At 43.9% G+C, this 144,179-nt stretch overlaps 2 protein-coding genes and 1 long non-coding RNA gene across 6 annotated transcripts; 2 read left to right on the top strand and 1 right to left on the bottom strand.

The window, feature by feature from the left end:
* Window positions 1-32,730: 32,730 nt before the first annotated feature.
* On the top strand, window positions 32,731-84,035 carry IFNGR1 (interferon gamma receptor 1). Of its 2 annotated transcripts, XM_056566647.1 has the most exons (8): window positions 32,731-33,138; window positions 51,968-52,082; window positions 65,222-65,260; window positions 66,925-67,091; window positions 72,138-72,295; window positions 75,906-76,059; window positions 80,222-80,346; window positions 82,915-84,035. In XM_056566647.1, exons 1-8 carry the CDS (start codon window positions 33,045-33,047, stop codon window positions 83,308-83,310), a joined length of 1,248 nt encoding a protein of 415 aa, XP_056422622.1. In that variant the 5' UTR covers window positions 32,731-33,044; the 3' UTR covers window positions 83,311-84,035. The 2 variants fall into 2 exon arrangements, with proteins under 2 accessions (XP_056422622.1, XP_056422623.1); XM_056566648.1 differs by lacking the exon at window positions 65,222-65,260 and having other exon boundaries at window positions 32,739-33,138.
* Window positions 84,036-90,008: 5,973 nt separating this feature from the next.
* Window positions 90,009-131,778, top strand: LOC130360755 (interleukin-10 receptor subunit alpha-like). 2 transcript variants are annotated; one of them, XM_056563327.1, is made up of 7 exons: window positions 90,009-90,132; window positions 105,175-105,307; window positions 109,414-109,601; window positions 110,874-111,028; window positions 118,429-118,567; window positions 125,935-126,071; window positions 131,266-131,778. In XM_056563327.1, the coding sequence occupies exons 1-7, from the start codon at window positions 90,021-90,023 to the stop codon at window positions 131,767-131,769; spliced, it is 1,368 nt and encodes a 455-aa protein (XP_056419302.1). In that variant the 5' UTR covers window positions 90,009-90,020; the 3' UTR covers window positions 131,770-131,778. The 2 variants fall into 2 exon arrangements, with proteins under 2 accessions (XP_056419302.1, XP_056419303.1); XM_056563328.1 differs by lacking the exon at window positions 90,009-90,132 and adding an exon at window positions 92,517-92,582.
* LOC130360756 (uncharacterized) lies at window positions 113,930-135,603 on the bottom strand. 2 transcript variants are annotated; one of them, XR_008890784.1, is made up of 4 exons: window positions 135,485-135,603; window positions 125,944-126,068; window positions 116,557-116,643; window positions 113,930-114,060 (listed from the first exon to the last, which is right to left on the bottom strand). It is a non-coding gene; the product is annotated as an uncharacterized LOC130360756 (long non-coding RNA). The 2 variants fall into 2 exon arrangements; XR_008890783.1 differs by lacking the exon at window positions 135,485-135,603 and adding an exon at window positions 128,206-128,331.
* Window positions 135,604-144,179: the final 8,576 nt, after the last annotated feature.

The raw sequence follows: 144,179 nt of genomic DNA, 5'->3' as shown, positions 1-144,179 counted from the left end.
ACATATCCACCGATTCGACACCTGAGATCGATTCTACGTCGGTTTCATTGAAGCTCACTCTGGCAGGTTTAGCATTCTTAGCTCTTCCGTATCTTTTGGTACTTTGGTTCTTTAACCCCTTAAGGACCAGGCCATTTTACACCTCAGGACCAGAGCGTTTTTTGCACATCTGACCACTGTCACTTTAAACATTAATAACTCTGGGATGCTTTTAGTTATCATTCTGATTCCGAGATTGTTTTTTCGTGACATATTCTACTTTAACATAGCGGTAAAATTGTATGGTAACTTGCATCCTTTCTTGGTGAAAAATCCCAAAATTTGATGAAAAATTTGAAAAATTTGCATTTTTCTAAATTTGAAGCTTTCTGCTTGTAAGGAAAATGGATATTCCAAATAAAAAAAATTTTGATTCACATATACAATATGTCTACTTTATGTTTGCATCATAAAATTGAGGAGTTTTTACTTTTGGAAGACACCAGAGGGCTTCAAAGTTCAGCAGCAATTTTCCAATTTTTCACAAAATTTTCAAACTCACTATTTTTCAGGGACCAGTTCAGGTTTGAAGTGGATTTGAAGGGTCTTACCATTAGAAATACCCCACAAATGACCCCATTATAAAAACTTCACCCCCCAAAGTATTCAAAATGACATTCAGTCAGCGTTTTAACCCTTTAGGTGTTTCACAGGAATAGCAACAAAGTGAAGGAGAAAATTCACAATCTTCATTTTTTACACTCGCATGTTCTTGTAGACCCAATTTTTTTATTTTTACAAGGGGTAAAAGGAGAAAATGTATACTTGTATTTGTAGCCCAATTTCTCTCGAGTAAGCACATACCTCATATGTCTATGTAAATTGTTCGGCGGGCGCAGTAGAGGGCTCAGAAGCGAAGGAGCGACAAGGGGATTTTGGAGAGTACGTTTTTCTGAAATGGTTTTTGGGGGGCATGTTGCATTTAGGAAGCCCCTATGGTGCCAGAACAGCAAAGAACCCTCACATGGCATACCATTTTGGAAACTAGACCCCTTGAGGAACGTAACAAGGAATTAAGTGAGCCTTAATACCCCACAGGTGTTTCACGACTTTTGCATATGTAAAAAAAAAAAATTTTTTTTCACTAAAATGTGTGTTTCCCCCCAAATTTCACATTTTTGCAAGGGTTAATAGCAGAAAAGACCCCCCAAAATTTGTAACCCCATCTCTTCTGAGTATGGAAATACCCCATGTGTGGACGTCAAGTGCTCTGCTGGCGCACTACAATGCTCAGAAGAGAAGGAGCGCCGTTGAGCTTTTGGGAAAAAAAATTGTTTGGAATGGAAGTCAGGGGCCATGTGCGTTTACAAAGCCCCCCGTGGTGCCAGAACAGTGGAACCCCCCACATGTGACCCTATTTTGGAAACTACACCCCTCACAGAATTTAATAAGGGGTGCAGTGAGTATTTACACCCCACTGGCGTTTGACAGATCTTTGGAACAGTGGGCTGTGCAAATGAAAAATAAAATTTTTCATTTTCACGGACCACTGTTCCAAAAATCTGTCAGACACCTGTGGGGCGTAAATGCTCACTGTACCCCTTATTACATTCCGTGAGGGGTGTAGTTTCCAAAATGGGGTCACATGTGGGTATTTTTTTTGGGGGGTTTATGTCAAAACCGCTGTAAAATCAGCCACCCCTGTGCAAATCACCAATTTAGACCTCAAATGTACATGGTGCGCTCTCACTCCTGAGCCTTGTTGTGCACCCACAGAGCATTTTACACCCACATATGGGGTATTTCTATACTCAGGAGAAATTGCGTTACAAATTTTGGGGGTCTTTTTTTTCCTTTTAACGCTTGTGAAAATAAAAAGTAAAGGGCAACACCGGCATGTTAGTGTAATTTTTTTTTTTTTCACACTAACAAACTGGTGTAGCCCCAACTTTTCCTTTTCCTAAAGGGTAAAAGGAGAAAAAGCCCCCCAAAATTAGTAGTGCAATTTCTCCCGAGTACGGAGATACCCCATATGTGGCCCTAAACTGTTGCCTTGAAATACGACAGGGCTCCAAAGTGAGAGAGCGCCATGCGCATTTGAGGACTAAATTAGGGATTGCACAGGGGTGGACATAGGGGTATTATACGCCAGTGATTCCCAAACAGGGTGCCTCCAGCTGTTGCTAAATTCCCAGCATGCCTGGACAGTCAGTGGCTGTCCGGAAATGCTGGGAGTTGTTGTTTTGCAACAGCTGGAGGCTCCGTTTTGGAAACACTGCCATACAATACGTTTTTCACTTTTATTGGGGGGACAGTGTAAGGGGGTGTATATGTAGTGTTTTACTCTTTATTAGGTGTTAGTGTAGTGTAGTGTTTTTAGGGTACAGTCACACTGGCGGGTTAAGGTGAGTTTCTCGCTAGAAGTTTGAGCTACGGCGAAAAATTTGCCGCAGCCCAAACTTGAAGCAGGAAACTTACTGTAAGCCTGCCCGTGTGAATGTACCCTGTACGTTCACATGGGGGGGGCAAACCTCCAGCTGTTTCAAAACTACAACTCCCAGCATGTACTGACAGACCGTGCATGCTGGGAGTTGTACTTTTGCAAAAGCTGGAGGCACACTGGTTGGAAAACCTTCAGTTAGGTTCTGTTACCTAACTCAGTATTTTCTAACCAGTGTGCCTCCAGCTGTTGCAAAACTACAACTCCCAGCATGTACTGATCGCCGAAGGGCATGCTGGGAGATGTAGTTATGCAATAGCTGGAGGTACGCAACTACAACTCCCAGCATGCCGAGACAGCTGATTGCTGTTTGGACATGCTGGGATTTGCAGTTTTGCATCTGGAGGGCTACAGTTTTAGAGACCACTGCAAAGTGATCTCCAAACTGTGGACCTCCAGCTGTTGCAAAACTACAATTCCCAGCATGCCCTGACAGCAAACAGTTGTTTGAGCATGCTAGGAGTTGTAGTTTTGCAAGATCTGGAGGGCTACAGTTTAGGGACCACTATATAGTGGTCTCAAACTGTAGCCCTCCAGCTGTTGCAAAACTACATATTCCAGCATGCCCAAACAGCAGTCTGGGCATGCTGGGAGTTGTAGTTTTGCAACATCTGGAGGGCTACAGTTAGAGACCACTGTATAATGGTCTCAAACTGTACCCTCCAGATGTTGCTAGGCAACTCACCGTCTTCCGTCGGATCCAGCCGCACGTCATCGCCGCCTGCCGATCTCCGTCGCCTGCAGCCTCCGACGCCCGCCCGGATCGGTAAGTGGATCTTCGGCGCCGGTCCCCGTCGTTTCCCCGTCCTGCCCTGCCTATTGTGGGAGGGCAGGACGGGGAAAACGAAAGTAAACCCCCCCGCCCCCGATCTGCTATTGGTGGTCGCGTCTAGACCACCAATAGCAGGGATAGGAGGGGTGGCACCCGTGCCACCTCACTCCTATCGCTTCAGGGGGATTGTGGGTGTCTTAGACACCCGCGATCCCCCTTACATTCCGGGTCACTGGGTCACTATAGACCCGTAATGACCCGGAATCGCGCAAATCGCAAGTGTGAATTCACTTGCGATTTGACGCGATCGCCGACATGGGGGGGGTCTGATGACCCCCCTGGGCATTTGCACGGGATGCCTGCTGAATGATTTCAGCAGCCATCCCGCTCCGATCCCAGCCCGGCGCACGGCGGGGACTAAAACTGCCCATGACGTAAATGTACGTCCCTGGTCCTTAAGACCCAGGGTGTCGGGACGTACCGTTACGTCATGGGTCCTGTAGGGGTTAAGATGGATCGCGGAGTAGGATGCATATTTCTGCTATTAGGCCATTCAAACACATTTTTAGACTTGTAATCTTGTAAATCTCTTTTAAATTTGTCCTCTTTGATCTGTGAAATAGTAGTTTCCAACTTGACCAGATTTCCACAGATTATTTGATTAAGTTCCAGGTAGGTTGGCTGCTGTTCATATTTGGTAATAGATGTTTGCAAGTCAGAGATTTCAGTATTAATTTCTTTTAGAGCCATTTCTTCATGCTTTATAATAAGTTGAATACATTTTAATGATGACTCGTTAAATAAAATTTCCCATTCGCTTTTAAACTGTTCCGAAAATATTGTGGTGGGGAATTTTTTAATTCTTAGTCCACGTGGGACCATCTCCCTCTCTACATTTTTTTTTAAGGTAGAGGCATCCCACCACAGTTTAGTTTCAGATGTTAGAGCGGATTCTAAATCAGACACCAAGATTTTTAGATCAACAGTTTCATCCATGTTGGCATTATTTTTGCTAAATATTTCAATCATGCGGCTTGAACGGGCCTGGTGCTCTTCCAATGGGATCAAGCATAAGTCCACAATATTTCTAGGGTCTATCTTACCCTCTTTCTTCGTAGGAGATGCCATTTTGGGGAGCACGTTGTCTGGGTCCAGCAATATGAAGCAAGCAATGGTAGACACAGCTCTCCCTCTCGCCCACTCCACGACACGAGACTAGGACCGGACCCTCGATCCAGAGTAACAGCAAAGACAAAAGGCAATGTCCAGCGTGGAGGTTCAAGCTATTCTTAGAAGTTTATTCAGCAATTAGCCAACATGAGAAACAGGTGACGCGTTTCGGCCACAGTGCGCAACCATAATCGTACAAGGAACAGACATAGGTAGATGTTATTTATAGGGGAAGGGGTGGGGTTCCCATCCCGGAATGAACCCAGATGATTTACCCCCACTCTTCCACCCATATTCTCTCACTGGTCTGAAAGCTGGAGGAGGTGGTGCTGGGAGCACTGGTAGATCTTCTTTCAGACACAACTTGATTCAGTTTCTGTGAACAACTTGTGGCTCATACCCAGACATAAACTTCATATACATCAGAGTCCGGATAGGGTATGGCCATCACCGTGTACGGTTCTGTTTCCCAGAAAGAGTCTAACTTATGGGTCCATGGAAACTTCCGCAGTCAGACTTTATCGCCCAACTGAAGTGGTTTGGCAGATACATGACGGTTATAATCCTCCTGTTGTCTCTGCTGGGCCTTGCCCATCTTCTTGCTGACAATTTCTTGGGCCTCTTGGATTCTTCTCTGGTGGTCAGAGACCCACTCCAGGGAGGCTTGCGGAGAGTTGTTGAAGGGAGCTTGGAGCCCAAATGTTCGGTCTTTAGGCAGCTGTCCATGGCGCCTCATCATCAAGTAGAAAGGGGTGTACCCCGTAGAACAGTGGACTGTGTTATTATAGATCTCCAATAGTTCGGGCAGCAGTCGGGGCCACTCTTCTTGTCTTGACACAGAGGCGGCTCGCAACATGTGGATAAAGACTTGATGCGCTCACAGAGCCCGTTCCCCTGGGGGTGATAAGCAGTAGTCCAGAGTCTTTTGCAGGCATGGAATTGACACAGCTCTTGGAAGAGTTGGGCCTCGAAGGCTGTTCCCCGGTCTGTTAGGATAGTCTTCGGAACCCCAAGGGTTCACACCCAATTGGAGTAGAACATTTGGGCCGCTGTCTTGGCTGTAAGATCTTTGACGGGGACAATGACAACCCATTTAGAGTAGTGATCCACCATGGTGAGAGCATTAGTGTACCTGGACCAGGTAGGAGACAACTTGACATGGTCTAGCATGACCATCTGGTTAGGCTTTTCACTCTGGATGGAATGGAGGGGTGCTCTTGCGTCCTTGCGCACATTCTTGGTAACATTACAGACAGCACATTCCCTGTACCATTTCTCAATGTCGCTCCGCATTCCGATCCAATAGAATCTTCGCCTGACAGTAGCTTCGGTCTTGTGAACTCCATAGTGTCCCGACTGATCATGGTATGCATTGTGGACCATGGCCGCATCTCTTCGGGGAACCAGAATCTGATGAAGTCGATCACCAGAAACCGGATCCAAAGAATTTTGGCACAACAGCCCTTTGTGCACAAACAGTAGCTTCTTCTGTCGCCACAGACGTTTCAGCTCATAATCACACTGGGCCTGGCATAGATGGGTTGGTACCTTTTTCCTATATTTTCTATCCCAGCAATTCTCCAGATTCTGGGGCACAATCTCCAGGGCAGTGTTGTACTAGCAGCAACTCTTACCCCTGAGATCATCACAGCAACTGCAGCACAAGACTCCCCAACTATTGGGGTACTACATATCCCAGCAGGCTCTGAACTAACATCAGGTCCTGTCTCTAGGACATCACACACTACTCTGAATCCCCCACCCAGCTCTTCTCATCTGCCCAGATTCCTGTAGGGGGAAGGGGGGCACCTCCAGCATCTCCAAAGTGTCTTCCCCCTGACTTGAGGTGGGCAACAGGAATAATTTGCATTCCTTTGGTCAGCATCTTCCTGTGTCCATCTCATGTCCAGACCTACCAACCATGACAACAGAACACCCTGCCCCCTCCATAACACATAGACAAATGGCCTGTTACCTACAGAATACATCTGAAACTCAGGAAGAATTATAAGGAATATTTTCATATCACAGGTAGTCCAACAGATCCCCCATGACTCGACTTTCATCTTGAAGAGTCTTCCAGGTGTACAGGTCTTCTTTTACCTTTTCGGACGTGGGTTCACCATCCATCAGGACTATCACAACATTCTGGTTCACGAACGGTTGATAAAATAGGGGCATCTCCACGTCCTCCCACACATCTTCGACAGGTGGTTCTTTGCCACGGGTCATCCGAGACAGTACATCAGCTTTGATTTTCGACTTGTCGCTTTTGTACTTGAACGTGAAACTAATTGGCTTATCTTGAAGCCCAACTTTGTTTGATGGCACCCAACTGGGCAGTGTTCAGGTGGGCCAACGGGTTATTATCCGTGTAGACAGTTAATGGCCTGGCAGCCAAGTAGTATTTGAACTTTTACATCACAGCCCATACCAGGGCAAGAAGTTCTAAATTGAATGAGCTGTAGTTTGCATCGTTCTACTCTGCTCCTCACAGGTTACCACTGGCATAGGCAACTACTTGATCTTGCCCTTCCTGGACTTGGGACAGGACAGCTCCCAGACTTTAGAAACTGGCATCGGTATATAACTGGAATGGCTGACTGTAGGCTGGGTACGCCATGATGGGTGGTTCTGTCAGCAGACATTTAAGAGCTCGGAACGCTGTCTCTTGCTCTTCGGCCCATTCAACAGGTAGTTTCCCATTGTAGATCTCCTTCGCCATACCCTGTAAGAGAGTTGTGAGGGGTTCTGCAATCTGGGCGAAGTGGGGAATAAAGCAGTAGTAGCCGGAAAATCCCAGGAAACTCCTGACATCTTTCACCATGCGTGCAGTAGGCCAGTGCTTGACAACTTCCACCTTTTCAGGATTGGGCTGGACTCCCTCGGCGCTGACAACATGATCCAGGTAGTGTACCTGAGGTTTGAGCAAGTAACACTTTGACGGCTTGATCTTCAGCCCATGCTTGATCAGGACTTCTGACCGACGACTGAGGTGTTCCTGGTAGGACTTGGAATACACAATGACATTGTCCAGATACAATAGGACGCTTTGAAAATTTAGATGGCGCAGGCACCTTTCCATCAAACGCTGAAACGTAGCAGGGGCATTACATAGCCAAAACGGCATACTTTTAAACTCAAACAGTCCCATGGGTGTCACAAAGGCGGACTTCTCCCGGTCTTCCACGGCCATGGGCACATGCCAATATCCGCTGGTTAAGTCCAGTGTGGAGAAGTAAGCAGCAGACCCGAAGGCTGTGAGTGACTCCTCAATCATTGGCAGAGGATAAGTGTCCTTATGTGTGACATTGTTCAGTTTCCTGTAGTCCACACAGAAGCGGATGGTTGCTCTTTTTTCTTGACCAGGACAAGTGGCACTGCCCAAGGACTCTGACTTTCTTGGATGACATCTTCCTCATTAATGTCGGCCAGCATCTTCTTGACAGCCTGATACATGCCTTGAGTGACCGGGCAGTGTCTTTCCTTGATAGGGGGTTGTCCCCTGTAAGGATTCAATGTTGGATCATGACATATGCCCGAAATCTGTGGAGTGTTTGCTAAAAGCTTCATGGTACCTTTTGGCGACATTGATGACACCCTTGACTTGGTCCCTTAGGGTAGTGTCGTCTCCAACTTAGAGTTGTGCCCTCCAGGGCTCGGGAGGACTCTTACTGGATCCTTCAGCCACTTTGGCTGCACGCTGTCAGGCCACCATACGTTCTGTTAAGATGTCCTTTGACTCTGGTTGGTAACATTGACAAGGCTTCTCGCAGCTCGGGCAAGAGGGTGGTCTTCAAGTTGCAGAGGCTCCAGCAGGGCTTGATAGTCTATATTCTTGACTCTGGAACAACACCAGATGATAGTCTCTGTGTTGGGTTGCAAGGTCACCGACCGGATGTCATGTACTCAAACTCTGCAGATTTCAGCTTGCTTGTTGGCAAACTTCCACTCCGCTTGTAGAACTTTCAAGTGGTGCTGCGCAGCCTACTGGCCTGAAGGGGACATATGGGGGAGAGAGGCATGCAAGGCATCTACTATTTCAACAAAACAGTATTTCATAATGTTCATCCCCAGTATAAATTCAGCAGACCCCTTATCTGTCACATTAGTTACAATCACTCCCTGCCCACTAAGTACATGCTCTCACAACTGAATGGTTGTGTCACGATGCCGGCTGGCAGGAGGTGGATCCTCTGTGCCAGAGAGGGATTGGCGTGGACCGTGCTAGTGGACCGGTTCTAAGTCACTACTGGTTTTCACCAAAGCCCGCCGCAAAGCGTGATGGTCTTGCTGCGGCGGTAGTGACCAGGTCGTATCCACTAGCAACGGCTCAACCTCTCTGACTGCTGAAGATAGGCGCGGTACAAGGGAGTAGACAGAAGCAAGGTCGGACGTAGCAGAAGGTCGGGGCAGGCAGCAAGGATTGTAGTCAGGGGCAACGGCAGGAGGTCTGGAACACAGGCTAGGAACACACAAGGAAACGCTTTCACTGGCACAATGGCAACAAGATCCGGCGAGGGAGTGCAGGGGAAGTGAGGTATAAATAGGGAGTGCACAGGTGAACACACTAATTAGAACCACTGCGCCAATCAGCGGCGCAGTGGCCCTTTAAATCGCAGAGACCCGGCGCGCGCGCGCCCTAGGGAGCGGGGCCGCGCGCGCCGAGACAGGACCGACGGAGAGCGAGTCAGGTACGGGAGCCGGGGTGCGCATCGCGAGCGGGCGCCACCCGCATCGCGAATCGCATCCCGGCTGGAGGCGGTATCGCAGCGCACCGGGTCAGAGGATCTGACCGGAGCGCTGCAGTAGCGAGAGTGTAGCGAGCACTCCGGGGAGGAGCGGGGACCCGGAGCGCTCGGCGTAACAGTACCCCCCCCCCCCCTTGGGTCTCCCCCTCTTCTTAGAGCCTGAGAACCTGAGGAGTAGACTTTTGTCTAGGATATTGTCCTCAGGTTCCCAGGATCTCTCTTCAGGACCACAACCCTCCCAATCGACTAAAAAAAAAGTTTTCCCTCTGACCTTCTTGGAGGCCAGTATCTCCTTTACGGAGAAGATGTCCGAGGAGCCGGAAACAGGAGTGGGAGAAACAAGTTTGGGAGAGAAACGGTTGATGATGAGTGGTTTAAGAAGAGAAACGTGAAAGGCATTAGGAATACGAAGAGAAGGAGGAAGAAGAAGTTTGTAAGAGACAGGATTAATCTGGCACAAAATTTTGAAAGGACCAAGATAGCGTGGTCCCAATTTGTAGCTAGGGACACGGAAGCGGACATATTTGGCGGAGAGCCATACCTTGTCTCCAGGAGAAAAAATGGGGGGAGCTCTTCTTTTTTTATCAGCAAACTGTTACGCCGAGCGCTCCGGGTCCCCGCTCCTCCCCGGAGCGCTCGCTTCACTCTCCCCGCGGCAGCGCTCCGGTCACGTCCTCTGACCCGGGGCGCTGCGATTCCGCTGCCAGCCGGGATGCGATCCGCGATGCGGGTAGCGCCCGCTCGCGATGCGCACCCCGGCTCCCCTACCTGACTCGCTCTCCGTCTGTTCTGTCCCGGCGCGCGCGGCCCCGCTCCCTAGGGCGCGCGCGCGCCGGGTCTCTGCGATTTAAAGGGCCACTGCGCCGCTGATTGGCGCAGTGGTCCCAATTAGTGTGTTCACCTGTGCACTTCCCTATATCACCTCACTTCCCCTGCACTCCCTTGCCGGATCTTGTTGCCTTAGTGCCAGTGAAAGCGTTCCTTGTGTGTTCCTTGCCTGTGTTTCCAGACCTTCTGCCGTTGCCCCTGACTACGATCCTTGCTGCCTGCCCCGACCTTCTGCTACGTCCGACCTTGCTTTTGCCTACTCCCTTGTACCGCGCCTATCTTCAGCAGCCAGAGAGGTGAGCCGTTGCTAGTGGATACGACCTGGTCACTACCGCCGCAGCAAGACCATCCCGCTTTGCGGCGGGCTCTGGTGAAAACCAGTAGTGGCTTAGAACCGGTCCACTAGCACGGTCCACGCCAATCCCTCTCTGGCACAGAGGATCCACTACCTGCCAGCCGGCATCGTGACACAAACTTCTTCATGCGTGATGAAGCCTGTGAGAGAATTTTGGGTCTCTTTCCATATGGTGGAAAGATCACGAGATATTTCATCCACAGCGGGCAAACCAGAGGGCAAGGGAGTAGGGAGGGGGGAAGAGGGTGACGGCCGTACACCACGAAAAATGGGGATTTGGAGGAAGATTCAGAGATTCTGAAGTTATACGAGAATTCGGCCCATGGTAGAAGATCTGCCCAGTCATCCTGGCGGGAGGAAACAAAATGCCGTAAATAATCACCCAAGACCTGGTTAATTCTTTCTACTTGCCCATTGGATTGAGGATGATATGCAGAAGAAAAGTTTAATTTAATCTTGAGTTGTTTACAGAGAGCCCTCCAGAATTTTGACACGAATTGGACGCCTCTATCCGAGACGATCTGCGTGGGCAACCCGTGAAGACGAAAAATGTGTACAAAAAATTGTTTTGCCAACTGAGGCGCTGAAGGAAGACCAGGAAGAGGGATGAAATGTGCCATTTTGGAGAATCGATCAACGACCACCCAAACAACAGTGTTGCCACGGGATGGGGGTAAGTCTGTAATAAAGTCCATACCAATCAGAGACCAAGGCTGTTCGGGGACAGGCAGAGGATGAAGAAGACCAGCGGGCTTCTGGCGAGGAGTCTTATCCCGGGCACAGACAGTGCAGGCTCGCACAAAATCCACGACATCCGTCTCCAGAGTCGGCCACCAATAGAAACGAGAGATGAGTTGCACGGATTTCTTGATGCCCGCATGACCTGCGAGATGGGAGGAGTGACCCCATTTGAGGATTCCGAGGCGTTGGCGTGGAGAGACGAAGGTCTTCCCTGGAGGAGTTTGCCTGATGGAGGCTGGAGAAGTGGAGATCAGGCAGTCAGGAGGAATGATGTGTTGCGGAGAGAGCTCTACTTCCGAGGCATCCGAGGAACGAGAGAGAGCATCGGCCCTAATGTTCTTATCGGCAGGCCGAAAGTGAATTTCAAAATTAAATCGGGCAAAGAACAGAGACCACCTGGCCTGGCGAGGATTCAGCCGTTGGGCAGACTGGAGATAGGAGAGGTTCTTGTGATCGGTGTAAATAATAACTGGAAATCTTGATCCCTCCAGCAGATGCCTCCATTCCTCAAGTGCTAATTTAATGGCTAGAAGCTCTCGATCCCCGATGGAGTAGTTCCTCTCCGCCGGAGAGAAGGTCCTAGAAAAAAAACCACAAGTAACAGCATGCCCGGAAGAATTTTTTTGTAGAAGGACCGCTCCAGCTCCTACTGAGGAGGCATCAACCTCCAATAGGAAGGGTTTAGATGGGTCAGGTCTGGAGAGCACGGGAGCCGAAGAAAAGGCAGACTTGAGCTGTTTAAAGGCGTCTTCCGCTTGAGGAGGCCATGACTTAGGATTGGCATTCTTTTTGGTTAAAGCCACGATAGGAGCCACAATGGTAGAAAAATGTGGGATAAATTGTCTGTAATAATTGGCGAACCCCAAAAAACGTTGGATAGCACGGAGTCCGGAGGGGCGTGGCCAATCTAAGACGGCAGAGAGTTTGTCTGGATCCATTTGTAGTCCCTGGCCAGAGACCAAGTATCCTAGGAAAGGAAGAGATTGGCATTCAAACAGACATTTCTCCATCTTGGCATAAAGTTGATTGTCACGAAGTCTCTGAAGAACCATACGGACATGCTGGCGGTGTTCTTCTAGATTGGCAGAAAAAATCAGGATATCGTCCAGATATACAACAACACAGGAGTATAAGAGGTCACGAAAAATTTCATTAACAAAGTCTTGGAAGACGGCAGGGGCGTTGCACAGGCCAAAGGGCATGACCAGATACTCAAAGTGTCCATCTCTAGTGTTAAATGCCGTTTTCCATTCATCCCCCTCTCTGATGCGGATGAGATTATAAGCACCTCTTAAGTCCAGTTTGGTAAAGATGTGGGCACCTTGGAGGCGATCAAAGAGTTCAGAGATGAGAGGTAGGGGGTAGCGGTTCTTTACCGTGATTTTATTAAGACCGCGGTAGTCAATGCAAGGACGTAGGGAGCCATCTTTTTTGGACACAAAGAAAAATCCGGCTCCGGCAGGAGAGGAGGATTTGCGGATAAAGCCCTTTTTTAAATTTTCCTGGATGTACTCAGACATAGCAAGAGTCTCTGGGGCAGAGAGAGGATAAATTCTGCCCCGGGGTGGAGTAGTGCCCCGGAGGAGGTCAATAGGACAGTCATAAGGCCTGTGAGGAGGTAGAGTCTCAGCTTGTTTTTTGCAAAAAACATCCGCAAAGTCCATATAGGCCTTAGGGAGACCGGTTACAGGGGGAACCACAGAGTCACGGCAAGGAGTACTGGGAACCGGTTTAAGGCAGTCCTTGAAACAAGAGGGGCCCCAACTCTTGATCTCTCCAGTGGACCAATCCAGGGTTGGGGAATGGTGTTGAAGCCAGGGTAGTCCAAGGAGAATTTCGGAAGTGCAATTGGGGAGGACCAGAAACTCAATTTTCTCGTGATGAGGTCCGATGCACATTAGGAGGGGCTCCGTGCGGAGACGTATGGTACAGTCCAATCTTTCATTGTTAACACAATTGATGTAGAGGGGTCTGGCGAGACTGGTCACCGGGATGTTGAACCTGTTGATGAGAGAGGCCAGAATAAAATTTCCTGCAGATCCGGAATCCAAGAAGGCCATAGTAGAGAAGGAGAAGGTAGAGGCAGATATCCGCACAGGCACAGTAAGACGTGGAGAAGCAGAGTTGACATCAAGGACTGTCTCACCTTTGTGCGGAGTCAGCGTACGTCTTTCCAGGCGGGGAGGACGGATAGGACAATCCTTCAGGAAGTGTTCGGTACCAGCACAGTACAGGCAGAGATTCTCCATGCGGCGTCGTGTCCTCTCTTGAGGTGTCAGGCGAGACCGGTCGACCTGCATAGCCTCCACGGCGGGAGGCACAGGAACGGATTGCAGGGGACCAGAGGCGAGAGGAGCCGGGGAGAGAAAACGCCTCGTGCGAACAAAGTCCATATCCTGGCGGAGCTCCTGACGCCTTTCGGAAAAACGCATGTCAATGCGAGTGGCTAGATGAATGAGTTCATGTAGGTTAGCAGGGATTTCTCGTGCGGCCAGAACATCTTTAATGTTGCTGGATAGGCCTTTTTTAAAGGTCGCGCAGAGGGCCTCATTATTCCAGGATAGTTCTGAAGCAAGAGTACGGAATTGTACGGCGTACTCGCCAACGGAAGAATTACCCTGGACCAGGTTCAACAGGGCAGTCTCAGCAGAAGAGGCTCGGGCAGGTTCCTCAAAGACACTTCGAATTTCTGAGAAGAAGGAGTGTACAGAGGCAGTGACGGGGTCATTGCGGTCCCAGAGCGGTGTGGCCCATGACAGAGCTTTTCCAGACAGAAGGCTGACTACGAAAGCCACCTTAGACCTTTCAGTAGGAAACTGGTCCGACATCATCTCCAAGTGCAGGGAACATTGGGAAAGAAAGCCACGGCAAAATTTAGAGTCCCCATCAAATTTATCCGGCAAGGATAGTCGTAGGCCTGGAGCGGCCACTCGCTGCGGAGGAGGTGCAGGAGCTGGCGGAGGAGATGATTGCTGAAGCTGTGGTAGTAGCTGCTGTAGCATCACGGTCAGTTGAGACAGCTGGTGGCCTTGTTGCGCTATCTGTTGTGACTGCTGGGCGACCACCGTGGTGAGGTCGGCGACAACTGGCAGAGGAACTTCAGCGGGATCCATGGCCGGATCTACTGTCACGATGCCGGCTGGCAGGAGGTGGATCCTCTGTGCCAGAGAGGGATTGGCGTGGACCGTGCTAGTGGACCGGTTCTAAGTCACTACTGGTTTTCACCAGAGCCCGCCGCAAAGCGGGATGGTCTTGCTGCGGCGGTAGTGACCAGGTCGTATCCACTAGCAACGGCTCAACCTCTCTGACTGCTGAAGATAGGCGCGGTACAAGGGAGTAGACAGAAGCAAGGTCGGACGTAGCAGAAGGTCGGGGCAGGCAGCAAGGATCGTAGTCAGGGGCAACGGCAGGAGGTCTGGAACACAGGCTAGGAACACACAAGGAAACGCTTTCACTGGCACAATGGCAACAAGATCCGGCGAGGGAGTGCAGGGGAAGTGAGGTATAAATAGGGAGTGCACAGGTGAACACACTAATTAGAACCACTGCGCCAATCAGCGGCGCAGTGGCCCTTTAAATCGCAGAGACCCGGCGCGCGCGCGCCCTAGGGAGCGGGGCCGCGCGCGCCGAGACAGGACCGACGGAGAGCGAGTCAGGTACGGGAGCCGGGGTGCGCATCGCGAGCGGGCGCCACCCGCATCGCGAATCGCATCCCGGCTGGAGGCGGTATCGCAGCGCACCGGGTCAGAGGATCTGACCGGAGCGCTGCAGTAGCGAGAGTGTAGCGAGCGCTCCGGGGAGGAGCGGGGACCCGGAGCGCTCGGCGTAACAGGTTGGCTCCTAGTACCCATGTCTGAGGAGTGGTTGCCCATTACCTGCAACTACTCTGAAGTTAACATCCTCCGGTTCACACAATAAACTAGATTCCTAATGCTGATAGAAAACATTTTTAGGTATAGTAGACACTTGTGACCCTGAAACTATCAATGCCTCCAACGGCACACCTTCTACAATAATTTTTACATAGGGGCAGGAGGTGACATAAAGTGAGAGTCCTGACTGAGGTCGTTAGGGGATTGGACCTGATGACTGTTTTCCTGAGGGCCGATCCGCGACCTCAGGGGAAATTTTAAATTCCGTTTAAATCCCAAAACAGCATTTTCCAATGTCCTGGTATATTACAATAGGTACAAAAGGGTCTTTGAGTCCCTGAGGGTCTATTAGGCAGAGGGTTGTGGGGGTGGAAATTGTGGGGAGCAGGGGCAGGTTTTCTGGGTAGGGGCCGACCGGGTGGCAAGCTTCTTCAAACCTTAGTCAGTTGTTCAATGGACAAGCTTCCTCTAAGGGTGGGTTCACACCACGATTTTCTATACAGTTTTTGGATACGTTTTTTTTTTAATTAAACGTATGCAACTGTACAGAAAACCGTGCCCATAGACTTTCCATTCAAAACCGTATGCACCATATTGCATACGGTTGTCTCCGTTTTTCACACCACACGGTTTTTTACTTTTTTTTTTTCTGGACAGAAAACCGTGGCCTTCCACGGTTTTTGGTCCAGGTGAAAAACCGTGTTAACCTGTTTTTTTAACATGGGAGTCAATGGGAACCGTACAGAACTGTATGTGTGTACGGTTCCATCCAGTTTTTACCATACGGTTTTTGACTTTGCACAGTTTTTTTTCTTGGAATTTCAATCAAACAAGTGAAACTGGAGTGAAAAGTTCAAAACGTATGCATTTTTTTTCTTAAAAAACGGATGCAACCAGACATCACTTTTTAACCTGTATACGGTTTTCAACCGTATACAGATAAAACTTTGTACACACGTTTTGATACAGTTTAGTCAGGTTTTGAGGAATCCGTTTTTTTTATCAAAAACCTGAAAAAAAAACTGTATTGCAAAAACGTGGTGTGAACCCACCCTAAGTCAGTCCCGGACTCAATCACTTGGATAGCCAGTCTCTTGAAAGCAGGGAATGACAAGTTGGGGTTTTGGACCACTACCTTTCGCAGCTGGGCCACATCAATAAATCTGTCCATTAACATCTTGTCGCCCTGCTCAGGAGTTATACCATCTAATTTTTGGACAGGTCTAGGGCATTCTGTAGGGCTACAGCATATGCTCTCAAGGTCTCACCTGGCTTCTGTCACCTTTCATACAGCCGGAGACATACCTTTGATGGAGAATGGGGCTCAAATACCTGGTACAGTCCTTCAAAGATCTGTTCTACAGTTGTGTTCTCGGAGGCTGGCCAGGTGCGGACTTCCTCTAACACTAGTCCCTGTAGTTGAGCAATTGCACCTGTGGATTAGGAGGGAAAGAGTAAAAGACAATCAAACTCTGGATCCTTTCTTTGAAATCCCTCAGGGTGAAGGGGTCTCCATTGTAGGTAGGGAGGACAGGGTTCCCCATGAATACCAGTGCAGACGTTGGAACACCAGGGTTGTTGATGTGGACTGCAGGCAGGACTGGCAACATTCCGGCTGCTGGGGCAGGTGATGATCCCGTTGCTGGAGATTTAGGGGCACTGTTGCCTGGTTGATCTGGAGAGCTGGGTTCTGACATCTTGTTGAATTTTGAGTGCGCTGTCTCTTTACGAAGAATAAGGTGCTTTTCCCTTTAAGATAATTGCTGGAGTGCAGCAGTGGCTTAGATTCGGCTAGTGGGAGTACTATAATGAATGCTCCGCCTCTATTTTTCAGGTACCCGGTAGTAATTTGTCTTGCGACCAGACTTGCGGACACTAGTGGGTTAATGATAGTTACCGGCACCGGAAACTTGATACTGGTAATCGTTGGCGTTTGCAGAGTCTGCCCTGCAGCGGGTGCTTGATAGAAGACAGCGGAGCTCAGCCGCCAAAACCTCTAATACGCTGCACCCAGAGAACTTCCTGCTTTGGTCCGGTCGGTAAAGTCTTCCCCTGTGCAACACAGGGAGGCTCTTTGGTTCCTCCTCACTGTGCTGGAGAGGCGTCACCGCTGGAGACTGACGGGGCGGAGCTGCGACCGTTCACACGCGCGAGAAACACCGAACCCAATTAACCCTTTCAGGTACCGATTCTCTACCTACAATCCACGATGGCAAATTACAGTCTTTTCTTCACCTCCACCTCTGTTTCACAAGTAAAACACTTTTCACTTACAAAGTCCCATACACTTTTTGGTGCAGACTTAAATCGCATCATTTTTGCAGACAATATTGGACACAGTTCAGACTAGGGGAGAGGACTTGTGGCATAAGGCGCACACTCGTATCCTGTTTGTGACGCCAAAAGCTGTGGCGGCGGGGTGTGTGGTGCAGGGCAGATGTTGTTACCCTATGGGCAGATGGCATTAAAGAGGCACTGTCATTGTTAACCCCTTAATGACAAAGCCCAATTTCACCTTAACCCCTTAAGGACGCAGGACGTAAATGTACGTCCTGGTGCGGTGGTACTTAACGCACCAGGACGTACATTTACGTCCTAAGCATAACCGCGGGCATCGGAGCGATGCCCGTGTCATGCGCGGCTGATCCCGGCTGCTGATCGCAGCCAGGGACCCGCCGGCAATGGCCGACGCCCGCGATCTCGCGGGCGTCCGCCATTAACCCCTCAGGTGCCGGGATCAATACAGATCCCGGCATCTGCAGCAGTGCGCGACTTGAATGAATGATCGGATCGCCCGCAGCGCTGCTGCGGGGATCCGATCATTCATAACGCCGCACGGAGGTCCCCTCTCCTTCCTCCGTGCGGCTCCCGGCGTCTCCTGCTCTGGTCTGTGATCGAGCAGACCAGAGCAGAAGATCACCGAAAACACTGATCTGTTCTATGTCCTATACATAGAACAGATCAGTATTAGCAATCATGGTATTGCTATGAATAGTCCCCTATGGGGACTATTCAAGTGTAAAAAAAAAGTAAAAAAATGTAAAAGTAAAAGTAAAAAAAAAGGGAAAAATCCCCTCCCCCAATAAAAAAGTAAAACGTCCGTTTTTTCCTATTTTACCCCCAAAAAGCGTAAAAAAATTTTTTATAGACATATTTGGTATCGCCGCGTGCGTAAATGTCCGAACTATTAAAATAAAATGTTAATGATCCCGTACGGTTAACAGCGTGAACGGAAAAAAAAAAAGTCCAAAATTCCTACTTTAATACATTTAAAAAAAAAATTATAAAAAATGTATTAAAAGTTTTTTATATGCAAATGTGGTATCAAAAAAAGTACAGATCATGGCGCAAAAAATTAGCCCCCATACCGCCACTTATACAGAAAAATAAAAAAGTTATAGGTCATCAAAATAAAGGGATTATAAACGTACTAATTTGGTTAAAAAGTTTGTGATTTTTTTTAAGAGCAACAATAATATAAAAGTATGTAATAATGGGTATCATTTTAATCGTATTGACCCTCAGAATAAAGAACACATGTCATTTTTACCATAAATTGTACGGCGTGAAAACGAAACCTTCCAAAATCAGCAAAATTGCGTTTTTCGTTTTAATTTCCCCACAAAAATAGTGTTTTTTGGTTGCGTCATACATTTTATGATATAATGAGTCATTTCATTACAAAGGACAACTTGTCGCGCAAAAAAAAAGCCCTCATACTAGTCTGTGGATGAAAATATAAAAGAGTTATGATTTTTAGAAGGCGAGGAGGAAAAAATGAAAACGTAAAAATTAAATTGTCTGAGTCCTTAAGGCCAAAATGGGCTGAGTCCTTAAGGGGTTAAAGGGGTACTCCGGTGAAAACCTTTTTTCTTTTAAATCAACTGGTGGCAGAAAGTTAAACATATTTGTAAATTACTTCTATTAAAAAATCTAAACCCTTCCTGTACTTATTAGCTTCTGAATACTACAGAGGAAATTCTTTTCTTTTTGGAGTGCTCTCTGATGACATCACGACCACAGTTCTCTCTGCTGATGTTATTATAATAATAATAACGCTTTATTTATTGTTGTCCTTAGTGGGATTTGAACCCAAGTCCCCAGCACTGCAAGGCAGCAGTGCTAACCACTGAGCCACCATGCTGCCCTTAGCATGCATCTGCTATGCATCTGCTATGCATGGTTGCTAAAATGGACAGAGATGTCAGCAGAGAACACTGTGTTCGTGATGTCATCAGTGTTCCAAAAAGAAAGGAATTTCCTCTGTAGCATTCAGCAGCTAATACGTACTGGAAGGACTAAGATTTTTTAATAGAAGTAATTTACAAATATGTTTAACTTTCTGCCACCAGTTGATTTAAAAGAAAAAAGGTTTTCACAGGAGTACCCCTTTAAGGACCAGGCCAATTTTATTTTTGCGTTTTCGTTTTTTCTTCCTCGCCTTCTAAAATCCATAACTCTTTTATATTTCCATCTACAAACCCATATAAGGGCTTGTTTTTTGCGTGACCAATTGTTATTTGTAATGAAACCTCTCAATTTACCATAAAATGTACGGTGAACCCAAAAAAACATTTTTTTAGGGAGGAAATTTAAATGAAAACCAAAATTTTGCACATTTTGGAGGGGTTCGTTTTCACACTGTACAATTTCCGGTAAAAATGACATGTGTTCTTTATTCTGTGGGTCAATACGATTAAAATGATACCCATATCTAGATACTTTTATATTTTTGTACCGCTTAAAAAAAAAATCTAAAACTTTTTGTACAAAATCAGTAATCTAAAATCGCCCTATTTTAACCACCTATAACTTTTTCATTTTTCTGTATATAGGGCGATATGAGGAATCATTTTTGCGCCGTCATCTGTACTTTTTTAGATACCACATTTGCATATATAAATCTTTTAGATCATTTTTTATTAATTATTTTTTTAAATAAAATGTGACAAAAAAGCTGCATTTTTGGACTCTTTATTTTTTACATTTATGCCATTCACCGAAAGGGATCATTAACATTATATTTTGATAGTTCGGACATTTACGCATGCAGCAATACCAAATATGTTTATTAAAAAAAATATTTTACGCTTTTTGGGGGGAAAATGGGAAAAACTGACAATTTTCATTTTTATTGGGGGAGGGGATTTTTCACTTTTTTTTTTACTTTTTCATTTTTCAACTTTTTTTTTTTACACTTTTTATGTCCCCATAGGGGGCTATCTAAAGCAATCCTTTGATTGCTAATACTGTGCAGTGCTATGTATAGGATACAGCACTGCTCAGTATTATTGGTGATCTTCTGCTCTGGTCTGCTCAATCGCAGACCAGAGCAGAAGACCCCGGGAGACGGCCGGAGCCAGGTGAGGGGACCTCCGGCCGCCATGCTGGATGATCGGATCGCCCCGGCAGCGCTGCGGGCGATCCGATCATCCAATCCAAGTACCGCAATGCTGCAGTGATCTGTATTGATCACGGCATCTGAGGGGTTAATGGCGGACATCCACGTTATCGCGGATGTCGGCCTTTACGAGCGGGTCCCAGGCTGCTGCTAGCAGCCGGAACCTGCTATGTATGACATGAGCACCGTTCCGATGTTCGCGGTCATACACAGGACGTAAATGTACGTCCTGGTGTGCGAAGTGCGTGAAGGGGACTTTTCATATATTGCAGGACTCATTATAATATGACATTTCACAATATACACCTGTTAAAAAAAATTAAAATTTTCACCTGAAATTCAAGCTCAATATAGCCACCACTAGAGGTCGCCTGTCTTTTAGCCAGACGGACTAATCTAGATTTTACAGCATACTGGATACCGGCCGTAAAGCATACCCGTATACAGTATAGGAGATTTCTATTGTGTATGCAAAACTACAGATAAAGGATGTGTGGACATGTTGGGAGCTGTAGTTTTAAAACAGCTGGAGGCAACACTGCTCTAACATAGTTATTTACAAACATCGCAGCTTCAGTTGTTACTAAACTACAACTCCCAGCATGCTGAAATAGTCAAAGCTTTCTCGGACTCCTGAATGACAAAGAAGTTGATCAGACATTCAGGAGTCTGTGAAAGATGAATGACACACATAGCATCCAGCTTTACTAGGAGAAGATAAAACAGATAGAACATGCATTCATAAAAATGCTGTACGTTTATCTCAAAAATCCTTGCACTAATTTTATAAAGATCTATTCTTATATTTAAACATTTTATCGTGTTATGAATTCACCATAATGTCTTCTGATTACTGCAGGCAAGCTCCAAGCATCTTCCTCTGACACATGACACAGCATAAAACCAGAGAGGAAAGGGTGACAGAGTAGAGAGTACTGATTGGCTGACTGCCCAGGCTTGCTCCTGTGAGGGAGACCGACTGACACGCCCCCTCCAGCCTGCACAATGAAAAAGTAACTCACCAGCAGATAAATGCTTATATCTCGATATATAGGTCCGAGACACATAAAAATTATATGCACATGATCAGGATTGGGTCCTGAGTAACAAATCACTATTTTTCTTTTTTTTTTTTTGCACCATGACAGGTACGCTTTAACTCCTTATAGGCGTGATTTAGCCTATAACCACCCAAAGGTATACCGCTGGATCCTGGGCTAGACATGGGGGCAATAAAGACTCTGATGCCAAGTTACAGACAGCTTTACTGAGGGTAGACAGTTGGCAAAGTCTATACAGTTCAGCCAGAGCCCAAGGAGGTGACCAGTGACGCAGAGACCTTAAGGGCTTGCTGGGACTTGTAGTAGACTGGACAATTGAATGCAAACCACGCTGACTTGACAAATGACAGGGACTGACTTGACTTGACTCATAAAGCTGTGACTTTAGCTTACTTGACTTGATGGTGGCTGCAGGACTTGCCTTTGAGGTCTCCAACACTCTGGACACCCACACTAGGCGACTGCACTGGACCTCAGCAGGAAGCAAGAGCTAAGAGAGAAGGGAAGAAGCTAGAGCCACCCAGGGATTATATGGAGGAGACTAGCAGGGAGCACATAGGTCACTCTTGGGATCACCTGGTCACTGGTACCTCCTGGGTAACAATCATGACATAGTATGGTATAACTCTTAAAGCAACATTACATTTTATAACACTTTACATGGTAAAACATATTTACAATGGGGAAACAAGTACTGGGGGCCTTGGGAACACTGAAGTAGGCTGCCTGACAGGACAACAGGAGCATGGGGTAACACTTCCCGTACTGGGCCACCACATGTCTATTCTTTCTGGAATCAGAATTTTTGCAGCTGTTTCGCCGTGTGCGCACAGTGCAGCAGAATCCCATTAAAATCAATGGGACTATGCTGCTGTGGAACGTCAGTGTGGAATTCTTCTGCGGAATATGAATCAAATATGAGTGTAAGTGTAATAATCTTAGTGAATTTAACAAAGGCCAAACTGATGTCTAGACAACCCGCTCACAGCATTCATAAAATGAGGTGTTCCCAGTATGTACTAGTTAGTACCTACCAAATTTGGCCCAAAGACGAACAAACGAGACAGCAACAGGGCCATGCTTGTCCAAGATGTATTAATGTAGGTTGGGAACCACCTCTGGCCCAATCCCATAGAACAGCTACTGTAACATAATTTGCAGGAAAAAAAAAAAAATAATAATGTTTTCATGTTGACAGTTGGGTAAGCAAAGAAGAACTATAAGAAGAAAGCATGCCAGCAGAGGCACTGGATGTGATGCTCTGGACAATGATTTGCTGGGAAACTTTGGTTTATAGTATTCATGTGGATGTTACTTATGTGAGACACTGTAGGTGTGCTTTGCAACAGTGTTAGTTAGTAAACATCATAGTGTATACATAATTATTATATTTTTTTATGTGACAACAGACGCGTTTCAAGGCCAGCAGGCCTTTTCTTCAGTGACAATAAGGTAACAATAAGGTACCTTATTGTCACTGAAGAAAAGGCCCGCAGGCCTTGAAACGCGTCTAACTTGTGTATAGCAGCACCTTACCATTTAAGTGTATACCACTCTAAAGAGACTATATCCACACATAGTGGTTAGCAACTGCTGGATGATCAGATTTGGGACCACTGCAACATGCGCACAGCTAGTGCTTAATCCATACACGCAGCTGCTCCCAGCACTTCATTCACAGCCTCACACAGCCCCGGACAGCAGAGTTCCTGGACACCTTCCCCATAGGCCGGACACCTTCCCGTGCCATCCCAGGATACCGGCAGCCCACCGGAGAACCACTCACCCAGGTCAGGATCTGAATCGGCACTGCACCCCTTACAGGACATCGCGGTCTGCTGTGATCGCTATCCACAAACAGCACTGCCTCCCGAGATCGCTACCACGCTGAACAGGAGGGTGAGTGGTGCTGTGCAGCGGTACCTTGTATTTCAAGACCGTAACATAGTTACTACAATTACTGTTACAATTGCTACTACTGATACTATCGCTATTGATATGATCTATAGGATTCCATAGGAGTCTACACATTACTGAACTGTGATACATTACTGAACTGTGATCCATAGGAGTCTATTCATTACTGAACTGTGATACATTACTGAACTGTGATCCATAGGAGTCTATTCATTACTGAACTGTGAATTTCCCACATTGGATTTTTCCATACACTACTGGACATCCTGGGACTTAGTAATTGTCACTATCTGAGAATACCAATTGTTGCTAACCACTTTAGCGAACATTCATTTCTATTACTTATTGGTGCATTTTCATATAAATATATATCTATTTTTTTTTTTATCTGCATTTATTGATCAATTACCAATACATTCCTGCAAGGGCCCTGCAGAGTGATTGGTTATCTATATACTATATCATACTATTAACAATAAATAACCTTTTGAGATCCATTATTTTCTATTTTTATTCTTTATACTCTATTTTCTTTATACTATCCTGTACATCCCCAGTGTTCTTGGGGACTGGTATATATATATTTCTTCTACATTTGATTAGGCCTGTGTTACGCCGAGCGCTCCGGGTCCCTGCTCCTCCCCGGAGCGCTCGCGGCGTCTCTCTCTCTGCAGCGCCCCGGTCACACCCGCTGACCGGGAGCGCTGCACTGACACTGCCGGCGGGGATGCGATTCGCATAGCGGGACGCGCCCGCTCGCGAATCGCATCCCAAGTCACTCACCTGTCCCGGCCCCCGGCTGTCATGTCCTGGCGCGCGCGGCTCTGCTCCTTAGGGCGCGCGCGCCAGCTCTCTAAGATTTAAAGGGCCAGTGCACCAATGATTGGTGCCTGGCCCAATCAGCCTAATTAGCTTCCACCTGCTCCCTGTCCATATTACCTCACTTCCCCTGCACTTCCTTGCCGGATCTTGTTGCCTTGTGCCAGTGAAAGCGTTTAGTGTTGTCCAAAGCCTGTGTTCCAGATCTCCTGCTATCCTCTTTGACTATGAACCTTGCCGCCTGCCCCGACCTTCTGCTACGTCTGACCTTGCCTCTGCCTAGTCCTTCTGTCCCACGCCTTCTCAGCAGTCAGCGAGGTTGAGCCGTTGCCGGTGGATACGACCTGGTTGCTACCGCCGCAGCAAGACCATCCCGCTTTGCGGCGGGCTCTGGTGAAAACCAGTAGCAACTTAGAACCGGTCCACCGACACGGTCCACGCCAATCCCTCGCTGACACAGAGGATCCACATCCAGCCTGCCGAATCCTAACAGCCTGATTGGGTGAGGGCATCACCTTTAACCTCGAACACTCGCTCCTCTTGTCTCTTTAAGTGAGCTACACATCCTATCATTTAACGAAAAGTAGTCAAACACCTGTGAGGTTTTAAGGCTCACTGTACCCCTTGTTATGTTCCTTGAAAGGTGTAGTTTCCCAAATAGGGTGCCATGTATTTTTTTTTTTTTTTTTTGCTGTCCTGGCACCATTGAGGCTTCCTAAATGTAACATGCCCCCCAAAAACCATTTCAGCAAAATTTGCTTTCCAAAGGCCAAATGTTACTCCTTTTCTGAGCATTGTAGTTCGCCAGCAGAGCACTTGATGTCCATATATGGGGTATTTCCTTACTAAGAAGAAATGGGGTTACAAATTTTGGGGGGCATTTTCTCCAATTACCCCTTGTAAAAATGTAAAATTTGTGGAAAATCAGCATTTTAGTGAAAAAAAAAAAAAGTCATTTACACATCCAACTTTAATGAAAAGTTGTCAAACACCTGTGGGGTGTTAAGGCTCACTGGACCCCTTGTTACGTTCCTTGAGGGGTGTCGTTTCCAGAATAGTATGCCATGTGTTTTTTCTTTTTTTTTGCTGTTCTGGCACCATAGGGGCTTCCTAAATGGGACATGCCCCCCAAAAACCATTTCAGCAAAATTCACACTCTAAAATGCCATTGTCGCTCCTTCCCTTCTGAGCCCTCTACTGCACCTGCCGAACACTTCACATCCACATATGAGGTATTTCCTTACTCAAGAGAAATTGGATTACAAATTTTGGGGGGATTTCTCTCCTTTTACCCCTTGTAAAAATTCAAAAATGGCTCTACAAGAACATGCCAGTGTAAAAAATGAAGACTTAGAATTTTCTCCTTCACTTTGCTGCTATTCCTGTGAAACACCTAAACTTTCTGAATGTCATTTTGAATACTTTGAGGGGTGCAGTTTCTATAATTGGGTTATTTATGGGGTATTTCTCACAGAAAGGCCTCTCAAATCCACTTCAAACTTAACTGGTCCCTGAAAAATTCAGATTTTGAGTTTTTTGTGAAAATTTTTAAAATTGCTGCTATACTTTGAAGCCCTCTAAGGTCTTCAGAAAGTAAAAACATGTCAACTTTATGATGCCAACATAAAGTAGACATATTGTATATGTGAATCAATATATAATTTATTTGGAACATCCATTTTCCTTACAAGCAGAAAGTTTGGATGTTAGAAAAATTTTCTAAAGGGCATTTAACCCTTTACCCCTTAACCCCTTCAGGACGGAGCCCATTTTGGCCTTAAGGACCAGAGCGTTTTTTGCACATCTGACCACTGTCACTTTAAACATTAATAACTCTGGAATGCTTTTACTTATCAATCTGATTCCGAGATTGTTTTTTCGTGACATATTCTACTTTAACATAGTGGTAAATTTTTGTCGATACTTGCATCCTTTCTTGGTGAAAAATCCGTAAATTTGATGAAAAATTTGAAAATTTAGCATTTTTCTAACTTTGAAGCTTTCTGCTTGTAAGGAAAATGGATATTACGAATACATTTTTTTTTTGGTTCACATATACAATAGGTCTACTTTATGTTTACATCATAAAATTGACGTGTTTTTACTTGTGGAAGACACCAGAGGGCTTCAACGGTCAGCAGCAATTTTCCGATTTTTCACAAAATTTTCAAACTCAGTATTTTTCAGGGACCAGTTCAGGTTTGAAGTGGATTTGAAGGGTCTTCATATTAGAAATACCCCATAAATGACCCCATTATAAAAACTACACCCCCAAAGTATTCAAAATGACATTCAGTCAGTGTATTAACCCTTTAGGTGTTTCACAGGAATAGCAGCAAAGTGAAGGAGAAAATTCACAATCTTCATTTTTTACACTCACATGTTCTTGTAGACCCAATTTTTGAATTTTTACAAGGGGTAAAAGGACAAAATTTTTACTTGTATTTGTAGCCCAATTTCTCTCGAGTAAGCACATACCTCATATGTCTATGTAAAGTGTTCGGCGGGCGCAGTAGAGGGCTCAGAAGGGAAGGAGCGTACAAGGGGATTTTGGAGAGTACGTTTTTCTGAAATGGTTTTTGGGGGGCATGTTACCTTTAGGAAGCCCTTATGGTGCCAGAACAGCAAAAAAAAAACACATGGCATACCATTTTGGAAACTAGACCCCTCGGGGAATGTAACATGGGATAAAGTGAACCTAAATACCCCACAGGTGTTTCACGACTTTTGCAAATGTAAAAAAAAAAAAAAATTTTACCTAAAATGCTTGTTTTCCCAAAAAAATTTTATTTTTAAAAAGGGTAATAGCAGAAAATACCCCTAAAAATTTGAAGCCCAATTTCTCCCGATTCAGAAAACACCCCATATGGGGGTGAAAAGTGCTCTGCTGGCGCACTACAGGTCTCAGAAGAGAAGGAGTCACATTTGGCTTTTTGAACGCAAATTTTGCTCTGGGGGCATGCCGCATTTAGGAAGCCCCTATGGTGCCAGGATAGCAAAAAAACCCCACAAGGCATACCATTTTGGAAAATAGACCCCTCGGGGAACGTAACAAGGGGTTAAGTGAACCTTTATACCCCACAGGTGTTTCACGACTTTTGCATATGTAAAAAATTTTTTTTTTTTTACCTAAAATGCTTGTTTTCCCAAAAATTTTATATTTTTAAAAAGGGTAAAAGCAGAAAATACCCCCCAAAATTTGTAACACAATTTCTCCCGAGTACGGCGATACCCCATATGTGACCCTAAACTGTTGCCTTGAAATACGACAGGGCTCCAAAGTGAGAGCGCCATGCGCATTTGAGGCCTAAATTAGGGATTGCATAGGGGTGGACATAGGGGTATTCTACGCCAGTGATTCCCAAACAGGGTGCCTCCAGCTGTTGCAAAACTCCCAGCATGCCTGGACAGTCAACGGCTGTCCGACAATACTGGGAGTTGTTTTGCAACAGCTGGAGGCTCCGTTCTGGAAACAGTGGCGTACCAGACGTTTTTCATTTTTATTGGGGAGGGGAGGGGGGCTGTGTAGGGGTATGTGTATATGTAGTGTTTTTTACTTTTTATTTTATTTTTTGTGGTAGTGTAGTGTAGTGTTTTTAGGGTACAGTCGCACGGGCGGGGGTTTACAGTAGTTTCTCGCTGGCAATTTGAGCTGCAGCAGAAAGTTTGCGGCAGCTCAAATTTGCAGCCAGATACTTACTGTAATCCTCCGCCCATGTGAGTGATACCCTGTACGTTCACATTGGGGGGGACATCCAGCTGTTGCATAACTACAACTCCCAGCATGCCCGTTGGCTGTCGGTGACTGCTGAGAGTTGCAGTTTTGCAACAACTGTAGGCACACTGGTTATGTATCACTGAGTTTGTGACCTAACTCAGTGTTTCACAACCAGTGTGCCTCCAGCTGTTGCAAAACTACAACTCCCAGCATGTACGGTGCATGGTGTACAGTGACTGCTGAGAGTTGTAGTTTGCAACAGCTGGAGGCACACCGGTCGTGAAACACTGAGTTAGGTAAAAAAAAACTCTGAGTTTCACAACCAGTGTGCCTTCAGCTGTTGCAAAACTACAACTCTCAGCAGTCACCGACAGCCAACGGGCATGCTGGGAGTTGTAGTTATGCAACCAGCAGATGCACCACTACAACTCCCAGCATGCACTTTAGCTGTTGGTGCAAGCTGGGAGTTGTAGTTAGACAACAGCTGAAGGTACACTTTTCCATAGAAAGAATGTGCCTCCAGCTGTTGCAAAACCATAAGTCCCAGCATGCCCATAAGGGAATGCTGGGAGTTGTGGTGGTCTGCCACCTGCTGTTGCATAACTACAGCTCCCAGCATGCCCTTTTTGCATGCTGGGAGCTGTTGCTAAGCAACAGCAGGAGGCTGTCACTCACCTCCAACGATCCTCGCCGCACAGGTCAGTCCCTCGTCGTCTCCGCCGCCGCAGCTGCTCCTGGGGCCCCGATCCCAACAGGGGCGCCGGGGATCGGGGTCCCCAGCACCGGGGGTCGTCTTCCCGCACCCGCTCACGTCCTCCAGAAGAGGGGCGGAGCGGGTGCGGGAGTGACACCCGCAGCAGGCGCCCTGATTGGTCGGCCGGTAATCCGGCCGACGAATCAGGGCGATCGTGAGGTGGCACCAGTGCCACCTCACCCCTGCAGGCTCTGGCTGTTCGGCAAGTAATTCCGGGTCACCGGAGACCCGATTGACCCGGAATCGCCGCAGATCGCTGGACTGAATTGTCCAGCGATCTGCGGTGATCGCCGACATGGGGGGGCATAATGACCCCCCTGGGCGATATGCCGGGATGCCTGCTGAACGATTTCAGCAGGCATCCGGCTCCGGTCCCCAACCGGCTAGCGGTGGGGGCCGGAATTCCCACGGGCGTATGGATACGCCCTCGGTCCTTAAGGACTCGGGATTCAGGGCGTATCCATACGCCCTATGTCCTGAAGAGGTTAAGGACCGGGGTTTTTTCCGTTTTTGCATTTTAGTTTTTTGCTCCTTGCCTTTAAAAAATCATAACTCTTTCAATTTTGCACCTAAAAATCCATATGATGGCTTATTTTTTGCGCCGCCAATTCTACTTTGTAATGACGTCAGTAATTTTACCTAAAAATCTACCGTGAAACGGGAAAAAAATCATTGTGCGACAAAATTGAAAAAAAAACGCTGTTTTGTAACTTTTGGGGGCTTCCGTTTCCACGTAGTACATTTTTCGGTAAAAATGACACCTTATCTTTATTCTGTTGGTCTATACGATTAAAATGATACCCTACTTGTATAGGTTTGATTTTGTCGCACTTCTGGAAAAAATCATAACTACATGCAGGAAAATTAATACGTTTAAAATTGTCATCTTCTGACCCCTATAACTTTTTTATTTTTCCGTGTATGGGGCGGTACGAGGACTCATTTTTTGCGCCGTGATCTGATGTTTTTAACGATACCATTTTTGCATTGATAGGACTTATTGATCGCTTTTTATTCATTTTTAAATGATATAAAAAGTGACAAAAAATGTACTATTTTGGACTTTGGGATTTTTTTGCGCGCACGCCATTGGCCGAGCGGTTTAATTAATGATATATTTTTATAATTCTGACATTTCCACACGTGGTGATACCATATATGTTTATTTTTATTTACACTGTGTTTTTTTTTTATTGGAAAAGGGGGGTGATTCAAACTTTTAATAGGGGAGGAGTTAACCCCTTAACGACGCAGGACGTATATTTACGTCCTGCGCCGGCTCCCGCGATATGAAGCGCCGCGATCCCGCATCATATCGCGTGGGTCCCGGCCCTAATCAACGGCCGGGACCCGCGGCTAATACCACACATCGCCGATCGCGGCGATGTGCGGTATTAACCCTTTAGAAAGCGGCGGTCAAAGCTGACCGCCGCTTCTAAAGTGAAACAAAGTATCCCGGCTGCTCAGTCGGGCTGTTCGGGACCGTCGCGGTGAAATCGCGGCGTCCCGAACAGCTGATCGGACACCGGGAGGGCTCTTACCTGCCTCCTCGGTGTCCGATCGACGAATGACTGCTCCGTGCCTGAGATCCAGGCAGGAGCAGTCAAGCGTCGATAATGCTGATCACAGGCGTGTTAATACACGCCTGTGATCAGGATGAGAGATCAGTGTGTGCAGTGTTATAGGTCCCTATGGGACCTATAACACTGCAAAAAAAAGTTAAAAAAAAGTGTTAATAAAGGTCATTTAACCCCTTCCCTAATAAAAGTTTGAATCACCCCCCTTTTCCCATAAGAAAAATAAAACAGTGTAAAAAAAAATAAAAATAAACATATGTGGTATCGCCGCGTGCGTAAATGTCCGAACTATAAAAATATATAATTAATTAAGCCGTACGGTCAATGGCGTACGCGCAAAAAAATTCCAAAGTCCAAAAAAGCGTATTTTGGTAACTTTTTATAACATTAAAAAATGAATAAAAAGTGATCAAAAAGTCAGATCAAAACAAAAATCATACCAATAAAAACTTTAGATCACGGCGCAAAAAATGAGTCCTCATACCGCCCTGTACGTGGAAAAATAAAAAAGTTATAGGGGTCAGAAGATTACATTTTTAAACGTATACATTTTCCTGCATGTAGTTATGATTTTTTCCAGAAGTGCGACAAAATCAAACCTATATAAGTAGGGTATCATTTTAACCGTATGGACCTACAGAATAATGATAAGGTGTAATTTTTACCGAAATATGCACTGCGTAGAAACGGAAGCCCCCAAAAGTTACAAAATGGCGTTTTTTTTTTCGATTTTGTCGCACAATGATTTTTTTTTTCCGTTTCGCCGTGCATTTTTGGGTAAAATGACTAATGTCACTGCAAAGTAGAATTGGCGACGCAAAAAATAAGCCATAATATGGATTTTTAGGTGGAAAATTGAAAGGGTTATGATTTTTTAAAGGTAAGGAGGAAAAAACGAAAGTGCAAAAACGGAAAAACCCTGAGTCCTTAAGGGGTTAAATGATCTTTATTCACTTTTTTTTTTTCACTTTTTTTTTGCAGTGTTATAGGTCCCATAGGGACCTATAACACTGCACACACTGATCTTCATCATTGATCACTGGTTTCTCATAGGAAACCAGTGATCAACGATTCTGCCGCATGACTGCTCATGCCTGGATCTCAGGCACTGAGCAGTCATTTGGCGATCAGACAGCGAGGAGGCAGGTAGGAGCCCTCCCGCTGTCCTGTAAGCTGTTCGGGATGCCGCGATTTCGCCGCGGCTATCCCGAACACCCCACTGAGCTAGCCGGCAACTTTCGCTTTCAGCCGATCGGCGCTGCGCGCTATTAGAGGCGGGTCCCGGCTTCACTATGACGCCGGGCCCGCCGTGATATGATGCCGGTTTACTGTGTAACCCCGCGTTATATCAGGAGAGCAGGGGTTAAAAACAGTGATCAATGCCGATCACGTCACGGCATCTAAAGAAAAAGTAAATATCTGCGGTAGGAGCTCACTGAACACCCGCAATGTGATAGTCCTTTAGGGTACGTTCAGATGAGCAGATCCGCAGTGGAAGGACCCCTACAAGGTGCTTTTAGATGTGCCTGCTCGGAGCTGCAATATGCCACTATGAGCAGACACACTGCTGCGATGTGTGAGTTGCCGCGCATGCGCGGTGTACTCGCACGCATTGCGGTTGCTCCCCCTGCTCCCTGAGCTACGCCGAGAGCAGCTGTGATGTACGAGTATACTGCGCATTGTGCCTGCTCGTAGCGGCGGATTGCCACTCCGAGCAGGCACCTGTAAAGGCAGCATACAGCAGTTCTTCAGCGGCGGATCCGCAGCATAACACGCGCTGGGGATCTGCTCATGGGAATGTACCCTAAGGGGTTAAACACTGTTATAAAGACAGTTCACGCCCAACTTTACATTGTATTAGTGCCATTTCTTCCGTCATATTAAAAGTATAATTGAATATTTACACATATAGGAAGGGTGGACTCACTTATGTAAGATACTGGCCCTCATTTACTATTCTAAACCCGATCTCTTTTGTCGGGTTTTTTTGGCGCATCTTTGTCTGCGCCATGTCGCAGACATCGTGCGCCAGTCTACGACACTATGCAACATTTTTTCCCGACGGACCCGATGTGGATTCTCCCAAACCCGAAAAAGGGGCGTAACCCGACATTTCTGAGCTTTCCCACGTATTTATTAAGGTTTCCAACCCGAATTTGTTGAATTGTTGTGGATTTTTTCCCGACAGCTCAGAGGAGTTGGAAACCAAAACCTACAAAACGCACGTGCGACAAACAAGATGCAACATAATAATAAATACCAGGGGAAAAAAGCAATCGGGTAAGAAAGCAAGATAGACTTACAGCCCGATTTTCTTAGTAAATGACGGCCACTGTGTATATTACAGCTTAAACTTTATTAGAGAATCTACTAAAACCTACACTAATCCTACTATGTACATACTGATAGGTACACGTCAGACTCTAGTGCAAATGTATTCCAGCAGATGAGGGCTTCTGTCTAAATTGGTATTTATCCAATGTCACGTACATATCTCTGTTCAGTACTCTGACCCCTTATGAAAGGTTGAAATCCCTTTAAGATACTGGAATCCACCAAGCAATTTCAGAATGGCAGGAAGGGGCGGGTATCCTATCCCTGCATCCAGTGCTAGAGGTGGCACGGAGGGCACAGCACCCAGGGCCTGCACAGGAGCTCAGCTCGGGTCTGGGAAGGTCCAGCCGTCCCGTCACACCACAGAGGGCGGATCTTCCCAGCACTGTACGTGTTTGTGGAGCCGCCGCCTCACTCTGTGCCCAGGGAAATCCCATATTGTGTCGTTACGGGCGGGCATTGGTTATGTGGTAGAGAGCCGTGCAGCTGGCTGACATGGAGGCTATCCGGCACACGACCCTTCCTTTCCTGCTTCTGTCTGCACTGGTGGCTGGTACCGGGCCCACCCCGACGAGCAGTCCTGGGCGAGGTAATGTTCACACGCTGCGGTGCCCTGCGGACACATGCTGACAGGTTATGTCTGTATCGGGTCCCTCAGTATACTGACTACATGCGTCATGTCCACAGGCCTTACACGCCGGCAGCCGCATTGTGTGTACAGGCCTATTAATGTGGCAGCACGAGCGTCTGTGTACAGCAGTGTATAACTATGGTGTGACGTCAACTTCGTGTGTGTACATGTATATCTTAGATATGTGTACATGCATACATGATGTGGGCGCTTCACACAGTAATACACTAGTGCACATACACTACAGTATATATATATCTCCCCTTCATGTATGTACACATATATATAGGTCACTACAGTATATATATCTCCCCTTCATGTATGTATACATATATATAGGTCACTACAGTATATATCTCCCCTTCATGGATGTACACATATATATAGGTCACTACAGTACATATCTCCCCTTCATGGATGTACACATATATATAGGTCACTACAGTATATATATCTCCCCTTCATGTATGTATACATATATATAGGTCACTACAGTATATATCTCCCCTTCATGGATGTATACATATATATAGGTCACTACAGTATATTTCTCCCCTTCATGGATGTACACATATATATATAGGTCACTACAGTATATATATCTCCCCTTCATGTATGTATACATATATATAGGTCACTACAGTATATATCTCCCCTTCATGGATGTACACATATATAGGTCACTACAGTATATATATATATCTTCCCTTCAGGCCTTACCACCCAGCACTAGCTCCCCTCCTTTCTTGAAGTCCGCTGGCTGCCAACGGCAGTGTGAAAGGGGCCTAAAAAAAAGTTTAGTAAATGAAAAAAATAAAACAAACAAGTTGTACTTTTCATTGTCACACTTTGTATTCTATGATGTATCATTTGCAAAAACTTTATATGTAATGTAGATAGTACCATTATATCAATCTTCGTAATATACATTGGTTATAAAATGTGTATATTTTTGGGTGAAAAAATACTGTCCCTTCAGCTTTTGCCTATGTCTCTGTGAGGATACAAAATACAAAGGACGGGACAAGCAGGGCTCTGTGCAAGCTCCTGGCTTGTCAATCATCCTGATGTGTGAGTCGGGAGCATGTCACAGAGCCTCACTGCGCAGAGCCCTGCTCGTCCCCCAGTGCGCAGAGCCCTGCTCGTCCCCCAGTGCGCAGAGCCCTGCTCGCCCCCCAGTGCGCAGAGCCCTGCTCGCCCCCCAGTGCGCAGAGCCCTGCTCGCCCCCCAGTGCGCAGAGCCCTGCTCGCCCCCCAGTGCGCAGAGCCCTGCTCGCCCCCCAGTGCGCAGAGCCCTGCTCGCCCCCCAGTGCGCAGAGCCCTGCTCGCCCCCCAGTGCGCAGAGCCCTGCTCGCCCCCCAGTGCGCAGAGCCCTGCTCGCCCCCCAGTGCCCAGAGCCCTGCTCGCCCCCCAGTGCCCAGAGCCCTGCTCGCCCCCCAGTGCCCAGAGCCCTGCTCGCCCCCCAGTGCCCAGAGCCCTGCTCGCCCCCCAGTGCGCAGAGCCCTGCTCGCCCCCAGTGCGCAGAGCCCTGCTCGCCCCCAGTGCGCAGAGCCCTTCTCGCCCCCCCTTGCGCAGAGCCCTGCTCGCCCCCCCTTGCGCAGAGCCCTGCTCGCCCCCCAGTGCCCAGAGCCCTGCTCGCCCCCCAGTGCCCAGAGCCCTGCTCGCCCCCCAGTGCCCAGAGCCCTGCTCGTCCCCCAGTGCCCAGAGCCCTGCTCGCCCCCCAGTGCCCAGAGCCCTGCTCGTCCCCCAGTGCGCAGAGCCCTGCTCGTCCCCCAGTGCGCAGAGCCCTGCTCGTCCCCCAGTGCGCAGAGCCCTGCTCGTCCCCCAGTGCGCAGAGCCCTGCTCGTCCCCCAGTGCGCAGAGCCCTGCTCGTCCCCCAGTGCGCAGAGCCCTGCTCCTCTACCCACACTTCTTGTTATTTTCTACATTATAAGAAAAAATTTTGTGATGACAGTTACACTTTAACCCCTTAAGGACATGCTCCGTAAATGTACGGTGCTGCATAGTGTCACTACATAGTGTCCGTACATTTGCGGCACGGCTGTGACACAAGCGCAGGAGCTGCGCTCGCTTCATTCCCGGCGAACGCGCTGATGTCTGCCACTAACTCCTCAGGTGCCGTGATCAATACAGATCACGGCATCTGCGGCAGTGCGGCACTTATAATGGCTGATCTGATCAGCCATGATTACAGATGGAGGTCCCCTCACCTGCCTCCGTCCGTCTCCCAGGGTCTTCTGCTCTGATCTGCCTTCCAGCAGACCAGAGCAGAAGATTGCCGATAATATTGATCAGTGCTATGCCCTATGCATAGCACAGAACAGTATTAGCAGTCTGATGATTGCTATAAATAGTCCCCTATGGGGACTTAGAAAGTGTGAAATAAATGTAAAAAAAAGTTTCAAAAAAGTGAAAAAAAAATTTGAAAAAAACCCTCCCCCAATAAAATTTAAAATCACCCCTCTTCATTAATACAAAAAAGCGTAAAAAAAAGATAAATAAACCTATTTGGTATTGTTGCGTGCATAAATGTCCAAACTATAAAAAATATAATGTTAATGATCCCCTACGGTGAACTGCGTAAATGTAAAAATAAAAATAAAAAGTCAAACATTTCTGCTTTTTTGACACATCAAACTGCTAAAAAATTTAATAAAAAGACGCAAAAAATGAGCCCTCACACATCCCTGAATACGGAAAAATAAGAAAGTTAGAGGTGGTCAAAATAGGATTTTGATTTTGTAAGAAAAAAAAAAAAAGTTTGAGATTTTTTTTAACTCCCTAAGGACCAGGCCCATTTTGGCCTTAACCCCTTAAGGACCCAGCCATTTTACACCTTAGGACCCGGCCATTTTTTGCACATCTGACCACTGTCACTTTAAACATTAATAACTCTGGAATGCTTTTAGTTATCATTCTGATTCCGAGATAGTTTTTTCGTGACATATTCTACTTTAACATAGTGGTAAAAATTTTTGGTAACTTGCATCCTTTCTTGGTGAAAAATCCCAAAATTTGATGAAAAATTTGAAAATGTTGCATTTTTCTAACTTTGAAGCTCTCTGTTTGTAAGGAAAATGGATATTCCAAATAATTATTTTTTTATTCACATATACAATATGTCTACTTTATGTTTGCATCATAATATTGACGTGTTTTTACTTTTGGAAGACACCAGAGGGCTTCAAAGTTCAGCAGCAATTTTCCAATTTTTCACAAAATTTCCAAAATCAAAATTTTTCAGCGACCAGTTCAGGTTTGAAGTGGATTTGAAGGGTCTTCATCTTAGAAATACCCCACAAATGACCCCATTATAAAAACTGCATCCCCCAAAGTATTCAAAATGACATTCAGTCAGCATTTTAACCCTTTAGGTGTTTCACAGGAATAGCAGCAAAGTGAAGGAGAAAATTCACAATCTTCATTTTTTACACTCGCATGTTCTTGTAGACCCAATTTTTTAATTTTTACAAGGGGTAAAAGGAGAAAATGTATACTTGTATTTGTAGCCCAGTTTCTCTCAAGTAAGCACATACCTCATATGTAAAGTGTTCGGCGGGCGCAGTAGAGGGCTCAGAAGGGAAGGAGCGACAAGGGGATTTTGGAGAGTACGTTTTTCTGAAATGGTTTTTGGGGAGCATGTTAAAAAACACATGGCATACCATTTTGGAAACTAGACCCCTTGAGGAACGTAACAAGGAATAAAGTGAGCCTTAATACCCCACAGGGGTTTCACGACTTTTGCATACGTAAAAAAAAAAGTTTCACTAAAATGTGTGTTTCCCCCCCCAAATTTCACATTTTTGCAAGGGTTAATAGCAGAAAATACCCCACAAAATTTGTAACCCCATCTCTTCTGAGTATGGAGGTACCCCATAAGTTGACCTGAAGCTCACTACGGGCGAACTACAATGCTCAGAAGAGGAGGAGTCATATTTGGCTTTTTGAGAGCAAATTTTGCTCGGGGGGCATGTCGCATTTAGGAAGCCCCTATGGTGCCAGGACAGCAAAATAACCCCCACATGGCATACCATTTTGGAAACTAGACCCCTTGAGGAACGTAACAAGGGGTACAGTGAGCATTTACCCCCCACTGGTGTCTGTCAGATCTTTGGAACAGTGGGCTGTACAAAATTTTTAATTTGCACAGCCCACTGTTCCAAAGATCTGTCAGACATCAGTGGGGTGTAAATTCTCACTGCACCCCTCATTACATTCCGTGAGGGTGTAGTTTCCGAAATGGGGTCACATGTGGGGTTTTGTTTTTTTGCGTTTGTCAAAACCGCTGTAACAATCAGCCACCCCTGTGCAAATCACCTCAAATGTGCATGGCACACTCTCCCTTCTGGGCCTTATTGTGCGCCCCCAGAGCACTTTGCGCCCACATATGGGGTATCTCCGTAGTCGGGAGAAGTTGCATTACAAATTTTAGGGGGCTTTTTTCCCTTTTACCTCTTGTCAAAATGAAAAGTATGGGGCAACACCAGCATTTTAGTGTAAAAAATTAATTTTTTTACACTAACATGCTGGTGTAAACCCCAACTTCACCTTTACATAAAGTGTGAAAGGAGAAAACACCCCCCAAAATTTGTAAGGCAATTTCTCCCGAGTACGGCGATACCCCATATGTGGCCCTAAACTGTTGCCTTGAAATACGACAGGGCTCCAAAATGAGAGCGCCATGTGCATTTGAGGCCTGAATTAGGGATTTGCATAGGGGTGGACATTGGGAATCACTGGCGTAGAATACCCCTAACAGGGTGCCTCCAGCTGTTGCAAAACTCCCAGCATGCTTGGACAGTCAACGGCTGTCCGGCAATACTGGGAGTTGTTGTTTTGCAACAGCTGGAGGCTCCATTTTGAAAACAGTGGCGTACCAGACGTTTTTCATTTTTATTGGGGAGGGGGGCTGTGTAGGGGTATGTGTATATGTAGTGTTTTTTACTTTTTATTTTATTTTGTGTTAGTGTAGTGTAGTGTTTTTAGGGTACAGTCACACGGGAGGGGGATTACAGCGAGTTTCCCGCTGCGAGTTTGAGCTGCCGCGCAAAATTTGCTGCATCGCAAACTTGCAGCCTGATACTCACTGTAAGCCCCAGCTGTTGCAAAACTACAACTCCCAGCATGCACAGTCTATCAGTGCATGCTGGTAGTTATAGTTTTGCAACAGCTGGAGTTGTAGTTTGCAACATCTGGAGGACTACAGTTTGCAGACCACTAATACAGTGGTTCCCAATCTGTGCCCTTCCAGATGTTGCAAAACTACAACTTCCAGTATGCCAAAACTGTCCAGGCATGCTGGGAGTTGTAGCTCTGCAACATCTGAAGGGCCAGATGTTACAGAACTACAACTCCCAGCATGCCTGGACAGTTAGGGCATGCTGAGGATGTGTAGTTTTGCAACATCTGGAAGGGCACATTGGTCCCAAAACTGCAGACCTCCAGATGTTGCAAAACTGCAACTCCCAGCATGCCCAGATGCCAAGGGCTGTCTGGGCATGCTGGGAGTTGTAGTATACAGTGTCCCATTACAGCAATGCATGTCGCTTTACGGCGACGTGCATTGCTGTAAAGGGCCCGACCGCGGCTGAAGAGGAACTCACCTGTCGCCACCGTCTTCATTGCCGGGATCCGGGTCTTCAGGGACGAGGTAAGTACCGGGGCCGGGCCCCAGCACTACCCCGTCCCCCGCAGCGTCCTCCGGTCTTCCTCCCGTCCTCTCCGGACTTCCAGGGGCTGGGCAGGACGGGAGGAAGTAACCGCCCCCCACCCTGCGATTGGTCGGTTAACTAACCGAACAATCGCAGGGGATCGGAGGAGGTGGCAGGCTTGCCACCTCGCTCCTATACTTTAGCATGGTCCTGGCTGTCTGTGACAGCCGGGATCATGCGAAATTACCGGGCGGTCGGGTCTCAGAGACCGGATCAGCCCGGTATCACCGCAGATCGCAAGGGCGATTTCCCTTGCGATTTGTGGAGATCGCCGACATGGGGGGCCTACATGGCCCCCCTCGGCGTTTGCCCTGGATGCCTGCTGAAGGATTTCAGCAGGGATCCGCTTCCGATCTCCGCCGGGTGAGCGGCGGAGACCAGGAAAAGACCATGACGTATGCATAAGTCATGGATCCTTAAGATCCAGGGTGTGATGACGTATGCATAAGTCATGGATCCTTAAGATCCAGGGTGTGATGACGTATGCATACGTCATGGGTCCTTAAGGGGTACTCCGATGGAAACAACTATTTCTTTTTTCTTTTTTAAATCAACTGGTGCCAGAAAGTTAAACAAATTTGTATATTACTTCTATTAAAAAATCTTAATCCTTCCTGTACTTATTAGCTGCTGAATACTACAGAGGAAATTCTTTTCTTTTTGGAATGCTCTCTGATGACATCACGAACACACTGCTCTCTACTGACGTTATTATAATAATAATAAGTTTTTATCTATTGTTGTCCGTAGTGGGATTTGAACCCAAGGCCCCAGCACTGCAAGGCAGCAGTGCTAAGCACTAAGCCACCATGCTGCCCTTAACATACATCTGGAAGGATTAAGATTTTTTAATAGAAGTAATTTACAAATATATTAGAAACCTATAGCTTATGCCTCTAGGACCTCACCAATGGTGCATAATGGTGTGGGCAATGATAGATATAACAGAGTTTACTCAAAAATTGTTTTTTAATTCAGAATATAAAATATAATATATAAATATGTAAAACAGTAACAAAATATCACATTACACTGGCACTATTTAATAAAAATCTCACTGGGCCCTAGTGAAATATCCAAAATATAAAAAGATATATGAATTGTAATAAGTCCATAAATCTGCAAATAAAAAATAAAAATAAAATAAATCCGCAAAAAGTGTGGATAGATGTTTGAGTTTATGGCAAAATCATTGTAACATAAAGTCAATGAAAAAGTTGATGAATGGATGATACAGAGTATCTCTCACCACTGTTTCTGGCTTGATGAATTATGATAGATGAGTCGCAGCCTTATATTCCTCGTGTGCCCCAATAGATGGAGGGGGGCACAGGTTGGTATGTCTCCCTTAGCAGCCCCGTTGGCAGGGGCGCACAAATGGGTATTGCGTACCGTGAGCTCCGATGGCGGGGGAGCATGCAGCAGTTTCAGTGCTGGGGACCTCGTTCGCTGGCCGGCTTAACACAGATGGCACTAGTCTGGCACTCCGGCAGGAGTGTCAGTCGGCTCAGGTGCGACAACGGGTCTGGCGATGATGGTACGCCGGGAGCGGTGGAAGATCCGGGATTGGCGTCCCACGTGGAAGCAGGAGATGAGGCTATGCGATAAAATGGATGGTAAAGTTGCAGCCAGGCAGGGCGGAGTAAAACAGATTTAACTCCTCTGTTACCAAAATGTTTGCAGATGGACACTGATGGTAACTGTGTGAACAGTGCCATAAACTCAAACATCTATCCACACTTTTTGGGGATTTATTTTATTTTTATTTTTTATTTGCAGATTTATGGACTTATTACAATTCATATATCTTTTTATATTTTGGATATCTCACTAGGGCCCAGTGAGATTTTCATTAAATAGTGCCAGTGTAATGTGATATTTTGTTACTGTTTTACATATTTATATATTATATTTTATATTTTGAATTAAACTATTTTTGAGTAAACGCTGTTATATCTATCATTGCCCGCACCATTGGTGAGGTCCTAGAGGCATAAGCTATAGGTTTCTAATATTTTACATTATTGTTGCCGGTGGGGTCCGGCTTTAGCTTTAACTGCCTCGGTCCTTCTGTTGTGAGCTGCACCTCATTTTAATTTACAAATATGTTTAACTTTCTGGCACCAGTTGATTTAAAAAAGAAAAAAAAAATGTTTTTCCACACCCTTTAAGGACCAGACCAATTTTATTTTTGCATTTTCGTTTTTTCCTCCTCGCCTTCTAAAAATCATATCTCTCTTATATTTCCATCCACAGACCCCTATGAGGGATTGTTTTTTTGCGTCACCAATTGTACTTTGTAATTACATCACTTATTGTACCATAAAATGTACGGTGCAACCAAACAAATATTATTTATGTGGGGAAATTGAAAAGAAAACCACAATTTAGCAAATTTTGGAAGGTTTTGTTTTCACGCTGTACAGTTTCTGGTATAAATGAGATGTTTTCTTTATTCTGTGGGTCAATACGATTAAAATGATACCCATGTTATATGCTTTTCTATAATTGTACCGATTAAAAAAAATCTCAAACCATTTTAACAAAATTAGTATATTTGAAATTGCCCTATTTTGACTACCTATAACTTTCTAATTTTTCCGTATATGGGGCAATATGAGGGCTCATTTTTTGCCCCATGATCTGTAGTTTTTATCAGTACCACTTGATTAGGTTTTACTATTTATTAATTTTTATAAAAATTTTTGGGAAAAAATGTGACAAAAAAAAGCAGCAATTTTTGACTTTTATTTTAATTTTTTTTAACATTTACGCCGTTCACCGTACAGGATAATTAACAATATATTTTAATAGTTCAGACTTTTACGCGCACTGCGATACCAAATATGTGTATTAATAATTTTTTTACGCTTTTTGGGGGGTAAAATGGGAAAACGGACGTTTTACTTTTTTATTGGGGGAGGGGATTTTTCACATTTTGTAACTTTTTTATTTTACATTTTTTTTTACTTTTTTTTTTTTTTTACACTTTTTGTGTCCCCATAGGGGACTATTCATAGCAATCAGTTGATTGCTAATACTGTTCAGTTCTATGTATAGGACATAGCACGGATCAGTATTATCGGTGATCTTCTGTTCGATCTCAGACCAGAGCAGAAGACCCCGGGAGACGGCCGGAGCCAGATAAGGGGACCTCCGGCCGCCATGCTGGATGATCTGATCTCTGCGGCAGCGCTACGGGCGATCCGATCATCCATTCAAAGTACCGCACTGCTGCAGATGCAGTGATCTGTATTGATCATGGCATCTGAGGGGTTAATGGTGGACATCCGCGCGATTGCGGATGTCCGCCATTACCGGCGGGTCCCTGGCTGCTAATAGCAGCCGGGACCTGCCGGGCATGACACGAGCACCGGAGCGATCATGGCGGCGTATAAATGTACGCCATGGTGCACTAAGCACCACGTCAACATGACGTACATTTACGTCCATTGTCGTTAAGGGGTTAAAAGCAGTGCAATATAGAAATGTATGTAACCATGGGTATCATTTTAATCGTATTGATCCAGAGAATAAAGAACACATGTATTTTTTTTACAGTAAAGTGTACAGCGCAAAAACGAAACCCCCCAAATTTGCAAAATTATGATTTTTTTTTTAATCTTTCCTTACACCCAAAAATTATTTTGGGGTTTACCATAAATTTTAGGATAAAATGAGTGATGTTATTTCAAAGTAAAACTAGTCACACAAAATATAAGCCCTCATATGGGTCTGGGAATGGATATATAAAAGAGTTATGAATTTTAAAAGGCGAGGAGGAAAAAACTAAAATGCTAAAATTGGCTGCGTCCTTAAAGTGTTAAATATATGGAATTGTGCAATTTTGTGGGTAGTCAGTGCCCAATGTTTTACTGCAGTGTAACCTATCCTGAGTGACATTGAATGACAGAGTACATTTTACCCTTGCTGTTCAGAAGATGTAAGAACAAGGAAGTCACATGACCCAAGAAACTAGTCACTTTATACCATCTAAAAATAAATGTTAACATCTAGAGATCAATGAGGAAGTAGAACGATACGTAAAAGACTGGAAGTTGCACAACAATGCGAGAAATCCTAGATTCTTGTTAACTATAAAATGCACAAAAAAACTAATGTAAAATATAAATCAAGTTATTTTGCTGTTCTATGTAAGGCTAAAATATTACAAATACACATCCATACACCTAGTGGCCAACATGTAGCTGCTCCACTGAAGCAATATAATGGACTACAAGGGGGAGATTTATCAAAACCTGTGCAGAGAAAAAGTAGACCAGTTTCCCATAGCAACCAGATTGCTTCTATTTTTCAGAGGCCTTTTTAAAAATGAAAGAAGCGATCTGGTTGGTTACTATGGGCAGGTTTTGATAAATGTCTGTAGATATGTAGAGCCCTCCTTCTGCCTATACAGTAACCCCCGACATGCGATGGCCCCGACATATGATCAAATCGACATATATGATGGCCTCTCAGAGGCCACCGCATGTCGATGTCAGCATTGACATACGATGCTTTTATATGTTGGGGCCATCGCATTAACTGCTATCCGACAGTGCAAAATGCTTAAGCTGCTGTCGGATAGCAGTTTAAGCATCCTGGACAGGTTCGCTTACCTATCTCCGCTGCTCCAGGTCCACTTCGCGATCCTCCGGCGTCTTCCGCATCTTCTCCAGGGTCTGGGCCTCGCTTTCCGGCGTCGTTATTACGTCACTACGCACGCCGCGCCGGCGCACCAGCGTAATGACGTCACCAGAAAGCGAGGCCCGGACCCTGCAGAAGATGCGGAAGAAGCCGGAGGATCCCGAAGTGGACCCGTAGCAGCGGGACAGCATCAGGAGCCCCTGGGACAGCATCAGGAGTGGTGAGGACGCGGTCCGGAGCGGCGGGGACAGGTGAGTATAACTTCCTATACTTTACATTGCACGGATCCCTCAACATACGATGGATTCGACAAACGATGGGTCTTTGGAACGAATTACCATCGTATGTTGAGGGACCACTGTACCTGTTGTGACTGACAGACTGCAGTAAATGAAAGTGATAAGGCAGGAAGAGGTTACAATCAGCAGAAAATTGTGGGTTTACTGGGAATTCAGATCAAGAAGTAAAACCTTGTGGACATGTGACCTTTTTTGCAATGTATGCATTTCCAGGCAGTTATAAAGATATTGGCCTAGTGTAAGGGCATTTTGCTCTACCTCTGGGGCCTATACCTATCTGACATTTATGGCATATAACATTCATGAGAAGATCTAAATTACTACAGAGGAAGGTTAACTGTACATGAACAAAGAAAAGTGAGAGAACTGTCATTTCCTGTGTATTCCCCAAACTAATATTGTGCCTGTATTTAGAAAAGTCCAAATCAGGAAGCTCTAATCTGAGAAACAATGGGGAAGATTTATTAAAACCTGTGCAGAGGAAAGGTTGACCAGTTGCCAATAGCAACCAATCAGATAGTTTCTTATATCTTTCAGATGTTTTTTAAAAAAAATAAAAAAGCGATCTGATTGGTTGCTATGGGCAACTGGTCAACTTTTCCTCTGCACAAGTTTTGATAATTCTCCCCCAATGTCTTGGCTAAGGTGTAATCTGGTGCTGTACTTGTTGGGTAACTGCTCTATTCCCCAATGTAAATTCAGATTCTTCTATTTCATGTCCCACAAATAACAACAGTTATCCCCTAGCCATGGGACAAAGGGGTATTCCAGGTTTTTACTGCTTTTAAAGGAGATCTGTAGTGCTCCTGTATGGGGCCGCGGCAATGTACAGGAAAGGGGGCGTTCCGTCCACGCATGATGCGGCAGTGGGCTCACCCCTCCATGTATCTCTTTGGGATTCCGGCTGCTGCGTCATGCAGGGATGGAACGCCCCTGTACAGGAGATCGCCCCATGGCCCTGTACAGGAGATCGCAGGGGTCCCAGTGCTCGGACCCCCTGCGATCTAAAACTAAAAGATAATTCCACCTAGTTTTGTGCCAATTTAGATGTCCAGTGTAATGCGCATATATATTTGTTTTCAAAGTCTTGTTAAATCCATAAGTTGGAATACACAGTGTCAAACAAGTTGTGAACGTTGCAGGTATGGCACGGGTATTCGCCCGGCCTAATAGAAGGATATTACCTGCAAGTCAGATGAGTACTGCGATGTGAAGAAGATGACTGCGATGTGAAGAAGATGACTGCGATGTGAAGACGGCAAGTCCCATTGATATCATCTTCACATCGCAGTACTCATCTGACTTGCAGGTAATATCCTTCTATTAGGCCGGGCGAATACCCGTGCCATACCTGCAACATTCACAACTTTATTCACACTGTGTATTCCAACTTATGGATTTAACAAGACTTTGAAAACCTATATATATGCGCATTACACTGGACATCTAAATTGGCACAAAACTAGGTGGAATTATCTGTGTATGTATCAAATCATAACTTTATGCAATTATATTTTACCATATTTGTTTTTACCACATTTTATTATATATGTATGCACTATGGGGGAGAGGAAGAGTGGTGCAGTTGCCGATAGCAACCAATCATCGCTTCTTTCATGTTTCAGAGGCCTTTATAAAAATGAAAGAAGCGATCTGATTGGTTGCTATGGGCAACTGCACCACTCTTCCTCTGCACAGGTTTTGATAAATCTCCCCCTATATCTGTAGAAATGGCCCTGCTCAGATAATAGTCATATTTTATCTAAATCAAGCATAATTCATTTTGTACAACCAGCTACATCTCCAGTCTTACTTACATTCCCAGTTCACCCTGTACCTTGAGGTCTGAATCCTAATACTGTTTTTATCCTTTTGAGTAACATACAAATTATTATTATTTTTTTTTTTTTGTGGGATCTGACAGGAAAGCTGTAACACAAGGCGTAAATCTTTGTCATTTCCATAACGCCTTCTTTAGAATTTCAGGCCAGATGGCACATCTCCCGATGTTCTGTATATGCCTAATGTAAAGTTCCAAAATATACATCTGTTTACTATAAGTAGAGATGAGCGAACTTACAGTAAATTCGATTCATCACGAACTTCTCGGCTCGGCAGTTGATGACTTATCCTGCATGAATGAGTTCAGCTTTCAGGTGCTCCGGTGGGCTGGAAAAGGTGGATACAGTCCTAGGAAAGAGTCTCCTAGGACTGTATCCACCTTTTCCAGCCCACGGGAGCACCTGAAAGCTGAACTAATTTATGCAGGATAAGTCATCAACTGCCGAGCCGAGAAGTTTGTGACGAATCGAATTTACTGTAAGTTCGCTCATCTCTAACTATAAGGTTGACTTTTTACCCGAAAGCTCCATTGTACCTCGTATTTTTTTACGGTCAGAAGGAATGCTGATGTATATAATTAAATCTTATGTCAAAAGGACACTCTTTTTGTCTTACAAAAGAACCTATATGTTCCTTTAGCATATGTGCCATGTCTAAAAGGAATTGTGAATATAGCTGCAGTCATGCAAACAATATATTCCCACTTGTTATACGTTTATGGGATATCCTCTGGCTAAATGCTCAGGTACATAAATGCTCAGAATGAGAAACTTGTTTAAACGGAAACTCATTGGTTTCATTCTGCCCAAACTGCAGGCAGCATGGAACGCTAACTAGCTCCCTTATTACAATGGTGTACGATTTATTCTGAATGGCTGCAACATTTCAGAGGAATTATAGTTATTAAATATGCCTGGAACGGGGCTCTGAGTCATCTGGTCGGTCTCTACTGGCTTCTTTTTGCTCTGCCAGTCCTCATTGATATCATACGGAAAATATACACATCTTTATTGATACTGATACATATACAGCAACACCAAAATTTAAAACCACTTAAAAACACATACATAAATCAGGTGGAGGGCTGTAGCCCTACAAAAACACCTAAGGCCCCCTGCCAGACCAACAATGGTCCCTGGTGGGTGTCCCAACACACAGGGAGGTGGAAACCTGTATCCGTACCGGCAGTAAAAAGATTAACAATATATCAGAATATGAACTGAGAATACACAAAAGCCCAATAGTACGAAACAAGGGAAAAAGAAAAATACCACTGATCACAAATATAAATGTGTGACCCAGGGATACCTCACCAGGACAGGGGACCACAGCAGCTCCACGCGTTCCGCCGCTATCTGCGGCTTCCTCAGGAGTGAACAGTGTTGCTCACTATAGCCATATATATATATGCATGCTCTAATGGCCAAACCTATCAAAGGTGTTATCCTAATAATAATAATCAGTGTATACAGGTGTCAGAGTGTGACAAAGGGATATACAAAATGGCTCCTAAGTCTTGTCTACCCAGTAGACAAGACTTAGGAGCCATTTTGTATATCCCTTATTATTCTTATGTATCAGTATCAATAAAGATGTGTATATTTTCCGTGTGATTTCTGGTGTGCGTCTTCTATAGTGGTTACTTCTTCCTCCTTTCAGTATAGTCTCTGCTTAACCACTGACTGCACCCGCCTATGATTGTGGTGCCCATCCTGCAATTTTGTTTGAGTCCTCATTGATATGACCCTCCCTATACCGTGGTCCCTCAACATACGATGGTAATCCGTTCCAAACGGACCATCGTTTGTTGAAACCATCGCATGTTGAGGGATCCGTGCAATGTAAAGTATAGGACAGTGGTCTACAACTTGCGGACCTCCAGATGTTACAAAACTACAACACCCAGCATGCCCGGACAGCCGTTGGCTGTCCGGGCATGCTGAGTGTTGTAGTTTTGCAACATCTGGAGGTCTGCAGGTTGTAGACCACTGTTAGAGGAAGTTGTACTCGCCTGTCCCCGCCGCTCCGGACCGTCACCGCTGCCCGGGATGTCGCCGTCCATCGCTGTCGCCATGTCTCCGAGGTATCCCTGATGCTCTGGCAAGACCTCTGCTTCCCCGGCATCCTCGCTTTCCGGCGCCGCCATCACGTCGCTACGCACGCCACTCCTATTGGATGACGGGACGGCGTGCGCAGCGACGCGATGGCGTCGATGGCGACCGCAGAGGATCCCGAAGAGGACGCGCTGGAGCCCCGAGGACAGGTAAGAGACATCACCGGAGCTCACGGGGCACTGAAGCAGTCAGCGCTGCCGGATAGCCGTTTATGCGATGGCCCTGACATAAAAAAGCATCATATGTTGATGCTGCCTTTAACATGCGATGGCCTCTGAGAGGCCATCGCATGTTGAAATTGTCGTATGTCAAGGCCATCGTAGGTCGGGGGGTCACTGTACTCAAAATGGGCAGAAACATGCCAGGTGGGCATGGAGAAGCAGCCAGGGACCGACCTGATCACTCGGACCTCCACTCCTGGCCTGTTTTATAACTATAAAACTTCTGTGTTTGACTGCAAATCATATATCATTGTGATATAGGAGCTTGTTAGTGTTTCATGCTGTGTGTGGTTCCGATGGCCGGTTCCCTTTGAAGGGCTAGTCCGCTAAAAACATCTTATACCCTATTCAAAGGATAGGGGATAAGATGTTAGATCACGTTGGGGGTCCCTTGTGGCGGGACCCCCTCAATCTAACGCCTTATCCCCTTTCATTTGGATAGGGGTACCCCTTTAAAGAAGTTTAGTTTCATAAGGAAATATGCAGCAACTAGTTGTATTATGTTAGTGTGACTAAAATAAATAAAGTCCTCAAGTTAACAAAAGAAAAAGTGTGACAAAAGTTGTAACTGGCGGTTTTGGTGCACCAAGAAAGTGTTGTCTGTCTGTTATGGCACTAAGTGGGCATTTTCAATTCCAAGCCTAAATTCCTGAATCGGGGTACGATTCTCCCCACTGTGTATAACACATTCTCTATGAGAGAGCTTTCCACTCTGTCTTCACAGCACCCGCCTCCAGCATACTACTCAGTGCCATGGATTTACATTGCCCTGGGTCTCGCACTGGAGATAGAGCTGGAAGCCCTTTCTTTTAGGCTATGTTCACACACCAGAATTTTCTGCACGGAATTCTGCATGAGTTTATAGGCAATTCACTTCAATGAATTTCCAGCAGCAGAAATTCTGCTGTGTGAATGGGACAGCGGAGTCCCATGAAAGTGTATTGGCTATAAATTCATGCAGAATTCCATGCCGAAATTCTGGCGTGTGAACATAGCCTCAGAGCATAGAAATATTCTGCAGAGAGGAACAGGGAAAACAGCACACCATTCATGGATTTAAGTGCCAAATCCGGCTACTGTGAAATTTAAAAAACAGCGCTCCCTTATCCCAGCCGGATGGGCAACGAATCTCATTAATTTAAATGAGCCGACTGGAGTTAGTGACTCCGGTCGGCTCATTTTTACCCCGTGTCCGGTTTTGTGGTCGGACTCAAAACTACGGTAGTATGCTGGCTGGAATCGCTATCTGACTCTGGTCTACTCATTTATAATAAATGAGATTCAGCGCCAGTCCTGGGACACGGGAGCGCCCAGTTTTTAAATTTCCCAATGAAAAAAAATAAAATAAAATAATTTCCCAGCTGCCGGATCGCATAAGTGTGGTGTAAATTAGGGATATCGATTTTTTAGGGCCGATACCGATAAGCTGTGACGGTTAAGGCCGATAACGTATACCGATATTCCGGTATAAACTAACTGCTATTTCTCTCCCCCTCCCCTCCCCCCCCCCCCGATGCCGCTGCAGATCGCTGATTTAAAGCGGGTGTTTAAATAAATGAACTGCAGCGGCTTTTGCGGTGCCAGAGACTGCCGCCGCCACCCGCTTCTCTCCCCGCCTGTATAATACCCCCTGTCCTGTGCCCCTCATATATAATGCCCCTTGTCCTGTGCCCTTCACATATAATGCCCCATGTCCTGTGCCCCTCACATATAATGCCCCCTGTCCTGCCCCCTCAGGGGGCATTATATGTGAGGGGCACAGGACATGGGGCATTATATGTGAGGGGCACAGGACAGGGGTATTATAAGTCAGGGGGGCATTATATGGGCACATGACTGGGGGGCTGTCATGTGGCCCCACATATAATCCCCCCCGTGTCATGTGCCCTTCATATATAATACCCCCTGTCCTTTGACCCCCCACATATAATGCCCCATGTCGTGTGTTCCGCACATATAATACCCCCCTGACATGTGCCCCTCATATATATTTGCCCCCCTCACTTATAATTTGCCCGTCCATCCATACAGAGCCCGAGCAGTGGTCACCTTTCTCACACGCTGCTACGTTCTTGTACTGTGAGTGAGAGCTGCGGGGACGTGATCTCCGGGCGCCGGTGCGATGATGTGATGTCATCACGCCGGCCTGCCGTGGATGGCGTCCCCGCGGCTCTCACTCCCACTGCAAGAATGAAGCAGCGTGAGAAAGGTGAGGGAGTGTGACAGCTGACAGCTCCCGCTCCACCATGCTGTCAGCTGTCAGGCAATTGCCCCGTTGGGTGTTGTATTTGCAAAGGGTTAATCTAAACTAGATTGCTCCGCACGGCAAAACAAGGCGTGAACACGAATCGCGGGACTTCAGTTCCGGCCTAAAGTTCAGGGCCAGGACTGAATTCTCGCAATTTGTGTGCACGCCTTTTTTTGCGCATTATCGCCATTATCGTCAGGTTAGAAGCCGATACCGATAACGGCAAAAAAGGTGAACATCGTCCGATAATATCGGCCGTGCCGATAATCGGTCGATCCCTAGTGTAAATGCACCTTAAAAGTGATTTAGACAAATGACTGTCGAGGCATGCTTCAAACTGCCAGAATTGTATGAATCTGACCTTGCCCGTTTTCTCACACCACACCCTCTATTTACTAGGTTATATCACTTTTTTTGGACACTGCAGAACAGTCTACAAACTTTTGTTTTACAAGCCTTTTTTATTTTTTTATTTATTTATTTATTTTAGTGCACATTGCAGTAGTGAAGGCATCCAAAGAATCTTGCAGACTGACAAATGCTGACAACTTTACTTTACTGTGAACCTTTACCGTCCATTTCTAGGTTTAGTGTTATTTTAAACCTCCAAGGCTTCACACCTAAACCCACAACAATGACAATTACCACCTACTGTTTCGCTTTCCTTTTTTACACTTATTCAGTAACTATGCACTGTGGCTGAGAAAAAAACACAACACTTGCCACAAGTGATAACCACAAGTAACACCTTGCTATGAAGAGGCGTTATTGGTTAGAATACAGAGCTCTGAGATTACATGTGAAGTGCCATACACTAATGTGGCTGGGGACACCCACTAAGCAATCCCTGACATGGTTCTTCTCCTGATGCCCAGCCCTTTTCGAGCAATATATGAGGGGCATTTATCTAAATGCCTGTTGCAGCAGTTTCCCATTCATAACACTTGATCTCCCAGAGAGAAAAGCTGAAGCTGAGCCTTCAGCAGTATTATTTAGGTACTGTAAAGTGGTATTATTTGGGAATGTCCACTTATAGGGGTACTCCACTGGCCACTGTTTGGAACTAAATGTTCCGAACACTGTTTTTGCACTGAGGGGGTTGGCCACTCCCTTCGTGATGTCTCGGCCATGCCCCCTCAATGCAAGCCTATGGGAGGGGGCGTGACGACTGTCAATTAGTTCTGAATGCTGGCCAGTGGAGTTCCCCTTTAAACTTAAATACTCCTATGTGAATTAAAGGGGTTGGCAAGATAATTTTTCTTAATACATTTTATTATTTTTTTTATTTTTTTTGTATAGGGACAAGATATTTGATGACAGGTTTACTTTTAACTTTTTAAGGGCCCATTCACACTATGTATTTTTTAGCGTGGAAAATACAGATCTCAGACTCTGCTAAAAGAATGAACATGTTTACTGTTCTGGTGCAATCCGTTCTGAAATGCATTGTCATCTATTGATCGCAATCCTAGCACGGGCGCCAACAACAGATAAAATCTCCCTCCGGAATGTCTCTGGGAAATTTTGTAGTGTGAATGTGCCTTACAAATGTGCCTTATATCCAGTTGTAGGTACTCGGGGGGTGGGGGGAAAATATGAAATAATATTATTTCCTGATGCTTCTTTAGTATGTAACTTGCTTGTTGATGACTTATATAATTTCTTTACCTTTTAACAGTATATTATTTTTTTTTTTCTTTCTATAGTTCAAAGACCTTTTAATCTGAAGAAGGAATCGTATAATTTTAATTCTACCTTATCCTGGGATTACAACAAATCTTTTATCACTCCTTATTTTCACGTGGAATACAAGCATAAGGGGTAAGGGATATTTAAGATTGCTGTTTTAACCAATTGATTTCTTTTACATAAAAGGTCTGGTGACGTCAAACTGATTACAGTGCAGCCTGCTGCTGAGACTGCCATCAGTCTTTAGGGGTAACCATTCATTTATCTAGCAAGGGTAATATATTGTATGATAGAGGTACAGTATCTTACATACAGTATCACACCCTTCACATTTTTTTTGATATTTTATTCTATCTTTTCATGTGACAACATTGAAGAAATTACTCTCTGCTAGGGTATGTTCACACTGAGGAATTGGGGCGGAAATCACGCTGAAGATTTCCACCCCAAAATACAGTTTTTTTCCCGCTCAGAATTAGCAGCAATTTCTGCGCGGATTTCATGTTCTCAAATGCAGGTTTGATAAATACTCCTCTTTTTTTTTTTTTTATGCGCAAATTCTGCGCAAATTCCGCGTGGTAATGCTTCTGACTGAAAAAAAATAAATAACATTGATCTCTATGGGAGAACAACGCTGATTCCGCCTGAAAGAAAGAACAAAAGGCGAGCAGAATTACTTGTGGAAATTCCTCTCCAATTCCTCAGTGTGAACATACCCCTACAATATAGTGAGTGCACAGCCTGTACAACAGTATTTAATGTTTGGTTCTCTCAAAATAACTCAACACACAGCCATTAATGTCTACACTTTGGCAACAAAAGTGAGTACACTCCTAAGTGGAACTCTCCAAATTGGCCCAAATTAGCGTTTTCCTTCCATGGTGTCATGTGACTTGTTAGTGTGACAAGGTCTCTGGTATGAATGGGGAGTAGGTATCTTAACCCCTTAAGGACCCGGGCTTTTTCCGTTTTTTCATTTTTAATTTTTCCTCCTTAACTTAAAAAAATCATAACTCTTTAAAATTTTCACCTAAAATTCAATATGATGGCTTATTTTTTTTGCGTCACTAATTCTACTTTGTACTGACATTAGTCATTTTACCCAAAAATCTACGGTGAAACGGGAAAAAAAATCAATGTGCGACAAAATTTATGAAAAAAACACTTTTGTAAGTTTTGGGGGCCTCCGTTTTTACGCAGTAGTTTTTCGGCAAAAATGATCCCTTATCTTTATTCTGTAGGTCCATAAGGTTAAAATGATACCCTACTTGTATAGGTTTGATTTTGTATCACTTCAGAAAAAAATAATGAATACATGCAGGAAAATTTATACGTTTAAAATGGTCATCTTCTGACCCCTATAACTTTTTTATTTTTCTGTGTTCAGGGCGCTATGAGGGCTCATTTTTTGCGCCGTGATCTGAAGTTTTTAGCGGTACCCTTTTTGTCCTGATCAGACTTTTTGATCACTTTTTATTTACTTTTTTGTGGTATAAAAAGTGTTAAAAAATGCGCTATTTTGGACTTTTTTTTGGAATTTTTTTGCGCGTACGCCATTGAACATGCGGTTTAAAAAGTGGTATATTTTTATAATTCGGACTTTTCCGCACGCGGCGATACCACATATGTTTTTTTATTTACACTGTTTTTTTTATTCTTGGAAATGCCGGGTGATTCAAACTTTTATTAGGGGAAGGGATAATTGAAAGGGTTAATGATTTTTTTACACTTTTTTAATGCAATATTATAGCTCCTATAGGGGGCTATAACATTGCATTAACTGATCTTTTACACTGATTGATCCATCTCCATAGGAATGGATCAATCAGTGTTTTCGGCGATTGAATGCTCAAGCCTGGATCTCAGGCTTGAAGCATTCAATCGGCGATCGGACTGCAGGAAGGAAGGTAAGAGACCTTCCTCCTGTGCTACAGCTGTTCGGGATGCCGCGATTATACCGCGGCGATCCCGAACAGCTCCCTGAGCTAACCAGCAACTTTCACTTTCGTTTTTAGCCCCGCGGCTCAGCTTTGAGCGCGCGGCTAAAGGGTTAATAGCCACGCGCTATTAGAGGGGGGTCCCGGCTTCATTATGACGTCAGGCCCGACGCGATATGATGCGGGGTCACCGTGTGACCCCGCGTTATATCGCAGGACCGGGACCCAGGACGTACCCATACGTCCTGGGTCCTTAAGGGGTTAAATTTGATGATATGGCTCTCACACTTTCTAATACTGGCCATTGTAAGTTCAGCATGGCACCTTATGGCAAGTAACTCTGAGGATCTGAAAAATAATTATTGCTTTACATAAAGATGGCCTAAGCTAAAGGAAGATTTCCAAGACGCTGAAATTGAGCTGCAGCAAAGTGGGCAAGATCACACAGCGGTGTTACAGGACAGGTTCCACACAGACCAGGCCTTGTCATGGTCAACCAAATAAGTTGAGTGCACATGTTCAGCATCATATCCAGACGTTATCTTTGGGAAATAAAGATATGAATACTGCCAGCATTGCTACGGGGGGGGGGGGGGGGGGGGTCGGATGTAGAGTGTCAGCCTGTCAGTGCTCATACCATACGCTGCACACTGCATCAAAGTTGTCTGCATGGTTGTTGTCCCAGAAGAAAGATGATTTACAAGAAAGCCTGTAAAAAGTTTACTGAAGACAAGCACACTAAGGACATAGATTACTTAAACCATGTCCTTTGGTCAGATGAGTTACAGTTCGTTGAGGGAACTATGAATGCCAACATGTTCTGTGACATACAAAAGCAGAGCATGACCCACTCCCTACAGAGACCGGGCCGCAGGGCAGTATTGCAACAAAACGACACCAAACACACCTCCAAGATGACCACTGCCTTGCTAAAGAAGCTGAGGGTAAAGGTGATGGACTAGCCAAGCATGTCTCCAGACCTAAACCCTATTGAGCATCTGTGTGGTATCCTCAAATGGAAGGTGGGGAGCGCAAGGTCTTTTACATTCACCAGCTCCGTGATGTCATCAAGGAGGAGTGGAAGTGGACTCCAGTGGCAGCCTGTGAAGCTTTGGTGTCCAAAGGGCCTAAAACATACCTGTCACATCCCACAAAAAAAATGTATATGTTACTTAGTGCCTAAGCATGACCATGTAATTTTTATGCCTTTATCACCCATTTTTATGATAAAAATACATCTTTTCATTAGCTGACTGTGTTAGAAACCCTCTCAGGGGAAGGCGGCGTGTCCCTCCCTTGTCTGGTGGGAGGTGATAGGTGTGTCTGCTCATGCAGCCTTGTCCATGAGTCATCTCCTGTCCATGTTTCATGGACAAGCCTGTAACTATGGTAAGGGACAAAACATGTCCTTTACGGCCCTCTGGGTGCATGTGGTTCCTGCACAGCCACAACAGCAACTTGGACAGGTCCCACCGCTTCCTCCTCCACGCTCTCAGACCGTTGGTCCTGTGACCGTGTGCGACTCCACCTCCACATCCTCCACTGTGTCCTCAGCCTAATCTGCACGGACAATTGCAATTGCCTGTGTGTCTCTATGAGGAGTCCAAATACAGGAAGTGTGGGTGGACAAACAGGGCTCCGTGCAGTGAGGTCCTGTGACATGCTCAAGGGCTCACTCATGAGAATGATTGACAAGCCAGGAGCCTGCACAGAGCCCTGCTTGTCCTGCCCTCACTTCCTGTATTTGGACTTCTCATAGAGACACACATGCGATTGCTGCAGGGACAGCATTTTTTCACCCAAAAATATACACTTTTTTTTTTTTTAACCAATGTATATTACAAATATACATATGATGTTATCTACATTATATAAAAAGTTTTTGTTGACAACAGGTACACTCTAATCCCTGTTTTATTGGATGGCAGAATCCAGTTATAATGATAACATTTTCAAGGTTTATTTGGGTTCTAGAGTCGGTGAACAGCATTACCTGTTGGGGACGAAGGGCGTACAGGTACATCCTTGCTCCCTGATACTTAAAGGGGTACTCAGCCCCTAAACATCTTATCCCCTATCCAAAAGGATAGGGGATAAGATGTCTGATCGCGGGGGTCCCGCCGTTGGGGACTCCCGGGATCTCGGCTGCAGCACCCCGCTGTCATTACTGCACAGAGCTAACTCGCTCCATTTGTAATGACGGGCGATACAGGGGCCGGAGCATTGTGAAATCACGGCTCCGCCCCCCTGTTGTGACTTCACAGCCCGCCCCCTTAATGCAAGTCAATTGGAGGTCACGCCCCCTCTCATAGACTTGTATTGAGGGTGCGGGCCGTGACGTCACAAAGGGGCGGAGCCGTGACGTCACTATGCTCTGGCCCCTGTATTGCCCATCATTACGTACAGAGCGAGTTTGCTCTGTGCAGTAATGACAGCGGGGTGCTGCAGCAGAGATCCCGGGGGTCCCCAGTGGCGGGACCCCCGCGATCAGACATCTTATCCCCTATCCTTTGGATAGGGGATAAGATGTCTAGGGGCGGAGTACCCCTTTAAGGACCAAGGGCGTACCTGTACGCCCGTGGGAATTCCGGTCACTGCTGCACACGTGGTGGTGATCGGAACGGGATGACTGCTAATATCTATCAGCAGCCATCCCAGCACCTCGCCTAGGGGGGTCATTAGACGGTCAATTCTGACTGGCGATTCACGGCTTTTCGGGGCTGATCAGGTCTCTGGTGACCCGATCGACCAGAAAATAAAGATGATCGGGGCTGTCAGAGACAGCCTGATGGAGAGGAGCGAGGTGGCAAGGGGGCCACCTCCTCCTATCCCCTGCTATGGGTCAGTCAGAACTGACCGACCAATGGCCAGAGGAGGGCGGGAGGGTTAAAGTTGAGAGCTGAGGTCCGGGGGTGGCGGGGGCGGCAGGGCAGCTTACTGCCGATCGGGTGCTGCGGCGGCCATGACGGTAGTGATGCAGCGGTGGAGACGGCAGGCGACAGTGAAGATCGTTGGTGAGTGATCTTCACTGCGGCCTTGTAAAAGTTATAAAAACTACAACTCCAAGCATGCCCAGAAAGCCTTTGGCATGCTGGGAGTTGTAGTTATGTAACATCTGGCCCTTCAGGTGTTGCAGAACTAAAACTCCCAGCATTCCTGGGCATGCTGGTAGTTGTAGTTTTGCAACACCTGGAGGTGCAGTGGTTTCCAAACTGTCCCTCCAGATGTTACAAAACTACAATTCCCAGCATGCCTAGACAGTCAGGCTTGCTGGGCATTGTTGTTCTGCAACATCTATGACTTCAGATGTTGCCGAATTACAACTCTTAGCAGGCCTAGACAGTCTGGGCTTGCTGGGAGTTGTAGTATTGCAACATCTGGGGGGACACAGTTTGGAGACCACTACACTGGGTTCCAAACTGTGTGCCCCTTCCAGCTGATGCATAACTACAACTCTCAGCTTGCCCTTCGGCTGTCAGTGCATGCTGGGAGTTGTAGTTTTACAACATCTGGAGGGCCACAGTTTGGAGACAACCGTGCAGTGGTCTCCAAACTGTGGCCCTCCAGATGTTGTAAAACTACAACTCAGCATACCTGGACAGTCTGGGTGGGCATGCTGGGAGTTGTAGTATTGCAACAGATGGAGGCACACTGGTGGGGAAACACTGAATTAGTCTGTAACCTAACTCAGTGTTTCCCCACCATTGTGCCTCCAGCTGTGGCAAAACTACAACTCACAGCATATAGGTTTGTCAGTGCATGCTGGGAGTTGTAGTTTTGCAAACCGCTGTTTCAAAATAACAACTCTCAGTATTGCCGGACAGGCATGCTGAGAGTTTTGCAACAGCTGGAGGCACCCTGTGTGGGAAACACTGCCGTAGTGTAATATGGCAGCAAAGGCAAGTGTAATGCTTGCATCCAGGTCTGTTCCGATGCAAATCCCTAATTTAGGCCTCAAATGCGCATGTGCTCTCTCACTTTGGAGCCCTGTTGTATTTCAAGGAAACAGCTTAGGGCCACATATGGGGTTTTTCCCTATTCTCCTTTTACCCCCTATGAAAAGGAAAAGTTGGGGTCTACACCAGCATGTTATTGTGAAAAAAAAAAAGAAATTTTTTACACTAACATGCTGGTGTTGCCTCACAAGAGGTAAAAGGAAAGACCCCCCAACTTTTTTCAGCAATTTCTTCTGAGTACGGAAATTCCCCACATGCAGACGTAAAATGCTCTGCGGGCACACAACATGGCTCAAGAGTGAGAGTGCACTATGTACATTTGAGGCCTAAACTGGTGATTTGCACAGGGGTGGCTGATAGTTACAGCAGTTCTGACATAAACGCAAAAAAAAACACCCACATGTGACCCCATTTTAAAAACTACACCCCTCATGGAACGTAACAAGGGGTGCAGTGAGCATTTACACCCCACAGGTGTCACACAGATTTTTTTGTACAGTGGTCCATGAAAATGAAAAATAAAATTTGCTCACAAAATGCTCACTGCACCTCTTGTTACATTCCGTGAGGGGTGTAGTTTCCGAAATAGGGTCACAATCCACTGTTCTGGTAGCACAGGGGGCTTTGTGAACGCACATGTCGCCTGACTTCTATTCAAACCAAATTCTCTCTCCAAAAGCCCAATTGTGCTCCTTTTCTTCTGAGCCCTGTAGTGCACCCGCAGAGCACTTTACATCCACATATGGGGTATTTCCATACTCAGAAGAAATGGGGTTACAAATTTAGGGGGGCATTTTCTCCTATTACCCCTTGTGAAAATGAAAAATTTGGGGTAACACCAGCATTTTAGTAAAAAAAATCATTTTCACATCCAACTTAAGCGAAAATTTGTCAATCGCCTGTGGGGTGTTAAAAGGGGTTATCCAGGAAGAAACTTTTTTTTTTTAATATATCAACTGGCTCCAGAAAGTTAAACAGATTTGTAAATTACTTCTGTTAAAAAATATTAATCCTTCCAGTACTTATGACCTGCTGAAGTTGAGTTGTTCTTTTCTGTGTAAGTGCTCTCTGATGACACGTGTCTCGGGAACTGCCCAGTTTAGAAGCAAATCCCCATAGAAAACCTCTTCTACTCAGTTCCCGAGACAAGCAGAGATGTCAGCAGAGAGCACTGTTGCCAGACAGAAATCAACAACTCAACTTCAGCAGCTGATAATTATTGAAAGGATTAAGATTTTTTTAATAGAAGTAATTTACAAATCTTTTGAACTTTCTGGAGCAAGTTGATATAAAAAAAAAAGTTTTTTCCTGGAATACCCCCTTTAACCCCTTAAGGACCAGGCCATTTTATACCTTAAGGACCGGAGCGTTTTTTGCAATTCTGACCACTGTCACTTTAAACATTAATAACTCTGGAATGCTTTTAGTTATCATTCTGATTCCGAGATTGTTTTTTCGTGACATATTCTACTTTAACTTAGTGGTAAAATTTTATGGTAACTTGCATCCTTTCTTGGTGAAAAATCCCAAAATTTGATGAAAAAAATGAAAATTTAGCATTTTTCTAACTTTGAAGCTCTCTGCTTGTAAGGAAAATGGATATTTTTGGATAAAAAAAACACATGGCATACCATTTTGGAAACTAGACCCCTCAGGGAACGTAACAAGGGGTAAAGTGAACCTTAATACCCCACAGGTGATTCACGACTTTTGCATATGTAAAAAAAATATATATTTTTTTTACCTAAAATGCTTGGTTTCCCAAAAATTTTACATTTTTAAAAAGGGTAATAGCAGAAAATACCCCCCAAAATTTGAAGCCCAATTTCTCCCGATACAGAAAACACCTCGCATGGGGGTGAAAAGTGCTCTGCTGGTGCACTACAGGTCTCAGAAGAGAAGGAGTCACATTTGGCTTTTTGAAAGCAAATTTTGCTCTGGGGGCATGCCGCATTTAGGAAGCCCCTATGGTGCCAGAACAGCAAAAAAAAACACATGGCATACCATTTTGGAAACTAGACCCCTCGGGGAACGTAACAAGGGGTAATTTGAACCTTAATACCCTACAGGTGTTTCACGACTTTTGCATATGTAAAAAAATTTCTCCCGAGTACGGCGATACCCCATATGTGGCCCTAAACTGTTGCCTTGAAATACGACAGGGCTCCAAAGTGAGAGCGCCATGCGCATTTGAGGCCTAAATTAGGGACTTGCATAGGGGTGGACATAGGGGTATTCTACGCCAGTGATTCCCAAACAGGGTGCCTCCAGCTGTTGTAAAACTCCCAGCATGCCTGGACAGTCAACGGCTATCTGGCAATACTGGGAGTAGTTGTTTTGCAACAGCTGGAGGCTCCGTTTTGGAAACAGTGGCGTACCAGACGTTTTTCATTTTTATTGGGGAGGGGAGGGGGGCTGTGTAGGGGTATGTGTATATGTAGTGTTTTTTACTTTTTATTTTATTTTGTGTTAGTGTAGTGTAGTGTTTTTAGGGTACAGTCACACGGGCGGGGGTTCACAGTAGTTTCTTGCTGGCAGTTTGAGCTGCGGCAGAAATTTTGCCGCACCTCAAACTTGCAGCCGGATACTTACTGTAATCCTCCGCCCATGTGAGTGTACCCTGTACGTTCACATTGGGGGGGGGAACATCCAGCTGTTGCAAAACTACAACTCCCAGCATGTACGGTCTATCAGTGCATGCTGGGAGTTGTAGTTTTGCAACAGCTGGAGGCACACTGGTTGTGAAACACCGAGTTTGGTAACAAACTCAGTGTTTTGCAACCAGTGTGCCTTCAGCTGTTGCAAAAGCTACAACCCCCAGCATGTACGGACAGCGGAAGGGCATGCTGGGTGTTGTAGTTATGCAACAGCTGGAGGCATACTACTTTGGCTGGGGATGCTGGGGATTGTAGTTATGCAACAGCTGGAGACACACTGGTTTGCTACTTAACTCAGTGTGCCTTCAGCTGTTGCAAAACTACAACTCTCAGCAGTCACCGACAGCCAACGGGCATGCTGGGAGTTGTAGTTATGCAACCACCAGATGCACCACTACAACTCCCAGCATGCACTTTAGCTGATTGTGCAAGCTGGGAGTTGTAGTTACACAACAGCTGAAGGTGCACTTTTCCATAGAAAGAATGTGCCTCCAGCTGTTGCAAAACTACAAGTCCCAGCATGCCCATAAGGGCATGCTGGGAGTTGTGGTGGTCTGCCTCCTGCTGTTGCATAACTACAGCTCCCAGCATGCCCTTTTTGCATGCTGGGAGCTGTTGCTAAGCAACAGCAGGAGGCTGTCACTCACCTCCAACGATCCTCGCTGCACCAGGTCAGTCCCTCGTCGTCTCCGCCGCCGCCGCTGCTCCTGGGGCCCCGATCCCAACAGGGGCGCCGGGGATCGGGGTCCCCAGCACCCGGGGTGCACGTCCCGCACCCGCTCACGTCCTCCGGAAGAGGGGCGGAGCGGGTTGCGGGAGTGACACCCGCAGCAGACGCCCTGATTGGTCGGCCGGTAATCCGGCCGACGAATCAGGGCGATCGTGAGGTGGCACCAGTGCCACCTCACCCCTGCAGGCTCTGGCTGTTCGGGGCCGTCTCTGACGGCCCCGATCAGCCAATAATTCCGGGTCACCGGGTCACTGGAGACCCGATTGACCCGGAATCCGCCGCAGATCGCTGGACTGAATTGTCCAGCGATCTGCGGCCATCGCCGACATGGGGGGGTCATAATGACCCCCCTGGGCGATATGCCCCGATGCCTGCTGAACGATTTCAGCAGGCATCGGGGACCGGCTCCGCTCCAGATGGTTGCGGGGGGCCGGTAAAACACATGACGTTCTCATACGTCATGTGTCCTTAAGGACTCGGAAATGGAGACGTATGAGAACGTCATGTGTCCTTAAGGGGTTAAGGCTCATACCCCTTGTTACGTTCCTTGAGGCATGTAGTTTCCCAAATAGTGTGCCATGTGTTTTTTTTTTTTTTTTGCTGTATTGGCACCAAGGGGGCTTCCTAAATGTGACATGCCCCCAAAAACCATTTCAGTAAAATTCTCTCTCCAAAAGCCCAATGTCGCTCCTTCCCTTCTGAGCCCTCCAGTGCACACACAGAGCACTTCAAATCCACATATGAGGTATTTCCTTACTCGAGAGAAATTAGGTTACACATTTTGGTGGCTTTTTCTCCTTTTACGCCTTGTAAAAAAGAAAAAAAAGGGTCTACAAGAACATGTCAGTGTAAAAAATGAAGATCTTAAATCTTCTCCTCCACCTTGTTTCTATTTCTGTGAAACACCTAAAGGGTTAACAAACTTTCTGAATGTCATTTTGAATACTTTAAGCGGTGCAGTTTTCATAATGGGGTCTATTATGGGGTATTTCGAACATAAAGACCCTCAAATTCACTTCAAACCTGAACTGATCCCTAAAAATTTCTAATTTTTAAATTTTTGTGAAAATTGGAAAATTGCTGCTAAACTTTGAAGCCCTCTAATGTCTTTAAAAAGTAAAACCATGTCAACTTTATGATGCAAACATAAAGTAGACATATTGTATATGTGAATCAATATATAATTTATTTGGAATGTCAATTTTCCTTACAAGCAGAGAGCTTCAAAGTTATAAAAATGCTACATTTTCAAATTTTTCATGAAATTTGGGATTTTTTTCACCAAGAAATGATGCAAGTATCGACGAAAATTTACCACTAACATAAAGTAGAATATGTCACGAAAAAACAGTCTCTGAATCAAATTCATCAGTTAAAGCATCCCAGAGTTATTAATGCTTTAATGATTTGCAAAAAATGGCCTGGTCCTTAAAGTAAAAATTGGCTTCATCACCGAGAATTAAGATATTCAAAATGAATATCCAAAGTGAAATCTGCAGATGCTTCACAGAATTTTAGAATGATGCATAGTAGGGCCGTACAATTTGGCGAAAATGTGCGATTGTGATTATGGAGGTAAATATTGCGATTTCAGTATGCGATTGCCATGTAATATTTAAATGGTAAAATATCCCCCTCCCAATTTCATGCCAAAACCCCTAATTTCATATATCTACCCCCTCCCCCCCCTTCCAATTTCATGTTCATTGACCGAACATAAAATGTGCCTCACCTGTTATAATAAGTTTGCTCTCCGGTGTATTACTATCCAGTGTATTACTTTCTATTGTACAGCACAGCCGTGTAGGAGAGAGCTATAGGAGTAAGTGAATTCCCTTTAGGACCAGAAGGGGGGGGGGGGGTTGTCTTCTCCCTCCTCACCTTCTTATAGCCATAGCTCTAATAATTTTTCATCTACAGACCCATATGAGGCTTGTATAATGCCCCAACAATTGTACTTTGTATTGGCATCATTAATTTTACCACAGTATCTACAGCGAATCAAAAAATTAGGGCCAGAGGCTCCTGACGGCACGGCCACACCCCCTCAATGTAACGTGACGTCATGGCCACGCCCCCTTCCATAGACTTGCATTTAGGGGGGCATGGCTGTGACGTCACAAGCCTCCACATCACCAGTCATCCTGCACGGAGCGAAGTTTTCTCCCTGCACCGGAAGTCTGAGGTGCCGCAGCCGAGATCACGGGGGTCCCCAGCTGCAGGACTCCCACAATCAGACATCTTATCCTTTAAATAGGGGATAAGATGTTTAGGGGCGGAGTATCCCCTTAACGGCGCCGGACGTAAATGTACATCCTGGTGAGCTGGTACTTAATGCGCCAGGACATGCATTTACGTCCTATACATAACCGCGAGCATCGGAGCTATGCTCTGGTGATGCGCGGCAGGTCCCGGCTGCTGATAGCAGCCGGGGACCCGCCGGTAATGGCGGACATCCGCGCGATCTCCTCAAACCCCTCAGATGCCGTGATCAATACAGATCATGGCATCTGCAGCATTGCAGACACTAAAATGGATGATCGGATCGCCCGCAGTGCTGCTGTGACGATCCGATCATCCAGCATGGCAGCCGGAGGTCCCCTCACCGGCCTCCGCTGCCTTCCTCGGGTCTTCGATCGAGCAGACCAGAGCAGAAGATGACCGATAATACTGAGCAGTGCTATGTTCTATACATAGCACTGAACAGTATTAGCAATCGAATGATTGCTATAAATAGTCCCCTATGGGGACTATAAGATTGTAAAAATAAAAGTAAAAAAAGTAATAAAAAAATTTGAAAAACCCCCTCCCCAATAAAAACGTAAATTGTCCCATTTTCCCTATTTCACCCCCAAAAAGTGTAAAAAAAATATATATTTTATATACATATTTGGTATCGCCGCATGCGTAAATATCCCAACTATTAAAATAAAATGTTAATGATACTGTATGGTAAACGGCGTGAACGTAAAAAAAAATAAAAATCCAAGATAGATGCTTTTTTATAACATTTTATTCCCAAAAAAATTATTAAAAATGTATTACGTTTTATAGAAGCAAATATGGTATCAATAAAAAGTACAGATCATGCACAAAAAATGAGCCCTCATACCGCCGCTTATACGGAAAAATGAAAACGTTATAGGTCTTCAAAATAAGGGGATTTTAAATGTACTAATTTGGTTAAACAGTTTGCGATTTTTTTTTAAAGCGCAACAGTAATAGAAAAGTATGTTATCATGGGTATCGTTTTAATCATTTTTACCGTAAATTGTACAGCGTGAAAACGAAACCTTCCAAAACTTGTTTTGGTTTTCTTTTTAATTTCCCCACACAAATAGTATTTTTTTGGTAGCGCCATACATTTTATGGTAAAGTGAATGATGGCATTACAACGGACAACTGGTTGCGCAAAAAACAAGCCCTCATACTAGTCTGTGGATGAAAATATAAAAGTTATGATTTTTTGAAGGCGAGGAGGAAAAAACAAAAACGTAAAAATAAAATTGTCCTTAAAACCAAAATGGGCTGAGTCCTTAAGGGGTTAAGGACTTGGACAATTTTCATCTTTGCATTTTTAGTTTTTTCCTCCTTTCCTTTTAAAATCCATAGCTCTTTTATTTTTTCACCTAAGGGCCCATATGAGGGCTTATGTTTTGTGCAAACAATTGTACTTCGTATTGACCTTTTTCATTTTACCATAAGATGTACTGCGCAACCAGAAAATCATTATTTGCAGGCAGAAATTTTTTAGAAAACTGCAATTTTGAAACTTTTGGGGGGTTTGGTTTTTACGCAGTGTACGTTATGGTAAAAATTATACATTATATTTTTTCTGTAGGTAAATGTGATTAAAATTATACCCAATTCATATAGTTTTTCTATTATTGTTCTATTTTAAAAAAAATGCTAAATTTTTTTAAACAAAATTGGTATGCATTAAATTGTCATTTTCTGACCCCTAAAACTTTTTGTATTTTTCCTTATACAGGGATGTATCAGGACTCATTTTTTGCACCATAATCTGTAGGTTGTATCGGTACCATGTTTGTTTTGATTGTACTTTTTGATTGCTTTTTATACATTTTTTTCCAATATGTGATGTGATTAAAAATCAGAAAGCTTTACTGAGCTGCCAGCATGTTTACTTTAGATGCTGAGTCGGGATCGCTGCTGCCCGGCATAAGCAGTGAGTGCGAGGCTACTGTTAGTAGACGACACTCGCTGCTCTGAGGCAAGCGCAGCTCAAAGCCACTTAAGGATTTTATTGCATTATTATTATTTTACATTATTATCATTTTTTTTGTTTTCCAAAGGTGTCTCCAGTTGTTGCAGTTCTACATTCTTCTTCCAGCATGCCCGTACAGCCAAAGGCTGTCCAGGCATTCTGGGAGTTGTAGTTTTGCAACAGCTGGAGACACACTGTTAGGAAAACACTGCCTTATGAGGACTATTTCTTGCAGTCTTGTGATTGCAGACAAAGATCAGTGCTGTGCCATAGAAGCCCATAGCATAGCATTGATCAATGCTATCGGCGCTACATTACTACAGGCTGCTGAGGCTGCTTGCATTCTTGGAGTGCCTATTGGACGGGAAGAAGGCAGGTAGGAACCCTCCACCCATCCTCTCAGCTGATTGGGACCCGGCGGCATTTTGCCACGGGTGTCCCATGAGCTCCACTGGGCTACCAGCACTTGCTACGGGATTTTAGACGCTGCAATCAACTTTGATCATGGCGTCTAAACGGTTAATGCCGGACATCACACTGATCAAGGATGTCCGGCATTAGCCACTATGAAGCAAGCTCAGCTCCTGAGCTCGCTTTGCAGTCATTCCGCACGGAATTTTAACAGCACCCAGCGCTAGGCACTGCTGGGAGGAGAAACAGTAAAACGCACACTAAAGTCGTCGGGCCATGCTGCTCGGGAGCTAAGCTAAACGACTTAGAGCAGCGCGGCCCTCTGTTTCTTCCAGTATTGCTTAGATAATCGCTAAATTTTGGGAAAGGCTAAATCAACATATTGCAATCCGCAATTATCGCTATTTGATTGCAATTATATGATGCAGCCTTAATGCGTGGTTGTTTTTGCACCATAGCATGAATAAAGGGAAAGGAAACATACCTTTTATACTGTGCACGTTGTTTGTTTAAGTATGATTAAAGGGGAACTCCCCTGGAATTTTTTTTTTTTAAATCACCTGGTGCCAGCAAGTTAAACAGATTTGTAAATGACTTCTATTTAAAAATCTTAATCCTTCCAGTACTTATCAGCTGCTGTATGATTTGCAGGAAGTCCTCTTCTTTTTGAATTTCCTTTCTGTCTGACCACAGTGCCCTCTGCTGACACCTCTGTCCATTTTAGGAACTGTCCGCAGGAGGAGCAAATCCCCACAGGAAACCTCTCCTGCACTGGACGGTTCCTGATACTGACAGAGGTGTCAGCAGAGAGCACTGTGGTCAGACAGAAAGGAAATACAAAAAGAAAAAAACTTCCTCTGGAAGATACAACAGATGATAAGTACAGGAAGTATTTTTAAATAGAAGTAATTTACAAATCTTTTTAACTTTCTGGCACCAGTTGATTTAAAAAAAAAAAAAAAAAATTCTCTAGTGGAGTACCCCTTTAAGATGGAACCAACTATTAACCTGTGAAGAACATAAGAATATTTTCTAACATTTTGTTTGTATTTCAGAAATCCCTGGACAGTTTTAGAGACTTGTAGGAACATTTCGTCGAATTACTGTGATCTTTCCAAAATTATTATTGATCCTTATGATTATTATACTGTGCAAGTGAAGGCTTCTGTAGGCTCTGAAGTGAGTGAATACGCACAAACTGAATTCTACTTAATTAATGACGGTAAGTAACTGTAATGATGAGGTTTGGACAATTGGTCCTCTTTTGGACATTCGCAGACATGCTGTAGCCATAAGAGTGTGTACACATGGGTGAAAACTTTATCCACGTACAGCACGACTTTCTCTGAGCCACAGTCATGGTGGGGGTGGGGGGTTTGGCTTTACCTGAAGATTCCATTGATTTAAACATTTTCGTACAGTTCACCATCTCCTATTCAAGTCATTGGGAGACAGGAAAACTGCATGGTTTTAACGAGGAACTTAGCAGTGTTTCCATTTCAACAATTAATGCACTTGTGAACACACCCTAACTGGGTAAGCGCAGCAGCCACTCCTAAATGTTCTGCAAATGGGCACTTATCCACTTGTCCACAGGTCATAATGAATAGAAAAATTAAAGGGGATGTTAGAAATATTTAATGTTAATATTTTATTTTGAGATCCTGGTCCCAATTCAGTCTTCAGCCTACTATAATACTAGTGTCTTTCTATGAAGGATCTTTGGGTTTCTCAAACACATTCACATGCCCTGATGTATTTCAGCTTCTTTTACATTAAATAATTTTGTAGCATGCTAAACAGTTCACATGGACATTTTGCGGGGGGTTGGGATCAATGCTGCACAGGCCTTTTAAGTGTCCCAGTCACATAAAAAAAAAAAAATACTTTTGAACATGTTGCACAGACCTGGCAAATGTTTTCATTAGTTGGGATCTGTGTGTTAAGACCCCAACTAATCATTACATAGACATGGGAGATCGGACCGCTGAGCGATTTTACTCCCTGCCTTGCTGCGGGAAATTAGTTCAGTTGAAAGTCTATGGAGTCTATCTTATGCAGTGAGAAGGGGAGTATAGCAACCCAGGGAATAAAGCACTCTAACAATCAGTGGGGGTCTGAACACCCAAACCATAAGGGATCAAAACTTTCTCCAGCACTTGTGTTAAACTGAGCCAGCTGGACGATGCTTAAAGGAAAGCTGACAGCAGGTTCACCCGCACTAAACCCAATACACAGGGTTATAGTGCAGGTGAATCTGATTACAATGAGGTATCCATTACCTTGATCCATGGTCTGGTTCCGGAGATACCTGTTATTTTAACTGGCATTGCTTATTTAATAAAATGGCTTTGTGCAATACCCCACTTCCCTGCCTTAATCCCGTCCACAAGGATAGGCTCGCCCACCCTTACACTCACATGGGTGAAGGGGTCCAGGAGGGGATGGAGGCAGGGAAGCTCTGTATGCCCGGTCCTGACTGTTTCCAGAATAGTTATGCAGGCTAATACATTGGTAACTCCAGAAACGGACTGCGGATCCAGTTAAGTAATACTTCATTGTAATCTGGTTCACCTGTACTATAACCCTTAACCCTGTTTGTTAAGTTTAGTGCAGGTTAACCTGCTGTCAGTTTCCCTTTAACACGGTGTAAACCCAGCCTTGGGATGGTGCAGGTTCATGAGCTGTATTGAAAGTAAAAACACCTTCAAGAGAAATTGCTTAATGCTTGTGTCTTTATCAAGAAAACTTCTTTGTTCTGTTAATGTACAGTCTTACAAGTATCACGGAGGTGTGAGCCACTTTGTCTTGTTTGCAGTGAATGCAGTAATACAGGCTGGAAAGAGAGGCTCCTCAATGGAGTGAACAAAAAATACCCATGAGAAAGTGCCTGGAGTAGGAAGCTGCTGACTTCACCTGGGCTATTATGATACTGGAACACTGTATATTAAAGGGGTATTCCAGGATTTTTTTTATTTGACTATGCTACAGGGACTGTAAAGTTAGTGTAGTTCATAATATAGTGTCTGCACCTGTGTGTGACTGTCGTCTCACAATTCTTCTGTGATTTTCACCCCAATATTTATTTTTACCAGTATACAAAATGACTGTTGTCTCAGATTTTTCCCAGCTTGCAATGCGGCCGAGACCTGACTCACTAGTCAGCTGATGACAGGGAGCCTGTCTGCTTCAATGGGTGGAGGGATCGCTTGGTGGGAGAGAGAGCAATCTGCAACAGCTGTAGGCACCCTGATTTGAATGGATGCAGCTCATTTATGTTTCAATGGGTGGGGTGGCTGATGTGTGGGAGGGAGGAAGATGGAATTGTGGGATTTGTAGTCAAAAAAAGAAAAGTCAAACAGGAAGTTCACAAACAGCTAGCCACAGTGTTATGGTAATCTCACAACATAGCCATTTAGCCCCAAGACAAGCGCAGATAATTCCTAAGCATGTCCATTACTGCCTGCCAGGTACGTACTAAAATCTCCTTATGGTGGATAAGCCCTTTAATGGAACAAATAAGTTTTCTTGGTAGAGACAATTTCTCTTGTACATGTTTTTACTTTGACTATGGACTGTGTCTGGGTAAATTAGAGCCTCCAGCTTACACGTTACACAAGACACCCACAGTGTTGTATTATACCCCTCTAATATATATGATATTTGGTTCATGAGCTGTGCCTGTACCATCCACAGTTCAGCACAGTGTCATCTGTATGTTAGAGATGAAATGCAGTGGTTAGATTTGAAGCTAACTCTGAGGCCATGTTTTTTTTTTTTTTTTTAAGCCATGTTGTGCTGTTGGTCCATTTTTTCAGCTGTTTGGAGCTTAAAAAAAATTGCCCAAACTACTGTGGGGGAACATAACCTTACACTTAATCTACTACGAAACATTATAGATGCCGCCGTCAGTAGAGACCACAGTATCTAAGAACTTTTGCAGACGGAGGGGCTATCATGTGATATTGGGCCCTAACAAGGGCCCTCATGTTTTGTTTACATATTTACCTATCAAGCCCTTCCTAAGGTTGAGCCCAATAGGATGCATTTAGGGTACATTTCACACAGGTGAGTTTCCTGCGGTATAATATCTGCAGCAGACCCCATTGAAGTCAATGTAATGTTCTGCAGATTTCCAGCTGCGGAGATTCCACTGCGGAAAATCTTCAGCAGGAAACAAACCCACTGCTGAAAACTTGTGGGTTACCCGCCTGTGTGAATGTACTCTTAATGGGTGAAAAGTATTCATTGTGTTGTTTGGTATCATGGTATGGACCATAGAAATCCAATGAAAGAGTTGTGTCAGTAGACTAGAAAGAAAATTATAGGCAAGCATGTTAAAGGTAAAAGGTTGGAAGACAATCTCCAAGCAGTGTAAAGGGGTACTTCGGTGGAAAACTTTTTTGTTTTTCAAATGAACTGGTGCCAGAAAGTTAAACAGATTTGTAAATTACTTCTATTAAAAAATCTTAATCCTTTTAGTACTTTTTAGCAGCTGTATGCTACAGAGGAAATTCTTTTCTTTTTGGATTTCTTTCTGTCCACAGTGCTCTCTTCTGACACCTCTGTCCATTTTAGGAACTGTCCAGAGCAGCATATGTTTGCTATGGTGATTTTCTCCTGCTCTGGACAGTTCCTGACATGGACAGAAGTGTCAGCAGAAAGCACTGTGGACAGACAGAAAAGAAATCCAAAAAGAAAATAATTTCCTCTGTAGTATATAGCCACTAATAGGTACTGGAAGGATTAAGATTTTTTAATAGAAGCAATTTACAAATCTGTTTAACTTTCTGGCACCAGTTGATTAAAAAAGAAAAAAATTCCACCGGAGTACCCTTCAGGGTATGTTCACACAACGTAATTCCCGCGGAATTCAGTGAACGGAATTACGCGCTGAGAACATAAACATCAGTGTGAATGGGTTTCCGTGAGACCCGTTCACACTGCGGAATTTCAGTGGCGGACAATTCTGTCACTGAAATTGTTCTGAGCAAAGAAAGAACATGTTCATTCTTTGCACGGAAGTCCGCGAACACTGCATAGCCATCAATGGTGACGGCACAGTGCCGCTCGTGGAATTCTGCAAGCAGAGATTCCGTTCACAATCCGTAGTGTGAACATACCCTTAAATCTAATGTGTTTGCTGAAATCTTGCAATATAATAGTTGCCATTAAGACTATTGATAAGCTGGCTTTTCCCGTTATTTAGTGATCACTTTTCAGTAGTCTTTTCCCTGTCATAACCTTTAGAATAACAATAAAGAGGGATCTGTCTATCAAGCCCAGTGGGTTTGGGAGAAGCCTATTGGACCACCATTTTTACTTGAAGTTGCATCACCAGCTTGTTTTCAAACTATGATTTCTCTGAAATGCATATATAACAATACAACCAATGTATCCCCAGCAATAAATAGAATTAAAGGAGAACTCCAGCCAACACTAACTTATCCCCTATAGGGGATAAATTGCTGATCGCAAGAGTCCGACCGCTGGGATAGGGGATAAGTTAGTTTTGGCTGGAGATTCCCTTTAAAGGAAATCTGTCACCAGTGTCACCTGCACTAACCTGTCGATACCGACAGATAGTGCAGGTGATACTGATGACAACAGTACTCACCTTGTCCTGTTCCGTGGCGGGGGTCTTCGGTAATCTCCTCCATTAGCTCCTCTCCGGTCACCCGGCTTGGGGCACGGGCAGAGCTTAGTGACGTCACCGCTGCTGTTCTCTCTCAGGGGACCCAGCAGGGAGCAGCAGCGGTGACGTCACTAAGCTCCGACCATGCCCCAAGCCGCTGCTGCTCTCTGCGGGGTCTCGCAGCAGTGGTAACGTCAGTAATCTCCGCCCGTGCCCCAATCTGGGTGCCCAGAGCGAAGCAAACTGAGGAGATTATCGTAGATCCCTGCCACGGAACTGGTCAAGGTGAGTACCGACAGATTTCCTTTAAGTCTAAATGGAAGTTTTTTTTGTTTTGTTTTTTTCCTGAATAAAATGATGCAATGGTGATGCTTTTAAAGGCCATAAATAGCCTGGTCCTTAAGGGGTTAATGGCTGTTGAACGTATGCAGCCAAAGCCACCATTGGTGACTGCATGGGAATGAGGCCCATAGCTATAGCAACTGATCAGTTTTTATAGTATTTAAAAGGACAAGGAAGCACAGTAATTTATTGGTATTTTCTTTCTTACAGGAATTTTTACTGCTGATTGGCTGTTAGGAAAGCAGTAGGAATTTTTAATTATACGTTACTAATATATTTTTTTTTGTTAAGGTATTATTGGACCTCCTGGACTAAACGCATCGGTTGAAGGAAAATTTCTAATTGTTGATGTTTGGTACCCACGTGTACCACCCATTACTGGAGAAATTAATGTAGGAGACTACTTAGAAGACCTTACATATGACATTCATTATGGAAATGAAACAAAGGTATAATTTACTAGAAATGAGTATGTTTATGTATATTTAAAGCAAGTTCAAGACTGCTTAACCTCCTCAGGACACAGGGCGTATGCGTACGCCCTGCATCCTGACTCCTTAAAGGGGTTATCCAGGAAAAAACTTTTTTTTTATGTATCAACTGGCTCCAGAAAGTTAAACAGATTTGTAAATTACTTCTATAAAAAAATTGTAATCCTTTCAGTACTTATGAGCTGCTGAAGTTGAATTGTTCTTTTCTGTCTAAGTGCTCTCTGATGACACCTGTCTCGGGAACTGTCCAGATTAGAAGCAAATCCCCATAGCAAACCAATTCTACTCTGTGCAGTTCCCGAGACAAGCAGAGATGTCAGCAGATAGCACTGTTGCCAGACAGGAAAGAACAACTCCGCTTCAGCAGCTGATAATTATTGGAAGGATTAAGATTTTTCAAATTTACAAATCTATTTAACTTTCTGGAGCTAGTTGATACATAAGGATGCAGGGCGTACAGTTACGGCTGTGGAATTTTCGGTCCCCGCTGCTAGCCGGTCGGGGACTGGACCGGGATGCCTGCTGAAATCATTCAGTAGTCATCCCGGCACATTGCCGAGGGGGTTCCTGAGACGATTCCGGCTCATACGGGTCTCAAAATCTTTCAAAACTACAACTCCCAGCATGCACGAACAGCAAAAGGCTGGGAGTTGTGGTTGCGTGCCTCCAGTTGTTGCAGAACTACAACTCCTAGCATATCCTTTGACGATCAGTACATGCTGGGAGTTGTAGTTTTGCAACAGCTGGAGGCACACTGGTTGGAAAATACTGAGTTAGGTAACAGAACCTAACTGAAGGTTTTCCAACCAGTGTTCCTCCAGCTGTTGCAAAAGTACAACTCCCAGCATGCACAGTCTGTCAGTGCATGCTGGAAGTTGTAGTTTTGCAACAGCTGAAGGTTTGCCCCCATGTGAATGTACAGTGAGTTTCCTGCTTCAAGTTTCAGCTGTGGCAAATTTTCTGCCGCAGCTCAAACTCCTAGCGGGAAATTCACAGTAAACCCACCTGTGTGAATGTACCCTAAAAACACTACACTACACATATAATAAAGGGTAAAACACTATATATTCACCCCCCTTACACTGCCCCCCCCAATAAAAATTAAAAGTATATCGTACAGAGGTGTTTCCAAAACGGATCCTCCAGCTGTTGCAAAACAACAACTCCCAGCATTTCCGGACAGCCATTGACTGTCCAGGCATACTGGAAATTTAGCAACAGCTGGAGGCACCATGTTTGGAAATCACTGGCTTAGAATATTTTTGATAGTGGAGCCAATTGTAACGCTTGCATCCGAGTCCAGCCCTATGCAAATCCCTAATTTAGGCCTCAAATGCGCATGGTGCTCTCTCACTTCTGGGCCCTGTCTTATTTAAAGGGGTACTCCGGTGATGAACTTTTTTATGAACTGGTGCCACAAAGTAAAACAGATTTGTAAATTACTTCTATCAAAAAATCTTAATCCTTTTAGTACTTTTTAGCAGCTGTATGCTACAGAGGAAATTCTTTACTTTTTGAATTTCCTTTTTGTCTTGTCCACAGTGCTCTCTACTGACACCTCTGTCCGTGTCAGGAACTGTCCAGAGCAGCATAGGTTTGCTATGGGGATTTTCTCCTGCTCTGGACAGTTCCTGATACGGGCATCAGGTGTCACCAGAGAGCACTGTGGACAACACACAAAAGAAATTAAAAAAAATAAAGATTTTCCTCTGTAGCAAACAGCTACTAAAAAGTACTGGAAGGGTTAAGACTTTTTAATAGAGTAATTTACAAATCTGTTTAACTTTCACCAGTTATGCACCAGTTCATGTAAAAAAAAAAAAAAAAAAAAGTATTCCACCAGAGTCCCCCTTTAAAGGAAACAGTTTAGGGCCACATATGGGATATTTCCGTATTTGGTAGCAATTGCTTTACACATTTTGGGGGGCTTTTTTCCTTTTTCCCCATATGAAAAGGAAAAGTTGGGGTCTACACCAGCATGTTTGTGTAAAAAAATTATCTTTTTATACACTAACATGCTGGTGTTGCCCCATACTCTTCATTTTCACAAGAGGTAAAAGGTAAAGTAAGTACGGAAATACCCCATTTGTGGGCGTAAAATCCTCTGCGGGCGCACAACAAGGCTCAGGAGTGAGAGCTTCACTATGTACATTTGAGGCCCAAATTGGTGATTTGCACATGGGTGGCTGATTTTACTGACATAAACGCAAAAAAATAAATACCCACGTGTGACCCTAATTTGGAAACTACACCCCTCACAGAATGTAACAAGGGGTATAGTGAGCTTTTACACCCCACAGGTGTTTGACGACTTTTCGTTAAAGTTGGATGGGACAATGAAGAAAAAAAAATTCTCTCACTAAAATGCTGGTGTTACCCTAAATTTTTCATTTTCCCATTTTTTCTGAGTATATAAATACCCCATGTGTTGACGTTAAGTGCTCTGTGGGCGAACTACGATGCACAGAAGAGAAGGAGCGCCATTGGGCTTTTGGAGAGAAAATTTGTCCGGTATTGAAGGCCACATGTGTTTAGAAAGCCCCCATGGTGCCAGAACAATGGAACCCCCCCACATGTGACCCCATTTTGGAAACTTCAACCCTCATGTAATGTAATAAGGGGTACAGTGAGCATTTACGCCCCACAGGTGTCTGACAGATTTTTGGAACAGTGGTCCGTGAAAATGAAAAATGTAATTTTTCATTTGCACATCCACTGTTCCAAAAATCCTTCCCCCTATGACTTGAAAGCATGCAGCATTCAGACTCCCTGGGGACCTGACAGGTTCTTCTTAATCTAATTTGGCCTCATTAATTAAAACTGTCTAGAGGTACATTCACACAGGCGTATTTTCTGCTGCAGATCTACTTCAGCAGATTTTGCTGGCCATTGAAGCTGCTGCTGCCGTAGCTCTGTGTGTTAGTCACGAGTGGACACACAGAGCTACAGCAGCAGCAGGGAGCTCACTCTGCTGTAACTCTGTGTGTGCCAGCAGCGCATCCGCTGTGTCAAATATGCTGTGGATGCGCTCCCAAGTGAAGGTACCCTAAGGGTGTGTTCACACATGCGTATTTTTGCTCCAGATCTGCAGCAAAAAATATGCACGTTTGAACACACCCTAAAGGAAAAATAAAGTAAAATAAAAAAACACAATCTGGTTGCTATGGGTAACTGGTCAACTTTTCCTCCTTCACAGGTTTTGATAAATCTCCCCCACTGCACTTTGCTGCTTAAGAGCAAGAGCTGCCCTTTGTTCTGATAAAATGAAAGCTGTTTCTGGGAAATAACTTTTTTAGACCGTTTTTTTTTATTATATATATATATATATATATATATAAATGAGGCCCATTCTAGGATCCAACCTTTAAATGACCTGTTCCAGCTCACAGTTTTTTAATACAGGGGAGAAGTAGACTCTAGTGAGTGACATTACCAGCTGAGCTTCATTCAGGTATATGTTCTTGTATATTACAGACAGTAGGGAAAGGGTCATACCATATCATTTATTGTGTTGTTTATAGTGTTTAATGAGTAATGAATATTTGTTTTTGGTTTTTTTTTGCCCCAGGAAACAGATGAATGTGATCGTTTTGGATGCAGCGCCAGTATTTTAATTTCAAACCAAAATACATATTGTTTTTCGGCACAAGGTAAATCGATCGACCCTATGACTATAGAAAAATCCAAAGAAATCTGCATAGATATTATTCCTCCTGCAAATGGTAAGCTATGACTTTGCAATGCTTCTATTAAAATGTAATATTAAAGGAGATATATTGTGCATTAAAAGCAGGAACGGAGCGTGTCGACTCCAAAAGAAGTGGCGGCCAACACGCCCTTTCCATGTACTGGAGAGTTGGAGATGACCGAATAGCTCTCCCATAGAGATTCATGTCCCCCACATCCCAGCGGTCGGAAATCTAAAACTAATTTCCTATCCTTTGAATAAGGGATACGTTTTTCTGTATTTTCTGTATTAAAGGGGTACTCTGGCACTAAGACATCTTATCCCCTATCCAAAGGATAGGGGATAAGATGCCTGATCGCTGGGGACCCCCGTGATCTTGCACACAGCACCCCGTTAGAATCAGTCCCCGGAGCGTGTTCGCTCCCGCAGGGATTACTGGTGATCATGGGGACGGAGCATTGTGACGTCACGGCTCCACCCCCGTGTGACATCACGCTCCGCCCCCTCAATGCAAGCCTATGGGAGGCTGTCATGCCCCCTCCCATAGGCTTGCATTGAGGGGGCGGAGCGTGATGTCACACGGGGGCAGAGCCGTTACGTCACAATGCTCTAATTTGTCTAATTTGACCTTAATGAGATTCCGCCTGAAGAATATGTTCATTCTGGCAGAATAAAATTCAGTGTTGGAATTCCACTCGCAGAAAGACCATTAAAGCCAATGGCATTTTCATTCAAGGCAAAATTTTAGTGGAATAAGTGAGCAAAATGACTTGAGTAAATTCCTCTCTCATTGGCCCATAGTTATCAATCAGCCTGGAACCTTAATTGTCTGGTTTTTCCTACAGCAACCAATCAAAGCTCAACTTTCATATCTAAACGAGCTCTGGTAAAGTGAAAGTTGAGCTGTGATTGGTTGCTGTGGGAAAAACCAGACAATTAGGATTTTAGGCTGATTGATTGTATCAAGTGACTGTTTCTGGGTGTCTGTTTCTCAGATAGTATTATAAACGGGCCCAGAACAAACAAGAAGATATGTTCATATTAGATACAAATCCTATTTTATTGTAAAGCAAAACAGTTTAAGGGTAAGTCCACATGGGAATGCTGCAGATTTGTTGTAAATTTTGACTTTCCTATTAAAGTCAATTAGGTAAAGCCACAATGGAACTGCAGCCACATGTGAATATGCCCCAAAAGCTATTTGCAGATTTGGGAAAGCTTGTAACTGTAGTGTGTGCTCATGTGTTATTTTGCCTTTGTAAATAATGTCTACATGCATTACTTCTTAATGCTGATACATTATAAAGAGTGCACTTCCAGGATTCCTAATTCATCAGAACAGGGTATAATTTATCATATGATCAGTGTTTTTGTTTCCAGGGCTCATCCCTTTCTCAGGCCGTGCTCTTATTCAGCAGACACGAGAGTCAGTCTTTAGTCCCCTGTGGTTGCTGCGCTATTCTGCAGTCCTGAGTACATTCCCTGGCAACATCTCCCCTTCCTCTACCTCAGCTCTGTTCACAAGAGCTTTCCCAGATGTGCATGTCTTTCCATTCTTATCACAGACTCGCAGCTTAGACCAAGAACGCTGTTCCCGCATTACTTACTGAAATAATACAGCAGTGCACATGCTTGGTAAAGACAATGTGGAGTGTTGGGAGATCATTAAAGGGGTACTCCGCTGCTCAGCGTTTGGAGCAAACTGTTCAGAGCGCTGGAGCCAGTTTGTTCCAAACGCTGAGCAGCGGAGTACCCCTTTAAGAGCAGATTTGGTCACCACTGTCATCTACAAGTCAGGAGCCTGGCTATGGAAATGCGATGGCTGAAGTCATATATCATATGGCATGAATGTACTGATACAATATACTGTACTGTGCTTATTTCAAAGCTTGGCTGCCCTTCTGTATTGTTTGTCAGGACTTGTAAGCACAGCCCCCTAGTGTTGTAGCCAAAGATTTTAAGACTGAAACAAATGTAGTTTTTTTTTACAAAGTTTGCTGCTTTTTTAGATCTCTTAGTCAGATCTTTTAGCATGTTTCTTTAGTATACTATAGCACAATTCTAAGCATTTCATAGGTTTTTAAACTTTTATTGACAACTTCTAAATATTCAATCTTTGTATTAAAATGATGAAGACTGCTAAGAAGAATAAAGAATGGTATCTATTTTTCCAATGATCAATGAGAAATTTGGTGATGAAAAATGCTTTTTCCGGCATGTTGGAGCACCATGTCACTAGGCCAGGGTTTCCCATCCAGTGTGCCTCCAGCTGTTGCAAAACTACTAGGGATGTAAGAAAAAATCGATTTGCGCGATTATCGCGATTTTTCACTTGGCGATACTGAATCGATTCAAAATATTTTTGAATCGATCCTTTTAGGGATGTGAAATTTGTATCTCCTGCTGCCCGGAACAGCATGTCCCGGGCATCAGGAGATACAAGTTCCACATTTGTGGAGCCGGGCAGGCCGGATCTGACGCGGCGAAGCTCTGGGTGTACGGAGAGGGCTCCGACTCGGGCCCGCTCCGTACTCTGCGACCCCCGGCTGATTTCAGTAGCCGGGGGCCGCTGATGCATCACCGCCACTAATATCCAGCATCCGGTGCTCTGCAATGTGTATGGAGCGGGCTCCGGACTCCTGTCCGGTCCATACTCTGCAGCCCCCGGCTGTTCTCAGTAGCGGAGGGCCGCCGCTAATAGCCAGCATTCAGCGATCGCCGCGGCTGGCTATTAAACCTTTAGATGCTCCCTGGTGGGCTAGTGGGGTGGATCAACCCCCCCCCCCCCCCGCAGCGCGCTTGCGAGCGGGCGATCCACTGTGGAGGTAGCCGCACAGCTTACCTCTGCTTCTCTGCTCTCCGTGGCTCTGTCATTGATAGAGCCTGGCTGGACCAGGCTATGTCAATGGATCGCAGATCAATGGAGTTCAATAGAACTCTATTCATCTGTCTCAGGAATCTGATGATTCCTAAAAGTCTAATAAAGTGTATATAAAAAAAAAAAAGTTTTAATAAAAGTGTAAAAGACATTGTTTTTTATACAGAATCGGGATATATCGCAATGTATCGTCACCTAGACGGTATCGCGATATATCGAATCGCCACACTGGTATCGCGATTCAAATCGTATCGCCAAATTCTTGGCGATTCACACCCCTAAAAACTACAACTCCCACCATGCCCGGACAGCCTAAGGCTGTCCGGGCATGGTGGGAGTTGTAGTTTTGCAACAGCTGGAGGCACACTGGGAAACACTGTACTAGGCAAAAGTGATAACTTATTGATTCTCTGAACAAAACATTGAATTGTGGGTTCATGACCAGGAACCTACCCAAATCTGTCACATTGAGAACTTGAGTCAAAATGGTTTTTTAACAGTTAGGGTTTGGTCCAGAAGCTGAAATGCTTATGTTTCTACTTCAGACAACAACATCTGACAAAAAAATATCTAAAAATACAGTAGTAGTAAACTTTATGATAACCAAAATGTGTCAGTCTCAAAACCTTTTGCCATGACTATATAGCAATTCATCTAGAATACAAGTTGCATTAACATTTATTCATTCATTTATTTATTTAAAAAGCATGTACAGATTTTTATCTCTTTATGTCAAGACATTCTGCCTACATGATGCACAGGCATCATATAGTGTGTGCACAGCTTAGAAACATATGTAAATATGTGAAATTGACTTCTAAAAAATTGCTTGGTTATAGACATCAAGCTCAGTGCCTTAAAAAGTACCTGTCATCAAACCACATTTTCTAAACTAACTCAGATTATTTTCACTAACTACTCCTAACACCCCTCCTGCCCTTTAAAAAGCTCTGTATCGTACCTTTCCCCTTACTCACATTGTGTGAGCTCCCGGCAGGAGAAAGTGCGCGTTCCCCAGCAGGCGCAACGTCACTGAAGCCTGCGAGAGCTGTTCCTCTCCATGATCCGCACACATTTCCTGAGTTTGGTCTCCTGCCAGGCCGGGAGGAGACCAAACTAACTGTTTGACTTGTGGCAGGATACAGAACAGAGCCACCTAGTGGCCGTTTTTTCAGTCTTATTAAAAACATAGAAAAGTTGAGAATTTTATCAGCAAGTAAATAGCAAAATATCTTATAATTATATAAGCAACAATATATTAAAAGTTTAGTTTGGTGACAGGTTCTCTTTTAAAGATTTTTCTTTTTCTTTCTTTCAGGTATATCTAACAGATTTTTGGCCATAATTCTGCCTATTGTAATTGTGGGGATCATTCTACTTGCTTTATGTTTCTTTATTATAAAAAGAAAATTAGAATCCACATCCTTGCTCCCGCTGTCATTGGTAAGTTGATAAGTTTGCATGATTGTGTGCTGATGGTATGTAAGACAGAACCCTAATAGCAGAGCATATGTAAAGTGCCCTAATAAATAAGAGACGCTCCTAAACCTTGCTCACTAAAGGAACACTAAACTATTACCAGCACTACGCTTAGGGCACCATAAGCTGTCACGTGGTGTTAACAACTCTATATGTTTGGGTGTGGCCACAGGTACACTTTTACCCCCTTTCCACCCCAGGACCAATGCTTTCCCATAATCCTTACTATCCCGGGTGTTTGGAAAACGGGGCCATGAATTGGTGCCAGCAACATAGTACTGACTGCGGCATCTATAGGATTGACAGGAGAAAGAGCTCCCCTTGTCACCCATCGGCGACCCCAAAATACAATCATGGGGTGCCGATGGTAGCCGGAGGCCAGATAATAGCCTCAGAGTCTGTTAGGTATGGAAGTCTGTGATGCCCAATCACAAGCAAACTGTCAATGCAGTACTGACAGCTATAGTATACAGCAGCACAGTTGTACTTAATTATACTATACTTGCCGTCTGATGAATTCCCCTAAGGAGACAAAAAATTGCTTTAATAATTTTTTTCCCCAATAATTAAAGTGTAAAATACATTTTTTTAGATTCCCCTTTCACAGTAAACCCTATATATTATCACAAATAAAAAGTAATAGGTAATTCATAACGATTTGTAAATTTATAAAAGTTTATTACACATGAACGCCGTAAAAAATAAGTGCAAGAATTGCTAATTTTGGTCACCTTGCCTTCAAAAATGTATCACAATTGTACCAATAAAAAAGTACACCTTGTAATGCAAAAAATGAAAATAGTTATGCTGTAATCTGCCCTGTGACATCCGAGGTGCATGGTGCCTCACTGTGACATTTACTGTAGTAGCTAGGGGGACCAGAGTGGTTCCGCCCTGGAGATTGCTGTAATTGGTCGGTCAGTGCTGACTGACCAATCGCAGCTTTTGTGACATTGCCCGGCTCCATCTTCTGCAGCATCCTCCATTTTTGCCTCTGATAGTTGGAGAGAGCAAGTGCTGTTTGCTGATTTGCAGTTTTAACTGTAGATAAGCCAGCCAGTTAAGTGTGAGTTTAAGCAAAGCGATTTGTCAGCCTGTCCCGACCTCTGCCTGCTGCCAGTGCGTCTGTACTGCAGCACAGCATAACATTCAGTATTACAATGACACTCAGCCTGTGAGATCCAGCCTAAGGTCTGAACTCACAGGCTTCCATACTTGGTAGACAGGAGGCCATCAACTGGCCTCCTACTGCAATGACAACCATCGAAACCCCGCGATCCTATGGATGCGGTGGTCAGTATTGACTGTGGCATCTATGGGGTTAATGCTGCTGAGACCAATGCGATCTTGGTTTCCACAACTGCGGCGGGATCCTGCCTGTGATTAACAGTCGGGTCTCGCCGCTGATCTACAGTGTGTCATGCAGAGCAGGAGATCACTAGGATGTATGCATAAAGAGAATCTGTCAGTACATTAACAGCCCCCCTATACCTTTTAAAGAGTGGGTAAATGGCTTTCATGTGCTGGTGTTATACGATGAAAGCAATGGTTATGCAGAATGTAAAGTGGCTCTGTCAGCAGGTTATTGTGGTATAAAGTAAGGGCAGGGATGTGTTGGGGTTTTGACCCTTCCAGTGCTGAGATATCAGACAAACACATGGAAATTAAGCTTTAAAGACCACTTAGTGTTCCCCTCTGCTGCTAGAGTCCAGAACAGTTTGGCCCCTTTACCGATTAGTCTCTCCCCTCTGTGTGCTGGTGACCTCCTCTACCCCCATGAATGAGGACCAAAAGGAACTCCCAGTGTCTCCAAAGCCTAATTTGCACATCTGTTTAACTTCTCAGGCTGAATGGGTCTTAAAACTGGACTTCCAGATGTTGGAAAACTACAACTCCCAGCATGCCTAGACAGCCGCTGGCTGTCTGGACATGCTGGTAATTGTAGTTTTGCAATAAGGGGGAGAGGCTTTTCTAAGAAGGCGAGACTTACCCTTTTAAAGATTTCTTAGTTTGCAACTTAAACATGTGGAAAGAACTGGTCTTGGTTACATCTTCTCATCTGCCTGAAAGAGAAAATACTCTTAAAGGGAACTCCACCCCTAGACATCTTATTCCCTATCCAAAAGATTAGGGGGATAAGATGTCTGATCACGGGGGTCCTGCCGATGGGGACCCCTGCGATCTCTGCTGCAGCACCCCAGACCTCTGGTGCACGGAGCAAACTTCGCTCTGTGCCGGATGACTGGTGATGCGGGGCGGAGGCTCGTAACATCACGGCCATGCCCCTCAATGCAAGTCTCTGGGAGGGCGTGACGGCTGTGACCCATAGACTTGCATTGAGGGGGCACGGCACCCGACGTGATAAATGGGACCCCCGCGATAAGATGTCTAGGGGCAGAGTACCCCTTTAAGTTTGAATTAACATGGAGGCCCTGATAATTTGTTTTGGGTTTCTAGTTGTGTGCGGTATCTGTGTGTTCTGCTGTGTTCTAAACTTAAATGAATTTTCTTAATGCTTTTTCCACTTTACAGAACACCATGGCAAAAGCTGTGACTGCACATTTGCCATCTGACCAAGTGACCAAGTATGATAAAGTCTCTGTATCTTCCCCTGACTCGCCTGGAGATAAAATGACCCCTGAGGAGGCAGATAAGGACCTGAATGGGGCTGATGATTCAGACATCAGAGTGAGCATTGATCAGGGATACCAAAGCTCTGCAGGGGAAGCTGAACAGAAAGCACAAGACGACCAGAATGGAATAGAAGAATCAAGTAACAGCAGCACCAACAACTATTATCACACTGAAAATGGGGATTCTAGCTTTGTATGTATAAAGGAGAATGGCATTACTGAGCAGGAGCCCGTCCAAGACATTAAACCAATAACAAACTCCTTTGGATATGACAAGCCACATTGTCCTTTATAAACTACAGGAGGTGTGGGCTTCATCAGGCTGAATGTGAAGGCCTGGAACGCTGCACATGCCTTAAATGAACCTCATTCTGGAGCTTGGAGTGCTTACATACATAAGCTGCAATAGCTTACAAGTGGGAGAAGAACTGCTCGAAGCATACAATGAGACAGTTATTCTGTTATAAAGCATTGCAGAATATGGAGATGATAAAGAGTGCGCCTAGGAAAATGTTTACTGCGGTTGCTCATGCCTTTTGTTATTATCTTCATCAGTGTACAGATATGTTTGACCCTAAAATACTGATACATCTATCTCCAAGGACTGTTCAGGCGATGCATGATAGATGGAGGAGCACTTACAGCCTTGTAAATATACAGTTTTGTCTTTTTTTTATGTTTTTTTTGCAGCTTTCAACTGACTGCGATTCATTTCTCAATCTACTTTTTTTTAAATAGATAAGTTTGATCTATTTGTCTGCTTAACCTGTGTATTAACTTCTAAAGTTATATCACTTATCCTTTTTTTATTTTTATTTTTTTTTACTTATATGTATATATGTAAATTATGGAGGAGATTTATTAAGCAAATGCACTAGATTATGTAAAAAAAAAAAAAAAAGCCACATAACAAGTATACAAAGCCATATTTGTTTAATATGTGTTTTAGATACTTCTACACTTGAATAGACTTGAACCCCACACATGTTTAACATGGCTCATAAGATGTACAACATTTTTCACACAGCCTAAATTTGGCCCAGCTTGTCTCGACTAGTTTGATGCTGTCTAAGCCTAAAGGGGTACTCTGGTACTGGTGTTCTTATCTCCTCTCGGCATGTAGGGGGAGTCAGGGCACCAGGAAGGAGAGAGGGGGGGGGGGGGGGGCTGGACGGGATTCCCACGATCATACACTAGGGGATAAGAACTTCAGATTACCCCTTTAAGACATTATTAATTTAAAAGAAAACTTCCATTATCATTTGAAATCTGCAGCAGGTTACAGAAGACATATTAATGGAGTTTTTAAATAGCCATCCATTAACGGAAAACTTGGTGCGAATATGTAGATCTATCTACAGCATGCTTATTCTGTTGCTGTGGATTTTCACCGCATTTTGTTCCTTCGAGGAAATGTGTTCTGTATCTGTAGCAAAAACCACAGCAGAATCTGCCTCAATCACATGCACATTATGCTGTGGCGGAATGGTCTGCCATGTCTGGGCTTACTTTTACTGGTTTGTTGTAGAGCCCACACAGGGCACTCCTGAGATCACATAATAATGAGTTTTAGCGGTTTCAATAGTGAGAAACAAGCAGAAAAGACAGATCAGAGTCTATTATAACTCCAAGACAGTGAGCATGCTGCCTGGGAGTTATTATAGCACCACACACAGATGGATTTGTCAGGTTTAGGTATATCAGTTGAGGGAGAAAACACAAGAAGTTCAGTTTTAGAAAGATTTAGTTTCAGATATACTGTAAGGAGGACATAATCACCTTGACTAATACAATAAGCAGCAGTGCCACTAACTGTGTATACCCTATGTATAGCTTTTGAGATGACAACCAATAATAAACAGTTTCTGACAGTTTCTGTCAATTTGTTTTTTTATAAATGAAACTAATGTGAAATAATTAAATTACATCAGTTACTGTCTTGTGTCTTTAAACCCTTAAATGGCCAAAGTCATTTGGAAAAACTTTTGACATGCCTTAGCGACATTGGCAGAGTATTCAGACCTCCACCAATCAGGAGAGAAAGCCAGGAGAACACAACGCGTTCTCTCCCTGTCTACAGAGCATGTCAGAGAGCAGGGGGAGAAGCGCACTGCAGCACAGATTTCTTCTTGCTCATTCTTCTGATCGGTGGAAGTGTAAACAGTCGGACCCCCCGCCAATCAAAACTTTTGACATGTCACTAGGACATGTCAAAAGTTTTTCAAAATGACAGGTACTCCGGACACAGGGATTTTTCATTTTTGGACTTTGATTTTTTTTCCTTCTATTCATAACACTTTCAGTTGTACTCATTCTACCACCAAATCTATGATGAAACAAAAAAAATGTATTTTTTTTTTTTACTCCTTTTTAAAGAATAACTTTTTGTATGAAAGTTAGTATGCTTACAATTGTCCTCTTCAAACCCATATAACTCTTATTTTTCCATGTCCATTATTTGAGCTGTGATCTGTAGTTTTTATCAGTACCATTTTTGTTTTGATGGACGTTTTGGTATTTGAAGTGACCAAAAATATACAGTTTTGGACTTTGGTATTTTTTACGCATACGCCATTGACCGTAAGGTTATACTAACTTTTTATATTTTAATTGTTCAGACATTTACGCACGCGGCTATGCTAAAATGGTTTTTCGTGTTCATTTTATTTAAAAAAATGGAAAAGAGGGAGTGATTCTAACTTTTATTAGAGAGGGTTTTTTTCACTTTTTTTTTTTTTTTTTTTACACTTTTTTAGCCCACATAGGGGACTATTACGTGCAATCTTTCCATTGCTTATACTGCACAATGCTGTGCCATAGCAAAGCATTGATCATTATCGGCACTCCATTAGTGCAACCTGCCATGGCTTCCTGCAGATGGAGCACCAATCAGATGGGACAAAGCCAGGTAGGAGACCTCCTTCCATCCTCTAAGCTGACTGGGACTCAGTGACTTCATAGCAGTGGCGCCAATGAGCACCCTGAGCTAACCGGCAAAGATATTTCCTGCAGTTAGACACCACAATCAACTGTGGTGTCTAAAGGGTTAATTCCAGACATCAGTGATATTCGCCACTAAGTGTGGGTCCTTGCTGCTGATAGCAGTTGGGACCCACTGGGTCTACAGCAGGAGAGGGCAAAGGACGTACATGTAAAAGGAGTTATATAAAAGGGGGTTAAAAGAGTTATAGTAAGCCATTAATAATAGACTAGAAATAGTTTGACTCCGTCACCCAACCGATGAGCTGTTTAATCCCTTAACGGCCACGGACATATCTTTATGTCCGTGACCGGCTCCCGTTATGTGAAACGCGCTCAGGAGCTGAGTGCGCTTCATACCTGCTGGTTCCCGGTTGCTATGAGCAACAAGGACCCGCGGCTAATACTGGACATCGCAGAACGGGCTGATGTCTGGTATGAACCCTTTAAACGCAGCGATCAAAGTTGATCGTGGCATCTAAGCCGGGAGAAAATACTGCCGGTTAGCTCAGCGGAGCTGTTCGGGACCGCCGCGGTGAAATCGCGGCATCCCGAACAGCTGAGAGGACAGCGGAAGGCGCCTTACCGTGCTCCTTGCTGTACGATCGTCGTTCCATTGAGATCCAGGCTGGAGCAATCGAGCACAGATCCAAGGATTGCATGTAATAGTCCCCTATGGGGGCTAAAGAAAAGTGTATAAATGTGATTTAACCCCTTCCTGAATAAAAGTTTGAATTACCCACCTTTTCCCATAAAAAAAAAAAATATATATATATATAAAAATGAACATATGTGGTATCGCCACGTGTGTAAATGTCCGAACTATAAAAATATAATGATAATTAAACCGCACAGTCCATGGTGTACACGTATACCCTAAAACCCACGTATACCCTAAAAAAAAAAAAAAAAAAAATAATTCATAAAAAGCGATTAAAAAGTCCCACAATTATGGTACCAATAAAAACTTCAGATAATGGCACAAAAAATGAGCCCTCATACTTCCCTGTATACAGAAAAATAAAGTTATAGGGGTAAGAAGATGACAATTTTAAACATAAAAATTTTGGTGCATGTAGTTATAATTAAATAAATTAAATATAATTAAATAAAACCTACATAAATTGGGTATCATTGTTAATGATGGACCTACAGAATAAATACCACGTAGAATCAGAAGCTCCGAAAAGTGGCAAAATAGCGTTTTTTTTCCAATTTTGCCCCACAAATTTTTTCCTGGTTTCGCCATACATTTTTGGGTAAAATTATTGATGTCATTACAAGCCCTCATATGGGTCTGTAGGTGCAAAATTGAAAGCGTTCTGATTTTTAGAAGGTGAGGTGGAAAATACGAAAGTACAAAATTGAAAAAACCTGTGGTCCTTAACGACCACTAGCGTATATTTACGCTTGTGGCCAGCTTCTGTTATGTGAAGCGCGCTCAGAAGCTGAGTGCGCTTCATACCCGGAAGGTCCGGTTGCTATCAGCAGCCAGGACCCGCGGCTAATACCGGACATTGCAGATCGGGCTGATATGTACTTACACTTTACATATTTATGTAAATAAAAATAAACATATGTGGTATTGCCGCGTGCGGAAATGTCCGAACTATAAAAATATAATATGAATTGAACCACACGATCAATGGCGTACACGTAAAAATATTCAAAAAAGTCCAAAATTGCGTAGTTTTGGTCACTTTGTATACCCTAAAAAAATTGTAAAAAGCGATCAAAAAGTCCCATCAAAACAAAAATGGTTCCAATAAAAACTTCACATCATGGTGCAAAAAATGGGCCCTCACACATCCCTGTATACAGAAAAATAAAAAAGCTATAGGGGTCAGAACATGACAATTTTACACATACTAATTTTGGTGCATGTAGTAATTTTTTTAAAGTAGTAAAATAAAATAAAACCTATATAAATGAGGTATCCTTGTAACCGTATGGACCTACAGAATAAAGACTGAGTCATTTTTACAGAAAAGTGTATTGCATAAAACTGAAGACCCCAAAAGTTACAAATTGGTGTTTTGTTTTCCAGTTTTGACCCACAATTTTCTTTTTCTGGTTTCACTGTAAATTTTGTGGTGAAATGATGGATGTCATTAAAAAGTACAATTGGTAGCGCAAAAAATAAGCCCTCATATGTGTCTGTAGGTGCAAAATTGAAAGCGTTATGATTTTTAGAAGGTGCTGAGGAAAAAACGACCTTAAGGGTTTAAAGGGGTAGTGATACTTGCACTGCAGCCCCTTTACGGTTTATTGCTACTCCTTGCATTGCCCTGCTATAAGTAGCAGCAGTGCAGGGCACTGTATTGTTGTCCCATTCAAGTGAATAGGGCAACATTGCACTTCCTTGCACCACCACTAAAGATAGTACAGCTGTAAACAGTGAAGAAACTGCAGTGTGAGCACCATGCTCTTTGTCCATTAGATAAACCAGGTGTCGGTTTACCTGACATGTAAAATACCTATATATTAGCTCAGTCTACTGTACAACAGTAAAATATTCTGTATTCATATGCAAACATTTACAGATCTCACCCTATAGCCATTGTTAAGTACATGTTTTACTTAATGTGATTATGGTTAGGTTCAATGGCTCCTTCAAACAACTGATCAGTGGAAGTGCAGGGAGTTGGACCCCCCACTAGTCAACTGATGGTCAACCAACTGCCAAAAATGGGGTATAACCTTCGGGATCACCCATAGAGAATAAATGGTGTGGTGTCCTGTACCATCCTTAAGTCCCCTCAGGAAGAGACCCTTAGGTCTATTGGGCTCTCCTGCAGGCCTCCCCCCTTGTTGTCTCATGTCAATGCAATGTATATTCATTGGGTGACATGTACCAAAGATTTAACCCCTGTTTTGTGTGTGTTTTTTTGCGCAAAATTTTGCGCAATCCCTTTTTTTTCGCATTTTTGTGCAAGTTTTGGTAGAGCATGTCCTCCAGATGTGGCCGAATCGGGATACCTTGGAGTAATATCTATAGTATGCATGGATTTATTAACTGCGTACTTTTCCTTTACACCAAAAATTTTGCCGCAAGAGCAGTTTTTTTGCGCAAATATAAGCTATCTTGGACTTAACGTAGCAAGATGCTCTAAATCATCGATTCTATTTTCCAAAGAGTGGATTGAGGAGATTACTATACTTACCCGCAATTTATGAATTTTATGAAGCTCAGTGCGCTTGATTGATAAATTTAGCGCTTCTGCTCATAATTTAGAATTCGGGAAAAGGGGTAAACTGCTTCTACCATACACAAATAATGATACATGTCCCCCATTATGTGTATCTATTGTTTATATGTATAAAGTTGTACAGTTTGAATAAAATGTATAGGACCTTCCTTCCATCATGTGAACTACTGTCATGTGATATACCCAGAGTTCCTTGGGCACACGAACCCCAGGCATTAGCAACCAATGGGCTTTAGTCCAGCCCCCTTGTATATAAGGGGCTGTATTCTCTGTTAGCTGTTCTCTTGTCTCTTGTTCCTGCACTCTATTAGTTCCTGCTTCTCATTCTGAACATTAAAGCAGCATCAATTCCTACACAATTGCATCTAGGCCAAAGCGTAAGGAACAGTAGCCACTTCTAAAATGTGAGTTACAATTCTCTCTACAAATCCAGTGACTACTACTCAGCTAAGGAATATATTAGCAGCACAGTGGCCTGCATAAATATCCTCATAACTACAAGTCCAAGCAAGCCTGCAAGGTATCCTGGGTCCCAGTTGCCTCTGTGAAAACTGCATTACTGTAAAGACTGTTTCCTGATGCCACGGCTCCGGCCCCTCGTGACTTCACGCTCCGCCCCCTCAATGCAAGTAAAAGTTCCAGTTGCTGCAAAACCCTTGCCGTGGACATTCCTTTATTGCATACCATTTCTGGGCTGGTTGTCGGTGGTTATTATACCGAAACAACCTCATCCTGGCGTCACGAACACTAAGGGGTTAACAACAGCTTGCCCCCTAGGGTTAATACCACCAGACCCTGCTACATACTTCAACACCCGATGGTCACCACAATGGAACAGTGGAATGCATGCCCAAATTGTTGGTCTATTGATAACAAAGACCCAATGCCCCATTCCAGAGATCACTGTGGGTCCCCTATTCTGTGGATAGGTAAAAAGTAATCCTTGACAATCATTTACAGGGGAAACTCGAAAAATTAAAATATGGTGCAAAAATCCATTGTATTTCAGTAATGCTACTTAAAAGGAAAGCATGAAGTGCTCCTAAATCTCCTGGTAGACAGATGACCCTGGACTTAAAGGGGTACTCTGCCCTAGACATCTTATCCCCATCCAAAGGGTATAGGAAAAGATGTGTGATCACGGGGGTCCCGCTGCTGGGCTGATACAGGGGACAGAGTGACGCCACGGCTCCGGCCCCTCATGATGTCACGCTACGCCCCCTCAATGCAAGTCTATGGGAGGGGGCGTGGTGGCCGCCACACCCCCTCCCATAGGCTTGCATTGAGGGGCGGAGCGTGACGTCATGATACTCCGGCCCATGTATCGTGAGTCATCACGCACAGAGCAAACTTACCTCCGTGCAGTGATGACTCGGGGGGCTGTAGGAGAGATTGTGGGGGTCCCCAGCAACGGGACCCCCACGATCAGACATATCATCTTATCCCCGATCCTTTGGATTGGGGATAAGATGTCTAGGGTGGAGTACCCCTTTAATGAAGCACAGTGGACCAACATCAGCAGATGACCATGCTCCCCAAATCATAGGGGGGAGGGGGGCTTTGGGGTTTCCATGAGCTGTAAGCCATAATCAGCACAATTATGACAAATCACGGCTTGAACCATCTTGCTTTGCATGTAATGTGTCTTTCTTATATATTCTTTTCACCTTTTAAGTTGCATTACTGAAAGAAACAAACTTTTGCATGATATTCAAATTTTTCGAGTTTCACCTGTATATGTACCCCAAACTGGATTCTACTAAAAACAAAAAAATACATCTTGCAGAAGTCCACGTATGGCAAACCTGACACAAAAAGAAGTTATGGTTGTTGGAATGTAGAGACTTTTTTTTCCTTCCATGAAATGTTCTCTTGAGGGGAGATTTCTCAAAACCTGTCCAGAGGAAAAAATGCTGAGTTGCCCATAGCAACCAATCAGATCGCTTCTTTCACTTTTGAAAAAGCACTCAGCAACTTTTCCTTTGGACAGGTTTTGAGAAATCTACCCTTTATTGTGAAATGAAGAATCTATCAAATATTTTTGAAAAATGTATGCCACTGTGAATGGTGTAAAATAAAAACGAATAATGCTCCGTCCTGTAGCTGCCAAAACAAGGCATACATGGCTCTCCTACCTCACCTAGTGGACATAACGAGGGCTACAACCCTGCTACCTGTAACATAGGTCTTCTAGGCAACCAGTGTTCAATCAAAAATGGTGAACTGGACAAGCATTACTGCCACCACGGCAAAGCAGGAGGTCACACAGCACCACCTGGTCTGGGGTCCCTTACTCTTTTATGTCCATCTAAAAACATGGAAGAGGAAGATAATGGCTGGACACAGTATGTTACTGTGCTGGGAGTGATGCGAATACACAAAAGCATATGCCAAATGTGTATTTGCATGATTTTCCCTCTAACTTGAAAACAATGCTCTATGTGTCCATTTGATGGGCCAGGTGTTTGTTTACCTACATGTAAAACACCTACATATTACTTTAGTCCACCTTACTTAGTTATAAATTCATATGCAGACATTTACAGTTCTCACCCTATAGCCATTATTAAGTACATATCTTTTACTTTATCAGATTATGGAAAAGCTGAGAGTTTGGGTGGCTACACACTATAATTGATGGTATGCCCTATACCGAGGTACTGAGTTGCACTATGCCCGTAGTGCCAAAAATCTAAGGAAAAAACAGTATTAGGGTACGTTCACACAAGCGTATTTACAGCGGATTTTACGCTGCGGATCCGCTGGTAAAGGCCCGCTCTATGCTGTCTTTACATGTGCCTGCTCGTACGGCAATACACCGCGACGGCGCACATCGCGGCCACTCTCCCTGCTCTGAGCTAGGCAGAGAGCTTCGCGATGTGCGAGTATACTGCGACTCGCACATCGCAGTGTGTCTGCTCGTAGCTGCATATTGCCGCTACGAGCAGACACATGTAAAGACAGCATAGAGCTGGCCTTCACCAGCGGATCCGCAGCAAAATACGCTGGGAAAATCCGCTCATTTGAACGTACCCTTAGGATTCAGACCTCAAGGTACAGGGTGAACTGGGAATGTAAGTAAGACTGGAGATGTAGCTGGTTGTACAAAATGAATTATGCTTGATTTAGATAAAATATGACTATTATCTGAGCAGGGCCATTTCTACAGATATAGGGGGAGATTCATCAAAACCTGTTCAGAGGAAAAGTTGCTGAGTTGCCCATAGCAACCAATCAGATTGCTTCTTTCATTTTGCAGAGGCCTTGTTAAAAATGAAAGAAGAGATCTGATTGGTTGCTATGGGCAACTCAGCAACTTTTCCTCTGGACAGGTTTTGATAAATCCCCCCCATAGTGCATACATATATAATAAAATGTGGTAAAAACAAATATGGTAAAATATAATTGCATACAATTATGATTTGATACATACACAGATAATTCCACCTAGTTTTGTGCCAATTTAGATGTCCAGTGTAATGCGCATACATATAGGTTTTCAAAGTCTTATTAAATCCATAAGTTGGAATACACAGTGTGAATAAAGTTGTGAACGTTGCAGGTATGGCACGGGTATTCGCCCGGCCTAATAGAAGGATATTACCTGCAAGTCAGATGAGTACTGCGATGTGAAGATGATATTGCTGGGACTTGCTGTCTTCATGGAAGGTTGCAGTGAGATGCCGACTGCCTTAGCTGTCGGATGGAAAGGTGAGAAGATTCCGGGGGTGCATAGTGTACCCGTGTATACTATACAGGAGCCGGGAATCCTGTCACCAGACTGATAGGACTCCCTGCTCCTATAGCCACTTTGGGCGGTATACAGTATATACAGCTAACTATAGATGGCTGTATATAATGTATACAGAACAGAAGGTCCACTTACCTCCCTCATTTCTGTCACCGCCGGTCCGTGTAGCTCCGCCCCTAGTGATGACATCATTAGGGGGCGGAGCTACAGACTGGATTCAGGCTAGTCTGAAGCTCTGTTCACATTGTCCGTTTTGGATAATGGGAATAGACCCTTCTGCCAGTGTCTACCCAGACAGGGAGACTCCAGCTGTTGCTAAACTACAACTCCCAGCCTGCCCAGTCAGCCAAAGGCTGTCTGGGCAGGCTGGGAGTTATAGTTTTGCACCAATTGGAGGCTGACTGTTTAGGTAGACATTGCATTATGGGCACTCTCCCCTGCAGAGAGCGCAAAAAATGTCCTAACCCATTTTTTTTTCTTCTCGTTTCAGATCCGTGTATGCAAAGGATTACGACGGATTCGATGGATTACGACGGATGAACTTTATTTTTTTAATTTTAATAAAATGGTTAACGAGGGCTGTGGGGAGTGTTTTTTTTTTAAATAAATTTTTTTTCCAATGTGTTGTGTCTTTTTTAAATTGAATATTCAGGCTTAGTAATGGAGGCTGTCTAATAGACCGAATCCATTACTAAGCCGGGGCTTAGCGTTAGCCCCAAAAACAGCTGGTGCTAACCCCCAATTATTACCCCGGTACCCACCGCCACAGGGGTGCTGGGAAGAGCCGATACCAACAGGCCCGGAGCATCAAAAATGGCGCTCCTGGGCCTAGGCAGTAACAAGCTGGCGTTATTTAGGCTGGGGAGGGCCAGTAACAATGGTCCTCGCAGGCTGTTGCTGCTTTGTTGGTATCTGGCTGATACTGAATATACAGGGAACCCTATGAGTTTTTTCTTTTTTCATAAATAATGATTAAAAAAAACAAAACGCAATTTTCAGCATCAGCCAGATACCAATCAAGCAGCAACAGCCTGACGTTGCCAGGGTGGGCGAGGACCATTGTTACTGGCCCTCCCCAGCCTAAATAACGCCAGCTTGTTACTGCCTAGGCCCAGGAGCACGATTTTTGACACTCCGGGCCTGTTGGCACCGGCTCTTCCCGGCACCCCTGTGGCGGTGGGTACCAGGGTAATAATTGGGGGTTAGTGCTAGCTGTTCTTGGGGCTAACGCTAAGCCCCGACTTAGTAATGGATTCCATCTATCAGACAGCCTCCATAACTAAGCCTGAATATTCAATAAAAAAGAAAACACAACACATTGGAAAAATTATTATTTTTTTAACCCCTTAAGGACTTAGCCCTTTTTCACCTTAAGGACTCGGCCGTTTTTTGCAATTCTGACCACTGTCACTTTAAACATTAATAACTCTGGAATGCTTTTACTTATCATTCTGATTCCGAAATAGTTTTTTCAGGACAAATTCTACTTTAACATAGTGGTAAATTTTTGTGGTAAATTGCATCCTTTCTTGGTGAAAAATCCCCAAATTTTATGAAAAAAATGAAAATTTAGCATTTTTCTAACTTTGAAGCTCTCTGCTTGTAAGGAAAATGGATATTCAAAATAAAAAATGTGTGGGTTCACATATACAATATGTCTACTTCATGTTTGCATCATAAAATTGATGAGTTTTTACTTTTGGAAGACACCAGAGGGCTTCAAAGTTCAGCAGCAATTTTCACATTTTTCACAAAATTTTCAAACTCACTATTTAAAATCTTCTTTTTTTACACTCGCATGTTCTTGTAGACCCAATTTTTGCAAGGGGTAAAAAGGAGAACATTTTTACTTCTATTTGAAACCCAATTTCTCTCGAGTAAGGACATACCTCATATGTCCATGTTAAGTGTTCGGCGGGTGCAGTAGAGGACTCAGAAGGGAAGGAGCGACAAATGGTTTTTGGGGGGCATGTCACCTTTAGGAAGCCCCTATGGTGCCAGAACAGCAAAAAAAAAAAAAACACATGGCATACCATTTTGGAAACTAGACCTCTTGGGGAACATAATAAGGGGTAAAGTGAACCTTAATACCCCACAGGTGATTCACGTCTTTTTCATATGTAAAAAAAATAAATAAATTTTTTACCTAATATGCTTGGTTTCCCAAAAATTTAACATTTTTAAAAAGGGTAATAGCAGGAAAAAAAAATTTGAAGCCCAATTTCTCCCGAAAACACGCCATATGGGGGTGAAAATTGCTCTACTGGTCTACTGGTGCACTACAGGTCTTAGAAGAGAAGGAGTCACATTTGGCTTTTTGAAAGCAAATTTTGCTCTGGGGGCATGCCACATTTAGGAAGCCCCTATGGTGCCATAACAGCAAAAAAAAACACATGGTATACCATTTTGGAAACTAGACCCCTCGGGGAACGTAACAAGGGGTAATGTGAACCTTATTACCCCACAGGTGTTTCACGACTTTTGCATATGTAAAAAAAATATATATGTTTTTTACCTAAAATGCTTGGTTTCCCAAATATTTTACATTTTTAAAAAGGGTAATAGTAAAAAATACCCCCCAAAATTTGTAACACAATTTCTCCCGAGTACGGCGATACTCCATATGTGACCCTAAACTGTTGCCTTGAAATACGACAGGGCTCCAAAGCGAAAGAGCGCCATGCACATTTGAGGCCTACATTAGGGACTTGCATAGGTGGGGACATAGGGGTATTCTACTCCAGTGATTCCCAAACAGGGTGCCTCCAGCTGTTGTAAAACTCCCAGCATGCCTGGACAGTCAGTGGCTGTCTGGCAATACTGGGAGTAATTGTTTTGCAACAGCTGGAGGCTCCGTTTTGGAAACAGTGGCGTACCAGATGCTTTTCATTTTTATTGGGGAGGGGGGCTGTGTAGGGGTATGTGTATATGTAGTGTTTTTTACTTTTTATTTTATTGTGTGTTAGTGTAGTGTTTTTAGAGTACATTTACACGGGTGGGGGTTCACAGTAGTTTCTCGCTGGCAGTTTGAGCTGCGGCAGAAAATTTGCCACAGCTCAAACTTGCAGCCGGATACTTACTGTAAACCTCCGCCCATGTGAGTGTACCCTGTACATCCGGCTGTTGCAAAACTACAACTCCCAGCATGTACGGTCTATCAGTGCATGCTGGGAGTTGTAGTTTTGCAACAGCTGGAGGCATACTACTTTGGCTGGGGATGCTGGGGATTGTAGTTATGCAACAGCTGGAGACACACTGGTTTGCTACTTAACTCAGTGTTTCACAACCAGTGTGCCTCCAGCTGTTGCAAAACTACAACTCCCAGCATGTACGATGCATGCTGGGAGTTGTAGTTTGCAACAGCTGGAGGCACACCGGTCGTGAAACACTGAGTTAAGTAAAAAAAACTCTGTTTCACAACCAGTGTGCCTTCAGCTGTTGCAAAACTACAACTCTCAGCAGTCACCGACAGCCAATGGGCATGCTGGGAGTTGTAGTTATGCAACCAGCAGATGCACCACTATAACTCCCAGCATGCACTTTAGCTGATTGTGCAAGCTGGGAGTTGTAGTTATACAACAGCTGAAGGTACACTTTTCCATAAAAAAAATGTGTCTCCAGCTGCTGCAAAACTATAAGTCCCAGCATGCCCATAAGGGAATGCTGGGAGTTGTGGTGGTCTGCCTCCTGCTGTTGCAGAACTGCAGCTCCCAGCATGCCCTTTTTGCATGCTGGGAGCTGTTGCTAAGCAACAGCAGGAGGCTGTCACTCACCTCCAACTGCTGCTCCCGCACACGTCAGTCCCTCGTCGCCGCCGTCGCTCCTGCGGCCCCGATCCCAACATTGATGACGTTCTCATACGTCATGAGTCCTTAAGGACTCTGAAATGAAGACGAATGAGAACGTCATGAGTCCTTAAGGGGTTAAAAAACACTCCCCCACAGCCCTCGTTAACCATTTTATTAAAATCTAAAAAATCCAGTTCATCTGTGGCAATCCATCTGCATACACAGATCTGAAACGAGAAGAAAGAGAAAAACACAAAAAAAATGGGTTAGGACATTTCTCTGCAGGGGAGAGCGCCCATAATGCAATGTCTACCTAAACAGTGAGCCTCCAATTGGTGCAAAACTACAACTCCCAGCCTTTGGCTGTCTGGGCATGCTGGGAGTTGTAGTTTAGCAACAGCTGGAGTCTCCCTGTCTGGGTAGACAAAGGCAGAAGGGTCTGTTCACATTATCCAATACGGACAAAGTTAACAGAGCCTTATACCCTTGCCAGTCTGGATCGCGTCTGTAGCTCCGCCCCTAATGATGTAATCACTAGGGGCGGAGCTAAACTGACATGCAGGGACTGGACGGAGGTAAGGGGACTTCTCCATCTTCTGTATACACTATATCTATAGATAGCTGTATACAGTGTATACCATCCAAAGGGTTAACGTACACTGTCCAGTAGTGTAAGGTAACTCTTTCCTTGCCGCGCTGGCTTAGCGCACAGCTCAGCAAGGGGTTAAGTGAGCCAGCAATGTGTATACTGTATACACATTGCAGGCTCACTGTAAGTTCTTGCTGGGCAGTATGTTTACGATGTATATACAGTGACCCCCCCGACATACGATGGCCCCGACATATGATCAAATCGACAAGCGATGGCCTCTCAGAGGGCAATGCATGTTGATGTCAGCATCGACATACGATGCTTTTTTATGTCGGGGCCATCGCATTAACCGCTTAAGGACCCAGCCATTTTACACCTTAGGACCCGGCCATTTTTTGCACATCTGACCACTGTCACTTTAAACATTAATAACTCTGAAATGCTTTTAGTTATCCTTCTGATTCCGAGATTGTTTTTTCGTGACATATTCTACTTTAACTTAGTGGTAAAATTTTTTGGTAACTTGCATCCTTTCTTGGTGAAAAATCCCAAAATTTGATGAAAAATTTGAAAATTTAGCATTTTTCTAACTTTGAAGCTCTCTGCTTGTAATGAAAATGGATATTCCAAATATTATTTTATTTTATTCACATATACAATATGTCTACTTTATATTTGCATCATAAAATTGACGAGTTTTTACTTTTGGAAGACATCAGAGGGCTTCAAAGTTCAGCAGCAATTTTCCAATTTTTCACAAAATTTCCAAAATCACAATTTTTCAGGGACCAGTTCAGGTTTGAAGTGGATTTGAAGGGTCTTGATCTTAGAAATACCCCACAAATGACCCCATTATAAAAACTGCACCCCCCAAAGTATTCAAAATGACATTCAGTCAGCATTTTAACCCTTTAGGTGTTTCACAGGAATAGCAGCAAAGTGAAGGAGAAAATTCACAATCTTCATTTTTTACACTCGCATGTTCTTGTAGACCCAATTTTTGAATTTTTACAAGGGATAAAAGGAGAAAATGTATACTTATATTTGTAGCCCAATTTCTCTCGAGTAAGCACATATCTCATATGTCTATGTAAAGTGTTCGGCGGGCACAGTAGAGGGCTCAGAAGGGAAGGAACGACAAGGGGATTTTGGAGCGTACGTTTTTTCTGAAATGGTTTTTGGGGGGCATGTTGCATTTAGGAAGCACCTATGGTGCCAGAACAGGAAAAAAAAAACACATGGCATACCATTTTGGAAACTATACCCCTTGAGGAACGTAACAAGGAATAAAGTGAGCCTTAATACCCCACAGGGGTTTCACGACTTTTGCATATGTAAAAAAATTTCAATAAAATGTGTGTTTCCCTCCAAATTTCACATTTTTGCAAGGGTTAATATCAGAAAATACCCCCCAAAATTTGTAACCCCATCTCTTCTGAGTATGGAGGTACCCCATAAGTTGACATGAAGTGCATTATGGGCGAACTACAATGCTCAGAAGAGAAGGAGTCATATTTGGCTTTTTGAGAGCAAATTTTGCTTGGGGGCATGTCGCATTTAGGAAGCCCCTATGGTACCAGGACAGCAAAAAATACCCACATGCCATACCATTTTGGAAACTAGACCCCTTGAGGAACGTAACAAGGGGTACAGTGAGCATTTACCCCCCCACTGATGTCTGTCAGATCTTTGGAACAGTGGGCTGTATAAAATTTTTAATTTGCGCAGCCCACTGTTCCAAAGATCTGTCAGACACCAGTGGGGTGTAAATTCTCACTGCACCCCTCATTACATTCCGTGAGGGGTGTAGTTTCCGAAATGGGGTCACATGTGGTTTTTTTTTTTGCGTTTGTCAAAACCGCTGTAACAATCAGCCACCCCTGTGCAAATCACCTCAAATGTACATGGTGCACTCTCCCTTCTGAGCCTTGTTGTGCGTCCCCAGAGCACTTTGCGCCCACATATGGGGAATCTCCGTAGTCGGGAGAAGTTGCATTACAAATTTTGGGGGGCTTTTTTCCCTTTTACCTCTTGTCAAAATGAAAAGTATAGGGCAACACCAGCATGTTAGTGTAAAAAATTAATTTTTTTACACTAACATGCTGGTGTAGACCCCAACTTCACCTTTTCATAAGGGGTGAAAGGAGAAAAAGCCCCCCAAAATTTGTAAGGCAATTTCTCCCGAGTACGGCGATACCCCATATGTGACCCTAAACTGTTGCCTTGAAATACGACAGGGCTCCGAAGTGAGAGCGCCATGCGCATTTAAGGCCTGAATTAGGGATTTGCATAGGGGTGGACATAGGGGTATTCTACGCTAGTGATTCCCAAACAGGGTGCCTCCAGCTGTTGCAAAACTCCCAGCATGCTTGGACAGTCAACGGCTGTCCGGCAATACTGGGAGTTGTTGTTTTGCAACAGCTGGAGACTCCATTTTGAAAACAGTGGCGTACCAGACGTTTTTCATTTTTATTGGGGAGGGGGGCTGTTTAGGGGTATGTGTATATGTAGTGTTTTTTACTTTTTATTTTATTTTGTGTTAGTGTAGTGTAGTGTTTTTAGGGTGCAGTCACACGGGCGGGGGTTACAGCGATTTTCCCGCTGCGAGTTTGAGCTGCCGCGCAAAATTTGCTGCATCGCAAACTTGCAGCCTGATACTCACTGTAAGCCCCCTGCCCTTGTGAATGTACCCTGTACATTCACAGGGGGGGAACCTTCAGCTGTTGCAAAACTACAACTCCCAGCATGCACAGTCTATCAGTGCATGCTGGTAGTTATAGTTTTGCAACAGCTGGAGGCACACGGGTTGGGAAACACTGAGTTAGGAAACAGACAATGTTTCCCAACCAGTGTGCTTCCTGTTGTTGCAAAACCAAAACTCCCAAACATTCTCAGGCATGCTGGGAGTAGTAGTTTGGCAACATCTTTAGAGCCAGATGTTGCCGAACTACAACTCCCAGCATGCTTGGAGTTGTAGTTTGCAACATCTGGAGGACTACAGTTTGCAGACCACTAATACAGTGGTTCCCAATCTGTGCCCTTCCAGATGTTGCAAAACTACAACTCCCAGTATGCCAAAACTGTCCAGGCATGCTGGGAGTTGTAGTTCTGCAACATCTGAAGGGCCAGATGTTACAGAACTACAATTCCCAGCATGCCTGGACAGTAAGGGCATGCTGAGAATGTGTAGTTTTGCAACATCTGGATGGGCACAGTGGTCTCCAAACTGTGGACCTCCAGATGTTGCAAAACTGCAACTCCCAGCATGCCCAGATGCCAAGGGCTGTCTGGGCATGCTGGGCATGCTGGGAGTTGTAGTATATAGGGTCCCAATACAGCAATGCATGTCGCTTTACGGCGACGTGCATTGCTGTAGAGGGCCCGACCGCGGCTGAAGATCTACTCACCTGTCGCCGCCGCCATCTTCCTCGCCGGGATCCGGGTCTTCTGGGACGAGGTAAGTACCGGGGCCGGTCCCCAGCACTCCCCCGTCCCCAGCCGTGTTCTCCAGTCTTCCTCCCGTCCTCTCCGGACTTCCAGGGGCCGGGCAGAACGGGAGGAAGTAACCGCCCCCCCCTCTTGCGATTGGTCGGTTAACTAACCGAAGAATCGCAGGGGATCGGAGGAGGTGGCAGGCTTGCCACCTCGCTCCTATACTTCAGCATGGTCCTGGCTGTCTGTGACAGCCGGGATCATGCGAAATTACCGGGCTGTCGGGTCCCAGAGACCCGATCAGCCCGGTATCGCCGCAGATCGCAAGGGCGATTTCCCTTGCGATTTGCGGCGATCGCCGACATGGGGGGCCTACATGGCCCCCCTCGGTGTTTGCCCTGGATCCCTGCTGAAGGATTTTGGCAGGGATCCGCTTCCGATCTCCGCCGGGTGAGCGGTGGAGACCAGGAAAAGACATGACGTATGCATAAGTCATGGGTCCTGAAGAGGTTAAGGATAGGCCACAAGAATGATTTTCTCTGGGGAGCTCAATCCTACACTGTTCTCTTGCCAGTACTCTCTCTCTCTCTCTCTGTCTATATTTCAAACATTACGTCCCAAGTGCCCTTCTGTTCAGTGCTCTTTTGTGACTGAAGAGTACAAAAGTGGCAATACATGGCAAAATAGCACCAAATGCACTCAGAAAAGAAAGGTGCTTAAGTGGGCACTGTCAGGTACAAAAACTTTTTATATGTTGGACATCTTGGCAAAACATTAACCTTTCTAATACACATCATAAGAACATTTTATTTCCTTTGTATAGAATTATTTTTTTTTTTTTGAGAAAACCTAAAGGAAAAGAACCCCACTACCTGTAAGTGTATATAGCTACTGTAATGACCTTAAAGCACCACTCCTGCCCGTAGGGTACTACGACTTGGCTTCATTCACTTCAATGTAACTGAGCTGCAAAACCACACACAAATGTGGTGCAATTTTTTTTAAAGAAATCAGCTGTTTTTCTAATGCTGGATAATCTTTATAATGTGCACTCCCAATATCATTAAATACATCAGTCACTTCAAAGACTAATATGAAAATATACCATTTTTATTTACATAAATTTAAAAAATATACATCTAAAATGGAACCCACACTCAGTGAGGAATAGAAAAAAATGACACCCCATGCTAAAAACACAATATAGCCTTAGGGTACATTCCCACACGGCGTATTTGCTGCGTATTTGCTGCTGCGTATTTTATTTTCTCTGTTGAAGTCAATGGGTAGGAAAATACGCAGCACCAAATACGCAGCAAATACGCAGCAAAATACGCCGTGTGGGAACGTACCCTTATACAGAGTCCACTGCACCAGCCTCTAAATAATGCAAAAAAAAGTGTTACAAAAATAAATTATGTGCTAGTGCAACAAGAAGAGACAATGCATGGAGCTATATAACCAAAAAAGTCTAATAAAGCAATAGTGCTTACATAATACGGCTAACTGGCATAGGAGAGACAGGGCTGCGGCCCAGTACGGAGTGGTATCACTGCAGAAATCAAAAGCCGGTTGAGGAACAAGATTCTCTGATCTGACAAAGCAACTAAAATGTAACCTTGCAGCCTTGATTCTTAGCATCATGTCTGGAGGAAACCAGGGGCTGCTCATCAACTGCATCACATGCTGTGGGGGTGTTTTTTAGCAGATGGGACAGAAAGACTGATCAGGGTTGAAAGAAAGCTGAATGGAGCAAAGTACACAGATGTTCCTAATAAAAACCTGATCCAGAGTGCTTAAAAAGGTACTCCGCTGCTCAGGGTTTGGAACAAACTGTTCAGAAAACTGGAGCCGGGAGCTTGTGATGTCATAGGCCCGCCCCTCATGACATCACGCCCCGCCCCTCAATGCAAGTCTATGAGAGGGGGCGTGACAGCTTTCACGCCCCCTCCCATAGACTTGCATTGAGGGGGCGGGGTGTGACATCATGAGGGGGCAGGGCTAAGACGTCACAAGCTCCCGGCGCCGGCTATAGCATTTGGAACAGTTTGTTCCAAACGCTGAGCAGCAGAGTACCCTTTAAAACCTCAGACTGAGCTGAAGGTTTAGCTTTCAGCAAGGCAATGGCCCTAAGCACACAGCCAAGACAACACAGAATTGGCTTAGGGACAACTCTGTAAATGTCCTTGAGTGGCTAAGCCACAGCCCTGACTTGAACCCAATCAAACATCTCTGGAGAGACCTGAAAATGGTTTCCATGGATGGTCCCCATCCAACCTGGCACAAAATCCCCAAATCCAGGTGTACCAACCTTGTGACATTATACCCAAGAACACTGGAGACTGTAATGGCTTCCGAATGTGCTTCAACTAAGTACTGAGTAAGGGGTCTGAGTGCAATATTAAAATTTTTACTTTTCAATACATTAGCAAAGATGTCCAACATTCTGTTCTCACTCTGTCATTATGGGGTATTGAGTGCAATTTGAGAAAAAGAGTTACCGTAGCCTGAAAATAAGTCTGCTATACTCTATGTATTGCAATAGAGTAGGGGCAAATCAAGTATTGCAATAGAGTAGGGGCAAATCAAGCATTGCAGAATAGTCTATGTTTCTAGGAAAAAATTGCATAGAGGTAAGACCAGCCCACATAATGTTCCAGAGATAAGAAAACAAGGACATGAAGAGACATCTGTTGTTAAAATGGAGAAGTTATTTTCCTATGCTAACTTATAGAGAAGTAAAATTGCCATGCAAAACACCTGAGAGCAAAATACTGCAACCAGCAACATGGTTCAGCTCCTACAACTGTGTATGTGGATCTGCTGGCGTAAGTATTTTTATTTTCATTTATTTATAAAATGTTATTTTTTCAGCATTCTGTCATGGATTCCTTTGTATTTTTTATTTGGGGATATTTCTTGCTCTCACTTTGTGGTAGGCTGAGTATTGACTGATGGCATCAGAATAACCTTTGAGTCATAAACCTCTAGAGAATAAATTCTCTCCGATAAAGACAAATCATTCCATTTTATGTGCTATATATGTGTGAATCTGGGCATATGTTTTGCATTCCATTTTACTTTTGTAGCTTTAATCTTGTAAATTGGCTGCACATCTTCATTTACTTTGTTTTATACACTTTATGGGAGAGAATAATGGAAACCTGTGTAGAAGACAAGTGGAGTAGTTTCCCATATCAATCAGATTGTGTTCATCATTATTCAGAGGCTTTTTTTTTTTAAATGAATGAAGCAATCTGATTGGTTGCTATGGGTGACTGCACCACTCTTTCTCTGCGCGGGTTTTGATAAATCTCCCCATATATGTGCCTGCAGAAATAAGTGGTTCTGTCCATCTCTATAACGTTGCATGCTGATCAAATGTAAGCATGCATGTTTATGGGAAATCAGATTAAAAAAGACCATATCATCTGTTTTCCAGGTCTGCTAAATAAAGGCATGTTTCTTAGTATGTACCTTTTCATATAGGGGGGATTTACGAAGGATGGTGTGAAATTTCAACGGCTTTAGAGCACAAATGTTGCGGCAAAAGTTGAATATCTTGAATATCTATTACTCTGTTTACCTGGTGCTCATGCTTTACCAGTTTTCTTTCTGGAGTCACGACCAAAAGCATAGCAAGATTACCCTACAAGGCCGGGGCTTTAAAGATCCTCTGACCCAGTTGTCTACCCATCACACATTGGTCCTTGTCAAATCCTTACACTTGCACATTTTCTTGATTCCACCAACAACTTTAAGAAGTGACTTTTCACTTGCTGCTTAAAGAGGTACTCTGCCCCAAAGGATAGGGGATAAGATCTCTGATCGCGGGGGTCCTGACGCTGAGACCCCCTTTGATCTCTGCTGAGGCACCCCAGACATCCGGTGACTAGCGATGTGGCGCTGAAGTCACGGCCACGCCCCCTCCCATAGGCTTGCATTGAGGGGGCGTGACCATGCCGTCACGAGCCTCCGGTGCCACAGCCGGTGTTCTAAACGAACGCCAGATGCTGCAGGGAGATCTCGGGGGTCCTGGCAGCAGAACCCCTGCAATTAGACATCTTATCCCCTATTCTTTTGATAGAGGATAAGATGTCTCCCACTCTTTGACAAGACACCATCATTTTATTCAGTTCACCTGCAAGTGGTTTTAATGTTGTGGTTAATCGATTGTACAGTATTCATATAACTGCATATTTATGCCTTCGAAGACCTTCCTTGTTTGGCCTATAGAATACGTCAAAGCACTGATATACATATTTTTTGTTTCTACAGACTTATCCTGGAGTATGTAGTCTTAATGTAGTCATAATGTGATTTTAATGACTATATAAACAGTTATAAGTGTCAGCACTGTAAAATGTACCCAGTTTTTGGAACTAGTCTTTTGTTATTTCTCTTTTAGACATATCTTCTGTACTCATGACGTTGGAAGTCAAAAGGGTTGTTTTCAGCTCTTTGGACTTCAGCACAATGTTGCATTGGAGTACAACATGCGATGGACAACCTACCTGTAAATATGAATTGCAGTACAAGGTGTATGTATCTCATTTATATATCTTACACTTGAATGGTGTTGTTTTTATTATTTTTCTCTTAGGAGATATTTCTACTGGGTGCTGTAGAAGTGATCTCAGTATTTCGGAAAGCATGGATTGAAAATCCTAAACAAGTTTGAGATATTTTTGTTAAATGGAGCTCTCTGTACCTACTAAGCAAATAAACACTGTTAGACATGATTGTTGAAAAAAAAATTACAGAAGAATAACTACATAAAAACATTCAATATATATAGACTGTCATGGGCAAAAAGAAAGTACACCCACCTTGGATTTTATGTCATGATTTATCAGGGTCCAGTCTCTGGTGGCAGTGACTTTACATTATTTTACTGTGCATTTTACATGATTTTACTTTTAAATGTGAATTCAAGTAGAGAAAACAGACATGGTCGCACATCTACATTTTGTATTTTGTTCTAATTGCTTCTCAGCATAAATTCAAAAACTAACAGGTTGTTAGTATACATTTTGATCAAAAAGTACAAGCCCACTCGCCACGTCAAGGCCACCTATTTAGAGTGGGCTCTTGTAAAAGGGGTTTGTGGCTTGTGGCCTGTTGGTGCAGACAAAGGCTTTGGTTATAACTCAGGTTTTGCTCAAGCAATGCACTTTAGTTTTTTAAAAAGGCCTCAAAAATAAAAGAAGCAATCTGAATGGCTGCTATTCCTCTGAACGTGTTTTGATAATTCTCCCCCTAAGTCTCTATGCCCTGCACCAAGGATGTACTTTCTGTATCCTCACAGTCTTTACTGACTTGTTACATAGTCACTAATGTGCAGGTCCAATTTCAGTGTGCAACACTATGCAGTTCTTCACTGCGCCAGACCTACCCACCCGGATGTCAGTGATGTCTCAGATTATCCCCTCCTATACTATGAGTGCCCTGAACTGGTTTCTGCTTTGACTATTCGTGGGACTGACATATTCCCATCACTCAACATCCCAATGAGTAGATGGACTCCACTGGTTTTCTCAGTCGCTGCCTACTTGCAATTGATGGCTCTGCTATACCTAGACGATCTGTAGCAGTCACCTATATAATTATGACAGTACAGGCAAGTAAAGCCTCATCACTGTACTCTTTTCATAACAGTACACAATCACAGGCTGACAGGAAAACCACCTATTTTATGTGGGCAACGAACCCACTGAAAGTACTGTCACCAACCACCACACATCAATCGCAGTCTATCTTAGGGCTTCCAGTGCTAGCCCCAGCAGTCTGATGTCACAGCCACATGGCACCCAGGGAGAAACTAACCCCAATTGCTACATTTCCAAGCTGTACAGTAACCGCAGCAAGCACAGTAATACTAGCACAAGGAAAAGACGCACAGCAAAACATTTTGCAATGACACCTGCAAAGAAACAGTAACAGTAAACAGTAACAAAGTATAAAAGACAGTATAATTCTTGGTGGCCATTTAAAGGATAGTGACCGCTAAGTCTTACACAGTTTAAGTTTCATCCTTCTAACACATTCCTTGGATTCATCTGTGCAGTGATTGAAGATGAGGACAGTACACATCAATTTACTATATCACATCTGTGCTGCTCTACCCAAGCTAGGGCCGCTATCAGAGGCTTGTTCCAAATTAAACATAAAAAAGGGCCCCTTGCTGCTGGTTCTGCTCCCCACTTTTGCAATTCCTGGGGACCCAGACTTTTGGCAATATGGGGCCCCAAAATTTCTGATGATGCTCCTGGCCTCAGCCTATAGAAGGTTAATGAAGATAATATATTATGGCCTGGGGGTTGTCAGTCAATACTGAAGGGATTGTTTACAAATTAGACTGCCTAAGACTTCCTGATAGCCCAAATGATTCCTAGCTGGTCATGTATATGGCATATGTGCTACAACTGGAGCTATATACAGGGTCATCTTTGTGTTATGCATGATGGTGGTTTATGGAGTTTTAGGGCACAGGATCCCTTTAAAATTCATTCCCTCAAGCAATTTAAAGTGTCACTTTAAAAAACTTTTTTTAAAGGATTTTTTAAAATGTTCACATCAGCGTTGTTTAAATCTGTTAGGAAATGTCCGTTTTGACACATAACACAGGTCACTCATAATGGATATAAAAATCATGTTAACGGAAGTAAAATGGTAAATGATTATGTTAAGCTTGCATACAAAATTACAGACCATTAACATCCGTTTCTCTCCATTATGTCATTGTTTATTTTTTTTTCTGAGCATGCTCAGTAGAAATAACAATAATAATAATAAATAATAACAATATCAAAATAACAAATAACAAAAAATGTTTTAATTGGTTTGGGTCTGGGTCTTCAAGACCCCTACCAATCGCTTAAACAAGCTGGGAGAAGTTCCTCTAATCACTTCTCCCCCCCATCTTACTGTTCGCTGCATAGGACCGATTCTATAGCAAGTCTATGGAGCCCATCTTACACATGGAAAATCAAGATGGAAGATAAGTGCATAGCTTAGCACTTCTTCTGGCTCTTTCTATCGATAAGCGGGGTTGAACACCCAGGTTTTGACCATCTAAAAGTTTTGTCACGTCTCTATGATATGTAAAAATATATATTTTTAAATAATAGTGATACTTCAAGGGTATATTCACAAGCTGCTGGTTATGGCACTTGGCTGTGAATGAAAAGTTCCTCCCATGCTTCTGAATGGGTTGTTTCTGTAGAAAGTTCTTTGATTATTGAAAGCCATATTCAGATGAATGAGAAACCTGCTGATATTAGACTTTTCCCTATTTTTTATCCCATCATCAACAATAAGATTTTTCAATATATAAGAGCAGTGTGGTCCGGCACTTAACGAAACTAGGGTAAGTCCGCTGTGGGAGTTAGAAGCTTACAAGCAATGGATATGCGGTGGTGCAGTGTCCATAGTAGCAAATGGCAATGGGACATTTGCTACTACGGACAATAAGATTTTGACTATTGTATCATGCAAGTTTACTTTATCAATGACAGTATAGGTTGCATATATATATATATATATATATATATATATATATATATATTAGAGAAAGCTGGCAGTACATGTAACTAATTCTGGCCACTAGATGGCATCTAAGACATACATAACTAGTAAATGTACAAAAGATACAGCAACAGTCTGCAAATTCCAAGACCCATGTGAACACTGAATATATAAATAATCTTGAACTCTATTACGTCTATATTTACTATAAGTGTAAAAGTGAACAAAGTTTGATCAAATTGTGTTAGCCCACATGCCTTGAAGTCAATGTGATCTCATCAGATTAAACCCTAACATTTGGTTGTGCATTCTACCCATCTGTCCAAGATTTTTTTTAGGTAGAGCAGAGTATGGCTGGATCCAACATTCCCTGAAAGCTAAGGAAGCACTTACCTTTTTTTGTACATATAATATTTACTGGACACCAGTATTCCTGCAGAATTATTTGTTTAATCCCAGCCCAGCTACATTTGTAAATTTAATTACTATAGCTGGGTCATGTGAACATCTGTCTGACAACTAGTAAATTACATACTCTAATGTGTAGCGAGAAGGTTAGTATCATCTAAGAGTTTCTGACTTCCTGTGAACCTCAGGATTACTTCATCGCCTATCTGTTCCCACCTGGCAGCTCATAGACCACTTCTCCACCTAGCTTCACCCTTCTTGTTTCTTTGTATGTTCTCCATGCACAGAAAGCTGTTGAAGATAGAATCTCTGTGCTCTCTATGAGACCTGCAATACAGGGATATAGTAGGTGAGTCCATGTAAAGAGTGGGCCTCAGAGTCATTGAGGTGGACACTGATTGGAGATGGATCACTCAGGGCCACTAGACTGCCCAGTTATGTAGAGCCCTGTTCCCGGCCGAAGATACTACGATCACCCTGCACAGCGAGACTGAATCATACATCACTATTATGGATCATAACACTAGTGACAAGTTCCCTTTAAAAGACTAAAGAGGAATTTACTGACTGTTAGTATAGCCACAAGCACATTGAAAAATAAGGAAAAAAATTTGCTTCTGTATTCATGTATTACAGGAAATAAAATCTCAATAAATTATACAATATATATATATATACGATTATAAATACTATGTTTTGTATCAATTTTAAGATATGGAGACAGTGAGTGGCAAAAGAAAAGAGACTGTGAAAAAAGCAAGAACTTCTGCAATATGACAGCAGAAATATTGAAGAAAGAACATGTAGATGAAAAGATATTTGCCCGAGTGAGAGCGAAGACTAATAACAATGCTACATCTTCATGGAAAATTAGTAAAGAATTTCAAGTCTTACGAGAAAGTAAGTTGATGAAATCTTGATTTGTTTGGCCTGAGATATATAAAACTATAATTTTATTCATTCTTTGGTAGCTACATCGCAAATTGAACTACAACATGAGAATTTGATAAGGATTAGAAATACAAGTTCTGTAATTTGTATAAGTGTGCTCGGCCTGTTGTCTCACACTTGTATATGCTACAGAATATCGTTGTGACTGTTAATATTATTATAATTTTAGACAGATATACATTATTCTTTTATATTGATACAAATGCACAATTTACCCATTGTGGGGTCCCAGTGTGACTTCTATTTTAGACCACAGAGCCCATCCTAAGTATAGAACACATATCTTATGAAAAGGATGAGATGGTGGATGTCATTTTATAAAGGGGGGGAATGAACAGCCCTCCAATATTTTAATCTTTATACTCCCAAATGAAATGTAGAACGAAAAGAAGACAACAGCTGCCGAAAATGTACCTGTCCTCATTCAAATTCACAGCGGGAAACACACTGCTAACTTGCAATGAAATCCGCTAATGTAAACAAGCCCTTAGGGTGTATTTACACATATTTGATGCTGCAGATTTGAAGCTGCAAATTGTATGCAGAAAATTTCAATTCAAACTAAATGATTGAACACCGTTTTAAATCTGCAGCATAAAAAATGTAGCAGATCCTGTGTGTGTGAATACACCTTTAAAGCCATGATATTTCACTGTGGCCTAGAAGAGGAAGTACCATAAAACAACATGTTATGCAAACACTGTATTGTAGTCTATCAGTGCTGTCATTGCTGTTACTAATAGTAGCTTGGCTTGGTTAATCATTTCCAATATGAGACATATCACTTTTCTTCTGGTGTTCTAGTCTCGAAATGGTAATTTTAATAACACACATGACATTCATATTTTATGATGAACATAATAAATCTTTGTGTGATGCGGAAGTACAGGCCATACCCCCTAACGGAAAAAATGCCCCAATAAACGTATTGGAGTTCACATCATAAACAAGGAAGTTCCCCCATGCACAGTGTCAGCAAACTTTTGCCAATAAACAGTATTCTGTTCCCGGTAATAACCAGTACTACCAACAGAGGGCTACCTAAAAGACAATGCTCAGAGTCTTCGAGATCTCTTCCTACTGGTAGATTCCTAGAACATCCAGCAGATAACAAAGTATATTCTCATTTTCTATATAGCAACTAGTCAGATGCCATGTTTTATTTGTGTTCTGAATTTGTTCTGATTTTCTAAATATATGTGGATCTCTTCTTTCTTTTAGCAAACATTAGCGCCCCAGCGGTGACTGTGACACCTTCCTCACACACCATATTAGTAGATATCACTGCCCCACTGCTGTTATATCACATCAAATATGCTGGCACTGACTATCAGAAGAAAATATCTTTTCTTATTAAGCTGTCCTCTTCATCAAAGGTAAGGCCTGGAATATCACATAAAAAACAAAGAAGCATATAGAATTGTCTGCTAATAGTAACTTTACAAGAAATGGAAAGAATGAGCTGCACTCACCACGGATGATTTTCAAAAGGAGTGGAGTTTATTTCATCGGTGCTATACATAACTACAGGAGGGAAGGGAGGGGGAGCGGACATCAGCTCCGTAGAGCTGACCAGAAGCGACGATTTGTCGCTTCTGGTCAGCTCTACGGAGCTGATGTCCGCTCCCCCTCTCTTGCCTCATGTCGTTATGTATAGCACCGATGAATAAACTCCACTCCTTTTGAAAATCATCCGTGGTGAGTGCAGCTCATTCTTTCCATTTCTTGTCTACTATGTCTTGCAATCCCTCCGCTTGCACCTCCACCTGTTTTTCATACCTGGTCTATTTTTTGCATTACTATTTCCTGCTTAAAGATTTTTGTAATTTTTGCCTTCGGCATTTTTCCATTTTTATTGGCCTAACTGCATTTTTCTGTGCTCTCCTGTGCCGGGTTGCTTTTTCTATACATACGGTAGTAACTTTATGCCTACGGTCATTAATAGCTTTTTGGTGTCTTCCGAGAATTATTCATTTCAGCTACTACTAAAATAGAAATAGCTTACAGCTAAAAACAGATGTATTACCAAGATAAGTAAGTGTATAGCTAACGAAACTCCCATGAGTCATTCTGTTGAGTAAGGTAAATATTAGTGGTATTTTGATGAATCACACTAGAAAATATTATGTCCATGAAACTGCATTCCTGCATTTCTTCTTTAGCGCAGTTTCACTTGAAAACAATAGAGGCACATTAATATGTCAGTATCATGGCCATTAGAAGAGACTGAACTGTGGGTCTAATGACTTGTAGTGACAGGATCATAGATGGTACAGGTGAGGAGCATCGGTGTAATGGTAACAGGTAGACAAAAAGATGAGGGTATGAGTCTGCCATTTGGGATAGAATGGGGAAGGGATAGTACCACAGTACAGTAGTAAGTCACAAGTAACCATGACTAAGGATCGCACAGATCCGAAACGCGTCGGCGTTCTTGTCCCTATGCTGCATGTTTTTATGACTCAATAAAGCTGAAGAATTTTTGCATCCTAAAGCGCTGGACATTTCCATTATTTCCTGTTAAGTCACAAGTAATGTCTAAATCAGTTTAGATCTATAGAGCCTTTTAGCAAGTAATTGATTCAAATCAAGTGTCATAACCTCATTCCTCTATTCTACTAGTGGTCAAATATTGAATCAGAAAAAAAGGCTGAAGTTCTGGTCCAGTCCAATCTGCTTTAGGGTCCTTTTAGGTAACTGAACAGCTTCAAGGATAAAAGCACTGGTCTTGCTGATGCTTTACCCATCTTGAGGATCTTACAGACAGGGCTGCGTGATGATCACTGGATTGTTCTTGCGCCATAATATTTGTTGGCTTCACTTATAAATGGGGAGAAATACAGCCGGTAAACAAGTACTGCTTACTCGGCTGAAATGATGCGTCAGCTGACAGACAAGCATTTGCTTGCTCATTGGCTGATCGCTGGGCCAGTTACAAAGGGAAATATTGGCCTTTTTTAGCTGACAATAGTCAGATGCAATAAGGCTCTTACTTGTTTTTTAGACAGATTAAACTTCCTACATCGTGTCACGATTACCATTCTTTGATGTGTATCTGAAGTAACTATTACTGCCTTCATAATCTTGCTAAAACTCCAAATTCCTCAAACACATAAAAGATATAAGGACAAGCACTGCACAAAGACATATGTACTATGCAGCTGCTATGGTGCCCTTGGAGAGAGGGGGTTCAGCCCAAGCTGGTCCCATTCCTTTTTTATTGTTAAAAAACTGTGCATAACTCCTCTCTCCAGTTATCTGCATTGTCAACTAACTACCGTATTTTTCGCCCTATAGAACGCACCGGCGTATAAGACGCACCCAATTTATAGGTGAAAAATCTAAAAAAATAAAGATTTTGAACCCAATAGTGGTCTTCAACCTGCGGACCTCCAGATGTTGCAAAACCGTTGGCTGTCCGGGCATGCTGGGAGTTGTAGTTTTGCAACATCTGGAGGTCCGCAGATTGAAGACCACTGCATAGGAGGTAATACTCGCGTGTCCCCGCCGCTCCGGACCCGTCACCGCTGCCCTGGATGTCGCTCCATCGCTGTCGCCGTGTCCCCGTCGCTCTACTGCCGGCCTGCTGCTGAACGTCTCTGCTGTTGGCCGGGTATCCTCGCTCTCCGTCGCCGTCATCACGTCGTTACGCACGCCGACGCACATACGCGACGATGTGATGACGAGGAAGGAGAGCGCCGGCCATACAGGAGATCCCTGAAGGGAGAAGACACCGAGGAGGCAGGTAAGGTCCCTCCCGGTGTCCTGTAAGCACTAACCCGGCTATTCAGTCGGGCTGTTCGGGACCGCCGCGGTGAAATCGCGGCTGTCCTGAACAGCCCGACTGAACAGCCGGGTTTGTGTCACTTTCCCTTCAGACGCGGTGGTCAGCTTTGATCGCCGTGTTTGAAGGGTTAATACAGGGCATCACCACGATCGGTGATGTCCTGTATTAGCCGCGGGTCCCGGCCGTTGATGGCCGCAGGGACCGCCACGATAGGGGTGTATTCGCCGTATAAGACGCACCGACTTATTCCCCCCAGTTTTGAGGAAGAAAAAGTGCGTCTTACACGGCGAAAAATACGGTAATAGATGGAGGAATTGACCAATGGGTAATGGAAAGCAAAAAAAAAAAAAATAGACCTTTCTGTCCCGGGGGACAAAATTAGACCTGGTATTTCTGGCTCTTTTTGACATTTGTACACCACTGACTAAAATGTAAGCATTTCTAGATTGTGATGCTTTTGGATTGATAGTACTTTAACCAACAGAGGGAGCTCAAATCTTACAAACTCTTAGCTGTACATTTACATCTGTTATGTAGACATTTAAACCTGGATGTTTTTATGCGTGGAACGGATTGGATCATAACTTGCTGTTTTTCAGTCTCTAATTTGCTGACTTCAATCTGAAAAAATAAAAATAAAATAGATAAAAGTATATGACTCTTCTAAGAACATATGAAAAATGCCTGTATGGATTTTCCTTTCTTTTTTATGTACATTTCTTACAAATTAGTATACGCTAGACATAACTGTTTTATTATATAAAAAAAAAAAAAAAAAACTAAGATCATTGAACCATTGAATAGAGGTAATCTATTATTATGATAAAAAAACAACAGCTCCCTGCACACTGCAGGTTCTGCTCAGCGGCCTGACCACAGAGAGAGCAACATCGCAGTAGATTTCCATGTTATATGACGGACAACTCCGGGCGCTTGGAATCAAATGATGTCTCTCTGAAAAATTATTTTTTTCCTTACAGGAATTTTTTTTCTACAGGCAAACAGTCCCTCAGGTCTATGTAGCTTTCGTATAATAGTGTGACCAAGCTAATGCGACTACTTAATACTACATTGCATTCCTGTGTATTGATGTTTTATAATACTTTTGCTATGCAGTAATCCATTCACGGGATATAAGATCTATTCCTGTTTATGTGTTATTGCCTTGGATGAATATATATCTCAGATAGGGCCCCCCCCCCCCCCCGCCATCCTGATGATGTCACCCGCTATAGTGACAGAAACGGGTTGAGGGCGAGAGCAATAGAGGGAATTTGTCCTAATAGGAACAGGTCCTTGCGTAGCAAGCGTAGTCTTCAAATCTGGGTAGTAAATGACTCAGATAGATATGTCAGCCTGTTGTTTAATAACCTTTTAAATGGTGATGAGCTCACAATAATGTTTTTTTTTTGGTGTGTTTTATATTAAAAACACTCATTAAAAGTTATGTTTTAGGCACTATCTATATCCTTATACTTTTTTCTGATTTTTTGCCGGATAGTTACCACCAAGTGGGGGGGTACTTTACTCATCATATATATATAAAAAAAAACTACGAACCATTCAATTGATGTAATCTATTTGGTCTAAGCAATAACAAGCAAAAAAATCACTGGTTTTAAAACAGTTAATAGAAAAATAGAATTCTATACCAACCTGGAAAAAAATTCTGCTGATTATAGTTTTCTTAAAGTGTACCTCCAATGTTTTCTTACATTTTTTGAAAAATAACTATAGTGCAGCACTTTCATTTTTCTAAATCACTTTGATATAAAATCTAGGGCTCGAATAGCTTTTTGTGCACATATTCTCTCTGCTCCTTATGGGTATGTTCACACTACGGAATTCCCCGCAGAATTCGCTGGCGGAATTCCACGGTGTGAACTTAACATTAGTGTGAATGGGTCTCCGCAAAACCCGTTCACACTACGGAATTTCCGCGGAGGGCAATTACGCTGCTGAAATTGTTACGTGCAAAAAAAGAACATGTTCATTCTTTGCGCGGAAGTCCGCGAGCACTGCATAGCCGTCAATGGTGACGGCGCAGTTCCGCGCGGTCCTACCGCCACCGCCGCCTGCCAGTCTGAATCTTCGCTCGTTGAATTCAGTAGTGTGAACTCTATAGTGTGAACATACCCTATCTGTATAATGAGTTGGAGCTTCCCGCTCTGTCTTTACAACATCTGTCTCCAGTGCAAGACCCAGCTCTGTAGAATCCCATTACTCTGGATCTCACTCTGGAGACGTTGTGGGAAGCTCCGTGTGACAATGCACAGTGATTTACAGTGGGGAGCAAGGAGAATGGGTTTTTGGAAAGCTATTTCATCTTCAAATTCAAAATCAAAGTCATTTAGGGAATTGACGCTGATGCTGTCTGTAATCTCCTTGATAAAGCCACTTGAGTGGCAAAACATGTCGGGGTCTGACAGCCTGACATTTTAAATTGCTTCCCCTACACATCAGAAGTGACCTTTGTTAATATGCATCTCTAAATAAACAATTATAGTGGGCACAATAAGCCCAATAAGCATCAGTCCTGCGGTGCACAGCAGGAACAGTGCAATACATGGAAGTATTGGGGATGCATAGAAATTACTAGAGCCCCCATTACTTGGGTCAGCTAGCCATAATAGAGCATAGTGTATAGATTTACACCTTCCTATTGGGCACCAGGTTTATGGTGCACCGGTTACATTTTCCTTCATACGCTCTAACCGGCCACAAGTGTTTAGCACTGTTCTTGTACGTCAGTTAAAACGCAGTTTGAAACTGGCTCAGGCCAACGGATAGGGACTATCGATATAAACACACATTATCAATCTGATGTGATTGGATTAGTGTTTTTAAGTGTGTGTTTTTTTGATTCACCTCTACCCCAAATTGAATAAAGGTTGTTTTAATATTCCTTGAACACATATTTGTATAGAGGCTCTAGTTAACTCCTTTTTGGGGGTTAAATTCAAAATCAAAGTCATTTAGGGAATTGACGCTGATCTGACAGATCTTGCTCATTGCTGCATTTCTTTAACTAAAAGTACTTGAGGTACACTTTTCCGATTATAAATATTATTTTAGGGGGCAAGGATTGGCAAAAGAAATAAAAATACTTTTACTTACTCTCCTGATGCTCCTGGTCCAGCGCCGCTGATGTTCCAGAGTCCTTAATGAAACAGCCTGGTCAGTCAATGGCCTCATCGGTCACATCTAGAGACAAGGAAGTAAGCGCTCCATAGAATAATATTGTTGGACATAGGGGGCTAAATATATATATTAAAACTTCTCACCCCGGGTGGTTGTGTAAGCACATACACAACAATGGGATAGGTATGTAGAAAAAGGTTGTCTGCTGCCCTCCGGAGTATAAATGGTAGTGGGTACTTGGCTTCAAAGGAACCCGGCTCACGGCGCTGATTGACCAGACAGGAAGATATGCTTAAAAGAGGATTTATTGACCAGAATGCAACGCGTTTCGCTGCGCATGCGTAGCTTCCTCAGGCATGGCAAATAGAGGACACAGCAGGTTTAAATAGTTAAGATTTCACCATTTACATGACAAATCCACAAACAGGGAAGCACAATTGCAATCACCTGTGTGTAGTAAGACACATGCTGTGAATAGTCATGAGGAGCCCATACACACGGAGTCCCCATCACATCACAACATGCGTTTACAATAAGATATCACAGATACAGAATATAAAAATCCATATAGACTATCATAAAATATGCACAACTATATATAACAAAGGTAAAAACTAGAAAATATATATATTATACTCTGATATAAAGAATATACATATATACAGAAAAAATAGAAAAAGAAGAAGAAAAAAAAGAAATATAGGTGGAAAAGTAATAAGATAAAAGAAAAACAAGAATTGGGAAGTAATAAAGATTTTTTTATTTAATCTTTTTTATTTTTTATATTTTTTTGTTTAATCTTTATTTCTTCCCAATTCTTGTTTTTCTTTTATCTCATTACTTTTCCACCTATATTTCTTCTTTTTCTTCTTTTTCTATTTTTTCTGCGTATATGTATATTCTTTATATCAGAGTATAATATATATATTTTCTAGTTTTTACCTTTGTTATATATAGTTGTGCATATTTTATGATAGTCTATATGGATTTTATAAATGTGAATATTTTGTTATATTCTATATATGTGATATCTTATTGTAAACGCATGTTGAGATGTGATGGGGACTCCATGTGTACGGGCTCCTCATGACTATTCACAGCATGTGTATTGCTACACACAGGTGATTGCAATTGCGCTTCCCTGTTTGTGGATTTGTCATGTAAATGGTGAAATCTTACCTATTTAAACCTGCTGTGTCCTCTCTTTGCCATGCCTGAGGAAGCTGCGCATGCGCAGGGAAACGCGTTGCATTCTGGTCAATAAATCCTCTTTTAATATCTTCCTGTTTGGTCGATCAGCGCCGTGAGACGGGTTCCTTTGAAGCCAAGTACCCATCATCGGTCACATCGGCACGGTGCAGTGATGTTACAGTAGCAACAGGAGGGGTAAGTATTAGTGGTTTTTTTTTTTATTCCCTTTCTAATCTCTGCCCCCTACCTTTTTAAGCTGGCCATACATTGTATAAATGTGGCCCTAAACGGCCAGGAATTTTTGAGGAATTAAATGATTCTCTAATAAGTATAGGGGTGTCTAGACTCTCCCCTGCAGCTGTCTGTGGGAAGAAGAATGGGCACGTTGGGCATGGCCACTTCTGAACTCCCTCAAATCTGTAAACACCACAGAGCTCCACTTAAAAGCCCCCAACCTTTTTTCCATCATGTACTAACAGCTTGTGTTATAAAAATGACAGGGTTAATTTTGTGGTTTTTTTTGATAGGTAAACTTACATTACATAATACATGCATATGCAAATGTTATAAATATGATAAAAAATACATTGATGTATAGAATAAAGAAGTGATGGCATAATAACAAAACCATGTTAAACACTAATTTATGTCTTCCAGCTGATCAAGGAGGATTACACAGAGAAGAAAATATGGAATATTACAAATCTGGCTCCTGGGAAATATTGCATCAGTGTAAATATGAAGTATGGAGAAATCACAAGTAGCTCAAGTCCAAATAAGTGTGTGGAGATAAAAGGTACTGGGAGGCAAATCCGCTAGACTGCATATTGTTATTTGTGATCACTCACTAGGTACATTTTAAGCCTGTGAGCGTTGTCTGAAATATGGTACAGTTTCTATTTTCATAAATTTTGTTTCAAGTATAGGAAATGTGACATGGTGTCCAATAATGTAACCTTTTGATTTGCAAAAAAAAAGTAAATGATGCACAATAATATGTAAAATGACCTGACAAGTATTATCTAGTTTACTTTATATACCGTATATACTCGAGTATAAGCCGACCCGAATATAAGCCGAGGCCCCCTAATTTCACCCCAAAAAATCAGGAAAAGTTATTGACTCGACTAAATGCCTAGGGTGGGAAATACATCATCCCCCCTGTCATCATCCAGACCCCCGTCATCATCCCCCCCTTCATCATCACCGCCTGTCAATCCCTTCATCAGTGGCCTTCAACCTGCGGACCTCCAGATGTTGCAAAACTACAACTCCCAGCATGCCCAGACAGCCATGGTTGTCCGGGCATGCTGGGAGTTGTAGTTTTGAAACCTCTGGAGGTCCGCAGGTTGAAGACCACTGCAGCCTTAGTCATCATCAAGCCCCCCACCTTCCCCCTTTTGTTTTGTACTCACCTCCCCTCGGCGGGAAGTTAGGGTGAGCTGGTCTGGGCCATCTATGCTGCAGGGATGGTGAGGATGGTTAGTCGGTGCGGGCTGTCCATTTTCACCGGGGTTCTTCGCGATTCGTGACGTTGCCTTGACGACGAAGCACAGGGACGTTCATGCGCAACGTCCCTGTGCGTCGTCGTCAAGGCAACATCACTAGTCCGGGGCAGGAGCGGAGAAGAGGGGCACCCGGTGAAAATGGACAGCCCGCAATGACTAACCATCCCCACCGGACGGTCCCTGCAGCATAGATGGCCCGGACCAGCTCACCCTAACTTCCCGCCGAGGGGATGTGAGTACAAAACAAAAGGGGAAAGGGGGGCTGGATGATGACGAAGGCCGCAGTGGTATTCAACCTGCGAACCTCCAGAGGTTTCAAAACTACAACACCCAGGATTCCCGGACAGCCGATGGCTGTCTGGGCATGCTGGGAGTTGTAGTTTTGCAACATCTGGAGGTCCGCTGGTTGAAGACCACTGACAAGGGATTGACAGGCGGAGAGTTCACTCGAGTATAAGCCAAGGGGGGTGTTTTCAGCCCGAAAAATCGTGCTGAAAAACTCTGCTTATACTCGAGTATATACGGTAGGAAAAAAGGGTTAATGCAAATCATTGAAGACCATTTTAGTTTTTCTGCTCTTAATGATTTATTATGATTTGTTAAAGGGGTTATCCAGTGAGAACAGTTAATTTACTATTGTTTCCAGGATGACTACAAAATTAAAAAAAAAAAACACTTTAACTCACCTTTCTTCGCCCCTATCTCTGTCTGGTCTCCACTGACAGTCTGCTTCAGTGGAACCGGCTGGAGCTGTAGACGTGACGTCACAATGTTGCTCCGCCACTTACTGGCCCCAGCGGTGTCCCTCCTCAGCCAGTGATTGGCGAGCGGCACTGTCAGTTCCCCAGGCTGTAGAGGCAATGCCCTGCAGCTCGGGGGAAAGCTGTGTTACCCCCTGTGGATGGGACACCCCGATACCAGAGCTGTGGAAAGTGAGATAAAGTGTTTATTTTTGTAGGCAGGCTCCAAATCCCTTGTATAGCTTTAAATTCATATGAGACAATACAGTCATTACTAGGGGGAGCTTACTACATACTGTTCATACATTTAAGCTTAGTTTCCACTTGGTTTTTTTTCTGTCAATTTTTGGAAAACTGCCACTGCAGTTTTTGAGCCAAAGCCAGAAATGTATTCAAAAGGAATAGGACATACAGTACAGACCAAAAGTTTGGACACACCTTCTCATTCAGAGTTTTCTTTATTTTCATGACTATGAAAATTGTAGATTCACACTGAAGGCATCGAAACTATGAATTAACACATGTGGATTTATAGACATAACTGTCACGATTCGGCTGGCAGGAGGTGGATCCTCTGTGCCAGAGAGGGATTGGCGTGGACCGTGCTAGTGGACCGGTTCTAAGTTGCTACTGGTATTCACCAGAGCCCGCCGCAAAGCGGGATGGTCTTGCAACGGCGGTAGCAACCAGGTCGTATCCACTAGCAACGGCTCAACCTCTCTGACTGCTGAAGATAGGCGCGGTACAAGGGAGTAGACAAGAGCAAGGTCGGACGTAGCAGAAGGTCGGGGCAGGCAGCAAGGTTCGTAGTCAATGGTGATAGCAGATGGTCAAGAACACAGTAGAGGTAACACAGAGTAGCTTTCTCAAGGCACAAGGCAACAAGATCCGGCAAGGGAGTGCAGGGGAAGTGAGGTATAAGTAGGGAGTGCACAGGTGGAAACTAATCAGGAAGATTGGGCCAGGCACCATCATTGGTGCACTGGCCCTTTAAATCTCAGAGAGCTGGCGCGCGCGCGCCCTAGAGAGCGGAGCCGCGCGCGCCAGAGCATGACAGCCGGGGAGCGGGACAGGTAAGAGACTTGGGATGCGATTCGCGAGCGGGCGTGTCCCGCTATGCGAATCGCATCCCCGCCAGCAATGTCAGTGCAGCGCTCCCGGTCAGCGGGTCTGACCGGGGCGCTGCAGGGAGAGAAACGCCGCGAGCGCTTCGGGGAGGAGCAGGGACCCGGAGCGCTCAGCGTAACAGTACCCCCCCCCCCTTAGGTCTCCCCCTCTTTTTGTCGGGATGTCGCTCCACCTGGGACGAGGACATTGGGAGCGATTGTAGAGTCTCCTTCTGGGGGACAGTGAAGTCCTGGGCAGACCGGTCAGAAGGAGTGGGAATGGGGAGGGAGGGCAGAGGGTGAGGCTTGGCACAGTCCTGATAGGCCTTGGGGAGACCAGGCACAGGAGGGGACACTGAGGCCCGACAGACGGGGCTGGGAGCAGACGTGAGGCATTTCTTGCGGCAAGCAGGACCCCAATTCTTGATCTCCCCGGTGGTCCAGTCAAGGGTGGGAGAATGGTGCTTGAGCCATGGCAGACCGAGAAGGACTTCAGATGTGCAGCCGGGCAGAACCAAGAATTCAATCTTTTCGAGATGTGGTCCAATGTTCAAAAGCAGAGGCACTGTGCGATAACGCACAGTGCAGTTCAACTTGACTCCGTTGACTGAAGCAATGTAGAGCGGCTTGATGAGACGGGTTACCGGGATGCAGTACCTATCAAGCAAAGAGGCCAGAATAAAATTTCCAGAGGAACCAGAGTCCAAGACGGCCACGGCAGAGAAGGAGGAGTCGGCAGAAGGAGAAATCCGTACGGGCACAGTGAGACATGGAGAAGCAGACTCCGTACCCAGAGACGCCAGACCCACATGAGCAGGTTGCGTGCGTGCATTTTCCAGACGAGGAGGACGAATCGGGCAATCCACCAAGAAATGTTCGGTACTAGCGCAGTACAGACATAGATTCCTATCCCTACGGCGAGACCTCTCTTCATTAGTCAGGCGAGACCGATCTACTTGCATAGGCTCCTCGGCGGGAGGCACAGGGGTAGATTGCAAGGGATACCGTGAGAGAGGTGCCCAGGGATTAAGGTCTTTTTCCTGGCGGAGTTCCTGGTGTCTTTCCGAAAAACGCATGTCAATGCGGGTGGCCAAATGGATAAGTTCATGCAGATTGGCAGGAATCTCTCGTGCGGCCAGCACATCTTTGATGTTACTGGATAGGCCTTTTTTAAAGGTCGCGCAGAGAGCCTCGTTGTTCCAAGATAATTCGGAAGCGAGAGTACGAAATCGGATGGCGTACTCGCCTACTGAAGAATTACCCTGGACCAGGTTCAGCAGGGCAGTCTCGGCAGAAGAAGCTCGGGCTGGTTCCTCGAAGACACTGCGAACCTCAGAGAAGAAGGAGTGTACAGTGGCGGTGACAGGGTCATCGCAGTCCCAGAGCGGTGTGGCCCAAGCCAAAGCCTTTCCAGACAGGAGACTAACCACGAAAGCCACCTTCGACCGTTCAGTAGGAAATTGGTCCGACAACATCTCCAAATGTAGGGAACATTGTGACAGGAAACCTCGGCAGAGTCTAGAGTCCCCATCAAATTTATCCGGCAGGGACAAGCGGAGGTTAGGAGCGGCCACTCGCTGCGGAAGAGGTGCAGGAGCCGGCGGAGGAGATGGTTGTTGCTGCTGTAGCTGTGACTGAAATTGCTGTAGCTGTGACTGAAGCTGCTGTAGCTGCGACTGAAGTTGCTGTGTCATGGTGGTCAAGTACGACAGCTGGTGATCTTGTTGGGCGATCTGTCGGGCTTGCTGGGCGACCAGCGTAGTGAGGTCAGAGACAACTGGCAGGGGAACCTCAGCGGGATCCATGGCCGGATCTACTGTCACGATTCGGCTGGCAGGAGGTGGATCCTCTGTGCCAGAGAGGGATTGGCGTGGACCGTGCTAGTGGACCGGTTCTAAGTTGCTACTGGTATTCACCAGAGCCCGCCGCAAAGCGGGATGGTCTTACAACGGCGGTAGCAACCAGGTCGTATCCACTAGCAACGGCTCAACCTCTCTGACTGCTGAAGATAGGCGCGGTACAAGGGAGTAGACAAGAGCAAGGTCGGACGTAGCAGAAGGTCGGGGCAGGCAGCAAGGTTCGTAGTCAATGGTGATAGCAGATGGTCAAGAACACAGTAGAGGTAACACAGAGTAGCTTTCTCAAGGCACAAGGCAACAAGATCCGGCAAGGGAGTGCAGGGGAAGTGAGGTATAAGTAGGGAGTGCACAGGTGGAAACTAATCAGGAAGATTGGGCCAGGCACCATCATTGGTGCACTGGCCCTTTAAATCTCAGAGAGCTGGCGCGCGCGCGCCCTAGAGAGCGGAGCCGCGTGCGCCAGAGCATGACAGCCGGGGAGCGGGACAGGTAAGAGACTTGGGATGCGATTCGCGAGCGGTCTGACCGGGGCGCTGCAGGGAGAGAAACGCCGCGAGCGCTTCGGGGAGGAGCAGGGACCCGGAGCGCTCAGCGTAACAATAACAAAAAGGTGTGAAACAACTGAAAATATGTCATATTCTAGGTTCTTCAAAGTAGCCACCTTTTGCTTTGATTACTGCTTTGCACACTCCTTCTCTTGATGAGCTTCAAGAGGTAGTTACCTGAAATGGTCTTCCAATGGTCTTGAAGGAGTTCCCAGAGATACTTAGCACTTGTTGGCCCTTCTTGCCTTCACTCTGCGGTCCAGCTCACCCGAAACCATCTTGATTGGGTTCAGGTCCGGTGACCGTGGAGGCCAGGTCATCTGGCGCAGCACCCCATCACTCTCCTTCTTGGTCAAATAGCCCTTACACAGCCTGGAGGTGTGTTTGGGGTCATTGTCCTGTTGAAAAATAAATGATGGTCCATGCTAGTTCTGTATGCCTTCAATTTTGAATAAATCCCCAACGGTGTCACCAGCAAAGCACCCCCACACCATCACACCTCCTCCTCCACACCAGCACACCTGTGAAGTGAAAACCATTTCAGGTGACTGCCTCTTGAAGCTCAACAAGAGAATGTCAAGAGTGTGCAAAGCAGTAATCAAAGCAAAAGGTGGCTACTTTGAAGAACCTAGAATATGACATATTTTCAGTTGTTTCACCCTTTTTTGTTATGTATATAATTCCACATGTGCTAATTCACAGTTTTGATGCCTTCAATGTGAATCTACAATTTTCATAGTCGTGAAAATAAAGAAAACTCTGAATGAGAAGGTGTGTTCAAACTTTTGGTCTGTGCTGTATAAAGGAAGGACTTACACTTCTTCTCCCTTATGGATCCACTTCTGATTTTGGCTCAAAAACTGCAGTGGCAATATTCCAAAAAACTGCCAGAAAAAAAACAAAGTGGAAACTTAGCCTAACCCTATTGGTAGCCGAACTGCATCTATAGCTATGCATAGTATTGGAGTTCTGTATAGAAAAATGGCCCCCAAATTCCTGTTAAAATAATAAGAATTTAAATATGAGGACTCGATGTCAAAATGTGGTTATTTACTTTACAGCGGTATTTCTATCTCGCAAAGTTATCCCTCCTCCACGGGGACTCCCACCAATCAAATGAATGAGGAAAATTGCTTCCTAAATGAATAAAGTGTAGCACACACGGTCGGTAGGGGCTTTATTCGCTTGAGGCAAATTTTTCTCTATTCTTATAATCAGTGGGGGTCCTAGGAGTTGGACCTCCATCAATCAGCTTGTTATGCTCTCTGCAGTAGAGAGGATTAAATATATTTCCTTAAAGGGGTTATTTGGGAAACTACACTTAACCCCAATCCACAGGGTAGGAGATAAGTGTCTGATCCCAGGGGTGTCCAACCACTGGGGCCCTCCGCGATCTCTGGAATTCGGCCTGGCTATTTACTTGTACTTAGAGCAGAGCAACGCCCACCCTCAGAGAAATGTGAGAATGACGGCCCGCTTTGCCAAGCGAGTGATTGGCTGAATGGATTTTGACTCTGGCACATCTCCAAAGGTCTGTGCATCCATAATGTAGAAAAACACTTATTGTGCGAAGTATCAAAAAGGTGTTGAAGGCCCTGGAAGGTCTGAGGGCTAGATCACCTCCTTACTCCCACTCAGACCCTTTGCTAAATTTTGACACAAGTCCCATTGCTTGAAGGTAAGCCCTGACTTACTAGCAGGAGGGGCAGCACTCCAGGGGCTTGGGAACATCTCTTTGATACTTTTATAACAAAAAAATGTAAAAACATTTTTTTTTTTTTTACATTATGGAAGCACAGACAGATATGTGGGAATCCCCATGTGTCTCCTTGCTTTAACTGCTATTTAACAGTTTCAGCAAATTGAAACATTAACTGCATCTAAGGCCTCATTCACACAGCTCGTTCTCCGCTAAATTCCTGTAAAATTACCTGATCACCGAAGGGCCTTGTGCAAGTGAAGGGGGCCGTTGGGACCTGGCAGTAGCCGTTTGCATCCGACCCGTTTCAGCGTCCGATCGGCTCAAGAAGAAAAAAAGAGGCAATTGGACCCTTAACGGTGGGATGCAAACGGCCATGTGAAGTTAGCCTAACAGATTTCCTTGAGCCATCTCCCAATTCACCCATATGGACAACCATTCATGTTTCCTGAATGTGAATGAAAGCCAAAGCTAGACTTCTCTGGCAGTGTCTTATCGCCATGAGAACAAAAGGATCAGACAGTTTCAAAATGCCCGATCTTTCTCCCATACACATTAGATAGTCACCCAGAACCCTTGAAAATGGCAGGTTCAGCCAAGGCAAGCCTGTGTGTATAGAGCCTTTAGATGTGATTGTTTACAGTCCAGACATTTTGTGATTTGTACATTTACACTTTTACGCAACGTAACACTCTATCTTCAACAGGTGTAGTACTTAAAGAAGTCATCATGGGATCCATCTTGGTTCTTTTTGCTTCTGTGGTAATTGTTGTCATTCTGACAATATATCTTTTTCTGCACAGAAATGTGTTTCATCCCAAGCCTCCTCTTCCTTCTAACCTGGTAAGTCGAAAGAAAATGTTGAACATGTAAAATAAACAAAAAAGTTAACAAACAACATATTTTTTATCTTTGTAATCTGTTTTCAATTGTCCTATTAGGTCATATCAATGACAGAAATAGTTTTCTTGCTTAAATGCACACTCTATGACCTATGCAAATATACAATTCAGACCCACAGGTAATACTCTGTCAACAGGGTTTCCCATGCACCACCCTCAGTAGTCCATATATAAATGTTTGACAATCTCACATAAAAAAACATTTACATCTATGGGATGGCGGGATGGTGTTGATGATGTGATGGATGTTTAGCCGGCAAGGTTGTCAGGATTTTGTCTCAAAAAGTAGGATAGTGGTTATAATGTGTGATAGATGATAAGGGTTGTATTGTCAAGTGGTTGAAGTGCAGCAATTATGTAGTTAAATGAAAGTTTCCACTAACAACTACTATTTGTATCACAGCCCCTTAAAATAAAAATGTAGTAAACTTGCAAAGATCCCCTCCCTTATTTACATTTCCTTAGGTTTCTCTGAGACGTCACTTTGAGAACATCCAGGAGGGGGTCTCTAAACTTTGGTCTGTTGCTCGGACAGGCCAGCCCTGAGGATACCTGAACCTAGTCCTTCTTTGCAATGGAGGCCGTCAAGCGGGATACGCCAGTAGTGTTGTTCGCGAATATTCGCAATGCGAATTTTATTCGCGAATATCGCATATTCGCGAATTGGGGAATATTCGCAAATATAGCACTATATATTCGTAATTACGAATAGTCTTTTTTTTTTTTTTTCCCACAGTACACATCACAGTGATCATCCCTTTCTGCTTCCAGCTTGTGTGGTGTAAAGAAGGCTCTAATACTACTGTGTGAGACCGGCGTGCGAAGTTTCGCATATGCGAAAATATGCATATGCTAATTTTCGCATACACGAATTTTCACATATGCGAAAATAAATCGAGAATATTACGAATATGCGAATATTCGAGAATATATGACGAATATTCGCGAATTCGAATATGGCCTATGCCGCTCAACACTAGACGCCAGAAAGTTTGCAGATTTGTTGCCTTGACCAGGAATTTTCTTGGATGGTACTCCCATTTAAAGGGTACAGGGTGATGGTAATCCTTCTCTGTCCGTGACCAGACTATCTCTAACATGTGCCTTAGGTCCCTCCCTTGTCCCTGAGGACCTTAGCTCTTATTTAGCTGAGGGGTGGACATGTGACATATTACTAGTTCTTGTGCAGAAAGCATTTACTCTTGTGTTAAATGTTAACCCCTTACACTTGTGTAGGCTTAGTGCATGCAAAAATAAAGACATAGAAAAATAAATTTGCATACAAATAAATTTAAAGAGATAGACCTGAGACAGAGATGGAGACCTTTGAGGCTACAGCCACCCAAACAGTGTTCACAGTAACAAAAGGTGACCACGCTTTGGGAGACCACAAACTCCCCTTGATATGGCTAAAAAGAAGAATGCAGTATGCACAAGAGCAGGGTTTGGTGATTGGTTGCTATTGGCAACTGGTCAAGTTTTCCTCTGCAGAAGTTTTTGATCTCCCCAACAGTAAATATATAAGATTGATAATAAATATAGACTTTCTGAAAAGGCAAGCCTTTGTACGAGGTGTTCTTAACAAGGCATGTTTTTTGTGCAAGACCTTTTCATAAAGCGCTAAATAAGACTTCCAGGTATAGCTAATGTGGAAATGAATCCCATATTTCCGTTGCACCTAGCGCACAATATAAGAGACATCATTTTTTTCCCAAAGACTAGAGACTGAGGTTGTGTACACAAGGCATTTCCTAATACCGAGTACACAACAAAGAACATATTATTTTGCATACTTTCAGCTATAGAAGACATGTACAGTAGATTGAACTAAAGAAACAGCAGTCGTGCATGATAACTACTCAAGGTGTGGCCAGTATTTCCGGGGCCTCTCACATAACGCATAGTAGAAGGCATAGAAATGTTAATATTTTCATAAGACACTTTTAACTCACAGAACTTCTGGAAGTAACAGAGAAATATTAGTCTCTGCAACACAGTAAGTAAGGAGGCTTAAAGGAGAAATCCCACATAGGGAAAAGTGTTTAAATTTAACAGTCTGATAGTGGGGATCTGACCATTGGGACCCCGGTGATCTCCTATGCGACTCTCCGTCTCTCTTCGCACACAGAGCGGGAGTCGGCATATGCCCTCTATTCACCCCTATGGGAATACACCTCTAAGAGATACAGGGGTAACTGCTGCGGTGTTGGTTGCCAGTTAAAAACCACTACAAACTGATACTGCGGGACAAAATGGTTCCCCTGTGGACTGCAGCCTACACACTAACGTGTCACGACACCCAGTTTGGAATTATTTAGTCTAAGCTTACAATAAGAACCTAAGAATTAGACAGTTTTTATTTATCTCTTACATTTCGGACCAAATTGGCAGAATTGCCAGAATGACAGGGTGCTTGTTTAATTTATTCTGTTACTGTAGTTATAAACTAAATATGCATATAAGGTGCGCTTTACAATGAAAGGTATGTGTAAAGAAGAATGTATAGTATTGAATGCATGACATACTACTGCCATGTATTACAATGTTATGGCTCATGATTCTCCATGTTATTTTTTGGGGATTTGAGGTTATGGCCAGCCTGGGTAAAAAAACAAAAGCTAAATAAAGCCATACTTACCTGCCCAATCCCTGACTGTCTTGATGGGGACTTGTCCTCACTGATTGACACTTTCTAGTCTCCTCTAGACATAGGAATACCTATTCAGTCAATCACTGGCTGCAGTGGTGAACTGTCTCAGCAAATAATTGGTTAAGCAGCCGTTTCCATGTATTAAGAAATCAGGGTCTGGGGATTAGGCAGGGAAGAATTGTTTTGTTTTTTTTTCTTAAAAAAATCTGGACAATCCCTTTATTAAATAATCTGTGGTGTTTTGTACTTACACTAAATGTTTGTATCTGTTTGATAGTAAATAAGGTGAATGTAAATCTATATATATATAAAACTCAACGTGTGTATGTATGTATGTGTGTATGTTCCAGCATCACATCCAAACGGCTAAAGATATTAACATGAAACTTGGCACACATGTTACTTATATGTCAACAACAAACATAGGATAGGTGATTTAACCCTTACTCACCCCCATTTGCCAGGGGCAGGGTTTATGTTTAAAGTCCCATACAAGTCTATGGGAAATATATGTTACTGCATAACTTCCAAACGGCTGGAGATATTTCGATAATACTTGGTCACATGTTACTTATATGTCCACTTAAAATATAGGATAGTTAATTTAACCCTTAACTACCCCCATTTGTGAGGATCAGGGTTTTTATTTAAAGTCCCATGCAAATCAATGGGAAATGTATGTTCCCACATAACTTCCGTACGGCTGGAGATATTTCAATAATACTTGGTCACATGTTACTTATATGTCCACTTAAAATATAGGATAGTTAATTTAACCCTTAACTACCCCCATTTGTGAGGGTCAGGGTTTTTGATTAAAGTCCCATGCAAATCAATGGGAAATGTATGTTCCCACATAACTTCCGTACGGCTGGAGATATTTCAATACCTGGTACATATATTACGGGTCGGAATAGAAGGTCGGGAAAGGAGGACAGGAAAGGAGGATGGGATAGGAGGTCGGGATAGGAGGTCGGGATAGGAGGTCGGGATAGGAGGTCGGGATAGGAGGACGGGATAGGAGGACGGGATAGGAGGTTGGGATAGATGGACGGGATAGGAGGTCAGGATTGGAGGTCGAGATAGGAGGACGGGATAGGAGGACGGGATAGGAGGTCAGGATAGGAGGTCGAGATAGGAGGTCGTGATAGGGGGTCGTGATAGGAGGTCGTGATAGGAGGTCGTGATAGGAGGACGGGATAGGAGGGCGGGATAGGAGGTCGGGATAGGAGGTCGGGATATGAGGTCGGGATAGGAGGTCGGGATATGAGGTCGGGATAGGAGGTCTGGATAGGAGGTCGAGACAGGAGGTCGAGATAGGAGGACAGGATATGATGTCCGGATAGGAAGTCGGGATATGAGGACGGGATATGGGGTTCGGATATGACAACAATATATGAGGACGGGATATGAAGTCAAAATCTTCCTCCTTTGTTTATTTTCCTCCCCAACAAGGATTAGGAAGGAACAACCGGGCAACGCCGGGTATTAAGCTAGTATATATATAAAACTCAATGTGTGTGTGTATGTTCCACAATAACGTCCAAACGGCTAAAGATATTAACATTTAACTTGGCACCCTCATTTGCCAGGGTCGGGGTTTTTGTTTAAAGTCCCATACAAGTCTATGGGAAATATATAGTTACTGCATAACTTCCAAACGGCTGGAGATATTTCAATAATACTTGGTCACATGTTACTTATATATCCTTTAAAATATAGAATAAGTAAATTTAACCTTTAACTATCCCCATTTGTGAGGGTCAGGGTTTTTGTTTAAAGTCCCATGCAAATCAATGGGAAGTGTATGTTCCCACATAACTTCTGTACGGCTGGAGACATTTCAATACCTGCTACACATATTACAGGTCAGGATATGAGGATGGGATGGGAGGTTGGGATAGGAGGTCGAGATAGGAGGTCAAGATAGGAGGACGGGATGGTCGGGATAGCAGGTCGGGATAGGACGTCGAGTTAGGAGGTCGGCATAGGAGGACGGGATAGGAGGTGGGGATAGGAGGTCGGGATAGGAGGTCGGGACAGGAGGTCGGGACAGGAGGTCGGGACAGGAGGTCGGGACAGGAGGTCGGGATAGGAGGTCGGGATAGGAGGTCGGGATAGGAGGTAAGGATAGGAGGTCGAGATAGGAGGTTGGGATAGGAGGTCGGGATAGGAGGACAGGGTATGAGGACGGGATATGGGGTTGGGATATGACATTAATATATGGGGATGGGATATGAAGTAAAAAGCTTCCTCCTTTGTTGATTTTCCTCCCCAACAAGGATGAGGAAGGAAAAACCGGGCAACACTGGGTACTCAGCTAGTGTACTATAAAGATGTAGAAGCATTGTGCCCTTCAATGACTGCTCACATACAAAAAAAAAAAACATATTTGAAACCTTAGTAGACAATACATTTTTATTTTGCTTTTGCTACACCTAGTAAATCTAATTTAACGTTAAGTTTATTTTCTTCTTTACAACAGATTTTAAATAATATGAAATCAAAACCAACTGACTACAAGTCTGATGTAACCTTCATGGTCCCTCCAGAATTTGAAGGCTTGGAACCCTCTAAATATATTCTTGCATCTGACAAAAATGTCAAAGAACCATCACAAAACAAGCGCTATGTCTCTACTGATACCTGGAGAAAAGACTATGTTAACTGTAGACAGAAGGACATGGATCAGAATGTTCTCCAAAACAAAATAGTGGAACTAAGAAACTCAACTTATGTAACAAAAGTTTTTCAAATAGAACATCCAAATGTTTGCATCACATCTCAGGCAAGATACACAGAGTTAGATGTGTCTCCGCATCATAAACATTTTTATAAAGATGAAGGATATTATAAAAACTTCAATAAAAGTAGAAAATTGTGCCCCTATCCCAGACCCTCATGTACGAATCCAGTTCAAAATTTAAATCACGTGTATAAAAATGATCCACAACTTGGGTATAGCAACACCTCTGGAAAGGAAATTTAGAATCTTCCCAATAGAGCGTAAGATATTTCTCTGTGTTCTGATATATAACAAGTAGAGGTGCACCGAAATGGAAATTTCAGAACCGAAATGAAACCCAAATAAAAAAAAATGTCCGGCCGAAACCGATACCGAAAATGACTTCTCCCCGTCTTCTGGTAAAATGCAGCGCTCCGCTCATTAGATTAGATTAGATTCCCCCACATTAGATTGCCAGCTCCCCCACATTAGGTCGGGAGCTCCCCCACAATAGTAGGCAGCTCCCCCACAATAATAGGCAGCTCCCCCACAATAGTAGGCAGGTTCCCCCACAATAGTAGGCAGCTCCCCCGCAATAGTAGGCAGCTCCCCCACATTAGGTCAGCATTTCCCCCACAATAGTAGGCAGGTTCCCCACAATAGTAGGCAGCTCCCCCCAACAATAGTAGGCAGTTCCCACACAATATTAGGCAGCTCCCCCCAACAATATTAAGCAGCTCCCCCCACATTTTTAGGCAGCTCCCCCCCACATTAGGTCAGCAGTTCCCCCACAATAGTAGGCAGGTTCCCCACAATAGTAGGCAGCTCCCCCACATTAGGTCAGCATTTCCCCCACAATAGTAGGCAGGTTCCCCACAATAGTAGGCAGCTCCCCCCAACAATAGTAGGCAGTTCCCACACAATATTAGGCAGCTCCCCCCAACAATATTAGGCAGCTCCCCCCCACATTAGGTCAGCAGTTCCCCCACAATAGTAGGCAGGTTCCCCACAATAGTAGGCAGTTCCCCCACAATATTAGGCAGTTCCCCCACATTTGTAGGCAGCTCCCCCCACAATATTAGGCAGCTCCCCCCCACAATATCAGGCAGCTCCCCCCAAAAATATTAGGCAGCTCCCCCCAACAATATTAGGCAGCTCCCCCCCAACAATATTAGGCAGCTCCCCCCAACAATATTAGGCAGCTCCCCCCCACAATATCAGGCAGCTCCCCCCAACAATATTAGGCAGCTCCACCCCAACAATATTAGGCAGCTCCCCCCCACATTAGGTCAGCAGTTCCCCCACAATAGTAGGCAGCTCCCCCCACCCCACAGACATACAGCTTCCAGCCATATACAGTGTACGGCTGGAGGCTGTATGTCTGTACTGCTGCCCCCACAGTGTTCCGGTCACCGCTCCTCCGGCCCGGGGTCACATCTACTGCTATGTCCTATGGACCATAGCAGTAGGCGCCGGGACCGGAGGAGCGGTGACCGGAACACTCAAGAAGATGATACGGTCACTTACCAGGCCCCGGCCAGCGCGCATTCTCCTGCGACGATCCTGCGGTCCTCCTGCGTCTCTATGGTTGTACGCACGGGACGTCAGTGACGTCCCGTGCGTACGACCATAGAGGCGGAGAAGCGAGGGACCGAAGGAGGATCGCAGGAGGACGCCGGGGAATGGTGAGTGACCAGCGGACATCCTTATGTCCCGAAAAGATTTTTCGGGACACAGGGATGTCCGGGATAGGAATACTTATTTTTATGTGCCCGGGCCGGCTCCCGTGTGTGGCTGCAGGCGGGGGCCGGCCAGAGCATATAAAACCTAATACTGTATACTAAAAACCAGGGGGCCTCCAGCTGTTGTGAAACTACAACTCCCAGCATGCCCGGACAGCCTTTTCCGGTCAGGGCATGCTGGGAGTTGTAGTTTCACAACAGCTGGAGGCCCCCTGGTTTTTAGTATACAGTATTAGTTTTTATATGCTCTGGCCGGCCCCCGCCTGCAGCCACACACGGGAGCTGGCCCGGGCACATAAAAAGTATTCCTATCCCGGAGAGCCCCCCCCATGTTGCGCCCGATGCGGCCGCCCCCCCCCTGCACCCCCCACGAGTGCCTCTGCCACTGGCAGTGTTTGTAACTTGTGCTGTGGGCGGGCAAGGGAGGTGGGTCATTATCGGCACATTTTTTGTTGTTTCGGCATTTTGCCGAAATAGCTATTTTTGGCCGATATGTATTGGCCGCCGATATATCGGTGCATCCCTAATAACAAGTACATATATCGATCCATCTGTCACAAAGTTTATCATTCTTTGCAGTTGATTTTGTGCAGCGTGACATATGCTGCGTATACACAATGCATGACCCTACACTAAATGTGAATATTTATCTTCTAACTGTCAAATCCTTGATTCTGTGGTTAAACTGTTGCTAGATTTTCAGTCTCATGTATTTTGGGTTCCATTCACTTCATGATTTTGCCTATGTTAAAGGGGTATTCCAGGATTTTTTGTTATTTGACTATGCTACAGGGGCTGTAAAGTTAGTGTAGTTCATAATTTAGTGTCTGTACCTGTGCTTGACGGTGATCTCGCAATTCTTCTGTGATTTTTGGCCCAATGTTTATTTTTAACAACATACAAAATGACTGCCATCTCAGGTTTTCCCAGGTTGCAGTGCAGCCTGAGACATTACATCCCTAGTCAGATGTTCAGAGGGAGCCTGTCTTTTCTTCACTGGATGGAGCGACCAACCACTGGGTGGGAGGGGATTCGTTCTGCAGTGAATTGTAGGTTTGCAACAGCTGGAGGCACCCTGGTTAGAAAACACTGGTCTATTGCGTTGAAGGGAGCACAGGTGTGTTTCAATGTGTGGGAAGAATAAAAATGATCTCACACTTAGAAACAAGAAATTATAAGACATGTAGTTCGAGGCAGGGTACTCCAACTGGAAATAGCCAGTTCACAAAAAGATAGTCACAGCTAGAGATGAGCGAATTTACAGTAAATTCGATTCGTCACGAACTTCTCGGCTCGGCAGTTGATGACTTTTCCTGCATAAATTAGTTCAGCTTTCAGGTGCTCCGGTGGGCTGGAAAAGGTAAAAGCGCATACAGTGCAAAAATTAGCCGACCGGACCGAACGTTTCACTCCGGCCGGCTCATTGAAATGAATGACTTACGGGAGCGCATACAAAGGCATATGGGAGCGCGAGGTTTTAGCTCCCCCCTGCCGTATGCGCTCCCGTATGGGAGAAAACGTAGTGTGAACCCACCCTAATACTGTTTTATGACTATAAGATGATTGTCACCAACTGTATACACAAGAACCAGCTAAGCATTGAATGAAAAGCTATAGTATTGGAACAAACTTCACAGTATTGTTAGGATATTATACTGCCATTTTATACAATACAATTTCTGTCATTTCTGTTCTATGCACATTAGTAAGATTTTTTTTATCCTTTTAATGTTATGTATTTTTAATTTGTTAACTGTTCTTAATGTTATGTTTGACTTGCAATATTATTGTATCTCAATTACAAAATAAGATTTATCAACAGTAACCATTCTGTTTCTATTTGTGCTCAGTGCATATGTTGTTTTTTTTACTTTATTTAATAAGAAAGATTTTTTTACACTTTTATAGTGAAGTTCCAAGGAGAATCAAATAAACTTTTTACCAACAATTACTAAACATGACTCTCTAAAGCTTTCCCAGCATCATACAGGGCCAGCTAAATACACAAGAATGGGAGTGGCTGTGGGATCAAAGGTTAGAATGTTTTACTTGGCAGTCAAGTAAAGTGCTAAACATGTGATTAGGTGTAGGAGTTAAGAAGGAATAGGTACAAAAAAATAACAAACCAAGAAGGATTTGTTGAAAATGAATTACATTTTTTATGCATGAATTTAATGAAGATATATGTAGGTTTATTTTATATAAGTTTATTCGAGAAAACAGTACAGTTATGCCACCTTTAGCCTGGATACAAGAAGAGATATGGTTGAGGATGCCGGTAGCCCAGTAGGGGCGACCTATTGTCATATGATGATCGATTGGATGATGATACAAATGGATGTAAACAACAGCAACTAGGAATGAAACAGAAGATGATATAACCTATACAAAGGCGAAACTAACCCTATACTGTACAGCTGGACCTAATCTTTCTCTTGATCTAGACTTTGCCCAAAACAGACTAATAACATAAGAGATAATAGAAGGAGGATTTCTACTATTTGTAATATACATTTGTAGGAGAAATACCAAGGGAAAAGTACAATTTAATATGATACTCTTAGTTTTCTTACTGTAAAGTAAATACATACTGTACAACAATACCTTGGATGTGCTTTAACCCCTCTTATCTCCAGGTACAGGTACAATAACATTCCTGAAGTTACAAAAGCAGTTTTTCAAACATGTCTACAAAGTTAGAGCTATGATATAGCTATAAGGGTAAGTCAAATCATATCTTGTTCAGTGGAATACTACAATACCTGAAATGCAGTGACGTTTTATTAAATTGCTAAGTACTGTATAGTTGTGCTTAAACCCCTTCAGAAGTTTCTGCATAAATTTATTTGACCTAATTCTACATCAGGTTTGCACTTAAGTCCTTAAAAGTTGAAACAGGGAAGCAACTCAAACAAAAGAGTCAGACATATGAGGCCTAGTTAACCCCTTATGGACACAGGGCGTATCCATACGCCCCCGTTTCCAAGTCCTGAAGGACACAGGGCGTATGGATACGCCCTGCGCATTTCCAGCCCCAGCCGCTAGCTGGAGGGGAGCTGGTGCCGGATGCCTGCTGAAATTGTTCAGCAGGCATCCTGGCATATCGCCCAGGGGGGTCATGATGACCCCCCATGTCAGCGATGGCCGCAGATCGCTGAACAATTCAGCCCAGCGATCTGAGGTGGATTCCGGGTCAATCGGGTCTCCAGTGACCCGGTATTACTGTCAGAGACGGCCCTGAACAGCCATAGCCAGCAGGAGTGAGGTGGCACTGGTGCCACCTCACGATCGCCCTGATTCGTCGGTCGGTTTACCGGCCGACCAATCAGGGCACCTGCTGCGGGTGTCACTCCCGCAACCCGCTCCGCCCCTCTTCCGAAGCACGTGAGCGGGTGCGGGAAGAAGACCCCGGGAGCTGGGGACCCCGATCCCCGGCGTCAATGTTGGGATCGGGGCCCCAGGAGTGGCGGCGGCGAGGGACTGACCTGTGTCCCGGAGCAGCAGTAGGAGGTGAGTGAAAGCCTCCTGCTGTTGCTTAGCAACAGCTCCCAGCATGCAAAAAGGGCATGCTGGGAGCTGTAGTTCTGCAACAGCAGGAGGCAGACCACCACAACTCCCAGCATTCCCTTATGAGCAAGCTGGGACTTATAGTTTTGCAACAGCTGGAGGCACATTTTTTCTATGGAAAAGTGTACCTTCAGCTGTTGTATAACTACAACTCCCAGCTTGCACAAACAGCTAACGTGCATGCTGGGAGTTGTAGTGGTGCATCTGCTGCTTGCATAACTACAACTCCCAGCATGCCCGTTGGCTGTCGGTGACTGCTGAGAGTTGTAGTTTTGCAACAGCTGGAGGCACACTGGTTGTGAAACTCAGAGTTAAGTAGCAAACCAGTGTGTCTCCAGCTGTTGCATAAATACAATCCCCAGCCAAAGTAGTATGCCTCCAGCTGTCCATACATGCTGGGGGTTGTAGCTTTTGCAACAGTTGAAGGCACACTGGTTGCAAAACACTGAATTTGTTACCAAACTCTGTGTTTCACAACCAGTGTGCCTCCAGCTGTTGCAAAACTACAACTCCCAGCATGCACTGATAGACCGTACATGCTGGGAGTTGTAGTTTTGCAACAGCTGGAGGTATTCCCCCCCCAATGTGAAGGTACAGGGTACACTCACATGGGCGGAGGTTTACAGTAAGTATCCGTCTGCAAGTTTGAGCTGCAGCAAATTTTCTGCCACAGCTCAAACTGCCAGCGAGAAACTACTGTGAACCCCCGCCCGTGCGACTGTATCCTAAAAACACAACACTACACTACACTAACAAAAAATAAAATAAAAAGTAAAAAACACTACATATACACATACCCCTACACAGCCCCCCTCCCCTCCCCAATAAAAATGAAAAACATCTGGTACACCACTGTTTCCAAAACGGAGCCTCCAGCTTTTGCAAAACAACTACTCCCAGTATTGCCAGATAGCCACTGACTGACCAGGCATGCTGGGAGTTTTACAACAGCTGGAGGCACCCTGTTTGGGAATCACTGGTGTAGAATACCCCTATGTCCACCCCTATGCAATCCCTAATTTAGGCCTCAAATGCGCATGGCGCTCTCACTTTGGAGCCCTGTCGTATTTCAAGGCAACAGTTTAGGGTCACATATGGGGTATCGCCGTACTCGGGAGAAATTGTGTTACAAATTTTGGGGGGTATTTTCTGCTATTACCCTTTTTTTTAAATGTACAATTTTTGGGAAACCAAGCATTTTAGGTAAAATTTTTTTTTTTTTTTTTACATATGCAAAAGTTGTGAAACACCTGTGGGGTATTAAGGTTCACATTACCCCTTGTTACGTTCCCCGAGGGGTCTAGTTTCCAAAATGGTATGCCATGTGTTTTTTTTTTTTTTGCTGTTCTGGCACCATAGGGGCTTCCTAAATGCGGCATGCCCCCAGAGCAAAACTATGCTACATCTGAAGAATAAAATTTCGTCAATCAGAAAAATGGAATACCTTTCAGCTCTGACAGACAATCTCTTACCCAAGTTCTATAAAATCTGGATGGTCTGGGATAGGTTTATAGAAACGGAAGCAACATCATGAGACGGTGGGGTTGGGTCTCGGATCTGCGCGGATCCGTTCTTTTCCCTTTTTCTTTTGCTCTACTTTTCCTTATTATTTATGTCCCCCTTTTAACAGTCTCCTCATCTGTTTCATGGCTCCTCCTATTTACCACATTTTTTGTCCATATATCTAGGACGTTATTGTCCAATATCCCCGATTATGGTGTAGTCTTATTGTAAGACTTGCTCTATGTTCTCAATTGTCGCTGAAAATAAGCGACTCTCATTATTATTTACCTTCTTTAATTGAAATTTTTCATGCATACCTTATTATGTTTGTTTTTCCATTGCCATGTTGGATGCAAAACACTTCTGTTCCAAACTGGTGGGTCTGCATGGATATCTGGGATGTTATTTCTATTGTTATATGTCGACTGAATACATGAAGTTGAAACATCATATGGACTGTTGATCACCGTCTTATGTCCTCTTCACATACTCCTTTCCCCTCTTTTTGACTTTTATTTACCTAAAGATGTGCCTGTTCTTTATTTTTATTTATTTACTTATTTTATTTTTATTTTCTTTATATGTATTTGTTCTTCTTTGTTTTGGAATTTTTTGAAAAATAAACAGTTATAAAAAAAAAAAAAAAAGCCAAATGTGACTCCTTCTCTTCCGAGACCTGTAGTGCGCCAGCAGAGCCCTTTTCACCCCCATATGGGGTGTTTTCTGAATCGGGAGAAATTGGGCTTCAAATTTTGGGGGTATTTTTAGCTATTACCCTTTTTAAAAATGTATCATTTTTGGGAAACCAAGCATTTTAGGTAAAATATTTTTTTTTTACATATACAAAAGTCGTCACCTGTGGGGTATTAAGGTTCACTTTACCCCTTGTTATGTTCCCCGAGGGGTCTAGTTTCCAAAATGGTATGCCATGTGTTTTTTTTTGCTGTTCTGGCACCATAGGGGCTTCCTAAATGTGACATGCCCCCCAAAAACCATTTGTCGCTCCTTCCCTTCTGAGCCCTCTACTGTGCCCGCCGAACACTTTACATGTACATATGAGGTATGTCCTTACTCAAGAGAAATTGGTTTTCAAATACCAGTAAAAATTCTCCTTTTACCCCTTGCAAAAATTCAAAAATTGGGTCTACAAAAACATGCGAGTGTAAAAAATAAAGATTGTGAATTTTCTCCTTCACTTTGCTGCTATTCCTGTGAAACACCTAAAGGGTTAAAACACTTACTGAATGTCATTTTGAATACTTTGGGGGGTGCAGTTTTTATAATGGGGTCATTTGTGGGCTATTTCTAATATGAAGACCCTTCAAATCCACTTCAAAACTGAACTGGTCACTGAAAAATAGTGAGTTTGAAAATTTTGTGAAAAATGTCAAAATTGCTGCTAAACTTTGAAACCCTCTGGTGTCTTCCGAAAGTAAAAACTCATAAATTTTATGATGCAAACATAAAGTAGACATATTGTATATGTGAACCAAAAATTTTTTTATTTTGAATATCTATTTTCCTTACAAGCAGAGAGCTTCAAAGTTAGAAAAATGCAAAATTTTCATTTTTTTAAATCAAATTTTGGGATTTTTCACCAAGAAAGGATGCAAGTTACCACAAAATTTTACCACTATGTTAAAGTAGAATATGTTACGAAAAAACAATCTCGGAATCAGAATGATAAGTAAAAGCATTCCAGAGTTATTAATGTTTAAAGTGACAGTGGTCAGATGTTCAAAAAATGCTCTGGTCCTTAAGGTGAAAAAGGGCTCAGTCCTTAAGGGGTTAATGATCCAATATCACATACATGTAGGTCCCAAAGTATGTGAAACTTTAGGATAAGCAGGTAATTTAAAGGTAAAGTTAGAGTCCAGTCAGGTGTTTTCATTCAATGGGAAATTAAGTGTGAAAATAATCAACCTGTTTTGTTTAAAGAATGGGGATTTAACCTCTTGGAGACACAGGGCGTATGCATACGCCCTGCATCCCCGATCCTCAAGGACTCAGGGCGTACCTGTATGACCCCGCATCACACCGGGTCGGTCCCGGCATCTATTCATAGCCGGGACCCTGGGCTAACCGCGCGCGGCACCGATCATTGTGCCGCGCGCTATTAACCCTTCAGACGCGGCGGTCAAAGTTGACCGCCGCGTCTGAAAGTGAAAGTAAACGCTTCCCGGCAGGTCAGTCTGGCTGATCGGGACATCGCGATAAAATCGCGATGTTCCGATCAGCTGGGACGCAGGCGGAGGTCTCCTTACCTGTCTCCGCAGCGTCCGATCGGGGTTTGATTGCTCCAAGCCTGAGCTACAGGCTTGAGCAATCGAGCCCCTATCTCAATGATCCATGCAAAGCTATGGCTTTGCCGGGATCAGCATAAGAGATCAGTGTGTGCAGTGTTATAGGTCCCTATGGGAGCTATAGCACTGCAAAAAAAAAGTGAAAAAAAAAGTTAACAAAGGTCATTTAACCCCTTCCCTAATAAAAGTTTGAATCACCCCCCTTTTCCCATAAAAAAAGCAGTGTAAATAAAAATAAACATATATGGTATCACCGCATGCGTAAATGTCCGAACTATAAAAATATATCATTAATTAAATCGCACGGTCAATGGCGTACAGGCAAAAAAATTCCAAAGTCCAAAATAGCGTCTTTTTGGTCACTTTTTATATAATGAAAAAATGAATAAAAAGCGATCAAAAAGTCCGATCAATACATAAATGGTTCCGATAAAATCTTCAGAACACGGCACGAAAAATTAGCCCTCATACCGGCCCATATGCAGAAAAATAAAAAAGTTATAGGAGTTAGAAGATGAGAATTTTTTACATAGAAATTTTCTTGCATGTAGTTATGATTTTTTTCCGAAGTACGACAATATCCAACCTATATAAGTGGGGTATCATTTTAACCGTATTGACTTACAGAATGCGTAGAAACGAAAGCCCCCAAAATTTACAAAATGAAATTTTTTCTTCAATTCTGTTACACAATGAATTTTTTTCCGTTTCACCATGGATTTTTGGGTAAAATGACTAATGTCACTGCAAAGTAGAATTGGTGGCGCAAACAATAAGCCATAATATGGAATTTTATGTGCAAAATTGAAAGCGTTATGATTTTTAGAAGGTGATGAGGAAAAAATGAAAATGCAAAAACGGAAAAACGCTGAGTCCTTAAGGTGAAAATTGGCTGAGTCCCTAAGGGGTTAATAAACTCTGATCTTCACAACATTTATGGACGTGTTTCTTGGCATGAATGAGAAAGATTTCCGAGGACCTCGAAAAAGAAAGTTGATGACAATTAGGAACTGTCCAGAGTAGGAGAAAATCCACATAGCAAACATATCTTGCTCCAGACCGTTTCTGACATGGACAGATGTGTCAGCAGAGAGCACTGTGGTCAGACTGAAAAGAACTACACAACTTCCTCTCCAGTATACAGCAGCTGATAAGTACTGGAAGAGTTAAGATTTTTAATAGAAGTAATTTGCACAGCTGTTTAACTTTCTGGCACCAGTTGATTTGAAGAATTTTTTTTCCACTGTAGTACCCCTTTAAAAAAAACAAAATAGTATTCTGCTGTGTGGGCATTCTTTGTTATCATTCCAGATGCAAAAAAAAAACAGGCAAAATGCTGTCTCTGCAAAAAGAAAGCAAGGAATAATAATAACCAGGGTCCAAGTTTATGAAATTACCTCACTATGTAAGTACATGCAGCAACTTCACATGGCATGGCTACAAGTATCACTAGTCCATCACAGCCTGCTGGCTATAATTAGTATTAGTGCACTACCTTTTGTCCGCTGGCTATGACAACTACTACTAATCTACCAATGCCTCCTGTCTGCTTGCTATTACAACTAAAACCATTGCACCACCATTCCTTCTACTACCATCCAGACCTACACACACACAATCCAAAAAATGGATAATTATTTTGGATTTTCCTACACAAGCTATTTCTTCTTTACTATTTAGGACACCTATCATGTTTTAACCCCCACTAATGGTCTATTCACACCTACAGTATTCTGTGCAGATTTGATGCGTAGATTTAATGTGCAGGATTTTCTGCTGCAGATTTCAATGTAAAATAAACACAGCTTGAAATCATGTGCATCAAATCTGCACAGAATACTGTACGTGTGAATAGACCCTAAGGGACAATTTTTGGAAGGCTTGAAAAAACTCATTACGTCTTCTTTACTTGCCTGCCAGAAAACCTGGAGGGAGAATTTTTTATAATTTTTCCAACTTTTCATTGTTTACAAAAGCTATTTCTTCTTCACTATTTTGAGACACATATCAAGTTGAAATTCTGCAAACATAGTAAGGCATGGACAGGGCCCCAATTTGGGTAATACGACTCTACAAACCACATGGAGCAACATCACAGGGCCTGATTTAAACTATCACTAATCCACCACTGCAGCTTACACTAGTCCACCATTGCCTGCTGATACTGAAAGGAGCTTTGTGCATATGAAAAAAAGAGTTGAGTACTGGATAGCAACACTCTTAGACCCTCGGCATAATAGCAGAATAGGAAAATTTCACCTTATGAGAACGAGGGTCTGCTTTCCCTGCTGAGTCAACGATGTACTTCTTCTTACAGCAATAGACCTGCAAAAGGCAGGAACAGCAGCATTTTCACATTAAAGGACATGATTAGAGATGAGCGAACTTTTCAAAAATTCGATTCGGCCGATTCGCCGAATTTTCCCGAAAAGTTTGTTTCGATCCGAATTTGTTTGCGGCAAATCGATATTAAAAAAGGCTATTTCTAGCCTACATACAGCCTCTATAGGGGTATAGAACACTTTGCTGTGTCCTAAAACGCATATGGTGTGTGCTGGGGTAGTGAAATAATACTGTTATTCAGAATAGCATGCAGATTACCGGCATCGCTTTTAGAATCACTGCCGCACAGCAGCACAATGACAGAGCCTGGTGGTGGCATCAGTGTTAGGAGACCATATAGTGACTGAATGACATAGCGTAGACATGTTGGCAGCAAGAGGAGACCATTTAGTGGCTGAATGGCACAGCGTGGAGTTGGCTGATGCACCAGTACACACCAGGGCTTCACAATCCCCCCTCCAAAAACCACACAATGAGAAATTTTTGGCAAAAATTTCTCATTGGTAGCACCCGCTATCCAAAAATTTGAAATTTCCAGAACCAGGCCCCACCCCTGCGGCATCAGTAACCCACATATTGCCTGCATTACACAGCCTGGAGTTGGCTGATGCAAGAGTACACACCAGGGCTTCACAATCCCCCCCCAAAAAAACAACACAATATATGACATTTTTGACAAAGGTTTCTCATAGGTAGCACCCGCTATCTAAAAAGTAGAAATTTCCAGACCCAGGCCCCACTTCTGCGGCATCAGGAACCCATATATTGCCTAAAGGACACAGCCTGGAGTTGGCTGATGCACCAGTACACACCCGGGCTTCACAATCCCCTCCAAAAAACAACAGCATTTTAGAAATTTTTTAAAGAAATACCTTTGTGTAAGAACAAGCACATATCCAACAGTTCACAAGACTCTATAATGCAGGACGGTGGACCACCCAAAGACATTCTTCTGAAAAATAATAAACCACACAATGTTTGAAATCTTTTTACAAAAACTAATTCAATATGTGTGTAAGCGCATCTGTCTCCAAAAGATCAGATCACAAAAGGACTTTTTTCGCCCAAAATTATGAAGCAGAGTTAATCCCTGTCCGTTTTTTTATTTTCATTAAAAAATCACACGCAACAAGCGTTCTGGAAAATTCAATTTTATTACCGATAAAATTATCAGTAAATAAAAAAAAAAAAAACACTACCCAAGAGTGTTTAATTA

Source organism: Hyla sarda, chromosome 3, assembly GCF_029499605.1.
Source record: "Hyla sarda isolate aHylSar1 chromosome 3, aHylSar1.hap1, whole genome shotgun sequence".
Lineage (NCBI taxonomy): Eukaryota > Metazoa > Chordata > Amphibia > Anura > Hylidae > Hyla > Hyla sarda.
This window is presented reverse-complemented; position numbering and strand designations above follow the sequence as displayed.

Excerpts from the sequence above, each read along its gene's own strand:
- LOC130360755 (XM_056563327.1), top strand. The coding sequence starts at position 90,021 with ATGGTCACCACAATGGAACAGTGGAATGCATGCCCAAATTGTTGGTCT. Across the intron at positions 90,133-105,174 it reads GTCCCCTATTCTGTGGATAG|ACATATCTTCTGTACTCATG; the intron begins GTAAAAAGTAAT and ends TTTCTCTTTTAG. Across the intron at positions 118,568-125,934 it reads TAAGTGTGTGGAGATAAAAG|GTGTAGTACTTAAAGAAGTC; the intron begins GTACTGGGAGGC and ends TATCTTCAACAG.
- IFNGR1 (XM_056566647.1), top strand. The coding sequence starts at position 33,045 with ATGGAGGCTATCCGGCACACGACCCTTCCTTTCCTGCTTCTGTCTGCA. Across the intron at positions 65,261-66,924 it reads TTTTGCACCATAATCTGTAG|AAATCCCTGGACAGTTTTAG; the intron begins GTTGTATCGGTA and ends TTTGTATTTCAG. Across the intron at positions 67,092-72,137 it reads ATTCTACTTAATTAATGACG|GTATTATTGGACCTCCTGGA; the intron begins GTAAGTAACTGT and ends TTTTTTGTTAAG.